The 138,583-nt window shown below is 43.6% G+C and overlaps 3 protein-coding genes across 4 annotated transcripts; 2 read left to right on the top strand and 1 right to left on the bottom strand.

Annotated features, from left to right (window-relative positions):
- Positions 1-25,387: 25,387 nt before the first annotated feature.
- Positions 25,388-72,506, top strand: LOC110528109 (zinc finger protein 385A). Of its 2 annotated transcripts, none has more exons than XM_036983659.1 (8): positions 25,388-25,941; positions 46,756-46,919; positions 55,302-55,412; positions 63,188-63,359; positions 66,400-66,729; positions 69,216-69,403; positions 70,175-70,261; positions 70,434-72,506. In XM_036983659.1, the coding sequence occupies exons 1-8, from the start codon at positions 25,932-25,934 to the stop codon at positions 70,704-70,706; spliced, it is 1,335 nt and encodes a 444-aa protein (XP_036839554.1). In that variant the 5' UTR covers positions 25,388-25,931; the 3' UTR covers positions 70,707-72,506. The 2 variants fall into 2 exon arrangements, with proteins under 2 accessions (XP_036839554.1, XP_036839555.1); XM_036983660.1 differs by having other exon boundaries at positions 69,216-69,411; positions 70,434-70,575.
- A 1,374-nt stretch (positions 72,507-73,880) lies between these two features.
- gpr84 (G protein-coupled receptor 84) lies at positions 73,881-79,796 on the top strand. The gene is made up of 2 exons (XM_021609929.2): positions 73,881-74,756; positions 75,812-79,796. Exon 2 carries the CDS (start codon positions 75,813-75,815, stop codon positions 77,064-77,066), a length of 1,254 nt encoding a protein of 417 aa, XP_021465604.2. The 5' UTR covers positions 73,881-74,756; position 75,812; the 3' UTR covers positions 77,067-79,796.
- A 13,362-nt stretch (positions 79,797-93,158) lies between these two features.
- apof (apolipoprotein F) lies at positions 93,159-105,368 on the bottom strand. Its single transcript, XM_021609930.2, has 2 exons — positions 105,103-105,368; positions 93,159-94,970 (listed from the first exon to the last, which is right to left on the bottom strand). The coding sequence occupies exon 2, from the start codon at positions 94,924-94,926 to the stop codon at positions 93,601-93,603; it is 1,326 nt and encodes a 441-aa protein (XP_021465605.2). The 5' UTR covers positions 94,927-94,970; positions 105,103-105,368; the 3' UTR covers positions 93,159-93,600.
- Between the last annotated feature and the right edge of the window lie 33,215 nt (positions 105,369-138,583).

Here is a 138,583-nt window from a genome sequence, read left to right on the forward strand (position 1 = left end):
GTAGGTCGGACTACTTTGAGCATCCTCGCTACCAGTTTTAAAGCTTTTTAGGAAAGTGACAGATGCAAGTGCATGTGACATTTGGAAGCAATAATAAACATTTTGCAATCTTCAGTTCACTCCTCTTTGCAACATTAAATTGATGAAGAGATTATTATTGTGATATAATGCTTACTTCATTGAGAATGTGTGTGCCGTTGAAACTTGTCCATAGAATCAATGACCCACAAACATGTATTTTAAAATGCACATTTTAAACTTTCATTCAGAACTGAAAATGAACCCAACATGAACATCTGGAAAATATGTATTTTAGATGTCTTTTCAACATCATTTTTCTTACTGGTGATTAATATTCACAACCACTTTCAACGTTCTTCTACTGTGACCATGAGGAGTGAAATCAGTGGGAGTAGAGAGAGGGGGAACAGAGGAAGGAGTAAGAGGGAATCTCAGAATCTCATCTAATAGACATAAGACTACCATATGGTCTCTACTGTAGGAGTGGCGCAGCTAATCCATTTGCATGTATACTCAGTGAATAAGTGAACTTCTTCTCATATGAAATAATTAGGCTAATGAAGCTAGCAGGGGAATTGGTTCTGTCAGAAATCGCTATCGTCAGAATCTATCATTAATTACCATCGTCAGACAAGAAAAACGATTTATCAAGAAATCACACTGGTTACATCTCCAAAGGAAATGTTAAAAGACAACCGAGAGAATATAGTATATGTATCCTCCAGGACAAGTTTCTATGCTTTACAGTTTGCACAGAAATCGATTCCTGTTAAAAATAGACTGTATAAATAATCAAATCAAATTTTATTGGTCACATGCACGTGTTGAGCAGATGTTACTGCAGGTGTAGCGAAATGCTTGTGTTTCTGGCTCCGACAGTGCAGTAATATCTAGCAATTTCACAACATATACCCAATACACACAAATCTAAGTAAAGGAATGGAATTAAGAATATATAAACATATGGATGAGCAATGTCAGAGCGGCATAGACTAAGATACAGTAGAACAGAATAGAATACAGTATATAAACTACCATTCAAAAGTTTGGGGTCACTTAGAAATGTCCTTGTTTTTGAAAGAAAATATATTTTTTTTGTCAAATAAAATAAAATAAAAATGTATCAGAAATACAGTGTAGACATTGTTAATGTTGTAAATGACTATTGTAGCTGGAAATGGCAGATTGTTTATGGAATATCTACATTTCTAAGAGAGGCTAAACTTTTGAACAGTAGTGTACATATGAGATGAGTAATGCAAAATATGTAAACATTATTAAAGTGACTAGTGTTCCATTTATTAAAGTGGCCAATGATTTCAAGTCTATGTACAGTATATAGGCCTCTAATGGGCTAGTGATGGCTATTTAACAGTCTGATGGCCTTGAGATAGAAGCTGTTTTTCAGTCTCTCAGTCCCAGCTTTGATGCACCTGTACTAAACCTCGACTTCTGGGTGATAGCGGGGTGAACAGGCAGTGGCTCGGGTGGTTGTTGTCCTTGATGATCTTTTTGGCCTTCCTGTAACATCAGGTTGTGTTGGTGTCCTGGAGTGCAGGTAGTTTGCCCCCGGTGATGCGTTGGGCAGACACCCTCTGGAGAACCCTGCGGTTGCCAGCGGTGCATTTACCGTACCAGGCGGTGATACAGTCAGACAGGATACTCTCAATTGTGCATCTGTAGAAGTTTGTGAGGGTTTTATGTGCCAAGTCAAATTTCTTCAGCCTCTGCACTGAATGTATAATTTTCGCAAATCCACTTTTCATAATAAAAAGTCTTAAAAGCTCCTGAACATGTTTTGGACAAAATATTTGATTACATAGACCACCAAACTTGTTTTCCTACATGTATGGTCATTTCCTGCTATAAGGATTGCACTTTAAAACATTAGTTACCAATGTCATTACAAAGAGAAGAGAAAGCTACTTTAAAAATGGAAGAAATAACCATCTTGGGCCTTTGGCATGCTGGTACATATAAAAGACATATGTTAAGGAACAGATATAGATCAGAGTCATGGAAAACTAAGACGTCCTTCGTTAAGTTGCCATATTTAATGGCCACCACTGTTCTTGTAAACATTTTATTAGAGACAAGCGAGCTGTGTGGGCTAGAGAGGAAGGGGAGGGAGAGATAGGGAGTGTGTGCCCCTGTAACTCTATCCTAACGCTCTCCGATGGTGTAATGTACTGTTCCAGTTTGATGGCCTTCCTTACAGTCCCGCAACCCTACCCCTCCATGGAAGGTGGCCCAGGGGTGAGGGGGAATTTTATATGTGTGTGTGTGACTTACATGTGCCTCCGAATAAAAATGTGTGTCCATAGGTAAGGATAAACTTTGCAGTGGACAGCTGTCTGAACATATGAGTTTACATGGACATTCTCCTGCTCAGTACTGACACTGTGGGGCTCTGCCATGCCTAACAGGACATACGCAGTACTGCTTTTACTGCCTCCATCAAACACTAAAATATAATCCTGGACTATACATGTACATAAATACCCCATTACTTAATACTGAGGAATTCCTATAGGCAACTAAATAACTAACAATACAAATAATACTAATACCCATACTGTCACGCCATGATCTGTTTCACCTGTCCTTGTGCTTGTCTCCACCCCCTCCAGGTGTCGCTCATCATCCCCAGTGTATTTATCCCTGTGTTTTCTCTCTGTGCCAGTTTGTCTTGTTTGCCAAGTCAACCAACGTTTATCTCCTAGCTCCTATTTTTTCACAGTCTCTGTTTTTCCTAGTCCTCCTGGTTTTGACCCTTGCCTGTCCTGACACCCGAACCAGCCTGCCTGACCATTCTTCCTGTCCTGAACTCAAGACTGTCTAACGCCCTCTGCTGTTTGGACTCTGACCTGGTTGATGAACTCTCTCTTGTACCCGACCTGTCTTTTGCCTACCCCTTGTGTTATAATAAATATCGGAGCTCAACCATCTGCCTCCCCGTCTGAATATATTCTGCCCTTATAGTACAAACTGGCCATGACAGACCCAGCAGACTTGGACCAGCTCCGTCACGCTGTCTCCCTGCAGGGAGCCACCATTGGAAAGCATGAGGAGCTACTTCGGGACCTTTTGGAAGGGCTTCGTACTCTGGCGGAACGCCACGACCAAGGGTTCAAGGCGGTAACGGAACTGTAAATTAGCTCATAGGGCAGCACGCCACATCTGAGACCTCCCAACCACTCAGTAACCTCTCTAATAGTGGTGGATTTGTTCAACCTACCCCGGCTCCCCACTTACCTCTTCTGGAGGATTATACTGGCTATCCTGGTACCTGCCAGGCTTTCCTTTCCCAGTGCTCTCTCATTTTTGAACTTCAGCCTTCTTCGTTCCCGTCGGACTGATCGAAGATAGCATATTAAATTACGCTAATGTCCGGAAGGGCGCTCTCCTGTACGACGGCTGTTTGGGAGCAGCAATCCGCTGCGCTCCTGCCCTTAGTTCCTTTTTCATGTCTCTATTTTAGTTTGGTCAGGGCGTGAGTTGGGGTGGGAATTCTATGTTTTGTGTTCTATGTTTTCTATATCTATGTGTTTGGCCTGGTATGGTTCCCAATCAGAGGCAGCTGGCAATCGTTGTCTCTGATTGAGAACCATACTTTGGTAGCCTGTTCCCACCTCATGTTTGTGGGTAGTTATTTTCTGTTTGGTGTTTTTGTTGCACCTTGCAGAACTGTTCGTTTGTCTGTTTGTTGTTTTTGTTCCAGTATTCATCTTTATTAAAATATCATTAAGAATACGTACCAAGCTGCTCTTTGGTCCTCTTCTCCTTCTCCCGACGACAATCGTTACACCGGGAAACTGGCCCCCAATGTCTAATATGTCACTTAAACATCTTATAATAAATAACGAGATATTCAATACCCAGTTATCTAATGCCAGTCAATCCACATGCCATTTCACGGGGGGGTAGAGGGGAAAAACTGACTTCTAAGGTCATTTAGCACATTATAATTAGATTGACATGTACTCGACATTACACCTTCCGTCAATCTCACTCCCTCCCCACACTCCTCCAGCCAACTCCACCCCCACCTCCCTTACCTCTCTTATATGACACCCTGCAAGCACATTTGCCGATATCGGATCTAAATTTCCTGTAAAACTACTGTCAGTGCAGTAGCAGGATCAGGAGTCCCGTATGTGTCTCTATATCAGTGTATCATACCATATGACATAAGCTAATAAAAACATCAGGTGATCCAGTAATATTACAGCAACTCTACCCTTTAGAGAAATGAACTACAACTCTACCCTTTAGATAAATGAACTACAACTCTACCCTTTAGATAAATGAACTACAACTTTACCCTTTAGATAAATGAACTCCAACTTTACCCTTTAGATAAATGAACTACCACTCTACCCTTTAGATAAATGAACTACAACTCTACCCTTTAGATAAATGAACTACAACTCTACCCTTTAGATAAATGAACTACAACTCTACCCTTTAGATAAATGAACTACAACTCTACCCTTTAGATAAATGAACTACAACTCTACCCTTTTGATAAATGAACTACAACTCTACCCTTTAGATAAATGAACTACAACTCTACCCTTTAGATAAATGAACTACAACTCTACCCTTTAGATAAATGAACTACAACTCTACCATTTAGATAAATGAACTACAACTCTACCCTTTAGATAAATGAACTACAACTCTACCCTTTAGATAAATGAACTACAACTCTACCCTTTAGATAAATGAACTACAACTCTACCCTTTAGATAAATGAACTACAACTCTACCCTTTAGATAAATGAACTACAACTCTACCCTTTGGATAAATGAACTACAACTCTACCCTTTAGATAAATGAACTACAACTCTACCCTTTAGATAAATGAACTACAACTCTACCCTTTGGATAAATTAACTACAACTCTACCCTTTAGATAAATGAACTACAACTCTACCCTTTAGATAAATGAACTACAACTCTACCCTTTAGATAAATGAACTACAACTCTACCCTTTAGATAAATGAACTACAACTCTACCCTTTAGATAAATGAACTACAACTCTACCCTTTAGATAAATGAACTACAACTCTACCCTTTAGATAAATGAACTACAACTCTACCCTTTAGATAAATGAACTACCACTCTACCCTTTAGATAAATGAACTACAACTCTACCCTTTAGATAAATGAACTACAACTCTACCCTTTAGATAAATGAACTACAACTCTACCCTTTAGATAAATGAACTACAACTCTACCCTTTTGATAAATGAACTACAACTTTACCCTTTAGATAAATGAACTACAACTCTACCCTTTAGATAAATGAACTACAACTCTACCCTTTAGATAAATGAACTACAACTCTACCCTTTAAATAAATGAACTACAACTCTACCCTTTAGATAAATGAACTACAACTCTACCCTTTTGATAAATGAACTACAACTTTACCCTTTAGATAAATGAACTACAACTCTACCCTTTAGATAAATGAACTACAACTCTACCCTTTGGATAAATGAACTACAACTCTACCCTTTAGATAAATGAACTACAACTCTACCCTTTAGATAAATGAACTACAACTCTACCCTTTAGATAAATGAACTACAACTCTACCCTTTAGATAAATGAACTACAACTCTACCCTTTAGATAAATGAACTACAACTCTACCCTTTAGATAAATGAACTACAACTCTACCCTTTAGATAAATGAACTACAACTCTACCCTTTAGATAAATGAACTACCACTCTACCCTTTAGATAAATGAACTACAACTCTACCCTTTAGATAAATGAACTACAACTCTACCCTTTAGATAAATGAACTACAACTCTACCCTTTAGATAAATGAACTACAACTCTACCCTTTTGATAAATGAACTACAACTTTACCCTTTAGATAAATGAACTACAACTCTACCCTTTAGATAAATTAACTACAACTCTACCCTTTAGATAAATGAACTACAACTCTACCCTTTAGATAAATGAACTACAACTCTACCCTTTAGATAAATGAACTACAACTCTACCCTTTAGATAAATGAACTACCACTCTACCCTTTAGATAAATGAACTACAACTCTACCCTTTAGATAAATGAACTACAACTCTACCCTTTAGATAAATGAACTACAACTCTACCCTTTAGATAAATGAACTACAACTCTACCCTTTTGATAAATGAACTACAACTTTACCCTTTAGATAAATGAACTACAACTCTACCCTTTAGATAAATGAACTACAACTCTACCCTTTAGATAAATGAACTACAACTCTACCCTTTAGATAAATGAACTACAACTCTACCCTTTAGATAAATGAACTACAACTCTACCCTTTAGATAAATGAACTACAACTCTACCCTTTTGATAAATGAACTACAACTCTACCCTTTAGATAAATGAACTACAACTCTACCCTTTAGATAAATGAACTACAACTCTACCCTTTAGATAAATGAACTACAACTCTACCCTTTTGATAAATGAACTACAACTCTACCCTTTAGATAAATGAACTACAACTCTACCCTTTAGATAAATGAACTACAACTCTACCCTTTAGATAAATGAACTACAACTCTACCCTTTAGATAAATGAACTACAACTCTACCCTTTAGATAAATGAACTACAACTCTACCCTTTTGATAAATGAACTACAACTCTACCCTTTAGATAAATGAACTACAACTCTACCCTTTAGATAAATGAACTACAACTCTACCCTTTAGATAAATGAACTACAACTCTACCCTTTAGATAAATGAACTACAACTCTACCCTTTAGATAAATGAACTACCACTCTACCCTTTAGATAAATGAACTACAACTCTACCCTTTAGATAAATGAACTACAACTCTACCCTTTAGATAAATGAACTACAACTCTACCCTTTTGATAAATGAACTACAACTCTACCCTTTAGATAAATGAACTACAACTCTACCCTTTAGATAAATGAACTACAACTCTACCCTTTTGATAAATGAACTACAACTCTACCCTTTAGATAAATGAACTACAACTCTACCCTTTAGATAAATGAACTACAACTACCCTTTTGATAAATGAACTACAACTTTACCCTTTAGATAAATGAACTACAACTCTACCCTTTAGATAAATGAACTACAACTCTACCCTTTAGATAAATGAACTACAACTCTACCCTTTAGATAAATGAACTACAACTCTACCCTTTAGATAAATGAACTACAACTCTACCCTTTAGATAAATGAACTACAACTCTACCCTTTAGATAAATGAACTACAACTCTACCCTTTTGATAAATGAACTACAACTCTACCCTTTAGATAAATGAACTACAACTCTACCCTTTAGATAAATGAACTACAACTCTACCCTTTAGATAAATGAACTACAACTCTACCCTTTTGATAAATGAACTACAACTCTACCCTTTAGATAAATGAACTACAACTCTACCCTTTAGATAAATGAACTACAACTCTACCCTTTAGATAAATGAACTACAACTCTACCCTTTAGATAAATGAACTACAACTCTACCCTTTAGATAAATGAACTACAACTCTACCCTTTTGATAAATGAACTACAACTCTACCCTTTAGATAAATGAACTACAACTCTACCCTTTAGATAAATGAACTACAACTCTACCCTTTAGATAAATGAACTACAACTCTACCCTTTAGATAAATGAACTACAACTCTACCCTTTAGATAAATGAACTACCACTCTACCCTTTAGATAAATGAACTACAACTCTACCCTTTAGATAAATGAACTACAACTCTACCCTTTAGATAAATGAACTACAACTCTACCCTTTTGATAAATGAACTACAACTCTACCCTTTAGATAAATGAACTACAACTCTACCCTTTAGATAAATGAACTACAACTCTACCCTTTTGATAAATGAACTACAACTCTACCCTTTAGATAAATGAACTACAACTCTACCCTTTAGATAAATGAACTACAACTCTACCCTTTTGATAAATGAACTACAACTAAAAAAAGAGTCAACAAAAGGAACAGCATAAATTATGAGCAGATCAGAGTCTGAAAGTGTGAGAGTGTCAAAAATACTCTTCCGTGGTCTGCTTAGGTCTAAGGTAGTGGGGGCAAGGAATTGGTAAGGGAGTTGGTAAGCTTAGATGACAAGTGGAAAGGAGAGACATTGAGATGGATTGGTATTTGCATTGCCTGTTCTCTCTCCATGGTGTTCAATGAATTATAGTGACGATTGATGTGAGTAAACTCTAGTTATGTTGCACAGGTCGTGATGGAGCCACAGCCATTCACAACATCTAGTGTGGCTGACACAGGAGCTCACTGGATACGCAGTTAAAACCAGTGTGTGAATTAATCTCTAAGTCAAACTAAACAAACTTTCCCTGTGTTATGATTTCATCTGCCAATTTCACTTCCCTCACTCCCTCAACAGTCTCTCTCTCTCTCTCTCTCTCTCTCTCTCTCTCTCTCTCTCTCTCCTTTGAATTGAATTTTCCATCCTTCATTCTGTGCCTGCTCCCTCCTTCTCGCTCTATCCTCCGCCCTCACAGTTGTCCTCACATATTAAGTTCCATGTCTTAAGAAGCAGAATTAGCTGCTGGAATTCTGTGCACTTGTTTCGTTCTCTCTATGGGGGTGTAAAAGCAAGGAAGGGTTGAAGAAGAAAGAGCGGTAGAAAAAGAGAGCAATATAAAAGGAAATGAAGAGTAAAAGAGGGGAGGAAAAGAAAACGTGAGTGAGCGAGTTATGGCAAGACGAGAGAAAAGTGGAGAGAGAACTGATCTCTGCTTTACAGTGGGTACGTGACTGCGTGCCCACGACTCTCACTCACTCACTCTCGCTCACTCACTTTCTGAGTTTGTGTTGTTGCGGTTTGCTCTCTGTAGTATTTTGATTGACATGTTTTCTTCAAGTAACATGTAATTCTAAAGGATCTGCTCTCATCCCTCTGTGTACAAAAGGACATATAGTGTTTTCTCTCCTCATTTATACTGGTTGATACACATTTCTTCTGGGAAATCTGTACAACTTTGAAGTACTGGATCCATTCAACCAAAGAGGAGAGGAGCTGCCAATGTGGGGCCCAGGTAAGGACACTTAAAAATTGTAAATATTGTCATAAGGCTAGAAAATATCCCAATGTGTCACATGCTAATATCTGTGTCATAACATTGCCATAAGTCATGACAAGATTTGACGCATGCTATAAAGTTCCAAGACATGTTTATGACATCGTAATGAAGTGATTATGGTGAAGATTTAAAGTAAACTGTTACCTAAAAATGTTTATGATGTCACATTTTCTAACCTCTGTTACAGTGTTTAGTGTAAAATACTGTAATGAGCCCTGTTACAAGCAATTCCAAGTGAACTCTTTTGAGTACTAAGGTTAGATTGCTGTAATGTTGGCTGTTCTGATTATCAACTGAAGTAACTGCAATACTGCATTCACCACAACACTGTTGTTTGTCAATACTACATTTACCACAATACAGACAACTATTTGTCAATAGTACATTTACCACAATACAGACAACTATTTGTTAATACTACATTCACCACAATACAGACAACTATTTGTCAATACTACATTTCCCACAATACAGACAACTATTTGTCAATACTACATTTACCACAATACAGACAACTATTTGTCAATACTACATTTACCACAATACAGACAACTATTTGTCAATACTACATTTACCACAATACAGACAACTATTTGTTAATACTACATTTACCACAATACAGACAACTATTTGTCAATACTACATTTACCACAATACAGACAACTATTTGTCAATACTACATTTACCACAACACTGTTGTTTGTCAATACTACATTTACCACAATACAGACAACTATTTGTCAATACTACATTTACCACAATACAGACAACTATTTGTCAATACTACATTTACCACAATACAGACAACTATTTGTCAATACTAAATTTACCACAATACAGACAACTATTTGTCAATACTATATTCATCACAACACTGTTGTTTGTCAATACTAAATTTACCACAATACAGACAACTATTTGTCAATACTACATTCACCACAACACTGTTGTTTGTCAATACTACATTCACCACAATACAGACAACTATTTGTCAATACTACATTTACCACAACACTGTTGTTTGTCAATACTACATTCACCACAATACAGACAACTATTTGTCAATACTATATTCATCACAACACTGTTGTTTGTCAATACTAAATTTACCACAATACAGACAACTATTTGTCAATACTACATTCACCACAACACAGTTGTTTGTCAATACTACATTTACCTCCATACAGACAACTATTTGTCAATACTACATTCATCACAACACTGTTGTTTGTCAATACTACATTTACCACAACACTGTTGTTTGCCAATACTACATTCACCACAATACAGACAACTATTTGTCAATACTACATTCATCACAACACTGTTGTTTGTCAATACTGCATTCACCACAATACAGACAACTATTTGTCAATACTACATTTACCACAATACAGACAACTATTTGTCAATACTACAGTCACCACAACACTGTTGTTTGCCAATACTACATTAACCACACACTGTCATTTGTCAATACTACATTTACCACAACACTGTTGTTTGTCAATACTACATTCACCACAATACAGACAACTATTTGTCAATACTACATTTACCACAATACAGACAACTATTTGTCAATACTACAGTCACCACAACACTGTTGTTTGCCAATACTACATTAACCACAACACTGTCATTTGTCAATACTACATTTACCACAACACTGTTGTTTGTCAATACTACATTTACCACAACACTGTCATTTGTCAATACTACATTCACCACAACACTGTTGTTTGCCAATACTACATTCACCACAACACTGTTGTTTGCCAATACTACATTAACCACAACACTGTCATTTGTCAATACTACATTTACCACAACACTGTTGTTTGTCAATACTACATTAACCACAACACTGTTGTTTGCCAATACTACATTAACCACAACACTGTCATTTGTCAATACTACATTCACCACAATACAGACAACTATTTGTCAATACTACATTCATCACAACACTGTTGTATGCCAATACTACATTCACCACAATACAGACAACTATTTGTCAATACTACATTTACCACAATACAGACAACTATTTGTCAATACTATATTCATCACAACACTGTTGTTTGTCAATACTAAATTTACCACAATACAGACAACTATTTGTCAATACTACATTCACCACAACACTGTTGTTTGTCAATACTACATTTACCACAACACTGTTGTTTGCCAATACTACATTCACCACAATACAGACAACTATTTGTCAATACTACATTCACCACAACACTGTTGTTTGTCAATACTACATTTACCTCCATACAGACAACTATTTGTCAATACTGCATTTACCACAATACAGACAACTATTTGTCAATACTACAGTCACCACAACACTGTTGTTTGTCAATACTACATTCACCACAATACAGACAACTATTTGTCAATACTACATTTACCACAATACAGACAACTATTTGTCAATACTACAGTCACCACAACACTGTTGTTTGCCAATACTACATTAACCACAACACTGTCATTTGTCAATACTACATTTACCACAACACTGTTGTTTGTCAATACTACATTTACCACAACACTGTCATTTGTCAATACTACATTCACCACAACACTGTTGTTTGCCAATACTACATTCACCACAACACTGTTGTTTGCCAATACTACATTAACCACAACACTGTCATTTGTCAATACTACATTTACCACAACACTGTTGTTTGTCAATACTACATTAACCACAACACTGTTGTTTGTCAATACTACATTAACCACAACACTGTCATTTGTCAATACTACATTTACCACAACACTGTTGTTTGCCAATACTACATTAACCACAACACTGTCATTTGTCAATACTACATTCACCACAATACAGACAACTATTTGTCAATACTACATTCATCACAACACTGTTGTTTGCCAATACTACATTCACCACAATACAGACAACTATTTGTCAATACTACATTTACCACAATACAGACAACTATTTGTCAATACTACATTTACCTCCATACAGACAACTATTTGTCAATACTACAGTCACCACAACACTGTTGTTTGTCAATACTACATTAACCACAACACTGTCATTTGTCAATACTACATTTACCACAATACAGACAACTATTTGTCAATACTACATTTACCTCCATACAGACAACTATTTGTCAATACTAAATTTACCACAATACAGACAGCTATTTGTCAATACTACATTCACCACAACACTGTTGTTTGTCAATACTACAGTCACCACAATACAGACAACTATTTGTCAATACTACATTCACCACAACACTGTTGTTTGTCAATACTACATTCACCACAACACTGTTGTTTGTCAATACTACATTAACCACAACACTGTCATTTGTCAATACTACATTTACCACAATACAGACAACTATTTGTCAATACTACATTTACCACAATACAGACAACTATTTGTCAATACTACATTCACCACAACACTGTTGTTTGTCAATACTGCATTTACCACAACACTGTTGTTTGCCAATACTATATTCACCACAATACAGACAACTATTTGTCAATACTACATTTACCTCCATACAGACAACTATTTGTCAATACTACATTCACCACAACACTGTTGTTTGTCAATACTGCATTCACCACAACACTGTTGTTTGTCAATACTACATTCACCACAATACAGACAACTATTTGTCAATACTAAATTTACCAAAATACAGACAACTATTTGTCAATACTAGTCACCACAACACTGTTGTTTGTCAATACTACATTTACCTCCATACAGACAACTATTTGTCAATACTACAGTCACCACAACACTGTCATTTGTCAATACTACATTTTACCACAATACAGACAACTATTTGTCAATACTACATTTACCACAATACAAACAACTATTTGTCAATACTACATTTACCACAATACAGACAACTATTTGTCAATACTACATTTACCACAATACAGACAACTATTTGTCAATACTACATTTACCACAATACAGACAACTATTTGTCAATACTACATTTACCACAATACAGACAACTATTTGTCAATACCTCATTCACCACAATACAGCAACAGGGTGATTCATTTACATTTTAGCAGAGACTCTTATCCAGAGTGACTTAAAGTAGTGAGTATATACATTTTCATACTTCCCCTCCTGTACTGGTCCATCATGGGAATCGAACCCACAACCTTGGCATTGCAAGCACCATTTTCTACCGATTGAGCCACATGCTACCTCGCCATGAAGGACTGAAAATAATTTTGGTATCTCAGATTGTTCTGGCAAATCTCGCATAAAAGCCATTTTTTGAGAAAATCATGATGAAAGTGGCCATTTCAGGCCCTTTTTAGCCCCATACATGCCTCCTGTAAGACCCTATGATCTGTGAACAGTACATGATACAGACAACATCTTGGTGTCATTATACTCCTTATAGTGTGCTCTTAAATATTGAGTATGTATAGATTCTGAAAAAAATTGTTCACATTAATTTATTCAACATAAAAAATTATATATAATATGCATATCTCAAAAGTACCCTTTTTGATTTAGTTAATTTTTAAACATATTGTTTTAAACAATACACTCTACAAGTACATCACATTTCCAGATTGGATGCTCTGTTACTTTTGAATTTATGACCAATTTCATGAGCACCACCAGTGAATGGGAAAATGGATTAAAAGAGAAATCACTCTGCTGGTAATTTGCTGAATGTGATTGGTTAATGACCTATAATGTCAATTTCTATGCATAAAATGGGTCGTATTATCAAACGTAGGAGATCAACCACTTTGGAAATTGTATGTCTTTGAACAGTATATTGTTCTTTTGCGATATTCATATGAACAATTCGTTTTTCAGAATCTATACATACTCAATATTTAAGAGCACACTATAAGGAGTATAATGACACCAAGATGTTGTCTGTGTCATGTACTGTTCACAGATCATAGGGTCTTACAGGAGGCATGTATAGGTTGACAAATGGCCTAAAATTGTCACTTTCAACATGATTTTCTCAAAAAAAAAATTTGATACAAATGTAAAAAGCACACCAAACATCCTTCTTCCCAATTAGGTTTCTACGTAAGATTTGCCAGAACAAGCTGAGATTGTTAGAGGAATGTGGTCCAGGCAACGGCCTGTCTGTGACGATATGGATATGTGAACATAAATCAAATCAAATCAAATTTTATTTGTCACATACACATGGTTAGCAGATGTTAATGCGAGTGTAGCGAAATGCTTGTGCTTCTAGTTCCGACAATGCAGTAATAACAAGTAATCTAACTAACAATTCCAAAACTACTGTCTTGTACACAGTGTAAGGGGATAAAGAATATGTACATAAGGATATATGAATGAGTGATGGTACAGAGCAGCATAGGCAAGATACAGTAGATGGTATCGGGTACAGTATGTACAAATGAGATGAGTATGTAAACAAAGTGGCATAGTATAGTATAAAGTGGCTAGTGATACATGTATTACATAAGGATACCGTCGATGATATAGAGTACAGTATATACGTATGCATATGAGATGAATAATGTAGGGTAAGTAACATTTATATAAGGTAGCATTGTTTAAAGTGGCTAGTGATATATTTACATCATTTCCCATCAATTCCCATTATTAAAGTGGCTGGAGTTGAGTCAGTGTCAGTGTGTTGGCAGCAGCCACTCAGTGTTAGTGGTGGCTGTTTAACAGTCTGATGGCCTTGAGATAGAAGCTGTTTTTCAGTCTCTCGGTCCCAGCTTTGATGCACCTGTACTGACCTCGCCTTCTGGATGATAGCGGGGTGAACAGGCAGTGGCTCGGGTGGTTGATGTCCTTGATGATCTTTATGGCCTTCCTGTGACATCGGGTGGTGTAGGTGTCCTGGAGGGCAGGTAGTTTTCCCCCGGTGATGCGTTGTGCAGACCTCACTACCCTCTGGAGAGCCTTACGGTTGAGGGCGGTGCAGTTGCCATACCAGGCGGTGATACAGCCCGCCAGGATGCTCTCGATTGTGCATCTGTAGAAGTTTGTGAGTGCTTTTGGTGACAAGCCGAATTTCTTCAGCCTCCTGAGGTTGAAGAGGCGCTGCTGCGCCTTCTTCACGATGCTGTCTGTGTGAGTGGACCAATTCAGTTTGTCTGTGATGTGTATGCCGAGGAACTTAAAACTTGCTACCCTCTCCACTACTGTTCCATCGATGTGGATAGGGGGGTGTTCCCTCTGCTGTTTCCTGAAGTCCACAATCATCTCCTTAGTTTTGTTGACGTTGAGTGTGAGGTTGTTTTCCTGACACCACACTCCGAGGGCCCTCACCTCCTCCCTGTAGGCCGTCTCATCGTTGTTGGTAATCAAGCCTACCACTGTTGTGTCGTCCGCAAACTTGATGATTGAGTTGGAGGCGTGCGTGGCCACGCAGTCGTGGGTGAACAGGGAGTACAGGAGAGGGCTCAGAACGCAACCTTGTGGGGCCCCAGTGTTGAGGATCAGCGGGGAGGAGATGTTGTTGCCTACCCTCACCACCTGGGGGCGGCCCGTCAGGAAGTCCAGTACCCAGTTGCACAGGGCGGGGTCGAGACCCAGGGTCTCGAGCTTGATGACGAGCTTGGAGGGTACTATGGTGTTGAATGCCGAGCTGTAGTCGATGAACAGCATTCTCACATAGGTATTCCTCTTGTCCAGATGGGTTAGGGCAGTGTGCAGTGTGGTTGAGATTGCATCGTCTGTGGACCTATTTGGGCGGTAAGCAAATTGGAGTGGGTCTAGGGTGTCAGGTAGGGTGGAGGTGATATGGTCCTTGACTAGTCTCTCAAAGCACTTCATGATGACGGATGTGAGTGCTACGGGGCGGTAGTCATTTAGCTCAGTTACCTTAGCTTTCTTGGGAACAGGAACAATGGTGGCCCTCTTGAAGCATGTGGGAACAGCAGACTGGTATAGGGATTGATTGAATATGTCCGTAAACACACCGGCCAGCTGGTCTGCGCATGCTCTGAGGGCGCGGCTGGGGATGCCATCTGGGCCTGCAGCCTTGCGAGGGTTAACACGTTTAAATGTCTTACTCACCTCGGCTGCAGTGAAGGAGAGACCGCATGTTTTCGTTGCAGGCCGTGTCAGTGGCACTGTATTGTCCTCAAAGCGGGCAAAAAAGTTATTTAGTCTGCCTGGGAGCAAGACATCCTGGTCCGTGACTGGGCTGGGTTTCTTCCTGTAGTCCGTGATTGACTGTAGACCCTGCCACATGCCTCTTGTGTCTGAGCCGTTGAATTGAGATTCTACTTTGTCTCTGTACTGGCGCTTAGCTTGTTTGATAGCCTTGCAGAGGGAATAGCTGCACTGTTTGTATTCGGTCATGTTACCAGACACCTTGCCCTGATTAAAAGCAGTGGTTCGCGCTTTCAGTTTCACACGAATGCTGCCATCAATCCACGGTTTCTGGTTAGGGAATGTTTTAATCGTTGCTATGGGAACGACATCTTCAACGCACGTTCTAATGAACTCGCACACCGAATCAGCGTATTCGTCAATGTTGTTATCTGACGCAATACGAAACATCTCCCAGTCCACGTGATGGAAGCAGTCTTGGAGTGTGGAGTCAGCTTGGTCGGACCAGCGTTGGACAGACCTCAGCGTGGGAGCCTCTTGTTTTAGTTTCTGTCTGTAGGCAGGGATCAACAAAATGGAGTCGTGGTCAGCTTTTCCGAAAGGGGGGCGGGGCAGGGCCTTATATGCGTCGCGGAAGTTAGAGTAACAATGGTCCAAGGTCTTTCCTCCCCTGGTTGCGCAATCGATATGCTGATAAAATTTGGGGAGTCTTGTTTTCAGATTAGCCTTGTTAAAATCCCCAGCTACAATGAATGCAGCCTCCGGATAAATTGTTTCCAGTTTGCAGAGAGTTAAATAAAGTTCGTTCAGAGCCATCGATGTGTCTGCTTGGGGGGGGATATATACGGCTGTGATTATAATCGAAGATAATTCTCTTGGTAGATAATGCGGTCTACATTTGATTGTGAGGAATTCTAAATCAGGTGAACAGAAGGATTTGAGTTCCTGTATGTTTCTTTCATCGCACCATGTCACATTCTGTATGTAGGCTATATTGTCAAATATACAGCTTCGGCTCATATAATAGTCTATAGAATCAGGAGTGAGAGATGTCTGTGAGCAGTGAGTTGTTTTTCAAAGTATCTGGAAACTGTGACAGGGCTACCCACGAGCAGAGGACGATGTGTGTTTTTACAGTAGTAGCTTCAATGCAAACCCCAAAGCATTTTTTACTAAAATACTTCTAGTAAGTTAAACTCAAAGTCAATGAAAAGTCATTATTACTTAAAATGTTTACATGGAACTGACTCAAAGCTAAATGAGAAGTCACATCAACTACATTTAAAAAAGTTATGATAACAAAATAACTATTTTTCCCAGCATGCTCTATTGCAGCTGGATGTTTTTGAATTGTTTTTAATATCTGTGTTTTTGCATGTACATTGCGTGATTGATTGATCTTATACAATACAAAGATAAATAACATACATTTTTCTAAACTAATCCAATAATTTAGTTCTATTTTTTTTTTTACCTGTTACTGAAATGGTTGTTCCAGTTTAAATGGCTTAGGTAGTCTCCTCACACTGTTCCTAACTCTGGCAGTCATTATAAATACAGGGGGTAGGTAAATACAAATTCCAACTGTTGGATATCCTGACTCTGCCTGGATTTCTGTAGGAATTACACATAACTTTGGTAGCCAGCATAATGTGACTTGCAAGTATGGATGGTACATTTCCCAGGTTTTCCAGAAATCCCTGTTGGAAGATTCCTGGAAATAATTCAACCAGGGTTTTTAGAATATCAGGGAATTTTGGAAACATTTTTGCTAGGCCTCAAACTAAGGCCTTATGAGATATGTAATGTCATGAAGATATTAATTATAAAGATAAGATTAGGCTAGGAACGCACTTGGTGAAGGCCACAAGGACTGAAAATGAACGTTAAAAACGCAGTCATTGTCACGCCCTGATCTTAGAGAGCCTTTTTATTCTCTATTTTGGTTAGGTCAGGGTGTGACTAGGGTTGGCATTCTTGTTTTGTTATTTCTATGTTGGCCTGGTATGGTTCCCAATCAGAGGCAGCTGTCTATCATTGTCTCTGATTGGGGATCATATTTAGGCAGCCTTTTCCCACCTGTTTGTTGTGGGATCTTGTTTTTGTATCGTTGCCTTGAGCAGTGCAATACTGCATGTTTGTTATATTCTTTGTTGTTTTGTTGTAAGTTTCACTGTTAAATATAATGTGTGAACTCTATGCTCGCTGCGCCTTGGTCCACTCATTTCAACAAGCGTGACAGTCATGGGTGGTAACACTACAATTCACCCAAAAAAACAGGGAAACTGGGAATTTATATTGGAGGCGTGACCTAGTGGGTGTGTTACTCAACATTTTCAAGCTGATACAACTCAAATCTGGATCCCCTACAGCAGTGGTATTCAAAGTTGTGGGGAAATACAGTAGGGTCGCCAAAATTATACAAAAAATGAAGACAACAGATTATTGTATGGGACAAAGTATAAATGTTTTTGAGAAAGATTTTATTGAGTAAATGTTTTTATTGGTTTCTTTTCATTTTGAAAATAGATGAAAACGTAATGAATTGAAGGTTATTTTCTGGTGTAAAAATATAATTTAGATTTGGGGTGGGGTTGGGGTAACGAGAAATTATTGCGAAAGAAATGTGGTCTCCACAAATTCTGTTGGGTCACAGTGTCACAGTGACTTACGGTTTGAGTAACGACTAGAAAATCACTTTAAGTAAGTGTACTCAGATACACGAATTGCAAAGGTTTTGAGTAATGACAGCATATTGGGGTTTAGTGTGTAAGAGTTTGTGTGTGTGTGTGTGTGTGTGTGTGTGTGTGTGTGTGTGTGTGTGTGTGTGTGTGTGTGTGTGTGTGTGTGTGCGCGTGTGTGTATGTGTGTGTGCATGCTTGTTTGTGTTTGATTTCTGAGAATGTCGATCTTTGATGAAACAAAAGTAACCCTCTATGGCTGAACCTTCACATTACACCCACTCTGACCTTTCCCTAGCAGTCTCTACATTCATCACCACAGTGAGATAAGAAGTGCAGGGAGGAAAGTAAAGAGAGGGGGATGAAAAGGAGGACAGTGATGCCACTGTTTTGGATAGACCACCTCATAGTCCTAAGAAACACATCCCTTAACAACAAGTCACAGAGAAGAGGATTATGTGGTTGACAGGGATATGACAAAAACATATGGAGAGGGATTAATGGGAGAGAGAATTTGAGAGGAAGAGAGATTATGACCACAATTAGATGTGCAGGACGCACTGCCCCAATCCCCCTTTCCCCAATACACGTGTAAATATGGGACTATAGATTATGCCTTCCTGTGTTATACTGATGCTAAAACATGTATTCTATTCCACTGAGCCATTTACTTTATGTTCGTATTCTTAACTTTTGTTATTTCTTATTGTTGTTGCATTGTCTAGAAGGAACCTGGAAGTAAGCATTTGGTTGGATGATGTATACCAGGCGTATCCCGTACGTACCACTAATAAATCTTGAAACTTTAGGAGGATGAATGGCAGTGAGAAAGAGCTGTGTAGATGGTAGAACGTGTAATAGTGTGTAGCCTCATTCACAGCAAAGTAGGAGAACCTACTGTAAAATCAAGCCACACAATATCACAAAGTCGTGGCCTTACCAACACTATCTTCACTATATACTATGAATACATTAGCTGTAGAATTGTTCTCGTTTGGTGTTATCTACACAGCAGGTCTGAGAGCACTGTTCAAGGAGACATAACATACCTGTGTGAAGGCAGACATTACAGGGGGGTTGTATGAGAGGGAACAGTAGATGTACTGTACAGTATGAAAAACAATTATTTTCACACAAACTGATGGCATACTTAGAGGGTCAGAAGTTCAAAGGCATCGCTATGATTGACTTACTTTGCATTAGCACACTTTGGTCTGGCTCAGACCGGTTAAAGGACACGTTGTGGGGGCGTTGTGCCGGAGGCTCTCACTGAAATTGCAAGTCTTTAGTTGTCAGGTGAGGTCTTGACTAAGCCTTGGTCGGCTTCTGAACTAACTCTTAACGATCAGGGTTAAAATTAGAGTTAGCTTGTTGAAATAGTTATGGCTTTAATCTCTGCAATCGGAGAGAGGGATATGGTGAGGAGAAAGAGATATGTGAGAGAGACGGATATGGTGAGAGGAGAGAGAGATATGGTGAGAGGAGAGAGATATGGTGAGAGGAGAGAGGGATATGGTTAGAAGAGAGAGGGATATGGTGAGAGGAGGGAGAGATATGGTGAGAGGAGAGAGAGATATGGTGAGAAGAGAGAGGGATATGGTGAGAGGAGGGAGAGATGGTGAGAGGAGAGAGAGATATGGTGAGAGAGACAGATATGGTGAGAGGAGAGAGGGATATGGTGAGAAGAGGGAGAGATATGGTGAGAGGAGAGAGATATATGGTGAGAGGAGGGAGAGATATGGTGAGAGGAGAGAGATATGGTGAGAGGAGAGAGATATATGGTGAGAGGAGGGAGGGATATGGTGAGAGGAGAGAGAGATATGGTGAGAGGAGGGAGAGATATGGTGAGAGGAGAGAGAGATATGGTGAGAGGAGGGAGAGATATGGTGAGAGTAGAGAGATATGGTGAGAGGAGGGAGAGATATGGTGAGGAGAAAGAGATATGGTGAGAGAGACGGATATGGTGAGAGGAGAGAGGGATATGGTGAGGAGAAAGAGATATGGTGAGAGGAGGGAGAGATATGGTGAGGAGAAAGAGATATGGTGAGAGGAGGGAGAGATACGGTAAGGAGAAAGAGATATGGTGAGAGAGACGGATATGGTGAGAGGAGAGAGATATGGTGAGAGGAGGGAGAGATATGGTGAGAGGAGAGAGGGATATGGTGAGAGGAGGGAGAGATATGGTGAGAGGAGAGAGAGATATGGTGAGAGGAGGGAGAGATATGGTGAGAGAGACGGATATGGTGAGAGGAGAGAGATATGGTGAGAGGAGAGAGATATGGTGAGGAGAAAGGGATATGGTGAGAGGAGGGAGCGATATGGTGAGGAGAAAGAGATATGGTGAGAGAGACGGATATGGTGAGAGGAGAGAGGGATATGGTGAGGAGAAAGAGATATGGTGAGAGGAGGGAGAGATATGGTGAGGAGAAAGAGATATGGTGAGAGGAGGGAGAGATATGGTGAGGAGAAAGAGATATGGTGAGAGAGACGGATATGGTGAGAGGAGAGAGATATGGTGAGAGGAGGGAGAGATATGGTGAGAGGACAGAAGGATATGGTGAGAGGAGGGAGAGATATGGTGAGAGGAGAGAGCGATATGGTGAGAGGAGGGAGAGATATGGTGAGAGAGACGGATATGGTGAGAGGAGAGAGATATGGTGAGAGAGACGAATATGGTGAGAGGAGAGAGATATGGTGAGAGGAGGGAGAGATATGGTGAGAGGAGAGAGGGATATGGTGAGAGGAGGGAGAGATATGGTGAGAGGAGAGAGAGCTATGGTGAGAAGAGAGAGGGATATGGTGAGAGGAGGGAGAGATATGGTGAGAGGAGGGAGAGATATGGTGAGAGGAGAGAGATATGGTGAGAGGAGGGAGAGATATGGTGAGAAGGGAGAGAGATATGGTGAGAGGAGAGAGAGATATGGTGAAAGGAGAGAGAGATATGGTGAGAGGAGAGAGGGATATGGTGAGAGGAGAGAGAGATATGGTGAGAGGAGGGAGAGATATGGTGAGAGGAGGGAGAGATATGGTGAGAGGAGAGAGATATGGTGAGAGGAGAGAGGGATATGGTGAGAGGAGAGGGATATGGTGATAGGAGAGAGAGATATGGTGATAGGAGAGAGAGATATGGTGAGAGGAGAGAGAGATATGGTGAGAGGAGAGAGATATGGTGAGAGGAGAGAGGGACATGGTGATAGGAGAGAGGGATATGGTGATAGGAGAGAGAGAGATGGTGAGAGGAGAGAGAGATATGGTGAGAGGAGAGAGATAGTTAAAAGAGACACCTACCCATAGATGACTATATCAAGGCATCCAATAACATCCTTTCAAAGGTTTCATTGAGTAATCCTGAAGAACTTTAAATAACACCATATGAAACACGCCATGTCATGTAAACGTTTTAGACTGAGATAGTCATTCTGGCTGAGATCAAGACACTTCAATGCTTCTCTATTATTGCTTCCTATTTATTATTTTACTGCTGAACTTCTAGTCTTCACTCCTATTCAGACTCTGTTTCTGATATTCCTTTCATAACACACACACACACACACACACACACACACACACACACACACACACACACACACACACACACACACACACACACACACACACACACACACACACACACACCTCCCTCCTTTCCCTGGTGTGTCACCGAGCCGAAAGGTCTGGTTTCAGGCTCTCATGGTGACATCCATTAAAGCTGTGCAGTGTCTGCCCATTGGCACAGAGACACAGAGACAACCCCATTAGCACCTGGACCATTGGCCACAACAACAGCCTTACCTGCATTATTCACACTGACTCTACTAATGAGCAAACCATATAGCCTTCACACAAACACACACACACACACACACACACAAACGCAGAAACACATGAAAACAGGAACGCACACACATACACACTCCGGCCAAGAGGACCAATCTTACACTATAAATAGATACTTTGTAACCTTGCCCAGATACAGAAAAAAAAATGTTTTACTGATGCCTTTTAGCCACATCAAAGTGAGAAATGGTCTGAGTCAGGGATGGACTACTCCATGCTGAATCACAATAGGGATCTGAGGTCAGATTAATGAGGGATTTGGAAACATTGTTTGTTAGTGTAAATGGTTGATTGAACACAATGGGCATGTATTACAATGCCGTGTATGTAATCAGCTGGATGACGGCAGGACATTGATGTCAGTATTTCCCATATGTTTCTAATTTATGTATTTTTTCAACACCTGTGACACCACTGTCAACCTTATAATTTTATTTATATTTTTCTAAAAACAGTTAATCTCTTCCTTCATCCTGCCATGTCACTCAATCTTTATCCTTCCCTCCACCTCATCCCTTCATCGTTGGTCAGTTTGCATGTATCTCACTAATACACACAGTACACACTAACAGACAGAGTACACACTAATACATACAGCACACACTAATACACACAGTACCCACTAATACACACAGTACCCACTAATACACACAGTACCCACTAATACACACAGTACACACAAATACCCACAGTACACAATAATATGTACAATACCCACTAACACAAACAGTACACACTAATACACACAGTACCCACTAATGCACACAGTATCCACTAATACACACAGTACCCACTAATACGCACAGTACCGATAAAAACACACAGTGCACACTAATACACACAGTACACACAAATACCCACAGTACACACTAATACGTACAATACCTACTAATACACACAGGGGAGAGGGGGGGAGAGGGAGGGGGGAGAGGGAGACAGAGAGAGGGGAGAGGGGGAGAGGGAGACAGAGAGATGGGCAAGGGGGAGAGGGAGACAGAGAGAGGGGCGAGGGGCGAGGGGGAGAGGGAGACAGAGAGAGGGGCGAGGGGCGAGGGGGAGAGGGAGAGGGAGACAGAGAGAGGGTGGAGAGGGAGACAGAGAGAGGGGAGAGGGGGAGAGGGAGGCAGAGAGAGGGGTGAGGGGGAGAGGGAGACAGAGAGAGGGGCGAGGGTGAGAGGGAGACAGAGAGAGGGTGGAGAGGGAGACAGAGAGAGGGGAGAGGGGGAGAGGGAGGCAGAGAGAGGGGCGAGGGGGAGAGGGAGACAGAGAGATGGGCGAGGGGGAGAGGGAGACAGAGAGAGGGTGGAGAGGGAGACAGAGAGAGGGGAGAGGGGGAGAGGGAGGCAGAGAGAGGGGCGAGGGGGAGAGGGAGACAGAGAGAGGGGAGAGGGAGGCAGAGAGATGGGCGAGGGGGAGAGGGAGACAGAGAGAGGGGCGAGGGGGATAGGGAGACAGAGAGAGGGTGGAGAGGGAGACAGAGAGAGGGTGGAGAGGGAGACAGAGAGAGGGGCGAGGGGGAGAGGGAGACAGAGAGAGGGGCGAGGGGGAGAGGGAGACAGAGAGAGGGGAGAGGGGGAGAGGGAGGCAGAGAGAGGGGCGAGGGGGAGAGGGAGACAGAGAGAGGGGAGAGGGGGAGAGGGAGGCAGAGAGAGGGGCGAGGGAGAGAGGGAGACAGAGAGAGGGTGGAGAGGGAGACAGAGATAGGGGAGAGGGGGAGAGGGAGGCAGAGAGAGGGGCGAGGGGGAGAGGGAGACAGAGAGAGGGTGGAGAGGGAGACAGAGAGAGGGGAGAGGGGGAGAGGGAGGCAGAGAGAGGGCAGAGGGGGAGAGGGAGGCAGAGAGAGGGGCGAGGGGGAGAGGGAGACAGAGAGAGGGGCGAGGGGGAGAGGGAGACAGAGAGAGGGGCGAGGGGGAGAGGGAGGCAGAGAGAGGGTGGAGAGGGAGACAGAGAGAGGGGAGAGGGGGAGAGGGAGGCAGAGAGAGGGGCGAGGGGGAGAGGGAGACAGAGAGAGGGGCGAGGGGGAGAGGGAGACAGAGAGAGGGGCGAGGGGGAGAGGGAGGCAGAGAGAGGGTGGAGAGGGAGACAGAGAGAGGGGAGAGGGGGCAGAGAGAGGGGCGAGGGGGAGAGGGAGACAGAGAGAGGGGCGAGGGGGAGAGGGAGACAGAGAGAGGGTGGAGAGGGAGACAGAGAGAGGGGAGAGGGGGAGAGGGAGGCAGAGAGAGGGGCGAGGGGGAGAGGGAGACAGAGAGAGGGGCGAGGGGAGAGGGGGATAGGGAGACAGAGAGAGGGGCGAGGGAGAGAGGGAGACAGAGAGAGGGGAGAAGGGGAGAGGGAGACAGAGAGAGGGGCGAGGGGGAGAGGGAGACAGAGAGATGGGGAGAGCAAAAGCGACAGCAGCATTATTACTCTGGCTAACGTCTGCCTCCTGATTCTAACACCCCCAGAAAGCGCTACAAATAGACCACTCTGATTGGCCCAGACCTCCACCAATTATAGCACAGGAATGTAAGGTGCCTTTAGGTTATACCCAACCCCCAAAAAATTGAGAGAGAGAGAGAGGCTGGCAGTGTTTCACAGGCGTGCGGTAGTGCAGAGGTTTCTCCACTGAAGAGAGGTTCTGTCAGAGTGAATTCTCTGGTGTTGCTACTGCTGGAGTAAATGCATCACCGGGGATACACTGCAGTTAACACTGCATTGGAGAATACAGTGGTGGTTAATACTGAGGTTTGGATGGCAGTGGTGCTCTCAAAGCATCACCTTTCAACTGCAACAACCAAAGTCACATAACTGCAACAACCAGACCCTGTTTCTGAAGACCTTCACCTGGAGAGACAGAAACAGAGACAGAGACAGAGACAGAGACAGAGACAGAGACAGAGACAGAGACAGAGACAGACAGACAGACAGACAGACAGACAGACAGACAGACAGACAGACAGACAGACAGACAGAGACAGACAGACAGTTGAGGAGTTGGACAAGTCCTCCATAATTTAAAAGTTTTTCCTCTGAGAAGTAAAGAATAGCTAGCATTTCAGTGAAAGAGGATAAACGTCATAGGCAGGAGAGAGGATCCTTAAACAGAGCATCTAAACTGGAATTGACGGGGGGAGAGTGGAAGGGTACTACAGGATGCTTCTGGGTAAGTGGCAGATTGATCATAGTTGATAAAGTCCTTGTATTTAGGTTACGTTTTGGCCTTCCCAGACTGTAATTCGTTATCTCTCTATTTGGGTAAGGTTCCAGGTGGCACTAACTAAGGAAAAATCTATTAGCTGGTAAAGACGGTATTTTAAGCTGTGTTCAAGTTTATACTGCTGTGTGGGTAGGCTACTTGTACTGTACACATAAATAACTACTATCATCATATGTAAAACATATCAAGATTACATACAGCAGCACTGTTGTTGTGGAATTGTAAGATATTACTTGTTAGATATTGCTGCACTGTAAGAACTAGAAGCACAAGCATTTCGCTACACTTGCAATAACATCTGCTAACCATGTGTATGTGACCAATAAACTTTTGATTTGATTTGGATTTGATTTATGACTGTTTTTAAATAAGTGGACTATCAAATGAAGGGTGAATGGTATGACCAGTAAGAAACGGCTCATCGGATGAAAGGTGATTTCAGGAAGAGAGCTAAGAGGGATGAATGACTATTGATGTGTTGTTTTATGCTGATAAGCTCCTATAGTGTTACCGTTTTACAGTTGTTTTATGCTGATAAGCTCCTATAGTGTTACCGTTTTACAGTTGTTTTATGCTGATAAGCTCCTATAGTGTTACCGTTTTATAGTTGTTTTATGCTGATAAGCTCCTATAGTGTTACCGTTTTACAGTTGTTTTATGCTGATAAGCTCCTATAGTGTTACCATTTTACAGTTGTTTTATGCTGATAAGCTCCTATAGTGTTACCGTTTTACAGTTGTTTTATGCTGATAAGCTCCTATAGTGTTACCGTTTTACAGTTGTTTTATGCTGATAAGCTCCTGTTAGTATTACCATTGCACAGTTGTTTTATGCTGCGTAGTGGTTTAGTATACTACATGGGTATAGAATGATCACAATGGTAAGTAGATTCAGGAGGACTGGGAGACAGTGGAGGAGCAGAGGAGCAGTCTGTTAACGAGCTCTCACGCTCTCAGACCCACATTGCTTAATGCATGCTTGTGCGCACACACACACACACATACACACACACACACACACACACACACACACACACACACACACACACACACACACACACACACACACACACAGACACACACACAGACACACACACACACACACACACACACACAAACACACAGTCCGTTGGATTGTCAGATAATTTAATAAGTTAACACAGCAGAGAGTCAATCTACAAGATATGAGGCCCCTCTGTTTGTTCTACACATTCAGGAGTCTCACACACTCTCAAACAAGCTAGCACAATATGCATACACACACACACACACACACACACACACACACACACGCTCTATCTTTTCACTGAGGTTAGTGAAGCTTGGAGAGGATGAATACATTATTGACCCAGTGTCCAGTAAGCCCGGAATGCAATACAGCTTGATGTCCTTTCTGCCAACACTGTTTGTGTGTGTGTGTGTGTGTGTGTGTGTGTGTGTGTGTGTGTGTGTGTGTGTGTGTGTGTGTGTGTGTGTGCATATTGTGCTAGCTTGTTTGAGAGTGTGTGTTTATGTGTGTGCATATGGATGCATTTACCCAGAGCCATATATTTCCCTTTGATCTCTAATTGACCTTGAGTACATCCTGAAGACTCTGCCCGGGTTGTGGCTGGAAACTCCCACTTTCAGCCACGTCAGATCTTTAAACATCTACTGTCTGACCTATGATCTAAATGACATGTATGGTGAATGACATATCATTTTCCTCCACAAGGAGACACCTACAGCCTGCAGTCTGAAACAGTCATCCATGGTCTAAGTAATGACAGTTAATTATGTTGACAATGAGAGAGGAATAGTGCTGTGTGGAGAGAAAGAAGAGAGAGAGGTTGATGAGAGAGAGAGGGGGGGGGGGGTTGAGAGAGAGAAAGAGAGAGAGGGGGTGAGAGAGAGAGAGAGAGAGAGAGAGAAAGAGAGAGAGAGAGAGAGAGAGAGAGAGAGAGAAAGGAAGGAAGGAAGGAAGGAAGTGTTTGTGATGCCTGGTTGTCAGTGTAAATGTCCTCACCAATGGAAGGAGATGATAACCTCAAAGAAACATGTCAGCTATCAGTTTGACCTTACACATGTGCACTACCGTTCAAATGTTTGGGGTCACTTAGAAATGTCCTTGTTCCTGAAAGAAAAGCTTATTTTTTTGCCAGTTAAAATAACATCAAATTGATCAGAAATACAGTGTAGACATTGTTAATGTTGTAAATGGCTATTGTAGCTGGAAACGGCTGATTTTTTAATGGAATATCTACATAGGCGTACAGAGGCCCATTATCAGCAACCATCACTCCTGTGTTCTAATGGCATGTTGTGTTAGCTAATCCAAGTTAATCATTTTAAAGGGTTAATTGATCATTAGAAAACCCTTTTGCAATTATGTTAGCACAGCTGAATAACTGTTGTACTGATTAAAGAAGCAATAAAACTAGTCTTCTTTAGACTAGTTGAGTATCTGGAGCATTGGCATTTGTGGGTTCAAAATGGCTCAAAGGCTCAAAATACAGGCTCAAAATGGCCAGAAACAAAGTACTTTCTTCTGAAACTCTTCAGCCTTTTCTTGTCTGAGATATGATGTTTATTCAGTGTGAGAAATTGCCAAGAAACTGAAGATCTCGTACAAAGCTGTGTACTACTCCCTTCACAAAACATTGCAAACTGGCTCTAACCAGAATAGAAAGAGGAGTACTATTTATTGAAGCTGCTAGTTGAGGACTTGTGAGGAAATGTTGGTATTCAGCACTGGAGCCTGCTAATATGATAATGCTAGCTTCTTGCACAGGGGGAATGGAGAATATAATTTAGTAACCATTGCTAGATTTTCATTAAGAATATTTTAGACTGGAGAGTTTTAGGTCTTTATTTATTTAGAGAGCCACTATTCCCCCCCCCCAACACACACACACATGCGCACACTCCAGCCGTCCAAATGCAAAAGTGGTCCATAAACAACATCATGACCTTTAAATAAAGGCAAGGCAGTGAGGGATGAAACATAATGACATTTAAGATGGGTAAATTTCACTGCCTTCCCATGTATTTGAAAGGCTGATACACATCAACATTTTCTGTTACAGCAGATGCTTCTGTTTTAGCAGATGCTTTTATTCAGAGCAACATACAGTTTCATACTTTCTTTCCATACTAGTCCCCAATGGGAATCAAACCCCACAACCCTGCCTTTGCAAGTGCCATGCTCTACCAACTGAGCCATGCAGGACACTGGTCAAGGCTCTTTTTATTGTCACAAACCTACCAGCAGGCTAGCAGAGACTTTGAGCTTAGATACGGTCAAACTCACAGGGATGCCTTTAATTCTTTATAGGACATGTTTAAGAGAAAGAACACACACACACACACACACACACACACACACACACACACACACACACACACACACACACACACACACACACACACACACACACACACACACACACACACACACACACACACACACACACACACACACACACACACACACAGGGCTGACTTGGCTGGATTTGAGTTGTCCTGCCCCTCTGTAATGCGTGACTCATTTGTCCCTGTCACCTCGTCTCAGTAGCTGTGACCTGGGTTAAGCCCGTTCTGGAGCAGAGCCCTACACACACACTGGCAAACACACTGACACACACTCTGACAGCACAACTCACTGCAGTCACTCCTGGACTGGTCAACACTGACCCTGGCCCAGATGACACAATGACTCCAATGAGACACTCACAGAGTAGGACATACACAGGAAACACCAACCACATTTCTGCAAGGACCAATAGACAAAAAACACACACAGAATTTCCATTCAACTGACCCTGACCAGATGTTGAAATAAAGCACATTTAATGTAGTGTAACTGGATCATTAAGATTGACCACACCGTTGGCAACATTTCATACACGTATTTAGCCATGGGTCTGACTATATTATTAGCGCAATGACAGAACTGACTACACAGTAGCCTACATGTGCAGTGCAGTTGTTGACAGCATTATCTTTCTCTCTGTAGCCATCTCCCACCTGCATGGCTATACAAGCAGTCTTAAATGCATTGATTGACTTGAATACTGTTACTCTCTCTCTTGGTGAGCTCAGCTGCATTGCTATAGATACCAGCAGATGGTAAATCCTCTGTCCATTAACCCGTGGTCACCTTGGGCTCACCTCAAAATATGCAGTATGCCCCCCTCCCCCACCAACACAGCTCTCTCTCTCAATCCATCTCATCTACTTCCTCCCCTCCTCTCTCTCCTCCACTTTGACCTCCCCACCAACACAGCTCTCTCTCTCAATCCATCTCATCTACTTCCTCCCCTCCTCTCTCTCCTCCACTTTGACCTCCCCCCATTCTTCTCCCTCTGCCCCAATGCTGTTACTCTCTCTCTTTACCTTTTCCTTAATCTCTTATTGCCTTCCTCCCCATCCCACCCTATCCCATCCCTGTCTCTCAATCTTAATCAGATGCGATTGACTGCTGGGTCTGTGAGTAGTGATCGGCAGAACACACATCATTTCAGACATTTTACTGAGACTCCACTTCTATGGGGTTGGAGAAAAGGCACCAGAGAGGGAGTGACAGAGAACATGAAATGAAAAGAGAAAGTGACATGACAAAGAATAATGATTTAAGGTAGGAGGGTAAATGTGCTTGTCTGTAACCTTACTTCTCTGATCATCAAACACAGACCTCTGGATTACTGTCCTAAACATGCTGCCGTCTTTTGGTGGCAGGTCATTCCATGTTATGGTACTAAGACTGCAGAACTCTCCACCAAAAGGTATTAGGACGATACAAATAACCTCTTTTAAATCCAAGAACATACAAAAACGCATCTTTGTTCTCTGTCCTATCTTGGCCTCTTAATCTGTTGTGATGTCTTGTGGTTTTATCTGGTTCTCTCTTCTATTTGACCTTTGTCTGTTTCACTCTTAATGCGTCAGTGTGCTTGTTCTGCAACTACCTTTTGTAATGTTTTTACTTCAAACGTTTTAAGATGTCCTGTGTTTGTTGTTCACTCTATCGTGAGAGGTGTCCTTGGGTTTGGTTGAGGTGTTCCATAAATAAGACAAACAGCCAGTCATCATTATTATCATAGTCTGTCTCAGTGGGGTGCAGCGGGCAAATTATGGAGGTGCTCGCTCAATGGAACACCGCCCTGCACCATCATCATCACAATGCCTTCAGTAGAACAGTGCCCTGCACCATCATCATCACAATGTCTTCAGTAGAACACCACCCTGCACCATCATCATCACAATGCCTTCAGTAGAACACTGCCCTGCACCATCATCATCACAATGCCTTCAGTAGAACACCGCCCTGCACCATCATCATCACAATGCCTTCAGTAGAACACCACCCTGCACCATCATCATCACAATGCCTTCAGTAGAACACCGCCCTGCACCATCATCATCAAAATGCCTTCAGTAGAACACCGCCCTGCACCATCATCATCACAATGCCTTCAGTAGAACACCGTCCTGCACCATCATCATCACAATGCCTTCAGTAGAACAGTGCCCTGCACCATCATCATCACAATGCCTTCAGTAGAACAGTGCCCTGCACCATCATCATCACAATGCCTTCAGTAGAACAGTGCCCTGCACCATCATCATCACAATGCCTTCAGTAGAACACCGCCCTGCACCATCATCATCACAATGCCCTCAGTAGAACACCGCCCTGCACCATCATCATCACAATGCCTTCAGTAGAACACCGCCCTGCACCATCATCATCACAATGCCTTCAGTAGAACAGTGCCCTGCACCATCATCATCACAATGCCTTCAGTAGAACACTGCACTGCACCATCATCATCACAATGCCTTCAGTAGAACACTGCCCTGCACCATCATCATCATCGCAATGCCCTCAGTAGAACACCGCCCTGCACCATCATCATCACAATGCCCTCAGTAGAACACCGCCCTGCACCATCATCATCACAATGCCTTCAGTAGAACACCGCCCTGCACCATCATCATCACAATGCCTTCAGTAGAACACCACCCTGCACCATCATCATCACAATGCCTTCAGTAGAACACCACCCTGCACCATCATCATCACAATGCCTTCAGTAGAACACCGCCCTGCACCCTCATCATCACAATGCCTTCAGTAGAACACTGCCCTGCACCATCATCATCACAATGCCTTCAGTAGAACAGTGCCCTGCACCATCATCATCACAATGCCTTCAGTAGAACACCGCCCTGCCCCATCATCATCACAATGCCCTCAGTAGAACATCGCCCTGCACCATCATCATCACAATGCCTTCAGTAGAACACCGCCCTGCACCATCATCATCACAATGCCCTCAGTAGAACACCGCCCTGCACCATCATCATCACAATGCCTTCAGTAGAACACCGCCCTGCATCATCATCATCACAATGCCTTCAGTAGAACACCGCCCTGCACCATCATCATCACAATGCCTTCAGTAGAACACCGCCCTGCATCATCATCATCACAATGCCTTCAGTAGAACACCACCCTACACCATCATCATCACAATGCCTTCAGTAGAACATGACCCTGCACCATCATCATCACAATGCCTTCAGTAGAACACCACCCTACACCATCATCATCACAATGCCTTCAGTAGAACACCGCCCTGCACCCTCATCATCACAATGCCTTCAGTAGAACACTGCCCTGCACCATCATCATCACAATGCCTTCAGTAGAACAGTGCCCTGCACCATCATCATCACAATGCCTTCAGTAGAACACCGCCCTGCCCCATCATCATCACAATGCCCTCAGTAGAACATCGCCCTGCACCATCATCATCACAATGCCTTCAGTAGAACACAACCCTGCACCATCATCATCACAATGCCTTCAGTAGAACACCGCCCTGCATCATCATCATCACAATGCCCTCAGTAGCCTAACAACACATCTAATCAGCCAATTTGTCAGTGAGTGTGTGTGAGTGTGTGTGTGTGTGTGTGTGTGTGTGTGTGTGTGTGTGTGTGCGTGTGCGTGTGCATGCGTGCATGGGTGTGTGTGTGTGTGTGTGTGTGTGTGCATGTGTGTGAGAGACAGATTAGATGTGTGTGTGAGTACTCTGTACATGTGTAGTGTACGGTACTGAATGTGTGTATAACATTTCATTCATTAATAAAGAGTGAATGAAATGTATAACTGCAGAGGAGTCTGAAGCGGCAGGGAGAGAGTATAGTCGTGTTCAACTACTGCACAGTGAAAGCTTAGCAGACACACATGCACGCACGCACGCACACACACACACACACACACACACACACACACACACACACACACACACACACACACACACACACACACACACACACACACACACACATACACACACACACACACACACACACACACACACACACACACACACACACACACACACACACACGCACACACACGCACACACACACGCATGAAAACACGAGCACGTTAACCCAGTCAATGACTGAATATACCTACACACACTGTTTTTCTCTCCATCACACACATTGTCTGAAGACAGTGCAGAATTGTATTTAAAAAAATACTTATAAATCACATACGCGCTTCTAAATCCCACACAGTTTTTCCAAACTTTCCCAAACTCACATTCTTCCCCAAACACAGAGCGAGCACTTGTCAAAGTTCCCAGTGAGCTCTGAGGCAGCATTTAAACCTGACCACTGAGGTGCAGAACATCTATCATTAAAGCCCGGTGAAGACTGAAGTTAACTATGTATTCTCCCTCACATCCTCTATGCCTCTCTCTCTCTCTGTACTGCTGAACTAGCCTCCAGAGGAACACTAATAGATCATTATGTGAATGAATGTCAGGCCAGTGAGGTGATATGACAGGAACACGTTGTGCCCTGGTAGTTATTGTGTGTCTTTTAAGAATCAACTTCTGATGGCACTGTAATTATAGTTTAGGACTGGAGGAGAGATAATGAGAGAACATCTCATTCTAGGAGCTGACTGAATAAATCTGTCTTATATATGCATGTACTCATTTCCAATGACAACTGTAATAATTCATAAGTGTGTGTGTGCTGTGTGTACATTGTGTGTGTATGCGCTGTGTGTGTACACTCTGTGTGTGTGTGTGTGTGTGTGTGTGTGTGTGTGTGTGTGTGTGTGTGTGTGTGTGTGTGTGTGTGTGTGTGTGTGTGTGTGTGAGCTGTGTGAGCTGTGTGAGTGTAAAGTTACCACTGCTCCTTTGAAAAAGTAATCAGCATTTGATGTCTGTGACTTTAGCTAGTTAGCTGTGTGTGTTGCATGCTTGTGTTTGTGTTTGTATATGTGTGTTTGCCTGCATGTGGATGTTTGCGTGTGTGTGCCCCCTGCGTAGGTCGAAATAGCTGCGTTTGGCTGGAGGGTAAGCTAAGCTGCAGTAAAATATGATTTCATTCCCAGTCTTTCACAGCGGCAGAATGCGACACAGAGAGAGAATTATCTTTCCCCTGCACAAAAACATTAGCACTGTGGTTCTGTGACAAGCAATTGCGTTTAGAATACTTTCCTGAGCAGCATTTTGTCTGCAGAGCAACTGAGGACTAAATAGCAATCCATCTCTGTAACTGATGCGTTGTGCGATTTATTGCCCTGATAATAATTGTAATCATCTATCTCCTGAAAGGCTGTCTGCGCAGAGTAAGTCACTTCACAATGGACAAGACAAATCCAGCAGATGCAGTGGATAAGGGATCTGTAGTACGCTCATAATTGTCTCATGCTATGCTATCATCTCAGCCCTCCCCTCCGTGCTTTCTGGCAGCAGTTACATAGCCTTTTCTCAGGAGCCTGTGGTAATCCAATACAGTAGGTAGCTAGCTCGTCTCACAACCGGCTGTGCAGCAACAGCCCCATTTACATGAAGATGTGGGCAGACTGGCATCATCATGTGCTCAGCTTAATGCTAAAATAATCCACAGTGTGTGTGTGTGTGTGAGTAGGTGAGTGAGTGAGTGAGGGAGTGAGTGAGTGAGTGAGTGTGTGTGTAGCATTGGGCTCAATGCAGTGGTTTATCGGGGGAGATGGTGGGGAGACACATCAGTAGCCTCTGGTTCCCCTGATCGGAGTGAGATAGAGTTAGAGATAGAGACAGAGATAGGCAGGGAATACTGAGAGGCTCGACTACATCACTGACTTTGACATTACCTCTGTGATCATTACATCTGAATCGGGTAAATTAATTGCCAATTTCAGCATCTTTAGTCACAGCTGTGTATGCACATGGGGGTGGTGAGTCTGGGGGGGGGGGGGGGGGGGGTTGTTGGTTATACTATCCTTATCTCCTTATTAGGGCCAGAAGTCCTCACAAGGATAGTAAAACAAGGACAATTCGGACAAGTTGGGACATGTCACCGTTCACCACAAGGAAAATTGGGTCTTTTAGGATTAGGGGTTTGGTTTATCACTAGGGTTACAGATGTTTGGTCCTCACAAGGATAGTAAAACAAATGTGTGTGTGTGTGTGTGTATGTGTGTGTGTGTGTGTGTGTGTGTGTGTGTGTGTGTGTGTGTGGTCTAACGTTTACTATCCTTTTGGGTTCCAAAAGCCCTAACAAGGATAGTTAAACAAAATAATACTGGGGATTTCACTGGTCCCCAAAAGTGTTTAATGCTTAGAGGTTAGGTTTAGGTTGACAACTAGAGTTAGCATTAGGGTTAGGGGTTAGGATTAGGGTAAGGAGTTAGGGATAGGGTTAGTTTTAGAGTTAGGTTAAGGCTTAAGAGTTAGGGTTATGTTTAGTTTTGGTTTTAGAGTTAGGTTAAGGGTTAGGGTTAGGAGTTAGGGTTAGTATTAGGGTTAGGAGTTAGGGTTAGGTTTAGTTTTAGAGTTAGTTTAAGGGTTAGGGTTAGGGTTAAGAGTTAGGGTTAGGATTAGGGTTAGGAGTTAGGGTTAGACTTAGTTTTAGAGTTAGGTTAAGGGTTAAGGGTTAGGGTTAGGAGTTAGGGTTAGGTTTAGTTTTAGAGTTAGGTTAAGGGCTAAGGTTTAAAGTTAGGGGTGAGGAAAAATCAACATTTTAATGGGAATACATTTTATGGTCCTCACTTGAACAGTAAAACCAACGTGTGTGTATATGTGTGTGTTCATGAGTGTCTGTGAGCCATGTGCTCTTGCTAGACTGTCGGGGGAGACTGGGAATTTATGGAGGTCAGACGTGTCAAGATCAAATGAGATACAGTACATCAACATAAGCATTACACTAAAGTAGTTAGGTAGCAATCCTATAATACATTTTTTATTTGTATATCATTTCTGTATGTAAAAAAAAAGCATAATTTACAGTATATTTTAACATCTCTATGAAGCATCCCAAGGCCATCTTTAGTCTGTCACTGTGAGTAGTTGTGTCAAGTGTCTGTCATCTGTGAGTCAGCACAGTGGATATTAAGAATTATCCCAATAGAATCAATGTCTGTGCCAGCACCAACATTTTATTACCATTATCAAAGTCTTCAGCCTTCAGACCAAGACATCCCGAAAATGGGTCTTCTCATGAAAACGTCTGTAGCGTCCAGATATGACCCCACAATCGAAAGGTGAGACTCTAATGAACACGAACAGCACCAGTCAAAAGTTTGGACACATTTACTCATTCACGGGTTTTTCTTTATTTTTACAATTCTCTGCATTATAGAATAGTAGTGAAGACATCAAAACTATGAAATAACACATATAGAATCCAGAAGTAATCAAAAAAGTATTAAAGAAATCAAAGTATATTTTAGATTCTTCAAACTAGCCACCGTTTGCCTTGATGACAGCTTTGCACACTCTTGGCATTCTCTCACCCAGCTTCACCTGGAATGCTTTTCCAACAGTCTTGAAGGAGTTCCCACATATGCTGAGCACTTGTTGGCTACTTTTCCTTCATTCTGCTGTCCAACTCATCCCAAACCATCTCAATTGAGTTGAGGTCGGGTGATTGTGGAGGCCAGGTCATCTGACACAGCACTCCATCACTGCTTCTTGGTCAAATAGCCTTTAAACAACCGGGAGGTTAGTTGGGTCTTTGTTCTGTTGAAAAACAAATGGTTGTCCCACTAAGAGCAAACCAGATGGGATGGCTTATCGCTGCAGAATGCTGTGGTATCCATGCCCATTAAGTGTGCCTTGAATTCTAAATAAAACACAGACAGTATCACCAGTAAAGCACCATCACACCTACACCATGCTTCACGTGGGAATCAAACATGCGGAGATCATCTGTTCATCATCTGATCATCTCACATTTGGACTCAAATGACAGATTTCCACCTGTCTAATGTCCATTGCTCGTGTTTCTTGTTTCAAGCTAGTCTCTCAATATTATTGGTGTCCTTTAGAAGTGGTTTCGTTGCAGCAATTCGACCATGAAGACCTGATTCAAGCAGTCTCCTCTGAACAGTTGATGTTGAGATGTGTCTGTTACTTGAACTCTGTGAAGCATTTATTTGGGCTGCAATTTGTGAGGCTTGTAACTCTAATAAACTTATCCTCTGCAGCAGAGATAACTCTTGGTCTTTCTTTCCTCAGGAGAGCTAATTTCATCATGGCGCTTGATGGTTTTTGCGACTGCACTTGCCTGACCTTCATGTCCTAAACTAATGATGGACTGTCATTTATCTTTGCTTATTTGAGCTGTTCTTGCCATAATATGGACTTGGTCTTTTATCAAATAGGGTTATCTTCTGTATAGCACCCTACATTCTCACAACACAACTGATTGGCTTAAGAAGGAAAGAAACTCCATAAATTAACTTTTAAGAAGGCACACCTGTTAACTGAAATGCATTCCAGGTGACTACCTCATGAAGCTGGTTGAGAGAATGCCAAGAGTGTGAAAAGCTGTCATCAAGGCAAAGGGTGGCTACTTTGAAGAATCTCAAATACAAAATATATTTTGATTTGTTTAACACTTTTTTGGTTACTACATGATTCCATATGTGTTATTTCACAGTTTTGATGTTTTCACTATTATTCTACAATGTAGAAAATAGTGAAAATAAAGAAAAACCCTTGAATGAGTAGGTGTGTCCAAACTTTTGACTGGCACTGTAAATGTTGACTGTTTTGCTCTACGACACTGACAAGCTTTACGGGACTCGTCTGAACGCAATACCGCCGATCGGTCAATTTCTGTCTGTAGAGTCTGATTGGTTTGGGCTACAAACTAATATGATCAGAAGGTGAGACTCTCACGAAGATGTACATGTCAGTTGTTTTGCTCTACATCCCCCATGAGCATCATGGGACTCGTCTGAAGGTAACCCGGTACCAGTTTAAAAATGAATAGAAGTATGGAAGTACAGTGCATTCGAGAAGTATTCAGACTTCTTGACTTTTTCCACATTTTGTTACGTTACAGCTTTATTTTAAAATGGATTAAATCATTATTTTACTCATCAATCTGCAGACAATACCCCATAACAACAAAGTGAAAACAGGTTTTTTGAAATGTCTTCAAATTTATAAAAAATAAAAACAGAAATATCTTATTTACATGAGTATTCAGACCCTTTGCTATGAGACTCAAATTGAGCTCAGATGCATCCTGTTTCCATTGATCATCCTTGAGAAGTTTCTTCAACTTGATTGGAGTCCACCTGTGGTAAATTTGATTGATTCGACATGATTTGGAAAGGCACACACCTGTCTATATAAGGTCCCACAGTTGACAGTGCATGTCAGAGCAAAAACCAAGCCATGAGGTAGAAGGAATTGTCCGTAGAGCTCTGAGACAGGATTGGGGCGAAAGGTCAAAGCACAGATCTGGGGAACCTAGATTTAACTCTTTGGCCTGAGTGCCAAGCATCACATCTGGAGGAAACCTGTAACCATGCCTACTGTGAGGCATGATGGTGGCAGAATCATGGTGTGGGGATGTTTTTCAGTGGCAGGGACTAGACAGGATCGAGGGAGAGATGAACAGAGCAAAGTACAGAGAGATCCTTGATGAAAACCTGCTCCAGGGCACTCATGACCTCAGACTGGGGCGAAGGTTCCCCTTCCAACAGGACAATGACCCTCAGCACACAGCCAAGACAATGCAGGAGTGGTTTTGGGACAAGTCTCTGAATGTCCTTGAGTGGCCCAGACAGAGCCTGGACTTGAACCTGACTGAACATCTCTGTAGAGACCTGAAAATAGCTGTGCAGCGACACTCCCCATCCAACCTGACAGAGCTTAAGAGGATCTGCAGAGAAGAATGGGAGAAATTTCCCAAATAAAGGTGTGCCAAGCTTGTAGCATCTTACCCAAGAATACTCGAGTCTGTAATCGCTGCCAAATGTGCTTCAACAAAGTACTGAGTAAAGGCTGAATAATTATATAAATATGATATTTCCTGTATTTAAAAAAAATACATTTGCAAGATATTTGAAAACCCAGTTTTTTCTTTATCATTAGGGTGTATTGTGGCAGGGTAGCCTAGTGATTAGAGCATTGGACTAGTAACCGGAAGGTTGCAAGCTCAAATCCCCGAGCTGACAAGGTACAAATCTGTCATTCTACCCCTGAACAGGCAGTTAACTCACTGTTCCTAGGCCTTCATTGAAAATAAGAATTTGTTCTTAATAACTGACTTGCTTAGTTAAATAAAGGTACATTTAAAAAGAAATGTGTGTAGCTTGATGAGGATTTGTTTTTTATACTGTGGAAAAAATCAAGGGTTCTGAATACTTTTCGAAATGCACTGTACTTTAGTGCCAAAAAAATAATAATAATATATCGCTCAGATAGGCCTATAGGGCAAACACCAAAACATACTTTATTTTGAATTTTTTTTTACCTTGACACAATGTCTTTTGATACATCTCTTTGCCAGGTATGAATATGTTATTCAATGCATTTCTAGTTGCTATTAGTAGTAAGGCCAAATTCAATGTTTCATCAAATATTTTTTTTATATATTTTTGGGATACCCACAGGTGTCCTTAAATGCATCCTTGGTATGACTTTCTTAAAACAATTCAGGGATCATCAACTAGATCCAGCCGCAGGTTCTTAGACTCTAGCGCAGGGCTCATCAACTAGATCTAGCCGCAGGTTCTTAGACTCTAGCGCAGGGCTCATCAACTAGATCTAGCCGCAGGTTCTTAGACTCTAGCGCAGGGCTCATCAACTAGATCTAGCCGCAGGTTCTTAGACTCTAGCGCAGGGATCATCAACTAGATCCAGCCGCAGGTTCTTAGACTCTAGCGCAGGGATCATCAACTAGATCTAGCCGCAGGTTCTTAGACTCTAGCGCAGGGATCATCAACTAGATCCAGCCGCAGGTTCTTAGACTCTAGCGCAGGGATCATCAACTAGATCCAGCCGCAGGTTCTTAGACTCTAGCGCAGGGATCATCAACTAGATCCAGCCGCAGGTTCTTAGACTCTAGCGCAGGGATCATCAACTAGATTACGCCGCGGGACAATCTTTTATTGAGCGGATGGTTAGGGGGCCAGAACATAATGACAAATCATTTGTAGACTGGCCACAAGATGACCACAGGAAGCACAAACAGATATAATATTTGACTAAACTGTAATAATTTCAAACCTTACTTACCGTTGTACAGTATATGATCACGTTTATCTCTCTATTATGCATGGCAATACTTTTGAACAGATATCCATAATTAAAATTACTCCGAGCTGATTTGCTGGTGTTTTACAGTCTTTTATGTACCCCTCACCCAAAAACCTGTGGGCCAAATAAAATCAGCTGTGGGCCAAATTCGTCCTGCGGGGGGACAATTCTCTAGGGAGTTTAACATGATCACGTATTCAGTGTCAGCTCAGCTGTTGTTTACAGACGAAAAGTAAAAGTGTCCATTTGTCAAATGAAAGTGTAAATTGTCAAATCACCTTAGTTGTGTTACAGTACAACAATACTGTACTGAACAGACGGTCATTACCTTCATCAACTTATCAACTCATTATTCCATTATAACATGATGATGTTCGTGGTGTCGGGAGAAAGTAGAGAAAATATAGCAATCTATCAATATATCAATCTGCATGTCAACCTAGTCAGACTTTCTCTCTGTTTCATAGTCTCACTCACTCCATCTCTCGATTCTTGCACTTCTCTCTCTCCCTCGATCTCGTTCTTTCTCCATCTCCATCTCCATGTCTCCTCCACCTCTCTCATAACCCCTGTACAATCCAATAAGCTATTACGCTACCATTGATCTTCTCCTCAGCCAAACATTTGCATTTGGGGGAGAAAAGCAATAAGGAGAGAGAACAGGGGAGGATCGACAGGACAGGACTGTCTTAAAGGAGAGAAGGAGAGAGGGGTGGATAATTATAGAGTTTGGCAGGGATTTAACACTTTAGTGCCTTTCAGACCATGTCAGATTGATGCTCTCTCTCGACTTCGTCACTGGAGAAGACGGAGTGTGTGTGTCAGTGGAGGCTGGTGAGAGGAGCTATAGAAGGGTGGGCTCATTGTAATGGCTGGATTGGAATAAATGGAACGTAGTCAAACATGTGGTTTCCATATGTTTGATGTGGTTGATACCGTTCTATTGATTCCATTCTAGTCATTACAATGAGCCTGTCCTCCTATAGCTCCTTCCACCAGCCTCCTCTGGTGAGTGTGTCTGTGTGTGTCTGGGTGTGTTCACTGATCTGATGCCAAAGTAAATCACTCAAGACTGGATTGGAGGTTGTGCTGCTGTCCAGCCACTGTCTGCTTGGCTAAGATTGCATCTGTTCAGGCAGATGCAGGATATCATGTGTCTATGTGCTTCTAGGATGTGTTTCTGCACTAGTACTGTATGGGTGTAATATGTTTTTATGTGTGTATAGTGTGTAATGTTACATGTATATGTAATTCGTCTTTTGAGTAAATGTATCTTCATGATATGGTAACACATGGTTTGATTAAGATCACTTTATTCATCAAAGGAAATTTGACTTCCACATTATCCCAACCCTGCCGAAAGACCCATACACATACAGGATGGAGAGGTTGGATCAGTGGGCTGCCACAGAGCACATGGAGCAGTTGTTGTTGGGGATAAGGGCCTTGCTCAAGAGAACAATGGCAGGTTGCCAGCTCACTTCCCACCAGATTTCTCTCGCCAGACCCGGGCTTCAAACTGGCAACCCTCCAGTTGCTGGCTTGTCTCTCTAACCACTAGGTTAGCTGCCGTTGACCTATAGATATTAATTCCATGTAACCTAAACTGGTAGTTAACCAATGCATGCAGAGACAGAACTGTGCAGAAGCAGGAGAAATTAGTTCAGAAAATAGTTTCAGAGTTTCTAACAGGGGTTTTTAGTTTCTTGATAGCGGAAGTCATTTCATCCAACACTTATTTGATCATGTAATTCCTCCTTACATCGCCCCCCTCTTTCTTCCTCATCTCCTTCTGTCCTACATTTTCATTTCTGTCATTCAGCCACTTCCCACTGTGAGAATTGTGGTGTTAACGTTAAGTGCGCAGTTACAGGTGGCTTTGAAACGAGTCCTGACTGAAGTCGGTTTAGGAGAGGTGATTATGACCATCATGTGAGCTGCAGGATTCCTGACGTGTTATAAGGATATTTAAACCCTCAGCCAACCTCCCCCCAACAACACCTCTTCCACCCCCCATCCCTCCAATGCTTCTCTCTCTCTCTCTCTCTCTCTCTCTCTCTCTCTCTCTCTCTCTCTCTCTCTCTCTCTCTGTCTCTCTCTCTCACTCTCTCTCTCTCTCTCTCTCTCTCTCTCACTCTCTCTCTCTCTCTCTCTCTCCCTCAATTCAATTCAATTCAAGGGCTTTATTGGCATGGGAAACATGTGTTAACAGTGCCAAAGCAAGTGAGGTAGATAATATATAACGTTAATATATAAAAATAAATAAACAATAACAATTAGCAGTAAACATTACACATACAGAAGTTTCAAAACAATAAAGACATTACAAATGTCATATTATATATATACAGTGTTTTAACAATCTACAAATGGTTAAAGGACACAAGATAAAATAAATATGCATAAATATGGGTTGTATTTACAATGGTGTGTGTTCTTCACTGGTTGCCCTTTTCTCGTGGCAACAGGTCACAAATCTTGCTGCTGTGATGGCACACTGTGGAATTTCACCCAGTAGATATGGGAGTTTATCAAAATTGGATTTGTTTTCGAATTCTTTGTGGATCTGTGTAATCTGAGGGAAATATGTGTCTCTAATATGGTCATACATTTGGCAGGAGGATAAGAAGTGCAGCTCAGTTTCCACCTCACTTGTGGGCAGTGGGCACATAGCCTGTCTTCTCTTGAGAGCCAGGTCTGCCTACAGTGGCCTCTCTCAATAGCAAGGCTATGCTCACTGAGTCTGTACATAGCTTTCCATAATTTTGGGTCAGTCACAGTGGTCAGGTATTCTGCCACTGTGTACTCTCTGTATAGGGCCAAATACCATTCCAGTTTGCTCTGTTGTTTAGTTCATTCTTTCCAATGTGTCAAGCAATTATCTTTTTTTTCTCATGATTTGGTTGAGTCTAATTGTGTTGACAACTAGTTTAGGGTACTCTCTCGCTCTCTCTGTCTCCCTCTCCCTCTCATTCTCTTCATCTTTCTTTCTTTCATTGTTTTTCAGGAGATCTTTCTTTCTGTTTTTCTCCATCACTACAGAGACTTGGAGGCATGTCAGGACCAGCAGCCACACACCGATGAGACTGATTGCAGTTGAGCTTCAGCTGTGACAGCCTTTTAGCTTCTGGGGAGAGAAAGAAAGAGGGAGAGAGAGAGTGAAAGAGAACGAGAGAAAGAGAGAGCGAGAGAGAAACAGATAAAGAGAGTGAGAGAGAGCGAGAGAGCGAGAGAGAGAGAGCGAGAGAGAACGAGAGAAAGAGAGTGAGAGAGAAACAGAGAGAAACAGAGAGAGAGAGAGAAAGAGCGAGAGAGGGGGGTGAGAGAGAGAGAGAGAGAGAGAGAGAGCACTGTCTCTAACTCTAATACTGACAGCACATTGATGATCCTCTTCAAGTCTCTCCTATTCAAAGGAACTTCCTCCCTCACAACCAAAATAGCTCCTGCTCACAATGTTTTGGATTTGTGACCGGTTTTCCAAACGTAGCAAATTTGTTAAGTAGTTACAGTCACACTGGCACCCGGAATAAAAGACTACAATGAAAGATAATAAAGAGAGCGAGATGGAGACAGAGAGAGGGAAGATGAACGAACAGCCAGCAGGAGAGTGACGAAGTAAGGGAGGGTAGGGAGGTTACAGAAGCAAAGGCAGAAAAAGAGAGCATCAAATGGGGAGAGAAAGCAGTGCACAGAGTGAGGGAGAAAGAGCCTGTGAGAGAGAGAGAGAGAAAGAGAGATGGAGGAATACAGAGGAGCTAGGCTGATATCTGCAGCGCTCCAGCTGTGAGGCTTAAGAAGCTTAACCTTCCCGCCCATCACAGTAGAGGATTCAAGTGCAGGCTTTCACCAGTGCTTCATCGCCAGAGAGAACGCAGGAGAGGGAGGGATGGAGAGAGAGAGAGAGAGAGAGAGAGAGAGAGAGAGAGAGAGAGAGAGAGAGAGAGAGACATCACAGGAGAAGAGAAGGGGAGAGGTCTATGTTTATTCTTCTCTACCAGAGGAGTTGGGCTCAGAGGTAATGGTTGATTAGAGGAGAGGTGGCTGTCAGGTGTAGAGCTAGTCTCTCTCTCTCTCTCTCTCTCTCTCTCTCTCTCTCTCTCTCTCTCTCTCTCTCTGCTGTAAATTAGTAATTGAGGAGAGTGGGGATAAATCATTCCCCTTGACTTATTCCACATTTGTTTTGTTACAGCCTGAATTCAACATGGATTCAATTCTAACCCATCTACACACAATACCCCATAATGACAAAGCGAAAACATGTTTTTAGAAATGTTGCAAATGTATTGAAAATGAAATACATAAATATCTTATTTACATACCGTACTGTAGAGGTAGGTGTACAGTACCAGTCAAAAGTTTGGACACACCTACTCATTCAAGGACTTTTCTTTATTTCTACATTGTAGAATAATAGTGAAGACATCAAAACTATGAAATGACACATATGGAATCAAGTAGTAACCAAAAAAGTGTTAAATAAATGAAAATATATTTATATTTGCGATTCTTCAAACTAGCCACCCTTTTCCTTTGCACACTAGGCATTCTCTCAACCAGCTTCACGAGGTAGTCACCTGGAATGCATTTCAATTAACAGGTGTGGCTTGTTGTGGAATATCATTCCATCCTAATGCGTTTGAGCCAGTCAGTTGTGTTGTGACAAGGTAGGGGTGGTATACAGAAGATAGACCTACTTTTTAAAAGACCAAGTCCATATTATGGCAAGTAAAGCTCAAATAAGCAAAGAGAAATGACAGTCCACCATTACCTTAAGACATGGTCAGTCAATGCGGAAAATGTCTGCTTGAATCAGGCCTTCATTGTCAAATTGCTGCAACGAAACCTCTACTAAAGGACGCCAATAAGAAGAAGAGACTTGCTTGGGCCAAGAAACACGAACAATGGACATTAGACTGGTGGAATTATGTCCTTGGTCTGATGAGTCCAAATTTGAGACGCAGAGTAGATGAAGGGATGATCTCCGCATGTGTGGTTCCCACCGTGAAGCATGGAGGAGGAGGTGTTATGGTGTGGGGGTGCTTTGCTGGTGACACTGTCTGTGATTTATTTAGAATTCAAGGTACACTTAACCAGCATGGATACCACAGCATTTTGCAGCGAAACATCATCCCATTTTTTGCGCTTAGTGGGATTATCATTTGTTTCTAAACAGGACAATGACCCCAAACACACCACCAGCCTGTGTAAGGGCTATTTGACCAAGAAGGAGAGTGATGGAGTGCTGCATCAGATGACCTGGCCTCCACAATCACCCGACCTCAACCCAATTGAGATGGTTTCAGATGAGTTGGACTGCAGAGTGAAGGAAAAGCATCCAACAAGTGCTCAGCATATGTGGGAACTCCTTCAAGACTGTTGGAAAAGCATTCCTCATGAAGCTGGTTGACAGAATATCAATAGCGTACAAAGCCGTCATCAAGGCAAAGGGTGGCTAGTTTGAAGAATCTCAATTATAAAATACATTTTGGTTTGTTTAAAACTTTTTGGGTTACTACATGATTCTGTATGTGTTATTTCATAGTTTTGATGTCTTCACTATTATTCTACAATGTATAAAAGAGTAAAAAAATAAAGAAAAACCCTTGAATGAGTAGGTGTGTCCAAACTTTTGACTGGTACTGTATGTGTGTGTGAGTATGTGTGTGTGTGGGGGGGACTGAAACTGAGTCTCATGGATTAGCAGTATGGCAATGAACATTATTAGATGTTACAGCACAGCAGTGCACACAAATATTGTTTGAAAAACTAGATTACCTATTAGATTACTTTCAAATTTAGAAAGGATGTTTGTGATAAAACAAAATACATTTATGACACCTTTCTTTTTTCTTAATGAAGTTCAATTCTGTTTGTTTCACCTAAGCGACTCTGGCCACAAATCAGAGACCACAATGATGACACACCAAATGCATTTGATGGATCTTTTTGGTCTTCTTCTAATGCCTCTTAAAGGGAAAGTAATCCAAATGTAAGTAATCAGATTACGTTACGGATTTTGGGTAATCCAAAAGTTACGTTACTGATTACAATTTTGGACAGGTAACTAGTATTTGTGACAGATTACACTTAAAAAGGAACCTACCCAACTCTGGTAGTCGGTTACATTAAGAAACAACAGAAAAAGACCACTGACTGTTAAGATATTTTCTGAATAAACCATCTCTCTCTCTCTCTCTCTCTCTCTCTAGGCAGCATGAACCGTCCAGGGGTGGTCCCTGCCTTCTTCAGGACCCCCACAGTGATCCCACCCCCGCTGGACATGAAGCAGTTCCTGCAGTTCCCAATGGACACAGCTCCACCACAACACAGCATGGGCCTCTTCCACAACTTCAACACCAACAGTTACTCAACAGTGAGTAAATGAACTCCACACAGGCATGTTAAGGCACATACCACGCATGCACGCCATACATATGCAGACACATACACTAACACAGCGCACACACATGTAAACCCCCTTCAACTCAGAGGTCGCACAAGGTTCAAAAGCTGTGTAGCAAAATTCGTACTTGTCTTTTCTGGGGCCTGGAGTTTTTCCTGATCTCATGACCTGGTCACGTAAAACACTGGCCCAAATGGTGTAGTTTTTAAATGCATTGGGGAATTCTTTCTCTCTATACGCAGCTTTTAATAGGCTACATTTGGTCATGATATGTATTAAAAATCTGTTTAATATCATTTAGCAATGTCAGTCATTACTCTATTCTACCTCGGGGGTTTGTGGTATGTGGCCAATGTACCACAGCTAATGGCTATATCCATGCACCCCTGGCACCACACCACCTCAGGCCTTAATCCTGAACTATACCACTGCTGCCATCTTGTTGCAGGCTGTCTGAGAATATTCATTGTAATTGGCTTTGGTTTCGCATAATATTCCTCTGGGATGTACGTGCCAGTCAATTTGAGGGGTCTTGTAACTGTAGACAGGTGAGGTATTCTGATTAAGTGGTTTTATAGAATGATCCTCAATAATAAGCTGACAAGTGTTTGCTATCCCTGTGGCAGAATAAAGTCCTGCATCTTCACAAAATGCCCCAGCGAGCATTTTACTGCAATACAATTGTAATGAATACTCAGGGAAAAAAAGGTGGAGATTCACACACAGAGCACAGCATATGTTTATTAAGCCTTCGCAGAAGGTAGGAATCATGGTCACAGGCAGGCAATGGTCAAACACAGGTAGGCAGTCAAAACAAACAATACCTCACAACCATACAAACAGAAGGAACTGAACTAAATAGGGAGCTGATGAGACCAGGTGAGAAACGAACGCAGGTGAAATCAATGAACAAAAATGAAAGACAGGGCTACGTTCCAGAACACAAAGAAACAGGGCTACGTTCCAGAACACAAAGAAAAAGAACACAAGGTTGACTAAGAAAAGAAAAGCAGAACCTCACAACAATGACTTATGGCTAATCAATTTAATAAGACGCACAGCCAGCGTTCCCCATAATCAATTTAATAAGACGCACAGCCAGCGTTCCCCATAATCAATTTAATAAGACGCACAGCCAGCGTTCCCCATAATCAATTTAATAAGACGCACAGCCAGCGTTCCCCATAATCAATTTAATAAGACGCACAGCCAGCGTTCCCCATAATCAATTAAATAAGACGCACAGCCAGCGTTCCCCATAATCAATGTAATAAGACGCACAGCCAGCGTTCCCCATAATCAATTTAATAAGACGCACAGCCAGCGTTCCCCATAATCAATTTAATAAGACGCACAGCCAGCGTTCCCCATAATCAATGTAATAAGACGCACAGCCAGCGTTCCCCATAATCAATTTAATAAGACGCACAGCCAGCGTTCCCCATAATCAATTTAATAAGACGCACAGCCAGCGTTCCCCATAATCAATTTAATAAGACGCACAGCCAGCGTTCCCCATAATCAATTTAATAAGACGCACAGCCAGCGTTCCCCATAATCAATTAAATAAGACGCACAGCCAGCGTTCCCCATAATCAATGTAATAAGACGCACAGCCAGCGTTCCCCATAATCAATTTAATAAGACGCACAGCCAGCGTTCCCCATAATCAATTTAATAAGACGCACAGCCAGCGTTCCCCATAATCAATGTAATAAGACGCACAGCCAGCGTTCCCCATAATCAATTTAATAAGACGCACAGCCAGCGTTCCCCATAATCAATGTAATAAGACGCACAGCCAGAATTCCCCATAATCAATTTAATAAGACGCACAGCCAGCGTTCCCCATAATCAATTTAATAAGACGCACAGCCAGCGTTCCCCATAATCATCGTTTTTAGACATGGACCCAACCAGTTCATTTCCAGGTTGGGTTTCACGTGAAGGTCAGCACGGTGACAAACATATTGGTGGGCACGTACACACACACTGAAGCACAAACGCCACATGCACGTACACATACACACAGGGCCAGCCCACCTCATGGGCAAAAAACCCTGTTGACGGTGGAGAGATGTTTTAAAGTGAATTTCCTGCTATTCTACAAATTTTGTCAATTTTGGCAAGTGGAATTATAACCAACCCTGTTACACACATATGTAGCAGACCCACTCACACACACACACACACACACACACACACACACACACACACACACACACACACACACACACACACACACACACACACACACACACACACACACACACACACACATTCATTTTACATGGTCCTAGTTGCTAGGACCATTCATTCACTTTCACTCAAACCTCTCCAGTTCAGTTAAAACATACAGAGGCTCTGTCAGCAAGGGCACTTATATTATGGTCACTCTGTCTGAGTGGTTATTACAGCCAGTGAGCCTATGACAGAACATAAACTCAGCAAAAAAAAAGAAATGCCTCTTTTTCAGGACCCTGTCATTCAAAGATAATTCGTAAAAATCCAAATAACTTCACAGATGTTCATTGTCAAGGGTTTAAACACTGTTTCCCATGCTTGTTCAATGACCCATAAACAATTAATGAACATGCACCTGTGGAACGGTCATTAAGACACTAACAGCTTACAGACGGTAGCTCACAGTTATGAACACTAAAGAGGCCTTTCTACTGACTCTGAAAAACACCAAAAGAAAGATGCCCAGGGTCCCTGCTCATCTGCGTGAATGTGCCTTAGGCATGCTGCAAGGAGGCATGAGGACTGCAGATGTGGCCAGGGCAATAAATTGCAATGTCTGTACTGTACAGGATGGACAGCTGATCGTCCTCACAGTGGCAGACCACGTGTAACAATACCTGCACAGGAACGGTACATCCAAACATCACACCTGCGTGACAGGTACAGGATGGCAACAACAATTGCCTGAGTTACACCAGGAACGCACAATCCCTCCACCAGTGCTCAGACTGTCCGCAAAAGTCTGAGAGAGGCTGGATTGAGGGCTTGTAGGCCTGTTGTAAGACAGGTCCTCACCAGACATCACAGGCAACAACGTCGCCTATGGGCACAAACCCACCGTCGCTGGACCGGACAGGTCTGGCAAAAAGTGCTCTTCATTGACGAGTTGCGGTTTTATCTCACCAGGTGTGATGGTCAGATTCGCGTTTATTGTCGAAGGAATGAGCGTTACACCGAGGCCTGTACTCTGGAGCGGGATCGATTTGGAGGTGGAGGGTCCTTCATGGTCTGTGGCAGTGTGTCACAGCATCATTGGACTGAGCTTGTTGTCATTGCAGGCAATCTCAACGCTGTGCTTTTCAGGGAAGACATCCTCCTCCCTCATGTGGTACCCTTCCTGCAGGCTCATCCTGACATGACCCTCCAGCATGACAATGCCACCAGCCATACTGCTCGCTCTGTGCGTTATTTCCTGCAAGACAGGAATGTCAGTGTTCTGCCATGGCCAGCGAAGAGCCCGGATCTCAATCCCATTGAGCACGTCTGAGACCTGTTGGATCGGAGGGTGAAGGCTAGGGCCATTCTCCCCAGAAATGTCCCAGAACTTGCAGGTGCCTTGGGGTAACATTTTACAGCAAGAACGGGCACATCTGGTGCAGTCCATGAGGAGGAGATGCACTGCAGTACTTGATGCAGCTGGTGGCCACACCAGATACTGACTGTTACTTTTGATTTTGACCCACCCCCCTTTGTTCAGGGACACATTACTCCATTTATGTTAGTCACATGTCTGTGGAACTTGTTCAGTTTATGTCTCAGTTGTTGAATCTTGTTATGTTCATACAAATATTTACACATAAAATAAACGCAGTTGACAGTGAGAAGACATTTCTTTTTTTGCTGAGTTTATTAACCCTGATAACCTATAGAGGGTGCTCACAGAGCACTGATGAGTAATTTATGAGGTTGATAGAGCCACTAGAGCAGGGGTACTCAACTCTTACCCTACAAGGTCTGAAGCATGATGGTTTCCTGTTTTACCTGATAATGAATTGCACATACGTGGTGTTCCATGTCTAATTCAGTCCCTGATTAGAGGGGAACAATGACTGCATGCAGTGGAACTGACTTCCAGGACTAATTCAGTCCCTGATTAGATGAATAAATGCAGTGGAACTGACTTCCAGGTCTAATTCAGTCCCTAATTAGAGAGGAACAATGAATAAATGCAGTGGAATTGGCTTCCAGGACTAATTCAGTCCCTGATTAGAGGGGAACAATGACTGCATGCAGTGGAACTGACTTCCAGGACTAATTCAGTCCCTGATTAGATGAATAAATGCAGTGGAACTGGGTTCCAGGTCTAATTCAGTCCCTAATTAGAGAGGAACAATGAATAAATGCAGTGGAATTGGCTTCCAGGACTAATTCAGTCCCTGATTAGAGGGGAACATTGCAGTGGAACTGGCTTCCAGGTCCAGAGTTTCCCAGTTGTTGTCAGATAATTAGTGCTATTCTCATGAGGACCTGTCATTGAGGGAGCAAGTTCCGGATGCTCTGTGAGCCTGGCTGCTAGACTGAATGCTCCATGATCCACTTATAAAGAGTTTGCTTGCACCATATATTACGCTCAGCTAACATACTATCCAATGGATCGAGTGCTGCCCTCGTCTATGGAGAGTGCAGAGTGGAGTAGATCATGATTTCTCTACCAGCCCCATATGGTGTACAGTATGGGTGGAGGTATGAAGAGAGGAGGGAATGAAAGAAGGGATGTAAAAGAGTGACTTGATGTGTGAGGTCATAACGGCAGACAGAACGTAGAGCCGGGTGGATAGAGAAATGGCGGGGTGGAAAGAGAGAGATCAATCAGCCTGTTCACAACAGCTGGACAAAGAGAGGGAGAGAGAGAGAGAGATGTTACAAAACACAAGAGTAGTCCAGATGGCTAACCAAAATTGACAGTAGGACTTGAATAGGTGAGGACAATGACTTGCCGTCTTGTTTGCGCACACACACACCTGCATACACACACACACACACACACGCACACACACACACACACACACACACACACACACACACACACACACACACACACACACACACACACACACACACACACACACACACACACACACACACACACACACACACACACACACACACACACACATCTTCACAGATCAAACACCTTGTTGTTGGCATATAGAGAGTGAGAGTACGGTGAGTACAAACAAGTCAGACATCTGTATTCTAGGGCAACAACCTTTTATATTGTAAAACTGAGAGAGGGGGAGGGAGAGAGAAAAAGAGAGTGAAGAGTGGGTGAGAAGTGGTAGGTGTGGTCTCAGGGTTTAAATATCTGTATAACATATCAGGAGAGAGAGGGAGAGCTAGAGCGAGAGAGTGACGAGGGGAACAAACAGAACTCCAGGTTAAGGAAGAGGAGTATAAATATAGACAGGAACTGTATTCAACCACTTACATATGGGAGAATAATTACACCTTTTGCCTGGTGTTTGGAAGTTGAAAGTGAAACTAGCCTCTCATTTTGCAGTACAAGTTCACAGTAGCAGTCAGTGATTAGAAACTGAATAAAACCTCAGTCCTTTTGGCTGCAGAGTGGAGAAACACCCAGTCTGGGTTGTGGATACAGAGAAGAGTGGTCAGAACCCTCACAACGCTCACAAATCCTGTTTGGGGCTATTTTGTTCACCACTGTAAACATCAGACGTCTGGGTTGGCTTGAGTCAGATCCACATGGTCAACATGTCTTTCTAAAGAGCTGTGAAGTATTTCAAAATGCTCCACATACTGTAAAAGCCTTCTATATTAGTCTAAGAACATGTTGCTCACATCAGATTCTAGTTGTCTACTATCGTGGTCTGTTCCAATTCTAAGGGGAGTCCTCTCTACAGACAGTGTTCAGGTGATTTGTTCGTACAATTTTGAGTTTTAATGTCACATGCAGAAGTACAGGGAAATGCCTTTCTTGCAAACTCAAAACCCAACAATGTAATAATAAATAATAATGTATTACTAGGAAAAGAAACACGAGAAATAAGAAGAAATATGTAGAACACAATAAGTAAGTAAGCATACTATATACAGGGTCAGTTCCAATACCATAGTTACAATGTACAGGGATACTGTGTGATGGATGGAGGTAGATATGATGGAGGGGACTAGGCAACAGGATATAAAATAAACAGAGTAGCAGCAGCTTGTATGTGAATGGGAGTGAGGTGAGGCGCTGACTTGTTGCACCCTCGACAACTACTGTGATTATTATTATTTGACCCTGCTGGTCATTTATGAACATTTGAACATCTTGGCCATGTTCTGTTATAATCTCCACCCGGCACAGCCAGAAGAGGACTGGCCACCCCTCATAGCCTGGTTCCTCTCTAGGTTTCTTCCTAGGTTTTGACCTTTCTAGGGAGTTTTTCCTAGCCACTGTGCTTCTACACCTGCATTGCTTGCTGTTTGGAGTTTTAGGCTGAGTTTGTGTACAGCACTTTGAGATATCAGCTGATGTAAGAAGGGCTATATAAATACATTTGATTTGATTTGATTTGAGTGTGTGTGTGTAGCGTCAGTATAAATGTATGTGCATAATATGTGTGAGTGAGCAGATGATGAAGGGAGTGTGTGTGAGAGGTTGTGCAAAAATACAAATAAAAGGTCAATAAAGATACAAGGTTAACTCAGACAGTCTGTGTAGCTATTTATCAGTCGTATTGCTTCAGGATAGAAACTGTTCAAGAGCCTGTTGGTGCCAGACTTGATGCATCGGTACGGCCCCAGTGATGTACTGGACTGTCCGGCCCCAGTGATGTACTGGGCTGTACGGCCCCAGTGATGTACTGGGCTGTCCGGCCCCAGTGATGTACTGGGCTGTCCGGCCCCAATGATGTACTGGGCTGTCCGGCTCCAGTGATGTACTGGGCTGTCCGGCCCCAGTGATGTACTGGGCTGTCCGGCCCCAGTGATGTACTGGACTGTCCGGCCCCAGTGATGTACTGGGCTGTCCGGCCCCAGTGATGTACTGGGCTGTCCGGCCCCAGTGATGTACTGGGCTGTCCGGCCCCAGTGATGTACTGGGCTGTCCGGCCCCAGTGATGTACTGGACTGTCCGGCCCCAGTGATGTACTGGGCTGTCCGGCCCCAGTGATGTACTGGACTGTCCGGCCCCAGTGATATACTGGACTGTCCGGCCCCAGTGATGTACTGGACTGTCAGGCCCCAGTGATGTACTGGACTGTCCGGCCCCAGTGATGTACTGGACTGTCCGGCCCCAGTGATGTACTGGGCTGTCCGGCCCCAGTGATGTACTGGACTGTCCGGCCCCAGTGATGTACTGGGCTGTCCGGCCCCAGTGATGTACTGGACTGTCCGGCCCCAGTGATGTACTGGACTGTCTGCACCACCCTCTACAGGGCCATGCAATCGAGGGCTGTGCTGTTGCCATACCAGGCAGTGATGCAGCCAGTCAGTATGTTATCAATGGTACAGCTTCAGAACTTTTTGAGGATTTTTCCACTTCTTGGGGGGGAGACTTTGTTTAGACCATTTGAAGTCTTTAGTGATTTGGACACAGAGGAACTTAAAGTTAACATGATCTTTATGAATTATGAAGCCTTTATTTGATTTATGTGTTTTTTATTATAATATAAATTCTTCAAAATTCACAAGTGACATTAGCTGATGAAGATTGTGTCATAGAACAACCTGTATAAGCTCTCCTAAGCCTGTGTGTACCACATACCTTATTTTTGGCGTCTATCCTAAAACCCTACAAAAACGCCATTAATTTTCCTCATAGGCTTTGTCGAACGAACAATGACAGAGTTAGTACCTACAAAAAGACCCCATTACTATTTCTCTCTATAGTAGACCATTTTAACTTCTTGGCCATACAGTTTCCTTGATCCTCCTGCTATACTGTTGGATTGAGTCTGTAATCAGGGCCCTCTAACCCCACTATCAAAAAAGCATTTGAACAGCACCCAAGACCCAAGGCACAGACAGCTCTGGCAGCTGCTGATGAAAAGAAACGCTCTCCTGTCGTCATCAATCAGGGCTCTCTTCCCTTCTCTAACTCTCTCTCCTTTTCTCTCACTCACTCTCCACCTCTCTCTCTCTCTCTCTCTCTCTCTCTCTCTCCTCTCTCCTCTCTCCTCTCTCCTCTCCTCTCTCTCTCTCTCTCCTCTCTCCTCTCTCCTCTCTCCCCTTCACTCCCTCCCTCCCACTGTAGGGGCCTTTTTCAAAGCGTTTCATTAACTCTGCTACCACCACCATGGCACAATGACCTATGTCTATCTGCTCCCCTACTCAGAGTACTTACCTTATCTATATCTATCTCTCTGCCCCCTCCCCCTCCAGATGGACCCGGTACAGAAGGCAGTGATGAACCACACCTTCGGCCCCCCCATGATGAAGACCAAACGACCCATCATCTCCTGCAATGTCTGCCAGATCCGCTTCAACTCAGAAGTAAGGCAGTAAGGCACTATCCATCCATCCACCCATGCATCCACCATCCACCCATGCATCCACCATCCACACATTCATCCAGGCATCCATCAATCCACATTCATCCAGGCATCCATCTAAGTATTCCACACATCTATCTATGCACTACATCATAACCTGACCAATATGTCAATGATTGACTGGACTGCTGGAGCAGGTGTCAAGTGAGAACTGTGTCTACGATTCCTCTGCTCCACTTTTCCCCTTGTGGCAGCCCTGCTTAGCTTACATTACCGTCTCTCTGTTTGACACCATTTCATTGGCACTTCCCAGAAAGGAGTTAATATTATGCAATTGTGCTCTGGCGGGCTGTGGGGACAAAGCAGAGTAGAGGGGGCTGGATGGTTAGGGGATTAAAGTAAAGGGGGCTGGGAGACTAAAATACAGGGAGCTTCGGGGCTAGGGTCTAAAGTACAGGGAGCTTGGGGGCTAGGGGACTAAAGTACAGGGAGCTTGGGGGCAAGGGGATAAGAGTACAGGGAGCTTGGGGGCTAGGGGATTAAAATACAGGTGGCTTGGGGGCTAGGGGATTAAAGTACAGGGAGCTTGGGGGCTAGGGGATTAAAGTACAGGTGGTTTGGGGGCTTGGGGACTAAAGTGCAGGGGGCTAGGGGACTAGAGAACAGGGGACTAGGGGACTAAAGTACAGGGGACTGGGGGACTAGAGAACAGGGGACTGGGGGACTAGAAAACAGGGGACTGGGGGACTAGAGAACAGGGGACTAGGGGACTAGAGCACAGGGGACTAGGGGACTGGAGAACAGGGGACTAGAGAACAGGGGACTAGGGGACTGGAGAACAGGGGACTAGGGGACTAGAGAACAGGGGATTAGGGGACTAGAGAACAGGGGACTAGGGGACTAGAGAACAGGGGACTAGGGGACTAGAGAACAGGGGACTAGGGGACTAGAGAACAGGGGACTAGGGGACTGGAGAACAGGGGATTAGGGGACTAGAGAACAGGGGACTAGGGGACTAGAGAACAGGGGACTAGGGGACTGGAGAACCAGGGACTGGAGAACAGGGGACTAGGGGACTAGAGAACAGGGGACTAGGGGACTATAGAACAGGGGACTAGGGGACTAGAGCACAGGGGACTAGGGGACTAGAGAACATGGGACTAGGGGACTAAAAAACAGGGGACTAGGGGACTAGAGAACAGGGGACTAGGGGACTAGAGAGCAGGGGACTAGGGGACTGGAGAACCGGGGACTAGGGGACTAGAGCACAGGGGGTTAGGGTTCTGAGATGTTGAGGTTGGATTGAGTGTTTCAGTCTGTGTCTTAAAAGGAAACACACTAGAATGACTGCTGGCCAAGTGCTTATGATATATCAGCAGCAAGCAATAGGACAGCCACCAACTGCTTTTATTTCTAGAATGCTTCATGGAGATAGTTGTGATCGAGGGATTGTGAGGGGTCAGCGAGGGTGAATGTGATGCAACAAAAAACTCACTTGATCTGGTCATTGGGTGAAATTTGAGAAAGTAGTGAATGCTGACAAAGCACATTCCAGCATGTCAGTCTTTGTACAGGGCACCAAAAAGAGGATGACTGAGGGAGTAGAACTAAAGAATGAACAGAATGAACAGAAGAGGTGGTTTAAGTGTTCACATACACTACCGGTCAGAAGTTTTAGAACACCTACTAGGGTTTTCTTTATTTTGACTATTTTCAACATTGTAGAATAATAGTGAAGACATCAAGAATGTTGAATAACAAATATATCATAACATATACATCCCTTGTGGGATTATTCAGAGTGGTTTGTTCCATCGGCATGTAAAAGTGATCTTGGATGGTGCTGCACACATTCCAGTAGAGTGGGGGTCTAACAGCTAGGTGCTTATGACACTGACTGCCTTCTAAAACATACAGTCATAAAGACAGGGGCCCTCAGCTCTGTACACATCATTAAATGTGAAATAAGCACATAAACCAATGCTCAGTTTGAATGCATGTCTTTGCCTGTATTTTCTATTTTAGTAGGATCCCCATTATCTGTTGCAACAGCAGCAGCTACTCTTCCAGGGGTCCACACAAAACATGACACACTACAGAACATCAGTAGACAAGAACAGCTCAAGGGCAGAACTACATCAATTAAAATAAAATAAAACCGTCACACGTTGTCACGAACGTCGTCTTGAAAAGGACCGGACCAAGGGGCAGCGTGGTGAGCGTACATTTTCCTTTCTTTTTTAAATGTCGCCAACAAAACAACAAACAACAAGCTCCGTAAGGCTACACATGCATTAAATGAAGACAACAACCCACAAATGAGAAAAGGATAAAAGGCTGCCTAAGTAGGATTCAAAATCAGAGACAACGATAGCCAGCTGTCCCTGATTGAGAATCATACCCTGCCAAAAACAAAGAACCAGAAAGCATAGACTTTCCCACCCGAGTCACACCCTGACCAAACAAACATAGAGAATAAAATGATCTCTACGGTCAGGGCGTGACACACATAGTCTACATATCAATACATACACACAAACTATCTATGTCAAATAGGGGAGAGGCGTTGTGCCTTGAGGAGTTCATTTCAGCAATATGAGATGGAACGGAGTTCCATGCAATAATGGCTCTATATAATACTGTACTCTTTCTTGAATTTGTTCTGGATTTGGGGACTGTGGAAAGACCCCTAGTGACATGTCTGGTGGGGTAAATGTGTGTGTCAGAGCCATGTGTAAGTTGACTATGCAAACAATTTGTATTTTCAGCATATTAATGTTTCTTAAAAAAAGAAGAAACATTAATTTGTTGAAAATCAAATATTGTACTGTAACCACATACATCTGTTGTCTCTACATTATTTTCTCTGTATATGATCCTCTCTCCTTGCTGCTGTGTGTATTAGAACACAAACTCACCTGTAAACATACATGGTCAAATCTGAGGCTGTTTTAAGGCCTGATTATACAACCCCTTCCCCTCCCCTACACAGATGGGAGCGTTTTATCACCAGTAAGATGTGGTAAGACCTGTTTTCCAGTCATAGGCTGCATTGAGTATAACAATTTCACTGTAGCAGGCTTAGGCAATTTGCTTCATAATGTGCACTACGTGTATTCAACATTATTGTTGTGTAATATTAAATGTTTTTGAAGTGCTTCACAATGGGTATAGAAAGTACAGGCCAGGGTACATTGGACCAGCTTGAGGGATGGGTATATCCCCTAAACATACAGTAAACGTCTCTTTGCTCAGGGGAAACGCAGTGTCACCTCTGAGCCAGACATAAGTTTGACACACGATCCCGGCTAAAAATATTGACACATGCCAATGAATAAAGCACTAAATACTTTTTAGGAAAGAGCGGTGGAAACATAGACAGGGGAGCGTCTGAAACGCCATAACAGCTGCATCTATCTACCCTCTCGAATCCACTCTCCTGGACACCATGTTCTCACATTCTGTAGTACACACTCAAATCAAATCCAATGTTATTTGTCACATGTGCCAAATACAACAGCTGTAACTTAACTGAGAAATTATAATTATAATAAAAAGAAAAATAGTAACACAAGGAATAAAATACACAATAATAAATCAATACACAGAGAGTACCAGTACCAGGTCAATGTGCAGAGGTACGAGGTATTTGAAGGCAGGGTAAAGTGACTAGGCATCAGGATAGATACAGTAATAATAGCAAATGAGTGTAAAAGTGTGTGTGTTTGTGTTGTCGGTATGCGTGTGTGTGTTATGTGTGTGTGTGCATATCTAGTGTACAGTATGTGAATGTGTGTGGAGTTTTTGTGTATGGAGTGTCAGTGTAGTGTGTGTGTGAGTGTGTATATATAGTGAGTGTGCATAGAGTCAGTGTAAGATAGGGTCAGTGCAGATAATCAGGGTAACAACTTAATTAACTGTGTGGCAGTCTTATGGCTTGGGGGTCCAAGAGCCGATGCTCTGGTACTGTTTGCCGGACAGTAGCAGAGTGAAAAGTCTACGGCTTGGGTGGCTGGAGTCTTTGGCAATTTTTCGGCTATCCTTTCACACCGCCTGATATAGAGGTGGTGGATGGCAGGGAGCTCGGCCCCAGTGATGTCCTGGGCTGTTCGCACCACCCCCTGTGGCGCTTTGTGGTCGAGGGTTTGCTGTAGGGTCAGGTGTCACTGTCGTTAACCCTGTGTGTGTGTGGGTGTGTGAGTGTCGTCTGTCCGTCTGTGCCTGTATGTAGCAGCGTAGAATAGTGTACTGTGTGTGGTGTGTATGTGTGTGTTCAACTTCCACTGTTGTAAAAACTTGACTGGACCCGTGGCCACCTGTTTGGCCTTCACTCTCTTTATGCATCATCATCAGTACAGTCAGTGTGTGTGAGAAAGTCCTGATCTCCATCTGCTCTACCAGTCCAGTACTCAGTAATCTGAGAGGGGAAGTCAGGTTGTGAGCTCAGAGCACAATGGAAGTTCTCTAATAATGAAAGAATAGTCTGCTCACAGTATACAGCCAAGGATCTGTTATTGCAGCACTACTGCATTTCAGAAGCACAGTTAGAGACACTATTATATAATAATTTCCACACGTTTCAAATGTTATACCCCAGCCAGCATACATTGTCTTTCCTGCTATGAACAGTAAGGTATTTTGATATAAATATTTCAAATAAAGTACCGGCAGCTTTCTCACTGAATTGTGTTTTCTGTCAGTCAACACTGGCTAATCCATGGATGAAACGTCATCATCTGCTGAACCAGATACAATTAAAGACTGAAGCTGAACCAAACCAAAATATCTGGATTGATTCATATAAACTCAGAAGAATACCTATCACACTGCCAGTCTGCCACCAGTAATGTACTGTATACTGCAATTCATTCCAAGCAGCCACCAGCCATACAGGACAGGCTGTCAGAGCTCAGCCCAGCTCTCTATGCTGCAAGACCGACGTCACATGCCTCTTTATTGTGCTGCATTGGCTATCGTTACCACTGCAGCACCACAACACTGGACACCTTCTCTCTCTCTCTCTGTCTCTCTCTCTGTCTCTCTCTCTGTCTCTGTCTCTCTCTCTGTCTCTCTCTCTGTCTCTGTCTCTCTCTCTGTCTCTCTCTCTGTCTCTCTCTCTGTCTCTCTCTCTGTCTCTCTCTCTCTCTCTGTCTCTCTCTCTGTCTCTCTCTCTGTCTCTCTCTCTGTCTCTCTCTCTGTCTCTCTCTCTCTGTCTCTCTCTCTGTCTCTCTCTCTGTCTGTCTCTCTCTCTGTCTCTCTCTCTCTCTCTGTCTCTCTCTCTGTCTCTCTCTCTGTCTCTGTCTCTCTCTCTGTCTCTCTCTCTGTCTCTCTCTCTGTCTCTCTCTCTGTCTCTCTCTCTGTCTCTCTCTCTGTCTCTGTCTCTCTCTCTGTCTCTCTCTCTGTCTCTCTCTCTGTCTCTCTCTCTGTCTCTCTCTATGTCTCTGTCTCTCTCTCTCTCTCTCTCTCTCTCTCTCTCTGTCTCAATGTCAATTTCAGTCCCTAAGATAGATCCTGCTTCCTTTTTCTTTGTTCCGCCTCTTCTTCATACATGTTGATGTCTCTATCTCTTTCGCTCTTTCTGGTCTACTTCCTGTGCCCCTTCTCTTCTGCATTTCCCTCGTCCTCCCTCTCCTCTCCCACCCCCTCTCTCCTCCATTGTGTTGCCTGTCGGCTGTACAGTAGACTTGGCTGCTAGACCAGTTCTCTCTGGTTCCTCTGCCTTTGTCACTCATAGATTAAACATCAAAGCCGCATCCTGCTCAGAGAGAAAAGGATCATATTTTCATATCCACTTTTCATAACGCTTCTTAACCCATTCCAAACATCATGTACTCCTCTATTATAACTCTTCAGTTCTACACTAAAGATCTCTCTTTCATCCTTCCTTATAATCTCTTTCTAGACTTCCTCTGCACTATCCCCTCTTCCTGTCTCCCTGTCCATCTCCCCTCACTGTTGTCAACTTTGTTCAGTTGTAATTGATTGTTGAATTTCATTGATCCCCCAAGACCTAAACACTGAAGGTCAGGACAGAGCTTCAAAAACTCAAGGCTTTCCTCCACAGAGAGAGAGAGAGAGAGAGAGAGAGAGAGAGAGAGAGAGAGAGAGAGAGAGAGAGAGAGAGAGAGAGAGAGAGAGAGAGAGAGAGAGAGAGAGAGAGAGAGAGAGAGAGAGAGAGAGAGAGAGAGAGAGAGAGAGAGAGAGAGAGAGAGAGAGAGAGAGAGAGAGAGAGAGAGAGAGAGAGAGAGAGAGAGAGAGAGAGAGAGAGAGAGAAATCTGAAATAGTGAAAGTAGAGTGGGAGAGAAGTGAGAGAGAGGCAATTACTTTTCTCTGTAAGTCTGTCTCTTTGGAGAACATAACTGTTGCTGAGTGGGTTACCCCTCCTCCTTCATGTCTAATCTGTGGCTATATGTGTACCTCTGTCGTCGGCAATTACTGCCTGGGGTTTAGGGAGGCATCCCTGACACGTCCCAGTAGCCCCCTCACCTCGTTGATGCCCCCCTCACTCCCTCGCTACTGCCAAGCCCCAGCTCTCTTTGTAGCTATGTAGCTGCCAACAGTACACACAGCCTCCCTTGGTGACACTCTGGCCACTCACATTCCTTATTCCTCCTTGAGCAGCAGTAGTCAGGTTGCAGCTGTCAGTGTTTCCTCACACCTCTGGGTCTATTTTAGATAATCCCATTCTCACCACTCGATAATCATCACAGGCTCAGTTCAGTAATTAGTAATTTACAGCAGAGGAACCACCAGAACATTCTATAATTCTCCTCTGTAAAGACAGACTAGAGGTGTCCTGAACATTATAGTACTATATAGGGTCTGGAATGTTCTAGAACGCTTAAAGAATGATTACTGCTGACCTACTGTTTGTACACTCAGTGTAGTTCTCACATTGACAACACACCACAGAGAGCATGTGCGCCTCAGCTGCTGTATTTTGTGCTATTTAGTGTTGAACAAGGATGGTTATAAAGTCACTACAGTCCCTGGTTCGAATCCAGGCTGTATCACATCCGGACGTGATTGGGAGTCCCATAGGGAGGCGCACAATTGTCCCAGCGTCATTCAGGTTTGGCCGGAGTAGGCCGCCATTGTAAATAAGAATTTGTTCCTAATTGACTAGCCTAGTTCAATAAAGGTTAAATTACATTAAAAAAAAGAAATAAAACCCACCCCATGGGGATCTCAGTGATAAATTAATCAGAGATGCATAATTGATCTACTGAACTGCTGAAGAGTGCTCCAGCCAGTCAGCCAGCCAGCCAGCCAGCCAGCCAGCCAGCCAGTCAGCCAGCAAGTCAGTCAGCCAGCCAGCCAGTCAGCCAGCCAGTCGGTCAGTCAGCCAGTCAGTCAGTCAGCCACAGGAACAGGCAGGTACAGAGCAGGGACAGCACAGGGCTCATATGACAGCCTAAAGCCATCTGCTGAGAGACGTCCAGTCAACACTATGGCTAGAGTTTACTCCACTGACCTCACTGGGTCTCAAACAGGCCTGTGGATGATAGATACTGTACTAAACAGGAAAACAGGACACAGCCGTAGTGTGAAAATAAAACAGCCAGGGTGTGCGTGGTGTCCCATGGCCATGCTAAGGCTGCTATTGGAGTGAGTGAATTATCATCTGCTAAAGATTGGGTATATATTGTTTTATTTCTGATATACGCAGATATCAGATAAGCATGGTGCTCAGAAGTGTGTGAATAATAATAACCATGTGGATTATGATGTGACATATTATGTCATGCCCTCTCCTCCTCATGTTCTTTTCTCAGAGTCAGGCAGAGGCCCACTATAAGGGGAACCGCCACGCTCGGAGGGTAAAAGGCATTGAGACCTCCAAGACTCGCCCCCAGGAGGGTGACAAGCTGGCCACTCTCCCCACCGCCGCTCCCTCTCCACCAGGCCCCTCACCATCCAGCCCAGGCCCTAACCTTAGCAAACAGGGTAAGCACCACCTGTGCTCTACACCGCACACACACACACATGCTGAACCCACACAGAGACATAACCTAAACACACACAAATGTTGAACCCACACAGAGACATAACCTAAACACACACAAATGCTGAACCCACACAGAGACATAACCTAAACACACACAAATGTTGAACCCACACAGGATGATCACATCAGTGACTCAACCCACTCAGGTGATGCACCCCTCCCATGAAGTGCTTTGAGAGACTAGTCAAGGATCATATCACCTCCACCCTACCTGATACCCTAGATCCACTCCAATTTGCTTAACGCCCTGATAGGTGCTCAGACGATGCAATTGCCATCACACTGGAAACTTCCCTATCCCATCTGGACAAGAGGAATACCTATGTAAGAATGCTGTTCATTGACTATAGTTCAGCATTCAACACCATAGCCCCCTCCAAACTCATCATTAAGCTTTAGACCCTGGGTCTCGACCCGGCCCTGTGCAACTGGGTCCTGGACTTTCTGACTGGCCGCCCCCAGGTGGTGAAGGTAGGGAACAACATCTCCACCCCGCTGATTCTCAACACTGGGGCCCTACACGGGTGCGTTCTCAGCCCTCTCCTGTAATCATCAAGTTTGCAGACAACACTACATTAGGGGGCTTGATTACCAACAACGACAAGACAGCCTACAAGGAGTGTGATGTCAGGAAAATAAACTCTCACTCAACGTCAACAAAACAAAGGAGATGATTGTGGACTTCAGGAAACAGCAGATGGAGCACCCCCCCCCCCCCCCCCCCCCCCCTACCTGCCCTCCAAGAGACATGCAGCACCCGATGTCACAGGAAGGCCAGAAAGATCATCAAGGACAACAACCACCCGAGCCACTGCCTGTTCACCCCGCTATCACCTGGAAGGTGATATCAGTACAGGTGCATCAAAGCTGGGACCGAGAGACTGAAAAACAGCATCTAGCTCAAGGCCATCAGACTGTTAAACAGCCATCACTATCATAGAGAGGCTGCTGCCAACATACTGACTCAAATCACTGGCCACTTTGATAAATTGATTTAATAAAGGTATCACTAGTCTCTTTAAATAATGTCACTTTAATAATGTTTACATTTCCTACAGTACTCATCTCATATGTATATAGTGTATTTTATACCATCTATTGCATCTTGCCTATGCTGCACGGCCATTGAGCATCCATATGTTTATATGTAGATATTCATATTCCATCCCCTTTGTGTGTATAAGGTAGTCATTGTGAATTTGTTAGATTACTTGTTAGATATTACTGCACTGTCGGAACTAGAAGCACAAGCATTTCGCTACACTGCATTAACATCTGCTAACCATGTGTATGTGACCAATAAAATTTGATTTGATTTGACATGCTGAACCCACAGAGAGATATAACCTAAACACACACACATGCTGAACCCACACAGAGATATAACCTAAACACACACACATGCTGAACCCACACAGAGATATAACCTAAACCCACACACATGCTGAACCCACACAGAGATATAACCTAAACACACACACATGCTGAACCCACACAGAGATATAACCTAAACACACACACATGCTGAACCCACACAGAGATATAACCTAAACCCACACACATGCTGAACCCACACAGAGATATAACCTAAACACACACACATGCTGAACCCACACAGAGATATAACCTAAACACACACACATGCTGAACCCACACAGAGATATAACCTAAACACACACACATGCTGAACCCACACAGAGATATAACCTAAACACACACACATGCTGAACCCACACAGAGATATAACCTAAACACACACACACATGCTGAACCCACACAGAGATATAACCTAAACACACACACACATGCTGAAACCACACAGAGATATAACCTAAACACACACACATGCGGAACCCACACAGAGATATAACCAAAACACACACACATGCTGAACCCACACAGAGATTTAACATTAAACACACACACATGCTGAACCCACACAGAGATATAACCTAAACACACACACACACACATGCTGAACCCACACAGAGATATAACCTAAACACACACACACATGCTGAACCCACACAGAGATATAACCTAAACACACATACACATGCTGAACCCACACAGAGATATAACCAAAACACACACACATGCTGAACCCACACAGAGATATAACCAAAACACACACACATGCTGAACCCACACAGAGATTTAACCTTAACACACATACATGCTGAACCCACACAGAGATTTAACCTTAACACACATACATGCTGAACCCACACAGAGATTTAACCTTAACACACATACATGCTGAACCCACACAGAGATTTAACCTTAACACACACACACACACACGATTCAGTCTGTTTGTGTGTAAAGTTCAGCTGTTTAGTCAGAGATCAGGGGTGAAACAGAACAGTCGTACAGAGGGATGTCTGCTAAGAGACGCCTCTGTCAGCACTGACAAGAATCAGCTTCCCAGGCATCCGTCACTGGGATTGGCCTGCAGAGGAGAGGAGGGTGGTGGGAAGTGGTTAAATACTATGTAGTATTAAGGCTCTACTGGCTCTCAACACTTGTATTTTGTTTATCTCTTGGTTCAATTGGCAGGCCAGATGACCCTGTTCTACATACAGTGGTTAAGCTACAGTAACATTAAGATTTTTGTGCTGTTCTACTGACCCTCCTTCCACCCTCTCCAACCTGAATAACCTGACATGACCCAGATATTCCACCCTACCCTGACTCACTCTAGACAGATGTGTGGCCCTCTGGGGCAGAGTTTTGACCCTGTAAGTTCAGTACCAGTGCCGCAGCATCATCATCATCATCATCATCATAATATTATCTGGTGTGCTCTACACGTAAGTGATAATGCCCAAGAATCCGGTGTTTGTGGATATATTGGCATGGGTGTTGTTAGGCCTGAGACAAAGTCAAGTTTTTAACCAATCAGCATTCAGGATTAGAACCACCCGTTGTATAAAATATGGTAGAAAATGTTCTATTTCCTATCTGTTCTCTTCACAGATGACGCCCAGTCCCGCCCACATTCAAACGGCTCAGACATGACACCCAGCGCCATCCCCATGTCGGTCCAAGACACCTCCCTGCTCCCTGTGTGTCCATCCCTGCCCGCTTTGAGTACACCTATGCCCACCACCTCCACCTCCATCCCCTCCCTGGCCCTTTGTGCCCCCCAGGTGGACACCCCCATGGCGGGCCCCCCTGACACCCTGTCCCCAGCCCCCAGCCTCTTTTCAGGGGAGTCTGAGGAGGACAAGGCCAAGAAGCTGCTCTACTGCTCACTGTGCAAAGTGGCCGTCAACTCCCTCTCTCAGCTAGAGGCGCACAACAAAGGTAAGGCTCCTTCCAAAGACAGAACTGATAACGCAATGTGTAATAAAGTCTATTGTCATTGAACATTCTGGCCTAGATAGATATTGCCTTCTCAGCAGCCTCAAAATTAGCCACACAAAGTGATGCTTGAGCTTTTACAAACACAACATTTTATGTGTCCTCCTTCACACCCTGATCTCTGATATTGAATCATGGGATACCACTGTTACACACAAGGGACAAAACTACACACAGTGGCATAACTGATTAAATATATTTTCTTCCACTCAAGGATTTATGAATACACTGCAAACCACGGCTAAGGCATTGTGGTTGAATAACTTCACAAGGCCAAATATTGCAATACTAAGCCAGGGCTTCAGATGCACACACAGAACCTAAGTCACACTCCCAGGGAAGAAGAGTTAACAATGAATATTTCAGTGTGTTCAAGGCTAGATTAACCAGCTCAACTCAAATGACAGAAGAACAGCTTGGCTTTCATTCACCACATAGAGAGACAGGACAATGCTTCCATGTGTCTGGTTCATTTAAACAGCTATAACAATCAGATTGTTTTCTTTTAGTTACAATATGACATTTTAGTAGATGTTGTTATCCAGAGTGACTTGTAGTAGTGAATGCATACATTTTCATTCATACTGGTCCCCCATGGGAATCGAGCCCACAACCCTGGTGGTGTAAGTGGCATGCGCTACCAACTGAGCCACATGGGACTACTAGTTATGTTTGTGTTTCCTAAAGCCATCCCTCCAAAACATACACACCTGGAGGTAATTACATAGTGCACAATTTTGAACATGAAAAGTTATTAATAAACAAATTAGGCACATTTGAACAGAAATGGAATGGTTCATTGGATGAGTCTAAAACTTTGCACATACACTGATGCCATCTTGTGGCCATAATCTGGGCTGGAATAATACATTATGGCCTTTCTCTTGCATTTCAAAGATGATGGTACAAAAAAATACAAAAGAATGGTTGTTTTTTTCTTTGTATTATCTTTTACCAGATCTAATGTGTTATATTCTACTACATTACTTTCACATTTCCATAAACGACAAAGTGTTTCTTTTCAAATGGCACCAAGAATATGCATATCCTTGCTTCAGGGCCTGAGCTATAGGCAGTTAGATTTGAGTATGTCATTTTAGGCGAAAATTGAAAAAAGGGGCGGATCCTTAACCTTTGTGACCCCGCTTTCAAAGTCACTGAGATCTCTTCTTCTAGCCATGGTAGCCAAAATAATAGGCAACTGGGCATTTGTATTCATGACCCTAAGCATGATGGTATGTTAATTACTTGGTACACTCAGGAACCACACCTGTGTGGAAGCACCAAGCACCTGCTTTCAATATACTTTGTATACCTCATTTACTCAAGTGTTTCCTTTATTTTGGCAGTTACCTCTAATGTACAGTATAATCAAGACCAGGGATGGGAAACTTTGATAGGGGTGGGGGCCACCAAAAATCTTAACTCATCATGTGGGGCTCAGTCTGCTTACCCACATCCATACTCACACATGTAGTCAGAGCCGGCACTAGCCTTTTGGGGGCCCTAAGCTAAATTTGGTTTCGCCAGTTGCCCTTCCCTGTACTAGACTGAGAAAGGAGAGAAGGAAATGTTCCTTTAAAAAAGAGCCAAAAGAAGGTGTGAACAGGGACTGACCGTGAAATGAGAGTGAACAAGAGAAATAGGAGATAATGGTTCTGTACTACATGACAAGACAAGAACAGAGCAGGAGATAGGTTACCAAAACTGCTAAATAGCCTAATCCTGAAAATGTTTAGCTGTGCTCTCTAGTGGCTAGTCAATGTCACCACACTTTCTGACTCAATATACTGCTTAGGCCTACTCATCTTTCTATGCTCAATTAGCCTCAATGTGATCTAGCCCACCATATTCTCCTGAGGGCTAGGTTAATTACAATGATAGCCACAAACAAATGATCATTTAAGGAAGATACTAATACAAATGTATTGAAACGCTTACCGTACCTTGTTCTGGGTGACCGAGTGCGGCCTGTGTTGGCGGCTGTGATGAAAGAAATACTGCAAATCATTTTGTAAAAACAAAAAAAATACGTTATTTATTCAACCGAGGAAGACAATAACTTCTGCTGGATATGCAGCGAGAAAGGCTTGCCTTGGGAGACACATTTCCATTGACGCACGGAGCAGCATATGGATGTGCAGGCTGTGCAAAATCGAATTTAAGGTGCAAAATAATTCAATAGTTTAAACAAAAGTCACAATCGCCTGTTCCATATTACAAGGATAAAGTTCTGTATTTTCTTAATAGTACATAAAATACATAAAATATCAACGTTTTGAAATGAACAAGAACACCATGAAATGTAGAACTACATTACACTCCACAGAGAAAATATAATCAATGAGTTATCAGGCCTAGTTTTATTCAAATGTACAAACAACAACAACTAATATTTCCTTCTCTACCACTCTCTCCACGGGTAACAGGTACCAAACACAAAACCATCCTGGAGGCGTGGAGTGGGCTGGGCCCCATAAAAACGTACCCTCGGCTGGGCCCTAACCTGAGCCCAGACCAGGCAGGGGGGCTGCCCTCGGACCACAACACTCAGGAACGCACCTTCCACTGTGAGATCTGCAACGTGAGAGTGAACTCTGAGCTGCAGCTCAAACAGGTGAGTGAGTAAGTAACACGACCACTGCCCAGGAGTGAAGTTTCCCCTGGGTACAGATCTAGGATCAGCCAGTGGTGTAAAATACATAAGCAAAAATACTTTCAAGTACTCCTGAAGTTGTTTTTTTGTGGTATCTGTACTTTACTTTACTGTGAATATTTTTGACAACTTTTACTTTTACTTCATAACATTCCTAAAGAAAATGATGTACTTTTTACTCCATACATTTTCCTGACACCCAAAAGCACCAGTTATATTTAGAAGGCTCAGGCAGGACAGGAAAATGGTCAAATTCACGCACTTATCATTGGTCATCCCTACTGCCTCTGATCTGGCGGATTCACTGAACACAAATGCTTCGTTTATAAATTATGTCTGAGTGTTGGAGTGCGCCACTGGCTATCCTTAAATGAAGGAATTTGAAATGATTTATACTTTTACTTAGTATATTTAAAACCAAATACTTTAGACTTTTACTCAAGTAGTATTTTACTGGGTGACTTTTACTTGAGTAAGTTTCTATTAAAGTTTCTTTACTTTAACTTAAATGTGAGAACTGGGTACATGTTCCACTACTGGGATCAGCTACCTCTCCCCCAATACTAACCTTAACCATTAGTGGGGGAAATGCAAAACTAACCACAGATCAGCATCTAGAGGCAACAGTACCTTATACCTACAGCTTAATTCATCATTCAGATACCTCACTGAAAGAAGGATGCACATTTGGAGAAAGAAAACCTATAACGCTCCACTTATTTTTCTCTTCAGCATATATCCAGTCGAAGGCATCGGGATGGAGTCGCAGGGAAGCCCAATCCTCTCCTTAGCAGGCATAAGAATCGCACAGACTTTGTGGTAATGATCCAATTATGTGTAAAGGCTATAGCAATATTTCTAAATCATTATTTGATGATTCAGTCATTTAGCTCAGGGTTGTCTAATAGACAGCATACCACAGTTTGCCTCTTCTCTCACCTTACTCATTACTCATTTTAACTTTTACACTGTTTCTCTCTCTGGATCTCAGTCATCCTTGACCTTCTCAAAGGAACTTCCAAAAACTCTGGGCCATGGACTGTTTCCTAACCCCCTGGCTGTTGCCGCGGCGATGGCAGCCGCTGCCTCCTCCAATCAGCTGGCTCAGCTGCGTGCCCCTGGTCCCATTTCTCACACTCAGAACTACCATCCCCACCACCACCTCTTACAGGGCACACTACAAGGCACGCACCTCAGCCTCCTAAGGCCCGCCCCTGGGCCTATGCGCACCACCCATGGGCCAATCCTCTTCTCCCCTTATTGACGGTGATGGGATGGGGCACTATCAGGAAGGAGCACACTGTGAAGTAAACAGGGAAAACCATTGATAGATAATAAACAGATGTTAAAACTTAAATATTTGAAATAGGAAAGACTATGCCTTTTCCTCTCTACCCTTCCACCCTTGTTTGTTAAATAAATTCCAAAGCAAAGGATGGACAGCTTGCAGACATTTTAAAGAGGAAGGATGCATGACAGACTAAGATGGACTTTCTGTCAATGCTTTCTCTCTGTTAACCCTCCTCTAACCTTCAGTTAAAAATATTTGTACAGGTCAAACTTGTATCCTGGCTGAGGGTGACTCAGTAGACTGAGTGTTCTATTTCCTCCACATCTCTGCATTTCTGGTTCAGTGAACTCCCACCCAAAGCCATCTGCAATATACGTTGCATACCGCAAAACCCTGTTGGGGTGTTCAATAATCAAGTGCAGTACCTATCTACAGGTGTAGGATCTCAATTGAATCAACCTGTTGCAGAAAAGTTGTAGTGTATTTGAGTCCTAAAAAGGCCTATGTGGTTTGTAATTCCCACTTTGAAATTTCAGACTTGACTTTCCCTTATTAAAAATGGATCAACCCCTACAAAAATGTCCATTAATTATAATCCACATAATAATTCACATTTCCTGTTGCTGCAGGATTATTTCCTGCTGTAGCAAACTGGATAAAATGAAGATCCTACATCTGTACCCCACTCTGTAGTTCCAGGTTCTAGATTAGGTACCTGCTCTGCAGATCCAGGCACAAGGTACATTGTACTCTATGTTTCCAGGTTCTAGATATATGTTCTAGTGTTGTGTTGAGGATAATAGATGTTAGTCTATATATCCTCTGTTGTCAGATCAGGTGTGAGAGAGAGAGAGAGAGAGAGAGAAGTGAAGGAAGCAAGGAAGGGATAGAAAAACCCCACTGTAACTTAAGGCAGAAATGTGTACTGAATGCACCAAGGTAGAGCTAAATGTTTTTAAGAAATCTGAATAAGATATTTTAAGAAATGTAAATGAATGCAATGAAAAATGATGGACTTGTGATAAACCATTTATTTAACTGTTGTTTTCTGAGCATACCTCCTCTTTCAGTCTTATTGTCTGTAAGAAGTCAGAGAGAAAGGGAGAGTGGGACATGTTACGGACTGGAACTGTTACGAGAAGTCAATTGGTTCCTTTGAGCATTCTTAAAGTTTCTGCCCTTGTCTTATATTTTTGTATGGCTGGTGTCAAAGTGTTGTGTTTCTGTGTGTGTGCGTATGTGTGTATTCTGGAGATAGGTAGAGATAGATGAAGCACGCAATTATGCCTCAATGGTGACCCCTTTCATTCAAACTGGAAACTACTCAGCGAGACAGCTAATTTTAGAACCTTTACTCAAAACTTAAGTATGTCTGCACAGTCCCAACAAAGTGTGGTATTAGGGTGTTAAGGGAATTGTTTCTACACAGTTAACAACAGGGGGAGCCTTAGGGATATCTGATGGCACCAGCCTCTTCTAGTGAGAACAAAAGGGAGGGGGGTTTTCCCTTCCAGGAGTGATTGCTGATAGTGATAGTAGTATAATATGAGATATCAAGCCAAAATTTCCTCCAGAGTAATGAAATGAATCATATATTTCCACTTTAAGAGGAGACCGTTGTCCTATTCTGCCTCATGTACACTACCGGTCAAACGTTGTAGAACACCAACTCATTTAAGAGATTTTCTTTATTTTACTATTTTCTACACTGTAGAATAATAGTGAAGACTTCAAAACTATGAACTAACACATATGGAATCATGTAGTAACCAAAAGCACACTCTTGGCAGATTTGCACACTCTCGGGGCGGCAGGTAGCCTAGTGGTTAGACCATTGGGCCTATAACTAAAAGGTTGCTAGATCAAATCTGACTTGGTAACAATCTGTTGTTCTGCCCCTGAACAAGGCAGTTAACCCACTATTCCTTGGCAATCATTATAAATGAGAATTTGTTCTTAACTGGCTTGTCAAGCTAAATAAAAAATGTAATCCTCTCAATCAGCTTTTCCAACAGTCTTGAAGGAGTTCCCACATATGCTGAGCACATGTTGGCTGCTTTTCCTTCACTCTGTGGTGCGACTCATCCCAAACCATCTCAATTTGGTTGAGATTGGGGGATTGTGGAAACCAGGTCATCTGATGCAGCACTCCATCAGGTGTGTTGGGTCAGTGTCCTGTTGAAAACAAATGATAGTCCCACTAAGTCCAAATCAGATGGGATGGCGTATCACTGCAGAATACTGTGGTAGCCATGCTGGTTAAGTGTGCCTTGAATTCTAAATAAATCACAGACAGTGTCACCAGCAAAGCACCCCCACACCATCACACCTCCTCCTCCATGCTTTACGGTGGGAACCACACATGCAGAGATAATCTGTTCACCCACACCGCGTCTCACAAAGACATAGCAGTTGGAACCAAAAATCTCACATTTTGACTCCAGACCAAAGGACATATGTCCACTGCCAGTGTTTGTTGGCCCAAGAAAGTCTCTTCTTCTTATGGTGTCCTTTAGTAGTTGTTTCTTTGCTGCAATTCGACCAAGAAGGCCTGATTCACACAATCTCCTCTGAACAATTTATGTTGAGATGTGTCTGTTTCTTGAATTCTGTGAAGCATTTATTTAGGCTGCAATTTCTGAGGCTGATAACTCTAATGAACTTATGCTCTGCAGCAGAGGAAACTCTGGGTCTTCCATTCCTGTGGCGGTCCTCATGAGAGCTAGTGTCATCATAGCGCATGATGGTTTTTGCGACTGCACTTGAAGAAACTTTCAAAGTTCTTGAAATGTTCCGTATTGTCTTAAAATAATGATGGACTGTCGTTTCTCTTTGCTTATTTTAGCTGTTCTTGCCATAATATGAACTTGGTCTTTTAGCAAATACGGCTATCTTCTGTATACCACCCTACCTTGTCACAACACAACTGATTGGCTCAAACGCATTAAGAAGGAATGAAATTCCACAAGTTAACTTCTAACAAGGCACACCTGTTAATTGAAATGCATTCCACCTCATGATTCTGGTTGAGAGAATGCCAAGAGTGTGCAAAGCTGTCATCAAGGCAAAGGGTGGCTATTTAAAGAATCTCACATATAAACAAATCAAAATATATTTGAACACTTTTTTGGTTACTAAATGATTCCACATGTGTTATTTCATAGTTTTGATGTCTTCACTATTATTATACAATGTAGAAAATAGTTTAAAAAAATATAGAAAACCCCTTGAATGAGTAGGTGTTCTAAAACGTTTGACCGGTAGTGTATTCATACCCAACCTCACACTAACCCATACAGATGGAGCCTGTTGCTCCTGTAAAGCCACCAAACTATTTTTTTCTCATACAGTATTAGAAGGGTAAAGGACTGAGAAATTGTAGCAATACTTACAGCACTCCTGCTAACGACTCTGGTTCATTGCAATAAATAAATAAATGATGTGTACAAATATATTAAATGTTATTTCGGAGATAATATTGAATCATTATAGACTGTTTTAGCGATGTTGGCAAAAGAGCTTCCTTATTGTTGAATAAACAAACTGAAGATGAATAAATTATTTACAAAATGACTGTGGTGGTGATGCTATATACTGTGCAATGTATGTTCATAGAAATGCTTTTGAATACTGATTGTTAAGTTTTAATGTCTTATGTCTGACTAGCAGTGCAGAGTGAGCATTTCTAACAAAATGAGGATACAGTAGCCAGTAGGTGAAGAAATCAGAAAAAGAACACATTATTTGCTATGAAAACTCGGAATTGACCAGAATTGAGAAACATCCGTCATGAAACAGAAAACACACACATTGCATCACATTTGATGAGGTCACAGGGATCTACCAATGAGAAGACTAGAGGAAGCTCAAAAGAGGTGAAAAGGAGAAGGAACCAGTTAAGTGACAGATAAACTGCATAAAGACTTTGAGACAACAGAACAACTACGACACACAGAACAACACAAATGCCAAGATACTGCACCGAGAGACAAAGACTCCTTGACAGAAAACGTTAGAACTGAGGTGAGAAATAAACTTCAGGATTTATTCTGTTCTTTGTGGTGATACTCTGTTCGATAGTAATATTCCTGTGTTAACACTACCTGTGGAAGTTGATGTTCTCGTGTTTCAGATCAACTTCCGTGATGTGAGTTAATTGTTCACCCCATGTAGAGAACTATTATCAAAAGGAATGTACTGTCCTGTACTCTACTGTACAGCCGTTGACATCTAACAGAATTGTCTGACATCTACATCTGTATTTATTATGGTGTCAACAGTTCATTTCCAGGAACACTAACTGAAAGTGAATAGTTATTCCATCAAAGGCATTGGATTATATTGTCAAGTCTGCTATACAATCCTAGTGGGAGAAAGAATGGATTTCCCTAGTCATATTATAATACATTATAGTCCATTGAAGTGTATTGCCCATTGAGGGGGCTGTGACCCCTCCAATTTTATCCATTTGTAAAATAGATACTGTATTTATAACGTACAGTTTCTTTTACACATTATTAAGGTGTTGAATTTAGTCAGTCAAAAAAAAAGTACGTTATTGCCTCTGTAGTCATGCTGAAGTAGCTGCAGTATATCTACTACAGTACATGCCTTATTGGGAAGGCTGTGATCTGATATGCACAGAACACCAAACAGCATCAATTATTTGAATGGAAAAAAGAGCAGCAGAAATAGCAAGAACAGCTACTGACAAAGTCAAGGTTGGTTCTGAAACATGACATTATTGAACATGTGTGGAACACCCCAACATGACAGAGAACAATTCATGGTTCACCACATTTTTTCAACAAGCAGGAAGTGGTCTAGGAACCCTGCACCTACAGCACCCCTCTGACTTACCCCCACTCGCCAACAGCCTGCCACTATTTAACTGACAGCTGATCATTTTGGAATTTCTCTTCTCTCTCTGTGTATAATGTGTAAATGATGTGATGTGCAATACATTTGTTATGCGTATCTGATGTGGAATCAACTTTATATGATTTATATAATTGTGTTTCCAATCCAACTTCCCCCTGACCTGGGGAATAATAAAGTTGATACCTCTCTCTTCCCAGGATGCTGGAGAACGTCACAGGTGACGTGCAGAATGACACCTTCTCCTGCCACCACCCCTCGGTGGAGGCCTACCGCTACTTCGGCGTGCTGTGGGGTTCGGTAGTTACTATAGTTGGAACGGTGGGGAACATGCTTACCATTCTGGCCTTCTCCACGGACACCCGGCTGCGGACGCGTTTCAACGTGCTGATAGTGAACCTGGCCCTGGCGGACCTGTTGTACTGCACCCTGCTGCAGCCCGTCTCTGTCGACTCCTACCTACACCTCCGCTGGAGGGGCGGACCTCTCTGGTGCAGCATCTTTGGCCTCCTCCTCTTTCTCTCCAACTCTGTCTCTATCATCACCCTGTGTCTGATCGCGGCCAGCCGTTACCTGCTGGTGACGAAGCGGGATGTGTTTGAGCGGGTGTTTTCTGGTCGAGGCCTGGCTATCCTCCTGCCCTCCACCTGGGCCCTGGGCCTGGCCAGCTTCGGCCCGCTCTGGCCCGTTTATGTATTTGCTCCACAGGTGTGCACCTGCAGTTTCCACCGCACCAGGGGGCGCCCTTACACCACCGTGCTGCTATTCTTCTACTTCTTTATCGGCCTGGGCTGCGTGGGGATTTTCTACCTGCTCATTTACAGGCGAGTCAGGGTGGCAGCACTGGCACTGGTCCGCTACCGGTTTAGCCGACGCTCGTCACAAAAGAAGCCAAACTCATCAGAACAAGGGACGGAGGGGGATAGTGGAGTCGGGAGCGGGGTGGCCACCACCCAGAGCTGTGAATTGAGCAGCCAGGCAGAACTAACCCAATACAAGAGGGTAGAGGTGAAGGTGCACCCTGGGAAAGCCCAGTCCTCCCACTCCACCTGGGGCTCTGCTTTAACTTCGCATTCAGCTCACCTAGCAGGGGCACAGGAGCTACCCCCTGCCCTCAACCCTGTGCCCCACTCGGCCACTCCTGCCCCCATCACTGCCCCCTCCTCCTCCACCACCTCTTCAGGGGACAATGTTGAGTTTAGACGTGTGACCCGGATGTGTTTCACTGTCTTCCTGTGTTTCGTGGGCTGTTTTGTCCCGTTCCTGCTGCTGAACATTGCTGATAAGCAGAACCGTGCACCTCAGGTGCTCCACATGTTCTGTGCCAACCTCACCTGGCTCAACAGTTGTATTAACCCTGTGCTCTACGCTGTCATGAACCGCCAGTTCGGACAGGCCTACCGGGCCCTTCTAGTCAGGGCCGCCACACCCTTCACACACCTCTGGACACGGTGACCTATACATGTTGGTTGTTTAGTAGATGCAGATATTCAGATTGACTTTAGTCAGTGTATTCAATTAAGGTACATAAGACAACCACAAATTGGTAATTATCACTCACTTTTCTCAGCCCACACTGGTATGGATGGAGCTACTTCCTCCTGTATAACTTCCTCTCCTCCTTCCTGAATATTACATATATTACATTTACTGTACATTTACTGTTACTGTTACTGTCAGCAAGGGAAAAATTTGCTTTTCTGTGATTTTTGGAAAGGGCACATTTATTTTGGGCTAAGATTATGCTCGTTTTTTTTCCAGTTACAAACACCAATGTACAGTTACTGTTAAGCCTTTGTCCCCGTACATGAAATAGCTTTCAGAGCGGCCATATAATGTGGTCAAATCTCATCAGAAAATCTATTTTATTCCAGCAGGAAGCCAGAAGCCACCAACAGGGAGATAGTTATGCAAAGAACTATAGCCTCCTTTACGTCTTGTGTTTATTTATTGTCTGTGCCAATGTACTTTTGTCTGTTCATTTACACTCCCCTACTGTACATGTGTATTTGGACAGTAATGATAAATGTTTTTAATCTGGCTCTGTACTCCAGCATTTTGGATTTGAGATCAAATGTTTCATAAAAAGTGACAGCACACACAGACTGTCACCTTTTTATTTCAGGGTATTTTCATACTTATCTGATTTAACGTTTAGAAATGGAAGCACTTTATATATCTAGTCCCCCCATTTGAAGATGTCAAGTATTTGGACACATTTCCCTTCGTGTATTTAAATAGTCATAAGTTTAGTATTTGGTCCCATATTCCTTGCACACAATGATTACGTCAAGCTTGTTGGATGCGTTTACAGCTTGTTTTGGTTGTGTTACGGATGATGTTTTGTCCAATAGGAAGTGAATGGTGAATGGTATTTTTGGTGTCACTTTTATTGTAATACTATAATATATTTGTGAACACTTCTACATGAATGTGGACACTACCATGATTATAGATCCTGAATGAATTGTGAATGATGAGAGAAAGTTACAAAGGGACAAAGATCATACACCCCCAAAATCTCCCCCATTATTGGTAATAGTGAGAGGTGATTGACTCATCGTTTTTCCTAATCATGGCATCATCAGAATTTACTCCATTCAGTTTCTATTGGGGAAAACAGAACCAAAACAAACTGAAAATGGATCCAACGAGTTTGTAGCCACAAGCTTGATGTAGTCATTGTGTGCTAACTATATGGGACCAAATACAACATTGACAACTTTGGTACATTATAAATGATATTTGAAATACATATGAATTTGGACAGTGAAGCAAATACAAATCTAAGTCTCCTCATTACTTCATAGTACCTTTTATTTGGAAACATAGGATATTATCCTTTTACACATAGGACATTTCATTTACACAACATGTGGAACTTCTGCCAACCCTAAAGCAGAACTTTTGAAAGATTTCTCAACTCGCATGTCCTAAAGTAATGGTGCAACTCAAAATGTCCTCCATGACATGATTAAGTTGACCTTCACCTCCTGATAGTTGAGAATATTTGTAATCATAGCAGTCATATTGGTATACGTGATTGGATTTGTCATATCGTAGTCTATTGCGGAATTACAATGTTGAGATTATTTTAATACAGAGCAACATACTGTATATTACTCAGCTCAAATAGTTTCTCCTTCCACAGCTTGTCTCATCCTAGCCTACTTTTATTGTAACTATCTCAGTAGATATGTCACTGTGACATAACTAAAGACTAGACAAATCTCCTTGGTTTTGCTATCAGACACATTGCCACATTTCAGGGTTGAAGTAGAAGATGTATTTTATTGGCAGGTTGGGTCACAGGTCATTAAGTTTATCTGAAGCCATTCATCGTTACTGCCATTATTCGAGCTCCTGTGCTCCGTAAAATAAACAAAGAAATTATCCCATGTATTGGGAATGTCATCTGTAACGCACATCTATCCTTGCTGTATTAAGGAGTACTGGACAAACAGAGCAAAGTTTCCCGCATCCCTGCTGCTGCTAGTACAACATAAAACGATAACAACTGGCTGCCTGTGGTGACGTTTCACTGCCACACTCGTTGAACTGTGAATAGTGGTATATACACCAATTCAGTCATTAATGATCACACTGTCGGCAGCCTACGCTGTAGAACACTGTACACCCACAGCGGATTTACACAGAGGGACACGTTAATAATAATAAGGTAAGTGGTAATCAGAAATGCTATACAAGACAAGAAGTGCAAAAGGATCAATACCTTTTCAAAAACCAAGCTTTTTATTTTTATGAAGGCTCCAGTTGTGTGAAGGCATTGTTATATTATACAAAAATCTAAATCTGATTCACATATTTTGTCTTGTCAGAACACAGTCAAGTCCCATAGAGCAAAGTCATCAAAAAATCTACATCGCTCTACAAGAGCGAGATATTTCATCATACAAAAATGTATTATACTGTACCCGATGGGCACAACATAATGGCCAGGCAGCATTTATATTGAAGCAGAGTAGTAGCCTACAGTATATAGAATGCACCATGTAACGAGGTTATAGTCGAATGAGCATGCTCAAAGCTGATGAAGATTGTACTACGAAGATAGTGTATGGGTAATATAGTTAGATTAAGGCCCGGCCTTTCCCGGCCTTTCCTGTAGTACACGATCAGCTCCTTTGTCTTGCTCATATTGAGGGAGAGGTTGTTGTTCTGGCTATAGGCTGTCTCGTCATTGTCGGTGATCAAGCCTAAAACTGTTGTGTCGTCAGCAAACTTAATGATGGTGTTGGAGTCGTGTTTGGCCACGCAGTACAGGAGGGGACTAAGTACACACCCCTGAGGGGCCCCAGTGTTGAGGATCAGCGTAATGGATGTGTTGTTACCTACCCTTACCACCTGGGCGCGGCCTGTCAGGAAGTCCAGGATCCAGTTGTAGAGGGTGTTTAGTCCCAGGGTCCTTAGCTTAGTGATGAGCTTTGTGGGCACTATGGTGTTGAACACTTTCATTTTGCTGGATCCCAGGAATAGTAGCTGTTGCTTTGGCAGCATTCTCACATTGGTGTCCCTTTTGTCCAGGTGGGAAAGGACAATTTGGAGTGCGATTGAGAGCACATACAGTAACTGACATTTGATGAGAAAAAAGGGATTTGGTTGATTGAGGGTTTGACTGAGAGAGGTGGCGACTCACCGAAAGCCTTTCCACACAGACCATTCATTGGGTTCAATGACCCCAAGCCATTTCCCTCTGTCATGTCAGAATACACAGGTGACTTATCCTCCAGTCTGTTCCTACAGTAACCAATAATAAACAGCCATTACACACAACCAGTTCCTGAGGTGACCAATGAGAGATTGGGATTACACTACCATTTGAGGGGATCAAAGTATTTTCATTTTAGGAGCGTTCAGCACAAAATGGCCTCTGTTCGAAAAGCACAGGTAGAATAAGGGGTAAGGGAGGCTCACGTATGTATTTTCAGGTTACTCACAATCCACATGCTTGGGCTGAACAAATTCAAAAATACTCACTCTTTAGTGATGAAAAGCAGCTTAGTTTCTATGTACTTAATGTAATGTGCTGAAAAGACAAAGGCACATTTTTTAGATTAATATCAATCAACTCTCATCTTGCAAGAAGGATGTCATATTCTTTGTAAACAAACTATAAAATTAATCAAGAATCCACACTTCCATTGCACCACAAGCATAAGGTTACTCTGGTATGCTCACCTCCACTCTTCTCTGTGTAGTACTTCCCAAAGCCCTTCACTTTGGGCGTGTCAGGGTAGAGAAAGAGGGGGTTTTCTGGGATCTTCTCTGCCTCCATCATCTGGAAGTTTCTGATGGAAGGGGATCTGGCCAAGGTCCACTTTGGTGACGGGCTGCACCGAGCACACGTCAGGCTCACCTGGAGAGGGAAGAGAGGATGAGAAGGAGAATATATTAGATAATGAGGTAGTAGAGCAGGGATCATCAACTAGATGCAGCCAGAGGACAATGTTTTCTTGAGTGGATTATCAGGGGGCCAGAACATAATTACAAATAAATGTGTCAACTGTAAATTGACTGCAAGAAGCCCAAACAGATATAACATTTGACTAAAACATAATAATGTCAAACCTTGCTTACATTTAAATATGATCACATATCCCTCTCTAATATGCGTGGGAATACTTTGGAACCAAATATCCCAAATGAAAATATTATTTGGAGTTGATTTGCTGTTTTTGCAGTATTTTATGTCAACCAATACAAAAAATACAGTGCCTTGCGAAAGTATTCGGCCCCCTTGAACTTTGCGACCTTTTGCCACATTTCAGGCTTCAAACATAAAGATATAAAACTGTATTTTTTTGTGAAGAATCAACAACAAGTGGGACACAATCATGAAGTGGAACGACATTTATTGGATATTTCAAACTTTTTTAACAAATCAAAAACTGAAAAATTGGGCGTGCAAAATTATTCAGCCCCCTTAAGTTAATACTTTGTAGCGCCACCTTTTGCTGCGATTACAGCTGTAAGTCGCTTGGGGTATGTCTCTATCAGTTTTGCACATCGAGAGACTGACATTTTTTCCCATTCCTCCTTGCATAACAGCTCAAGCTCAGTGAGGTTGGATGGAGAGCATTTGTGAACAGCAGTTTTCAGTTCTTTCCACAGATTCTCGATTGGATTCAGGTCTGGACTTTGACTTGGCCATTCTAACACCTGGATATGTTTATTTTTGAACCATTCCATTGTAGATGTTGCTTTATGTTTTGGATCATTGTCTTGTTGGAAGACAAATCTCCGTCCCAGTCTCAGGTCTTTTGCAGACTCCATCAGGTTTTCTTCCAGAATGGTCCTGTATTTGGCTCCATCCATCTTCCCATCAATTTTAACCATCTTCCCTGTCCCTGCTGAAGAAAAGCAGGCCCAAACCATGATGTTGCCACCACCATGTTTGACAGTGGGTATGGTGTGTTCAGGGTGATGAGCTGTGTTGCTTTTACGCCAAACATAACGTTTTGCATTGTTGCCAAAAAGTTCAATTTTGGTTTCATCTGACCAGAGCACCTTCTTCCACATGTTTGGTGTGTCTCCCAGGTGGCTTGTGGCAAACTTTAAACGACACTTTTTATGGATATCTTTAAGAAATGGCTTTCTTCTTGCCACTCTTCCATAAAGGCCAGATTTGTGCAATATACGACTGATTGTTGTCCTATGGACAGAGTCTCCCACCTCAGCTGTAGATCTCTGCAGTTCATCCAGAGTGATCATGGGCCTCTTGGCTGCATCTCTGATCAGTCTTCTCCTTGTATGAGCTGAAAGTTTAGAGGGACGGCCAGGTCTTGGTAGATTTGCAGTGGTCTGATACTCCTTCCATTTCAATATTATTGCTTGCACAGTGCTCCTTGGGATGTTTAAAGCTTGGGAAATCTTTTTGTATCCAAATCCGGCTTTAAACTTCTTCACAACAGTATCTCGGACCTGCCTGGTGTGTTCATTGTTCTTCATGATGCTCTTTGGGCTTTTAACGGACCTCTGAGACTATCACAGTGCAGGTGCATTTATACGGAGACTTGATTACACACAGGTGGATTGTATTTATCATCATTAGTCATTTAGGTCAACATTGGATCATTCAGAGAACCTCACTGAACTTCTGGAGAGAGTTTGCTGCACTGAAAGTAAAGGGGCTGAATAATTTTGCACGCCCAATTTTTCAGTTTTTGATTTGTTAAAAAAGTTTGAAATATCCAATAAATGTCATTCCACTTCATGATTGTGTCCCTCTTGTTGTTGATTCTTCACAAAAAAATACAGTTTTATATCTTTATGTTTGAAGCCTGAAATGTGGCAAAAGGTCGAAAAGTTCAAGGGGGCCGAATACTTTCGCAAGGCACTGTATATAAATCACCCGCCGTCCAGCAGTTGGAGAACTCTGTAGTAGTGTTTCCCTAACTGTGGGACGCAATTCTAAGAGGTGCAATTTCTAAATTGGGTAGTGCATCATCAGTTTCTCTTGTCATGTTAGTCACTACATACCTTAGAGAGCTATTTAGAACTTGTCAGAAATGTCCAGATCAACTAGCTCATGTCAGCCAACATTTACTTTCCTATATAGTTTTTTTTTAGCCCATAGATAGTTGTAATTTTTTTGTCACTCAAATATCAAATTAATACACAGACATGGCAAAAATGTATAGAATTGCAAGAAAATTCTTTAAAACAGCAACATTTTCTTTGCACCCCATGACAAAGTATGAGGGGTGCTGGAAGGGGAACCCCTCTAGAGGATATGCACATCACCAAAAGTATGTGAACATTTCATTTGAAAAATCACTGGCATTCATTTGGAGTTGGTCCCCCCTTTGCTGCTATAACAGCCTCCATTATTCTGGGAAGGCTTTCCACTATCCATTAGAACATTGCTGCAGGGACTTGACTGACTCGCAGTTGGTGTTCCAATTCATTCCAAAGGTGTTCAATGGGGCTGAGGTCAGGGCTCTGTGCAGGCCAGTCAAGTTCTTCCACACTGATCTCAACAAACCATTTCTGTACGGACATCGCTTTGTGCCCGAGTGCATTGTCATGCTGAAGCAGAAAAGGGCCTTCCCCAAAATGTTGCACAAAGTTAGAAGCACAGAATCGTCTAGAGTGTCATTGTATGCTGTAGGGTTAAGATTTCCCTTCACTGGAGCGAAGGGGGCTAGCACGAACCATGAAAAACAGCCCCAGACATTCCTCCTCCACCAAACTTACTCTTGGCATCCGCAAAACCCAGATTCGTCCGTCGAACTGCCAGATGGAGAAGTGAGATTCATCATTCCAGAGAACGCGTTTCCACTGCTCCAGAGTCCAATGGTGGTGAAATGTACACCAGTCCAGCCAACGCTTGGCATTGTGCATGGTGATGTTAGGCTTGTGTGCTGCTGCTCGGCCATGGAAACCCATTTCACGATGCTCCCGACTAACAGTTATCATGCTGATGTTGCTTCCAGAGGCAGTTAGGAAGTCAGTAGTGAATGTTGCAACTGAGGGAAAAAAAATGTTTTGAGCTTGTATGGGCTACCACTTCGCGGCTGATCCGTTGTTGTTCCTAGACATTTCCACTTCACAATAACAGAATTTACAATTGACCAGGGCAGCTCTAGCAGAGCAGAAATTTTACGAACTGACTTGTTGGAAAGGTGGCGTCCTATGACGCTCCCATGTTGAAATTCACTGAGCTCTTCAGTAAGTCCATTCTACTGCCAATGTTTGTCTATGGATATCGCATGGCTGTGTGCTCGATTTTATACACCGGTCAGCAGCGGGTGTGGCTGAATAGCCAAATCCTCTAATTTGAATGGGTGTCCAAATACTTTTGTATATGCAGTAGGGCTGTCCCAGATTTAAAAAAAAAAATCTTAGTAGATTGAAAGTCATCTGTTCTTTCGACCAATCAATTGGTTGAAAAAAAATTTTAACTTGTATTTTTCCATATATAGATACACCCCATGTCTTAATGAAATCAACTATATGCATTGAGCTTGTCTGACGCTTTAAGCTTACGGATTGATGAAATAAGAGAACTGCCTCAAGAGGGCTCCAGAGATCTAGATTACCAGAAGAAAAAAAACTTAACCTGACCCAACTCTTCTCCTCCCGCTCTTCGCAGATTCTGCCATTACTCTCCTGAAGTTGCCGGTAATAGGCAAGGAGTCGGCAACCTTTCTCACGTTGAATGCCAATTTATCTTACCATTTCTACCGATCTGCGTGCCAGTTATGGTTTTCATATGCACATTTTCGTGAAACAGTTTCATTTATAATGACGTCTTCATATCTCAAAATCCTTGTCATGTGGTTAAACAACATTCTATCCAAATCTAAAGGAAAATGATACAAACCTAAAAATGTACTTATATTGCCATTACCAACTATGTAAAAATAGCCTACATAAAGCTAACAGATTAAAATGTTGAAGCCTGCAGGTATAAAATAACCTGATAAAAATAAATATCCTTTAAATCACATTGGTTAGACATGGCCTGTCTACAACGAACGTGAAACATTGTATCAACTATTAACTTGGGTCTGGCCCTAAGCTTGTACTAGCACACTTGCAACATTGTATAAAGTATTCTGGGCCCTCAGAGTTTCCAGCACCAGTGAGCTTGGGACAGACACAGCTGTAGGCTATTTGGACAAGAGATAAGAATCAGCACTTGACTTGGGAAGGAGCTTACCGGAGCTGAGTACCAGAACTTCAAATGTTTTACTGCTTGAGCTTCTGTTCCTCTTGTAAAATATTACCTCAAAAGGTATTGGGTAGCTCCTGCACCTAAATATAAAAAAGTGTCAGCACCCAAAATGAGTACCAGAACCTATTTCAGTCCAAGTCAAGCACTGATGATAAGTAATCAGGTAGGCCTACTTTATGACGTATCCACTGGATCAGAGCATTTTTCCCTTTCACACTGAGTGGTTATCAAAAGGGAGAGAGATGGAAATATTTTTCAAATACATTGAGGAACTATTGTAATTCTCAATGGATGTAAAAACAGACTTTGTTTGCTTGTGAAGGTAAGGTGAAGAAAACATTACTTTGAGAAGCTCAACAGGTTGTGCGTTAAGCAAATCAGGAATACTAACAGATCCCCAAATGGGCAAATGTATATGCTTCATTTTGCATGCAGGCCAGGTAGCCTATAGGCCTACTTCTATGTACAATCAGGCCAGGTAGCCTATAGGCCTACTTCTATGTACAGTGGGGCAAAAAAGTATTTAGTCAGCCACCAATTGTGCAAGTTCTCCCACTTAAAAAGATGAGAGAGGCCTGTAATTTTCATCATAGGTACACTTCAACTATGACAGACAAAATGAGAAGAAAATAATCCAGAAAATCACATTGTAGGATTTTTTATGAATTTATTTGCAAATTATGGTGGAAAATAAGCATTTGGTCACCTACAAACAAGCAAGATATCTGGCTCTCACAGACCTGTAAATTCTTCTTTAAGAGGCTCCTCTGTCCTCCACTCGTTAATGGCACCTGTTTGAACTTGTTGTCAGTATAAAAGACACCTGTACACAACCTCAAACAGTCACACTCCAAACTCCACTATGGCCAAGACCAAAGAGCTGTCAAAGGACACCAGAAACAAAATTGTAGACCTGCACCAGGCTGGGAAGACTGAATCTGCAATAGGTAAGCAGCTTAGTTTGAAGAAATCAACTGTGGGAGCAATTATTAGGAAATGGAAGACATACAAGACCACTGATAATCTCCCTCGATCTGGGGCTCCACGCAAGATCTCACCCCGTGGGGTCAAAATTATCACAAGAACGGTGAGCAAAAATCCCAGAACCACACCTAGTGAATGACCTGCAGAAAGCTGGGACCAAAGTAACAAAGCCAACCATCAGTAACCCACTACGCCGCCAGGGACTCAAATCCTGCAGTGCCAGACGTGTCCCCCTGCTTAAGCCAGTACATGTCCAGGCCCGTCTGAAGTTTGCTAGAGAGCATTTGGATGACCCAGAAGAAGATTGGGAGAATGTCATGTGGTCAGATGAAACCAAAATATAACTTTTTGGTAAAAACTCAACTCGTCGTGTTTGGAGGACAAAGAATGCTGAGTTGCATCCAAAGAACACCATACCTACTGTGAAGCATGGGGGTGGAAACATCATGCTTTGGGGCTGTTTTTCTGCAAAGGGACCAGGACGACTGATCCGTGTAAAGGAAAGAATGAATGGGGCCATGTATTGTGAGATTTTGAGTGAAAACCTCCTTCCATCAGCAAGGGCATTGAAGATGAAACGTGGCTGGGTCTTTCAGCATGACAATGATCCCAAACACACCGCCCGGGCAACGAAGGAGTGGCTTCGTAAGAAGCATTTCAAGGTCCTGGAGTGGCCTAGCCAGTCTCCAGATCTCAACCCCATAGAAAATCTTTGGAGGGAGTTGAAAGTCCGTGTTGCCCAACCACAGCCCCAAAACATCACTGCTCTAGAGGAGATCTGCAAGGAGAAATGGTCCAAAATACCAGCAACAGTGTGTGAAAACCTTGTGAAGACTTACAGAAAACGTTTGACACACACACGCATACCAACACAAACACACTTACATACATATTACAGCAATAAAATGCAAATGAATTACTTAAAAATCATACAATGTCATTTCCTGCATTTTTGTTTTAGATTCCGTCTCTCACAGTTGAAGTGTACCTATGATAAACATTACAGACCTCTTTGTAAGTAGGAAAACCTGCAAAATCGGCAGTGTATCAAATACTTGTTCTCCCCACTGTATCTACCTCAATTAACTTGAAGTATGTCACCAAGATGGCATAGCAGTCAGACGTCTTTTGTCCTCGTCTTGTCGTGTCCCGTATATATATATTTACAACATTCTTTGCATACCTTTTTATATATATATTTTCTTTTCCATAAACTCAACTTCAGAACAACTTCCTGCAACCCACCTCACCAATTTATAAAAAAAAATAAAAGTATTATGTACCTCAAATCTGTAATCCTCCATAGAAGTGAACCAGAAGCTAGCCAGAAGCTAGCCTGAAGCTAACAAGAAGCTAATCAGAAACTAGCCAGAAGCTAGTTAGCTTCTTTACTGGCTAATCGTTAGTATTCAGCTAACCACGGTTTGTGGTCATCAGCTATCCTTTAGCTCGAAAATCTATCGGCAGTTTTGTACGGCGCAGCTCGGACTGGAACATACCGGGCCTATTTTTCTCTCCATGTCCCCGGATTTCAACCGCAAGCTCTGGACATTTATACCTGGATCTCACAGCTATCCGTGTGACTATCGGCTTACGTCGATCCCGGAACAAACATAAATTATTCCGGAGCTAGCCAGCTGAAGAGTTCCATCAGCCACTCCTGGGCTACAATCACCTATCCGGACCCGTTTTACTGCCAACGCAGAGCCCCACCGGGTCTTCACAACTGGACTACCGACGTTATCTGCCCGAGGGAGTTATCCAGCTGGATCCTCCGTCGCGACGTTACCTGAACGCCCATCTGTGGTCCGCTAATCGTTAGCTGTCTTATCGGCTGCTATCTGAATAGATCTATCGGACAATTTTTTTCTTTTTTCTTGGGCCTCTATAACTATATCTATTTTAATTTTTTTGCAAATTGGATTGATCCCCTCTACCACACGGAACCCCACTAATCTTACCGACGGAAACGCACCAGGTGGCTAAAAACAGACCTCCATCCTATGTTAGCTTGCTACCGATGGCCCGGCTAGCTGTCTGTATCGCCGTGACCCCAACCAACCTCACTACTCACTGGACCCTCCTTTTGATCACTCGACTAAGCATGCCTCTCCTTAATGTCAATATGCCTTGTCCATTGCTGTTCTGGTTAGTGTTTATTGGCTTATTTCACTGTAGAGCCTCTAGTCCTGCTCACTATACCTTATCCAACCTATTAGTTCCACCACCCACACATGCGATGACATCTCCTGGTTTCAATGAGGTTTCTAGAGACAATATCTCTCTCATCATCACTCAATAGCTTGGTTTACCTCCACTGTATTCACATCCTACCATACCTTTGTCTGTCCATTATACCTTGAAGCTATTTCATCGCCCACAGAAACCTCCTTTTACTCTCTGTTCCAGACAGAGAGTCTGGACAGAGAGTCTCTGTTCTCTGTTGAATCCAGGCCCTGCAGTGCCTAGCTCCACTCTTATTCCCCAGGTGCTCTCTTTTGATGACTTCTGTAACCGTAATAGCCTTGGTTTCATGCATGTTAACATTATAAGCCTCCTCCCTTTTTTTTGTTTTCACTGCTTTAGAAAAATGGCACACTCTGCCAACCCGGATGTTCTAGCTGTGTCAGAATCCTGAATCCTGAAGACCACCAAAAATTCTGAAATTTTCATCCCTAACTACAACATTTTCAGACAAGATTGAACTGCCAAAGGGGGCGGTGTTGCAATCTACTGCAAAGGTAGCCTGCAGAGTTCTGTCCTATTATCCAGGTCTGTACCCAAACAATTTGAACTTCTACTTTTAAAAATCCACCTCTCTAAAAACAAGTCTCTTAACGTTGCCGCCTGCTATAGACCACCCTCTGCCCCCAGCTGTGCTCTGGACACCGTATGTGAACTGATTGCCCCCCATCTATCTTCAGAGCTCGTGCTGCTAGGCGACCTAAACAGGAACATGCTTAACACCCCAGCCATCCTTCAATCTAAGCTTGATGCCCTCAATCTCACACAAATTATCAATGAACCTACCAGGTACCTCCCCAAAGCCGTAAACACGGGCACCCTCATAGATATCATCCTAACCAACTTGCCCTCTAAATACACCTCCGCTGTCTTCAACCAAGATCTCAGCGATCACTGCCTCATTGCCTGCATCCGTAATGGGTCAGCTGTCAAACGACCTCCACTCATCACCGTCAAACGCTCCCTGAAACACTTCAGCGAGCAGGCCTTTCAAATCGACCTGGCCTGGGAATCCTGGAATGATATTGATCTCATCCCATCAGTAGAGGATGTCTGGTTATTTTTTTAAATGCCTTCCTAACCATCTTAAATAAGCATGCCCAATTTAAAAAAAATTGAACCAGGAACAGATATAGCCCTTGGTTCTCCCCAAACCTGACTGCCTTTAACCAACACAAAAACATCCTATGGTTGTTCTGCATTAGCATCGAACAGCCCTCGTGATATGCAGCTTTTCAGGGAAGCTAGAAACCATTATACACAGGCAGTTAGAAAAGCCAAGGCTAGCTTTTTCAAGCACAAATTTGCTTCCTGCAACACTAACTCAAAAAAAGTTCTGAGACACTGTAAAGTCCATGGAGAATAAGAACACCTCCTCCCAGCTGCCCACTGCACTGAAGATAGGAAACACTGTCATCACTGATAAATCCATTATAATTGAGAATTTCAATAAGCATTTTTCTACGGCTGGCCATGCTTTCCACCTGTCTATCCCAACCCAGGTCAACAGCACTGTACCCCCCACAGCAACTCGCCCAAGCCTTCCCCATTTCTCCTTCTCCCAAATCCAGTCAGCTGAAGTTCTGAAAGACCTGCAAAATCTGGACCCCTACAAATCAGCCGGGCTAGACAATCTGGACCCTTTCTTTCTAAAATGATCTGCCGAAATTGTTGCCACCCCTATTACTAGCCTGTTCAACCTCTCTTTCATGTCGTCTGAGATTCCCAAAGAATGGAAAGCAGCTGCGGTCATCCCCCTCTTCAAAGGGGGGGACACTCTTGACCCAAATTGCTACAGACCTATATCTATCCTACCCTGCCTTTCCAAGGTCTTCGAAAGCCAAGTTAACAAACAGATTACCGACCATTTCGAATCTCACCATACCCTCTCTGCTTTGCAATCTGGTTTCAGAGCTGGTCATGGGTGCACCTTAGTCACGCTCAAGGTCCTAAACGATATCTTAACCGCCATCGATAAGAAACATTACTGTGCAGCCGTATTCATTGATCTGGCCAAGGCTTTAGACTCCGTCAATCACCACATCCTCATTGGCAGACTTGACAGCTTTGGTTCCTCAAATAATTGCCTCGCCTGGTTCACCAACTACTTCTCTGATAGAGTTCAGTGTGTCAAATCGGAGGGTCTGTTGTCCGGACCTCTGGCAGTTTCTATGGGGGTGCCACAGGGTTCAATTCTTGGACCAACTCTCTTCTCTGTATACATCAATGATGTCGCTCTTGCTGCTGGTGAGTCTCTGATCCACCTCTACGCAGACGACACCATTCTGTATTCTTCTGGCCCTTCTTTGGACACTGTGTTAACAACCCTCCAGGCAAGCTTCAATGCCATACAACTCTCCTTCCGTGGCCTCCAATTGCTCTTAAATACAAGTAAAACTAAATGCGTGCTCTTCAACAGATTGCTGCCTGCACCTGCCCGCCTGTCCAACATCACTACTCTGGACGGCTCTGACTTAGAATACGTGGACAACTACAAATACCTAGGTGTCTGGTTAGACTGTAAACGCTCCTTCCAGACCCACATCAAACATCTCCAATCCAAAGTTAAATCTAGAATTGGCTTCCTATTTCTCAAGAAAGTATCCTTCACTCATGCTGCCAAACATACCCTTGTAAAACTGGCCATCCTACCAATCCTCGACTTTGGCGATGTCATTTACAAAATAGCCTCCAATACCCTACTCAACAAATTGGATGCAGTCTATCACAGTGCCATCCGTTTTGTCACCAAAGCCCCATATACTACCCACCATTGTGACCTGTAATCTCTCGTTGGCTGGCCCTCGCTTCATACTCATCGCCAAACCCACTGGCTCCATGTCATCTACAAGTCCCTGCTAGGTAAAGTCACCCCTTATCTCAGCTCGCTGGTCACCATAGCATCACCCACCTGTAGCACGCGCTCCAGCAGGTATATCTCTCTGGTCTCCCCCGAAAACAATTATTTCTTTGGCTGCCTCTCCTTCCAGTTCTCTACTGCCAATGACTGGAACGAACTACAAAAATCTCTGAAACTGGAAACACGTATCTCCCTCACTAGCTTTAAGCACCAGCTGTCAGAGCAGCTCACAAATTACTGCACCTGTACATAGCCCACCTATAATTTAGCCCAAACAACTACCTCTTTCCCTACTGTATTTATTTAATAGATTTATTTTGCTCCTTTGCACCCCATTATTTTTATTTCTACTTTGCACATTCTTTCAGTTCAAATCTACCATTCCAGTGTTTTACTTGCTATATTGTATTTACTTTGCCACCATGGCCTTTTTTTTCCTTTACCTCCCTTATCTCACCTCATTTGCTCACATCGTATATAGACTTGTTTCTACTGTATTATTGAGTTTGTTTTACTCCATGTGTAACTCTGTGTTGTTGTATGTGTCGAACTGCTTTGCTTTATCTTGGCCAGGTCGCAATTGTAAATGAGAACTTGTTCTCAACTTCCCTACCTGGTTAAATAAAGGTGAAATAAAATAATAAAATATAAACTGGTACCCCTGCACATCGACTCGGTACTGGTGCCCCATGTTTATAGCCAAGTTAACATTACTCATTGTGTATTTATTCCTCATGTTATCATTTAAAAATATCTATATTTGTATTTTCTCTCTGCATTGTTGGGAAACACAAAATGTATAATTTGACCAATATTTAGGAGGAGGTCATCATTTCATGTAGTCTGTAATGGAAGAAACCATATGGAAAAGGAGGTAAGCAAGTTAGGTCCAAAAAACGGATTTTCACCAAGTCTAAACCAAAGTAGATAATTTTGAGATTGTTCTATACATCAGTTGGGGTCTTTATAAACTTCAATATGAGGTCCTAAACTTAGCATAAAAGTGCATCCTTGTAACTGTGTGGGCAAATATAATGTAGTCTACATGTTTGCCTTGGGGTAAGTTGAGCCAATGGTTGAGCTAATAGAAAGTTGAGCAAGTTTTCTTCTCAGACATAATGCAAGGTATTATTGCTGGGAGATGAGGTAACAACAGGGCCTGGCCCATGTTAAAAGTGTTTTAAAAAAGTACAAAGTCTTTGTAAGGTCTTAAGCCTGTGTTCAAAGATGCTTAATATGATTCAAAGACAAAAAAATGTGTTGAATTGTGTTTCGGAAATAAAGATAGACATGTTTTTAAAAAGGTAGTGGTTATATTTAATTCAGTACAGAAATGTGTAGGCGGCTTAACTTACTCCCTTTCGTGGCTCAAATTACCCCATACCCGGGTAAATTGTGCCAAGATACCTTTTTTTGGACAAGCTATGTTTAAAAAACGTTCATGTTTCCATGAATTCTGATTATTTCCAGGGTTACACAACATCCTGAAATATATGTAGATATCTTTGTTAGAAAGAATACTATATTTCTCTTGACGGAGTGATGCAGAATGTAAAAAATGTCTCAACTTACCCCCTCTCCCCTACCTGTGTTTTGTCCAATCAATTTGCAGTGAAAAAAAAACACATTGAAAGGCTCTGGAAAAGTGTTGTGAATTCCTTTGCAATGACTAAGCTAAACGTTTATATTCAATCAGTCATGACTCATTCTTACCTATAATGATGAAGTTATGGATTTGGTCAAAGAAGACACTCAAAAGTAGTCGTAAAAAAACAACTAGCTAGAATGATAATTTAATCAATCAATGATTTTTTTTTTCAAGGGCAGTTGCACACTTTCATGCCAATGAAAAGTTGCTTATAAATCAATGAGTTTACATTTTTACAAATAGCCAGCTTGAATTTTGCTCCATCTGTTTCCAGAGGAGGCAGAACAACAACACATCAACTGATTAGTAGTACCGTTACAATAGTCCCTGCACTTGAAGTATCAGAGGTGGAAATTGAGTCTGACCTGACTAATAATGCTGAAGGAGGAGAGGAGGGGTTTGGGTTGAGAGGATGGGGTGGAGGAGAGGTCAAGGTGGTCTAAGAGGGTTGACTCAGGGGTTCCCTGAGACCACTTCCTGGTCGCCACATCTCTTTATGATGCCATTGGCTGAAGCAAAATCATATCTGACTACCTACCAGGCTACTGGCTGTTTACTGTATGGTCATGACTCCCTCCTCCCAACTGTACTCATTAACTATTAGGTCCTCCTGCTGCTTCATGGAGGACAGCAGGTACTTGATCCCAGCCTTCACCCCCGTCTTCACGCCTGCCCCGGCAACGTAGCCCGCTACACCCACTGTTCCCCCAGTGACGGCCATAAGGGCGTCTGTGCCCAGGTCGACGGCGCTGAGGATGGCTCTCTCCTTGGCCATCTCGGAGCAGTTGACAGAGGTGTAGTAGACGGCCGTGCCCAGGTTGTAAAGGGTGCTGACGACAGGGATCCACTCCACCACATTGTACACCCGCTCCTCCTTCTTGTTGACGCAGTTCCGCTGGGGGCTGCGGCGCGCCCGCCCCGCCCGCCGCCCTGAGGCCACAGGTGACTTCTCCTCCTGCACCTGGCACTGTTGAATCCAGCATTCTGAGTCAGAGTCCTCAGAAGGCACCACCCGACTGCCTAGCTTCAGAACTGCCTGGTACTGCCCTCTGTTACGGGACACACCCGCACACATGGACCCTTGGCTCTCACAGGCCCTTATCGCCTCCTCCAGCCCCCCTGTGGCTCCCTCCATCGCATCCCCTAACAGCAGGGTCCCATTCACCCTGGTCCAGCCCTGACACTGCTCTTGCTTCCCCTTTCCAGAGGCCCCCTGTCCCCTATGGCCCTCCCCAGCCCTGGCCAGCTGCTGGATGTTGAACATCACTGCCTGGAGGTGGCGCTCTGCTTGGACCTTCCCCACATGTGAGGCAGGGGGTGTTGTGGCTCTGGGATGGGGTGCTCCACTCGCCATCAGACTCTCCACCTCTATGAGGAGCTCCTCAGTGTCCTCCACCCCCAGCAGGTTGTACAGCCTGAGCACCAGGGTCTGGGCCTCCCGAGGACAGCCTGCCACCACCAGCACGGGCACTAGGGAGAGGCCCAGGAGCTCCCGGGGCAACAGGGCGGAGGAGGGGTCCTGCAGGGTGGAGGCAGACAGCAACTCCTCACAGCTGGTGTTGGCCTGGATGAGGATTCTGCCCTGCAGCTTGGCCTTGAGCGTGGTGACGACACGCTGAGCAGACTGTGCCCTGGCCTCATCCTGCACCACCCACTCTTCAGGGGCCGCACTCTGCGCTGCACCTAATGGAAGACCAAGCTGGGTCTGGGACCCAAGGAGCAACTGCTTCCCCTTTTTGATAGTGTCCCCCTCCCCTAAGACAGAGGTCTTGAAGGCCGGAGTGTTCTTCAGAGCAGGGGGGGTTGGTGTTCTACACAGAGCCTGTTCAATCAGCAGTAGTTGGATCAGAAACAGCCACTTCATCTTAGGATGCATCATTTTGCCTGTGAGAGTTCTATTCCAGTCCAGCTGCACACAGGAATCTGGGGAAGACATTGAGGAACACAGTCAGTCAAAATCAATGTTTTTTTTAAATAGCACGTTTGCATAAACTTCAACTAAATATTTGTTATTTGTCGAAAACAACGATTAGCTTTGGCTTGTGAAGGGGCAAACACTCCAACCAGCTTTTTGCCAACTCTAGCTCTCCAACTCTAGCTCTCCAACTCTAGCTCTCCAACTCTAGCTCTCCAACTCTAGCTCTCTAACTCTAGCTCCCCAACTCTAGCTCCCCAACTCTAGCTCCCCAACTCTAGCTCCCCAACTCTAGCTCCCCAACTCTAGCTCTCTAACTCCAGCTCTCTAACTCTAGCTCTCTAACTCTAGATCTCTAACTCTAGCTCTCTAACTCTAGCTCTCTAACTCTAGCTCTCTAACTCTAGCTCTCTAACTCTAGCTCTCTAACTCTCTAACTCTAGCTCTCTAACGCTAGCTCTCCAACTCTAGCTCTCCAACTCTAGCTCTCCAACTCTAGCTCTCCAACTCTAGCTCTCCAACTCTAGCTCTCTAACTCTAGCTCTCTAACTCTAGCTCTCCAACTCTAGCTCTCCAACTCTAGCTCTCTAACTCTAGCTCTCTTTATCTCTAGCTCTCTAGCTCTCCAACTCTAGCTCTCTAACTCTAGCTCTCCAACTCTATCTCTCCAACTCTAGCTCTCCAACTCTAGCTCCCTAACTCTAGCTCCCTAACTCTAGCTCTCTAACTCTAGCTCTCTAACTCTAGCTCTCCAACTTTAGCTCTCCAACTTTAGCTCTCCAACTCTAGCTCTCCAACTCTAGCTCTCCAACTCTAGCTCTCTAACTCTAGCTCTCTAACTCTAGCTCTCCAACTCTAGCTCTCCAACTCTAGCTCTCTAACTCTAGCTCTCTAACTCTAGCTCTCTAGCTCTCCAACTCTAGCTCTCTAACTCTAGCTCTCTAACTCTAGCTCTCTAACTCTAGCTCTCTAACTCTAGCACCCCCACTCTAGCTCTCTAACTCTAGATCTCTAACGCTAGCTCTCTAACTCTAGCTCTCTAACTCTAGCTCTCCAACTCTAGCTCTCTAACTCTAGCTCTCTAACTCTAGCTCTCTAACTCTCCAATTCTAGCTCTCTAACTCTAGCTCTCCAACTCTAGCTCTCCAACTCTAGCTCTCTAACTCTAGCTCTCTAACTCTAGCTCTCTAACTCTCCAATTCTAGCTCTCTAACTCTAGCTCTCTAACTCTAGCTCTCTAACTCTAGCACCGCAACTCTAGCACCCCAACTCTAGCTCTCTAACTCTAGCTCTCCAACTCTAGCTCTCCAACTCTAGCTCTCTAACTCTAGCTCTCTAACTCTAGCTCTCTAACTCTAGAACCCCAACTCTAGCTCCCTAACTCTAGCTCTCTAACACTAGCTCTCTAACGTTAGATCTCCAACTCTAGCTCTCCAACTCTAGCTCTCCAACTCTAGCTCTCTAACTCTAGCTCTCTAACTCTAACTCTCTAACTCTAACTCTCTAACTCTAGCTCTCTAACTCTAGCTCTCCAACTCTAGCTCTCTAACTCTAGCTCTCTAACTCTAGCTCTCTAGCTCTCCAACTCTAGCTCTCCAACTCTAGCTCTCTAACTCTAGCTCTCTAACTCTAGCTCGCTAACTCTAGCTCTCTAACTCTTGCTCTCCAACTCTAGCTCTCTAACTCTAGCTCTCTAACTCTAGCTCTCTAACTCTAGCTCTCTAACTCTAGCTCTCCAACTCTAGCTCTCTAACTCTAGCTCTCTAATGCTAGATCTCCAACTCTAGCTCTCCAACTCTAGCTCTCTAACTCTAGCTCTCTAACTCTAGCTCTCTAACTTTAGCTCTCTAACTCTAGCTCTCCAACTCTAGCTCTCTAACTCTAGCTCTCTAATGCTAGATCTCCAACTCTAGCTCTCCAACTCTAGCTCTCTAACTCTAGCTCTCTAACTCTAGCTCTCTAACTCTAGCTCTCTAACTCTCCAATTCTAGCTCTCTAACTCTAGCTCTCTAACTCTAGCTCTCTAACTCTAGCTCTCTAACTCTAGCTCTCTAACTCTAGCACCGCAACTCTAGCACCCCAACTCTAGCACTCTAACTCTAGCTCTCCAACTCTAGCTCTCCAACTCTAGCTCTCTAACTCTAGCTTTCTAACTCTAGCACCCCAACTCTAGCTCCCTAACTCTAGCTCTCTAACTCTAGCTCTCTAATGCTAGATCTCCAACTCTTGCTCTCCAACTCTAGCTCTCCAACTCTAGATCTCTAACTCTAGCTCTCTAACTCTAACTCTCTAACTCTAGCTCTCTAACTCTAGCTCTCCAATTCTAGCTCTCTAACTCTAGCTCTCTAACTCTAGCTCTCTAGCTCTCCAACTCTAGCTCTCCAACTCTAGCTTTCTAACTCTAGCTCTCTAACTCTAGCTCTCTAACTCTAGCTCTCTAACTCTAGCTCTCTAACTCTAGCTCTCTAACTCTAGCTCTCTAACTAGCTCTCCAACTCTAGCTCTCTAACTCTAGCTCTCTAACTCTAGCTCTCCAATTCTAGCTCTCTAACTCTAGCTCTCTAACTCTAGCTCTCTAGCTCTCCAACTCTAGCTCTCCAACTCTAGCTTTCTAACTTTAGCTCTCTAACTCTAGCTCTCTAACTCTAGCTCTCTAACTCTAGCTCTCTAACTCTAGTTCTCTAACTAGCTCTCCAACTCTAGCTCTCTAACTCTAGCTCTCTAACGCTAGCTCTCTAACTCTAGCTCTCTAACTCTAGCTCTCTAACTCTAGCTCCCCAACTCTAGCTCCCCAACTCTAGCTCCCCAACTCTAGCTCCCCAACTCTAGCACCCCAACTCTAGCTCCCTAACTCTAGCTCTCTAACTCTAGCTCTCTAACTCTAGCTCTCCAACTCTAGCTCTCCAACTCTAGCTCTCTAACTCTAGCTCTACAACTCTAGCTCTCCAACTCTAGCTCTCTAACTCTAGCTCTCTAACTCTAGCTCTCTAACTCTAGCTCTCCAACTCTAGCTCTCTAACTCTAGCTCTCTAATGCTAGATCTCCAACTCTAGCTCTCCAACTCTAGCTCTCTAACTCTAGCTCTCTAACTCTAGCTCTCTAACTTTAGCTCTCTAACTCTAGCTCTCCAACTCTAGCTCTCTAACTCTAGCTCTCTAATGCTAGATCTCCAACTCTAGCTCTCCAACTCTAGCTCTCTAACTCTAGCTCTCTAACTCTAGCTCTCTAACTCTAGCTCTCTAACTCTCCAATTCTACCTCTCTAACTCTAGCTCTCTAACTCTAGCTCTCTAACTCTAGCTCTCTAGCTCTCCAACTCTAGCTCTCCAACTCTAGCTCTCTAACTCTAGCTCTCTAACTCTAGCTCGCTAACTCTAGCTCTCTAACTCTTGCTCTCCAACTCTAGCTCTCTAACTCTAGCTCTCTAACTCTAGCTCTCTAACTCTAGCTCTCTAACTCTAGCTCTCCAACTCTAGCTCTCTAACTCTAGCTCTCTAATGCTAGATCTCCAACTCTAGCTCTCCAACTCTAGCTCTCTAACTCTAGCTCTCTAACTCTAGCTCTCTAACTTTAGCTCTCTAACTCTAGCTCTCCAACTCTAGCTCTCTAACTCTAGCTCTCTAATGCTAGATCTCCAACTCTAGCTCTCCAACTCTAGCTCTCTAACTCTAGCTCTCTAACTCTAGCTCTCTAACTCTAGCTCTCTAACTCTCCAATTCTAGCTCTCTAACTCTAGCTCTCTAACTCTAGCTCTCTAACTCTAGCTCTCTAACTCTAGCTCTCTAACTCTAGCACCGCAACTCTAGCACCCCAACTCTAGCACTCTAACTCTAGCTCTCCAACTCTAGCTCTCCAACTCTAGCTCTCTAACTCTAGCTTTCTAACTCTAGCTCTCTAACTCTAGCACCCCAACTCTAGCTCCCTAACTCTAGCTCTCTAACTCTAGCTCTCTAACTCTAGCTCTCTAACTCTAGCTCTCTAACTCTAGCTCTCTAACTCTCTAACTCTAGCTCTCTAACGCTAGCTCTCCAACTCTAGCTCTCCAACTCTAGCTCTCCAACTCTAGCTCTCCAACTCTAGCTCTCCAACTCTAGCTCTCTAACTCTAGCTCTCTAACTCTAGCTCTCCAACTCTAGCTCTCCAACTCTAGCTCTCTAACTCTAGCTCTCTTTATCTCTAGCTCTCTAGCTCTCCAACTCTAGCTCTCTAACTCTAGCTCTCCAACTCTATCTCTCCAACTCTAGCTCTCCAACTCTAGCTCCCTAACTCTAGCTCCCTAACTCTAGCTCTCTAACTCTAGCTCTCTAACTCTAGCTCTCCAACTTTAGCTCTCCAACTTTAGCTCTCCAACTCTAGCTCTCCAACTCTAGCTCTCCAACTCTAGCTCTCTAACTCTAGCTCTCTAACTCTAGCTCTCCAACTCTAGCTCTCCAACTCTAGCTCTCTAACTCTAGCTCTCTAACTCTAGCTCTCTAGCTCTCCAACTCTAGCTCTCTAACTCTAGCTCTCTAACTCTAGCTCTCTAACTCTAGCTCTCTAACTCTAGCACCCCCACTCTAGCTCTCTAACTCTAGATCTCTAACGCTAGCTCTCTAACTCTAGCTCTCTAACTCTAGCTCTCCAACTCTAGCTCTCTAACTCTAGCTCTCTAACTCTAGCTCTCTAACTCTCCAATTCTAGCTCTCTAACTCTAGCTCTCCAACTCTAGCTCTCCAACTCTAGCTCTCTAACTCTAGCTCTCTAACTCTAGCTCTCTAACTCTCCAATTCTAGCTCTCTAACTCTAGCTCTCTAACTCTAGCTCTCTAACTCTAGCACCGCAACTCTAGCACCCCAACTCTAGCTCTCTAACTCTAGCTCTCCAACTCTAGCTCTCCAACTCTAGCTCTCTAACTCTAGCTCTCTAACTCTAGCTCTCTAACTCTAGAACCCCAACTCTAGCTCCCTAACTCTAGCTCTCTAACACTAGCTCTCTAACGTTAGATCTCCAACTCTAGCTCTCCAACTCTAGCTCTCCAACTCTAGCTCTCTAACTCTAGCTCTCTAACTCTAACTCTCTAACTCTAACTCTCTAACTCTAGCTCTCTAACTCTAGCTCTCCAACTCTAGCTCTCTAACTCTAGCTCTCTAACTCTAGCTCTCTAGCTCTCCAACTCTAGCTCTCCAACTCTAGCTCTCTAACTCTAGCTCTCTAACTCTAGCTCGCTAACTCTAGCTCTCTAACTCTTGCTCTCCAACTCTAGCTCTCTAACTCTAGCTCTCTAACTCTAGCTCTCTAACTCTAGCTCTCTAACTCTAGCTCTCCAACTCTAGCTCTCTAACTCTAGCTCTCTAATGCTAGATCTCCAACTCTAGCTCTCCAACTCTAGCTCTCTAACTCTAGCTCTCTAACTCTAGCTCTCTAACTTTAGCTCTCTAACTCTAGCTCTCCAACTCTAGCTCTCTAACTCTAGCTCTCTAATGCTAGATCTCCAACTCTAGCTCTCCAACTCTAGCTCTCTAACTCTAGCTCTCTAACTCTAGCTCTCTAACTCTAGCTCTCTAACTCTCCAATTCTAGCTCTCTAACTCTAGCTCTCTAACTCTAGCTCTCTAACTCTAGCTCTCTAACTCTAGCTCTCTAACTCTAGCACCGCAACTCTAGCACCCCAACTCTAGCACTCTAACTCTAGCTCTCCAACTCTAGCTCTCCAACTCTAGCTCTCTAACTCTAGCTTTCTAACTCTAGCACCCCAACTCTAGCTCCCTAACTCTAGCTCTCTAACTCTAGCTCTCTAATGCTAGATCTCCAACTCTTGCTCTCCAACTCTAGCTCTCCAACTCTAGATCTCTAACTCTAGCTCTCTAACTCTAACTCTCTAACTCTAGCTCTCTAACTCTAGCTCTCCAATTCTAGCTCTCTAACTCTAGCTCTCTAACTCTAGCTCTCTAGCTCTCCAACTCTAGCTCTCCAACTCTAGCTTTCTAACTCTAGCTCTCTAACTCTAGCTCTCTAACTCTAGCTCTCTAACTCTAGCTCTCTAACTCTAGCTCTCTAACTCTAGCTCTCTAACTAGCTCTCCAACTCTAGCTCTCTAACTCTAGCTCTCTAACTCTAGCTCTCCAATTCTAGCTCTCTAACTCTAGCTCTCTAACTCTAGCTCTCTAGCTCTCCAACTCTAGCTCTCCAACTCTAGCTTTCTAACTTTAGCTCTCTAACTCTAGCTCTCTAACTCTAGCTCTCTAACTCTAGCTCTCTAACTCTAGTTCTCTAACTAGCTCTCCAACTCTAGCTCTCTAACTCTAGCTCTCTAACGCTAGCTCTCTAACTCTAGCTCTCTAACTCTAGCTCTCTAACTCTAGCTCCCCAACTCTAGCTCCCCAACTCTAGCTCCCCAACTCTAGCTCCCCAACTCTAGCACCCCAACTCTAGCTCCCTAACTCTAGCTCTCTAACTCTAGCTCTCTAACTCTAGCTCTCCAACTCTAGCTCTCCAACTCTAGCTCTCTAACTCTAGCTCTACAACTCTAGCTCTCCAACTCTAGCTCTCTAACTCTAGCTCTCTAACTCTAGCTCTCTAACTCTAGCTCTCCAACTCTAGCTCTCTAACTCTAGCTCTCTAATGCTAGATCTCCAACTCTAGCTCTCCAACTCTAGCTCTCTAACTCTAGCTCTCTAACTCTAGCTCTCTAACTTTAGCTCTCTAACTCTAGCTCTCCAACTCTAGCTCTCTAACTCTAGCTCTCTAATGCTAGATCTCCAACTCTAGCTCTCCAACTCTAGCTCTCTAACTCTAGCTCTCTAACTCTAGCTCTCTAACTCTAGCTCTCTAACTCTCCAATTCTACCTCTCTAACTCTAGCTCTCTAACTCTAGCTCTCTAACTCTAGCTCTCTAGCTCTCCAACTCTAGCTCTCCAACTCTAGCTCTCTAACTCTAGCTCTCTAACTCTAGCTCGCTAACTCTAGCTCTCTAACTCTTGCTCTCCAACTCTAGCTCTCTAACTCTAGCTCTCTAACTCTAGCTCTCTAACTCTAGCTCTCTAACTCTAGCTCTCCAACTCTAGCTCTCTAACTCTAGCTCTCTAATGCTAGATCTCCAACTCTAGCTCTCCAACTCTAGCTCTCTAACTCTAGCTCTCTATTTCTAGCTCTCTAACTTTAGCTCTCTAACTCTAGCTCTCCAACTCTAGCTCTCTAACTCTAGCTCTCTAATGCTAGATCTCCAACTCTAGCTCTCCAACTCTAGCTCTCTAACTCTAGCTCTCTAACTCTAGCTCTCTAACTCTAGCTCTCTAACTCTCCAATTCTAGCTCTCTAACTCTAGCTCTCTAACTCTAGCTCTCTAACTCTAGCTCTCTAACTCTAGCTCTCTAACTCTAGCACCGCAACTCTAGCACCCCAACTCTAGCACTCTAACTCTAGCTCTCCAACTCTAGCTCTCCAACTCTAGCTCTCTAACTCTAGCTTTCTAACTCTAGCTCTCTAACTCTAGCACCCCAACTCTAGCTCCCTAACTCTAGCTCTCTAACTCTAGCTCTCTAATGCTAGATCTCCAACTCTTGCTCTCCAACTCTAGCTCTCCAACTCTAGATCTCTAACTCTAGCTCTCTAACTCTAACTCTCTAACTCTAGCTCTCTAACTCTAGCTCTCCAATTCTAGCTCTCTAACTCTAGCTCTCTAACTCTAGCTCTCTAGCTCTCCAACTCTAGCTCTCCAACTCTAGCTTTCTAACTCTAGCTCTCTAACTCTAGCTCTCTAACTCTAGCTCTCTAACTCTAGCTCTCTAACTCTAGCTCTCTAACTCTAGCTCTCTAACTAGCTCTCCAACTCTAGCTCTCTAACTCTAGCTCTCTAACTCTAGCTCTCCAATTCTAGCTCTCTAACTCTAGCTCTCTAACTCTAGCTCTCTAGCTCTCCAACTCTAGCTCTCCAACTCTAGCTTTCTAACTTTAGCTCTCTAACTCTAGCTCTCTAACTCTAGCTCTCTAACTCTAGCTCTCTAACTCTAGTTCTCTAACTAGCTCTCCAACTCTAGCTCTCTAACTCTAGCTCTCTAACGCTAGCTCTCTAACTCTAGCTCTCTAACTCTAGCTCTCTAACTCTAGCTCCCCAACTCTAGCTCCCCAACTCTAGCTCCCCAACTCTAGCTCCCCAACTCTAGCACCCCAACTCTAGCTCCCTAACTCTAGCTCTCTAACTCTAGCTCTCTAACTCTAGCTCTCCAACTCTAGCTCTCCAACTCTAGCTCTCTAACTCTAGCTCTACAACTCTAGCTCTCCAACTCTAGCTCTCTAACTCTAGCTCTCTAACTCTAGCTCTCTAACTCTAGCTCTCCAACTCTAGCTCTCTAACTCTAGCTCTCTAATGCTAGATCTCCAACTCTAGCTCTCCAACTCTAGCTCTCTAACTCTAGCTCTCTAACTCTAGCTCTCTAACTTTAGCTCTCTAACTCTAGCTCTCCAACTCTAGCTCTCTAACTCTAGCTCTCTAATGCTAGATCTCCAACTCTAGCTCTCCAACTCTAGCTCTCTAACTCTAGCTCTCTAACTCTAGCTCTCTAACTCTAGCTCTCTAACTCTCCAATTCTACCTCTCTAACTCTAGCTCTCTAACTCTAGCTCTCTAACTCTAGCTCTTTAACTCTAGCTCTCTAACTCTAGCTCACCAACTCTAGCTCCCCAACTCTAGCTTTCTAACTCTAGCTCTCTAACTCTAGCTCTCTAACTCTAGCTCTCTAACTCTAGCTCTCTAACTCTAGCTCTCTAACTAGCTCTCCAACTCTAGCTCTCTAACTCTAGCTCTTTAACGCTAGCTCTCTAACTCTAGCTCTCTAACTCTAGCTCTCTAACTCTAGCTCCCCAACTCTAGCTCCCCAACTCTAGCTCCCCAACTCTAGCTCCCCAACTCTAGCTCCCTAACTCTAGCTCTCTAACTCTAGCTCTCTAACTCTAGCTCTCTAACTCTAGCTCTCTAACTCTAGCACCCCAACTCTAGCACCCCAACTCTAGCACCCCAACTCTAGCTCTCCAACTCTAGCTCTCTAACTCTAGCTCTCCAACTCTAGATCTCTAACTCTAGCTCTCTAACTCTAGCTCTCCAACTCTAGCTCTCTAACTCTAGCTCTCTAACTCTAGCTCTCTAACTCTAGCTCTCTAACTCTAGCTCTCTAACTCTAGCTCTCTAACTCTAGCTCTCCAACTCTAGCTCTCTAAGCCCTCTTTGCTGCTGCATTATGTCCCTCAAAACAATACAACAATGTGCTTTCCTGAACATCATGCTGTCTATGTCAGGGGTTCTCAAAGTTGGGTCCACGGAGGTACAGTATGTCCATTTTTTTAAATGAATATTACTAACAACAAAAGATTAAATACATTTTAGCCAAGGGATCCGTGGAATAAGTTTAGAAGGTTCAATACAATAGAATACAAGGTCATACAAGGTCATTTTTTTTTTACATAAATGCACTGTAATTTAAGGTTTAAAACTACTATTTTTTTCTCTCTGTCTTATTGCATGATAAATGTGTAGAATTGCAGGATATTAACTATACAGCTGCAACAACAAAACAGTTATCCAATGCCAAGAGGCAGATCTTTTAAATGTTCCATACAAGGGCCTTTTACTTGGTTTGTCTGACCATACAGTGCCGAAGTTGTAGTAAAACTTGTAGTCTGATTATGAGGGGGTCCCTGATGAATTTGCTATCACAAAAGGGGTCCCTGATGAATTTGCTATCACAAAAGGGGTCCCTGATGAATTTGCTATCACAAAAGGGGTCCCTGATGAATTTGCTATCACAAAAGGGGTCCTGGCCATAAAAAGTTTGAGAACCTCTGGTCTGTCTAAAGCAGATAGTATGCCTCTTCACTTTTATTTGACTTGTTTTTCATAAATGTCTCATATTATTTTAGAATATAATAGGTGTCTGTCTTCATCAGGCGGATGTGAGTTTTGATGTGGCGAAGAACAAAGTATTTCATAGTCCAAAGATAATGTTCTAATAATTTATCAAAGATGGCTTTGACGTAGAAAAGGACATTTTTATCACCCTCGATGTTCCCCATTATCTAACTATAATGTAATTTACTCACGCACAACTTACATTAAAAAAACACATTTCATATTTTAATATGCATCTTAATAAACAGTTGTTCAACACTTACCTCAAACCTCCGTCCAAATCCCTAGTGTGTGATACTCCGAGTCAGGTTACTTCACTATTTAACACAGCTTTTGCCCAAACTATGACACCCCTCACCCCTCCCTCTCTCTTACCCACTTTCTCTGCCTCTCTCTTTTTGTGAGTTGGCCTCATTGCTCAACAGTTAGGACAAGGATGGAATATTGATTCACGTGGAGAGGGTCCATGTTTTCTAAAGCCGCTTTGTTTGTTTGCCCCTGCGTTCTTTCTCTCTCTCTCTCTCTCTCTGTTTTTGACCCAGATACTTGGCAGCAATCTTACCTCGTGACCTGGGCGGATTTTTCATTCTGGTCAAGAAGCGGGAGAGATGAAGGTCGTCCTGTGTGAAGACTTCATCAATCCCACCCATCGTTAGTCCTACAAAATGAAACTAGGCTGACTCAATGAACCAGACATCACTCCCCTCCTTATTTTAAGTTTTACTGCCAAAAATACCCCACCACAACGGCACCACCACAGAACATACCCCTCTCAACACACTAGACACTCCAACACTTCATTACGAACAAGAACCCTTCGTGTTGAAGTCTAAGGGAAAATACACTTTCTCCAGAGGGCCTATTCACTTAGTCTTTCTCTCTATAGAAAGAGGATAAAACCCCATGACTTTGGCACTGGGAGCTTTCAGCAGAGTATAGTTCTGCCCTGAGGATGCCATCAGTATACAGTATGTGAACTGTGGGTACTCCCTCTCTCACTCTTGTCTTATCCCTGTTGTGTCAGCCGTGGTACATCCCATTCCCTCCTCTTATGCTAGCCAAGTGTTTTATAAGACAACTGAACAATGTATTCCAGACTGAATGAATGACCATCCTGATGTTTCAGTGATCAAAAGATTGGAAAAGTCTTTGGTAAATGAAACAAGTTATTTTAAGTACATTTTTGCTTTTTACTGTATATTACATTCTTCATGCAATGAAGAACAGCAGCAGGTGTAACAGCAGCATGAACATGTATATAACAGCTTGTTTAGAGATGACAATAAATTAAAGTCAGAAAGTAGATGAGTACATTTTTGCTCCTGTTCTCTCTGCTTACAGGATGACCAATCTGCTGCTGTGTGATACACTCTGGTAGTGATGAAACTACCAGACAGTTCCCTTCACTTCAGATCTGTGTTTTGTTATTTCTTTCTCGCTCTAGTTCTCTCTCTCATTCTCTCTCTCTCTTTCTTTCTCTCTCTCATATGCCAAAGTGCTCTTTTCATTCTTCCCCAGACCCGTGAGAGTACCCACACATCTTTCCCTCTAAGTGAGTGGGGTCTTGTTCACTTTTCAAACATGGGGCCAAAGGCTAGCCCTAGCCAACAAAAGGGCCACAGTGACCCAAAACAAACAGTCATGCCACACAGAGGAGGCGGGGAAGTTCGGGTTCACCTAAGCTTCCAAAATGAGTTATTATTGGCCAGATGAGTGGATAAGTCTATGTCATTCACTGCTTCGACCTAACATGTTCTCTACAGTTGATAGGCGCTAGAGGGCACTGTTTTACCATAATGGGGTAGTTGAGTTCGAACGGATTTGCTGGGAAGAGCGGGACCTGTTCATCGAGCCAAGCCTCCAACTGGGATCTGGCCCTAGAGCATAGTGGGGTGTCTCGCACATCCTGCTACACTGCAGCTGAGACAATACACACCCCCTCCACTTGTCTAGTGACTCATGAAAGAGGGTCATTTTTATAATTTAATGTTCCATCCTTATTGCAGTTTGCAGGAATCCTCCAAGGGCTAATCAAAGCACCACTGAAAAATCAAGCACAACCGATATGTAATGCTCAGCTGCTCAGTCTTAATGACTTCTCAGGGGTAGTGTTCCGAGAGTATGCTCTGGGTGACTCCCAAATGGCACCCTAGTCCCTATTTATAGTGCACAACTTTTGACTACAGTAGTGGTTAAAAGTAGTGCTAAAAACCACTGTTAAAAGTAGAGGCAACCACTGTGAAATAGTTGTTACGATTGGATATCACCCAATGTCAAATAAAATGAAATTGGATGGGCCTCCCGAGAGGTGCAGTGGTCTAAGGCACTGCATCACAGTGCTAGCTGTGCCACTAGAGATTCTGGGTACGTGTTCAGGCTCTGTTGCAGCCGGCCAGGACCGGGAGACCCATGGAGCGGCGTACAATTGGCCCAGCTTCGCCTGGGTTAGGGGAGGGTTTGACCGGCAGGGATGTCCTTGTCCCATCGTGCAATAACGACTCCTGTGGTGGGCCGGACGCAGTGTACGCTGACACGGTTGCCAGGTGTAGTGTTTCCTCCGACACATTGGTGCGGCTGGCTTCTGGGTGAAGTGGGCATTGTGTCAAGAAGCAGTGCGGCTTGGTTGGGTTGTGTTTCGGTGGACGCACGGCTCTCAACCTTTGCCTCTCCCGAGTCTGTACGGGAGTTGCAGCGATGAGACAAGACTGAAACTACCAATTGGATACCATGAAATTGGGGAGAAAAAACGGGGTAAAAAAAATATGAAAAATTATAAAATGGAATTTGATTTGTTAAATGCTTCGTATACAACAGGCGTAGACTAATAGTAAAATGCTGACCTATGGACCCTTCCCAACAACGTAGAGAGAAAAAAAAAAGAAAAAAAGAATAACACAATGAATAAATACACAGAGTAATGATAACTTGGCTATATACACTAGGCACCAATACCGAGTCAATGTGCAGGGCTAAGAGGTCATTTAGGAAGATAGGTAGGGATAAAGTGACTAGGCAACAGGACAGATAACAAACAGTAGCAGCAGCACGTGATGAGTCATAAGAGTTAGTGCAAAGGGGGTCAATGCAGCTAGTCCAGGTAGTTATTTGGTTACCTACACAGAACAAAAATATAAACACAACTTAGAAAGAGTGGGTTCCATGTTTCATGAGCTGAAATAAAATATCCCAGAAATGTTCCTTCCCCCCAAATGCAAATGTTTCTCAAATTTGTTTACATCCTTGTTGTTGAGCATTTCTCCTTTGCCAAGATAATCCATCCATCTAACAGGTGTGGCATATCAAAAAGCTGATCAAACAGCATGATCATTACACAGGTGCACTCTAAGGCCACTCTAAAATGTGCAGTTTTGTCACACAACACAATGCTGCAGATGTCTCAAGTTTTGAGGGAGCCTGCAATTAGCATTCTGACTGCAGGAAAGTCCGCCAGAGCTGTTGCCAGAGAATTGAATGATCATTTCTCTACCCTAAGCCACCTCCAACGTAATTTCTGATAATTTGGCATTGCGTCCAACCGGCCTCACAACTGCAGACCACGTGTATGGCGTCACGTGGGCCAGCGGTTTGCTGATGTCAATTCTGTGAACAAAGTCCCCCATGTGGTGGTGGGATTATGGCATCACGTGGGCCAGCGGTTTGCTGATGTCAATTCTGTGAACAAAGTCCCCCATGTGGTGGTGGGATTATGGTATGGGCAGGCATTAGCTATGGACAATGAACACAATTGCACTTTATCGTTGGCAATTTAAATGCAGAGATCCCGTGGAGAGATCCTGAGGCCCATCCTGAGGCCCATGTTTCAGCATGATAGTGCACAGCCCCATGTCGCAAGGATCTGTACACAATTCCTGGAAGCTGAAAATGTCCTAGTTCTTCCATGGCCCGCATACAAACCAGACATGTCCCCCATTGAGCATATTTGGGATGCTCTGGATCGACGTGTACGACAGCGTGTTCCAGTTTCCACCTATGTCCAGTAACTTCGCACAGCCATTGAAGAGGAATGGGACAATATTCCACAGGCCACAGTCAACAGCCTGATCAACTCTATGCGAAGGAGATTTGTCGTGCTGAATGAGGCAAATGGTGGTCACACCAGATAGTGACTGGTTTTCTGATCTACGCTCCCCAAATTATTTTTTAAGGTATCTGTGACCAACAGATGCATATCTGTATTCCCACTCATGTGAAATCCATAGATTAGGGCCTAGATTTCCTTTTATGAACTGAACTGAACTTTTTGTTTAGTATATTTAGTATTCTTATGGCTTCTTATGGTAGAAGCTGTTCAGGGTGCCTCGGTAGCACTTGCCGGGAGGTAGCAGAGAGAACAGTCTGTGACTTGGGTGGCTGGACTCCTCTGACACCACCTAGTATAGAGATGAGCTGGGCTGTAGGCACTACCCTCTGTAGCGCCTTGCGGTCCGATGCCAAGAAGTTGCCATACTAAGCGGTGATGCAGCCAGTCAAGATGCTCTTAATCGTGCAGCTGTAGAACCTTTTAAGGATCCGAGGGCCCATGCAAAATCTTTTCAGCCTCTTGAGTTGGAAAAGGCATTGTCGTGTGTTGGTGTGTGGACCATGTTAATTCTTTAGGGATTTGGACACCAAGGAACTTGAAGCTTGTGACCCGAGACTATACAGTGCCTTGCGAAAGTATTCGGCCCCCTTGAACTTTGCGACCTTTTGCCACATTTCAGGTTTCAAACATAAAGATATAAAACTGTATTTTTTTGTGAAGAATCAACAACAAGTGGGACACAATCATGAAGTGGAATGACATTTATTGGATATTTCAAACTTCAAATCTCCGTCCCAGTCTCAGGTCTTTTGCAGACTCCATCAGGTTTTCTTCCAGAATGGTCCTGTATTTGGCTCCATCCATCTTCCCATCAATTTTAACCATCTTCCCTGTCCCTGCTGAAGAAAAGCAGGCCCAAACCATGATGCTGCCACCACCATGTTTGACAGTGGGGATGGTGTGTTCAGCTGTGTTGCTTTTATGCCAAACATAACGTTTTGCATTGTTGCCAAAAAGTTCCATTTTGGTTTCATCTGACCAGAGCACCTTCTTCCACATGTTTGGTGTGTCTCCCAGGTGGCTTGTGGCAAACTTTAAACAACACTTTTTATGGATATCTTTAAGAAATGGCTTTCTTCTTGCCACTCTTCCATAAAGGCCAGATTTGTGCAATATACGACTGATTGTTGTCCTATGGACAGAGTCTCCCACCTCAGCTGTAGATCTCTGCAGTTCATCCAGAGTGATCATGGGCCTCTTGGCTGCATCTCTGATCAGTCTTCTCCTTGTATGAGCTGAAAGTTTAGAGGGACGGCCGGGTCTTGGTAGATTTGCAGTGGTCTGATACTCCTTCCATTTCAATATTATCGCTTGCACAGTGCTCCTTGGGATGTTTAAAGCTTGGGAAATCTTTTTGTATCCAAATCCGGCTTTAAACTTCTTCACAACAGCATCTCGGACCTGCCTGGTGTGTTCCTTGTTCTTCATGATGCTCTCTGCGCTTTTAACGGACTTCTGAGACTATCACAGTGCAGGTGCATTTATACGGAGACTTGATTACACACAGGTGGATTGTATTTATCATCATTAGTCATTTAGGTCAACATTGGATCATTCAGAGATCCTCACTGAACTTCTGGAGAGAGTTTGCTGCACTGAAAGTAAAGGGGCTGAATAATTTTGCACGCCCAATTTTTCAGTTTTTGATTTGTTAAAAAAGTTTGAAATATCCAATAAATGTCGTCCCACTTCATGATTGTGTCCCACTTGTTGTTGATTCTTCACAAAAAAATACAGTTTTATATCTTTATGTTTGAAGCCTGAAATGTGGCAAAAGGTCGCAAAGTTCAAGGGGGCCGAATACTTTCGCATGGCACTGTATGTGATGACAGTAATTATTCCAGACTAGTATTGTAGTGATGTAAAAATCACTTGAAAAGTCAAAAGAGCTGTAATCAGATCGTGTGGAGGTGGGTGCATTTTTCCAATCAGTCTCAGAGCATGTGGTGACACAATAACACTGTCAAAGTGATCTTGAACACTGGTTTGAAAACAGAGTCACAAGTAAAGAAAGCATCAAAACGAAAGATAGAAGAAAGAGAGTGATGAAGAGAAAGAACGAGGGAAAGGTGATCTGTCTGAAAGCACTTTTTTCTGAGGTGTTAATGGAGACATGATCTAAAGTGAGATATACAGTATTTATTCTCACAGTTTGACACTGATGGAACACACACAGACACAAGACATAACATTCTAAAAATGTAATACACACATACAGATAGACAGATTATTGTGAACAAACACACACACATAACGGCACACACACAAAAGACATGCAACCAACAATATGCGCTTTTCAACAGAACAGTGAGATATACTGTACATCGGTCTAATAACAAGATGCATTACTGCCCTTTCCTATGCAAATACTGCCTCACATCACACACATATGCACACACAAGGGAAAGGCAGTGTGAAAGTGAATGATTTCCACTGTGTAGACAGGTTAGATTCCCTTAGGGCAACATTCAACACACAGGGCTGAGAAAACACTCTTATTCCATATTGGACAGTTGCAGCTGCTTGTTACACTCTTATTATAAAGACATGCTCTGGAACTTTGGCAACTACTAAGTATTTATGTGTACATAATCTATGATAACCTATGAGCAGAATTACTGTGTTACCTCAATTAGCCACGAAAGTGACGTTTGAAAGTGAAGTTTTTTCTGGAAGCTGTACTGTGCCATTTTCCCTACATTTTGCCCCACAAGGACCAGTCCCCTAGCGATTTCAACCAGTATCAGTTACTCTCCAACCCTGATCACCCAATAAATACAAACACACATAAAGTAATAAACCAAGGCTTGGGAACTGATTGAAGGTGACACAGTGTTTGAGGAATTGTGTCTTTGTAGTGATTTCACATTGATCATTTGAAAAAGAAAAATACATAATTGGTTAAAGAACAGGGAAGTAAAAAATGAAGTGATTGGGGAGCTGTTCAATGAAAGGTGGTTCAATAATACTGCGAGTGGGGTCAGCATGTTCTCTCATCCAATGTGTGCTTGTGGGTGAGTATGCATGTGTGTGCACGTTTGTGCGTATGTGAGTGTTTGTGAAAAACTTAATGATGGCATCCGTTGGGTATATATTTCTGCAATGGAGAGACGCTAACACACTTGTTCATTTTGATATTATTACAACCCTGTTACTCTGTCATAACGCTAAATGGATTTAAACCCAGGCATAATCTATGTTATGAACAGAGTAAGATTACGTTAGTGAGGGAAGACAGCAGGGCGGTTATGGATGGCAGTTGTCAGTTGTGGTAGAAAGGAGGTGAGAGTGGACCGGTCATCAATCCTGTTGTTGTGTGGGAGTTTTTCTGCTCCCTGTTACGTCTGTCAGCCTGGTGACGATCTGGAAGCAGCATCCTGTCCTCAGGAAACACAAAACAAAGGAAACATGATCTTTCTCTCTCTGTCTCCAAGGACAAGACAAACACATAAACACACACCAAGTACCACTGAGAAGGGAACATCTAGTACTAAGCCATATATTGGCATTCTATTCATGGACAATGTAGTCATGAATAGAATTGTAATTGAATTGTAATTGTAATCAGAAGAACATACTGGCTCATTGGAGCAACTTTTCTCTAACTACAGTTCATATTGTCTCCATGGGTAACCTTGAGCGAACCATGAGTCATCACTCACTACAATACAGGACAGAGTATATGAGGTTTGTTTCCCCTCTGTCTCTACCCGAGTAGAAGTCATCCAGGCATTATTTCCAGCTGCCTCTAAAGTAATAAAACTCTTATCAGAAAATAATGTGCTTATGGTCTGAGTGACTGTTACATAAATATAAGATTTAATAGACTTGTACTATGCTGTTTTGTCTGGCTCAGAATTGGAAATAGAAAGGCAACACTGTACTTTATCATGCGGGTTGAAGTTAGCCTGTTCAGGTATTTTCATCCAACATTTCACTGAAACCACTGATAAGTAACATTGAACAAAATGTGTCAATAGGAGCCTCCGTTCCCAATGACTCATCTGCAGTGGTGAAAAGTACATAGATGTCATTTTAGGCGAAAATTCAAAAAAATGGTACGATCCTTACTTTAAAGTATTACTTACGTCATTTTTTGCGGTATCTGTAATTTACTTTACTATTTACATTTTTGACAACTTTTACTTCATTACATTCCTAAATAAAATAATGTACTTTTTACTCCATACAATTTCCCTGACACCCAAAAGTACTCGTTACATTTTGAATGCTTCGCAGGACAGAAAAGGATCCAATTCAGACACTTATCAAATTTTAGATTAACTAACTTCTTAGTAATGACTCGGGACGTCGGGTTTGATACGAAAGCTTATTTTAGTAAGAATACTTGTTTACGTTACATTTAACAACAATTGTTTTGGTACAGAGCAATGCAGGTAAGATGCTATCGGAAAGTCAGCCACAATCACCAGCACCTGCACATAATTGGCGCGTTATCACTCATTCCTCTCGCAAGGCATTCTGGGACTTGCAGTCAAAAAGCGTAATTCAACACAACCCATTACAATTACATATGCAAATAAATCTAAAGAAATATCTTTAGATACAGCTCAAAGAATAAACTTAAACATTAACTCTGTAACACATTAAAGTTACAACATCAAGAGAACAACGCTAGTAATCCGTACTGCCGCTGATCTGGAAGACTCACTAAACACAAATGCTTCATTTGTAAATGATGTCTGAGTGTCAGAGTGTGCCCCTGGCTATCCATAAAAAAAAGAAAATTGTGCCGTCTGGTTTTCATAATATAAGGAATTTTTAGTTATTCATACTTTTACTTTTGACACTTGTGTATATTTTAGCAATTACATTTACTTTTGATACCTCAAATCAAGGGCGCAACTTTCACTGGGGACAGGGGGGACAAATTGTCGCCCCCCCCCCCCCCCCACACATTGGAATGTGTTACAAAACGAGGCAACAGTGGGCTTTAGGACAGTGCGGATGCCTCCGAGCAGTCGGTTAGGCTGTTTGGAGTTTTTATAATAATAATAATAATGTCCCCCCCACTTATAAAACCAATGTTTAGAAAGGTCATCCTGTTTAAAACTAACTACTTTTAGACTTTTACCCAAGTAGTATTTTGCTCCGTGTGTCGTGGGTGTGGAGTCCAGAATGGCCCGGATCGAATACGCCGGGAACCCCTCGATGTCCAGGGGGGGGGGGGGGGGGGGGGGGGGGGGGGGGGGGGGGGGGGGGGGACCTCCGGCACCTCACTGTCCTGCAAGGGACCAGCTACCACCGGCCTGAGGAGAGACACATGAAACGAGGGGTTAATACGATAATAGGAAGGGAGTTGTTATCGATAACACACCTTGTTCATTCTCCTCAGGACTTTAAAGGGCCCTACACACTGCGGACCCAGCTTCCAGCAGGGCAAGCAGAGGGGCAGGTTTCGGGTTGAGAGCCAGACCCTGTCCCCCGGTACAAACACGGGGGCCTCACTGCGGTGGCGTTCAGCACTCCTCTTCTGCCACTCGCTTGTTGGAGAGATTCCTGGACGGCCCTCCAGGTCTCATTGGAGCGCTGTACCCATTCCTCCACCGCAGGAGCTTCGGTCTGGCTCAGATGCCATGGTGCCAGGACCGGCTGGTACCCCAACACACACTGAAAAGGGGACACGTTAGTAGAGGAGTGGCGTAGTGAGTTCTGGGCCATTTCAGCCCAGGGAATGTATCGTGCCCACTCCCCTGGCCGATCCTGGCAATACGACCGCAGAAACCTACCCACCTCCTGGTTCACTCTCTCCACCTGCCCATTACTCTCAGGGTGATAACCAGAGGTCAGGATGACAGAGACCCCCAAACGTTCCATGAATGCCCTCCATACTCGGGACGTGAATTGGGGGCCCCGATCAGAAACGATGTCCTCCGGCACCCCGTAGTGCCGAAAGACGTGGGTGAATAATGCCTCCGCAGTCTGTAGGGCTGTAGGGATACCGGGTAACGGGAGGAGACGGCAGGACTTAGAGAACCGATCCACAATCACTAGAACCGTGGTGTTCCCCTGAGATGGCGGAAGATCGGTCAGGAAATCTACGGATAGATGTGACCATGGCCGTTGTGGAACGGGGACAGAATGTCAGCCTTTACGTTCTGGGAGCCCGGTCTATAAGACAATGTAAACCGGAACCGGGTGAAGAATATGGCCCACCTTGCCTGACATGGGTTAAGTCTCCTAGCTGCCCAAATATACTCCAGATTCTGGTGGTCGGTCCAGATGAGAAAGGGGTGCTTAGCCCCCTCAAGCCAGTCTCCACACCTTCAGAGCTCTGACCACCGCTAGCAACTCCCGGTCCCCCACATCATAGTTACGCTCCGCTGGGATGAGCTTCCTTGAGAAGATAGCACGGCACCCACCCCAGCCTCGGACGTGTCCACCTCCACTATGAATGCTAGAGAGGGGTCCGGATGCGCCAACACAGGCGCATCAGTGAACAGCGCCTTCAACTTGTTGAAAGCTCCGTCTGCTTCTGTTGACCACTGTAACCGCACCGGGCCCCCCTTCAGCAGTGAGGTAATGGGAGCCGCTATCTGGCCAAAACCCCGGATAAACCTCCGGTAGTAGTTGGCAAAACTCAAAAACCACTGCACCTCTTTTACCGTGGTCGGAGTCGGCCAATTACGCATGGCCCTAATGCGGCCACCATCCATCACCACCCCCGAGGTGGAAATGCGATAACCCAGGAAGGAGACGGCTCGTTTAGAGAACACGCATTTCTCAGCCTTGACGTATAGGTCATGCTCCAGCAGTCTACCAAGCACCTTGCGTACCAGAGACACATGCGCGGTGTGAGTGGCCGAGTAGATCAGAATGTCATCGATATAAACAACCACTCCCTGCCCGCACAGGTCCCTGAGAATCTCGTCTACAAAGGATTGGAAAACGGCTGGAGCATTCTTTAACCCATACGGCATGACGAGGTACTCATAGTGGCCCGATGTGGTACTAAATGCGGTTTTCCACTCGTCTCCCTTCCGAATACGCACCAGACTACACGCGCTCCTGAGATCCAGTTTTGTGAAGAACTGTGCTCCGTGAAATGATTCCACCGCCATTGCGATGAGAGGTAAAGGGTAACTATACCCCACTGTGATCGCGTTTAGACCTCTATAATCAATACACGGACGCAAACCTCCCTCCTTTTTCTTCACAAAAAAGAAACTCGAGGAGACGGCTGAGATGGAGGGCCGAATGTACCCCTGTCCCAGTGACTCCGTGACATATGTCTTCATCACCAACGTCTCCTCCTGGGACAATGGGTACACGTGACTCTTGGGAAGCGCAGCGTTTACCTGGAGATCTATCGTACAATCCCTTCTCGGTCGATAAGGTGGTAATTTAGTCGCTTTCACTTTACTGAAAGCGATTGCCAAATCGGCATACTCGGGGGGAATGCACACCGTGGAACCCTGGTCTGGACTTTCCACCGACGTGGCACCGATTGAAACTCCCAAACACCTTCCAGAACACTCCTCTGACCACCCCTGGAGAACCCCCTGTCTTCACAAAATTTTAGGATTGTGCCGGGCCAGCCAGAGAATCCCTAGCACCACTGGAAACGCAGGCGAATCAATAATATAAAGACTGATACGCTCCCTATGATTCCCCTGCGTCACCATGTCCAGTGGAACCGTGGTCTCCCTGACCATCCCTGACCCTAATGGCCGGCTATCTAGGGAGTGCACGGGAAAAGGAGAATCTATCGGCACCAGCGGATCCCCTAACTTAAGGGCGAGTCCGCGATCCATAAAGTTCCCAGCTGCGCCTGAATCGACTAGCGCCCTATGCTGGGAAGAGGGAAAAAAGTTAAGGAAAAAAGTTAAGACAAACATGTGGCCAACAGGGGGTTCTGGGTGAGTTTGATGCGAGAAGCGTTCCGCCTGCCATCTCTACTCCCAGACGGACCCCCCCCCAGCACCGATCGGCCGTGTGTCCTCTCCGACCACAGTTGGTGCAGGGAAGGCCTCCTCCTCCGGTACCCCTCGGCACGGTCCCTCCCAACTCCATCGGAATGGGAGCGGAGGGGCTGGAACACTCTGGGTAGTGCTCCCTCGCTGAGTCTGGGCCATTCCAGACTGCGTTCGCCCACTCCAGAGCACGACCCGTGAGGCAGGATATGAGGACACTCACCCTCTCCACTCCCGAGGGAGTGGGTCTGACGGTGGCCAGGTATAGCTCCAGTTGGAGTAAAAACCCCTGACAACCCGCCGCCGCTCCATTACAAGCCCTCGGGAGCGTCAGACGGAGGGTGCTGGAGTCAGGAGATGGGAGATGGGGAGTTCGGAGCCGGGGGTGCCGAAGGTGGAGACCACTCCTCTCCCATCGGTCCATTCTCTCCATCACTTGATCCATCTCCGATCCGATCCGATGGAGGACGGTGGTGTGGTGGAGAACCCGTTCCTCCATCGTTGGGAGAGGGTTGGCTGCTGCTCCTGCTGACTCCATTCAATACGGGTGCGGGATTCTGTAACGCTCCGGGTGTCGTGGGTGTGGAGTCAGACACAGGAAACAGAGAGTGCAATGCTGTGCTCTTTAATGCACAAACGCAACACAGGGTGCTCACAACCAAACTGCCCCAAACACGGGGGACGAAAATAGTACAACCGAAATACACGACCAGGAACAAACACGTTCCTCTACTACAGAACCGAAGGTCACAATAATTATTCCTGCACAAAGAAACAGGCGGGCCGGCTGTCTAATAAAGCCCAACTAATCATTCATGAACAGGTGCTAACAATAAACATACAAGGAGGGGGAGGAAAGACAATCAGTGGCAGCTAATAGGCCGGTGACGACGACCGCCGAGCGCCACCCGACCGGGAAGGGAAGCCACCCTCGGTCGGACTTGTGACATGGGTGACCTTCACTTTAACTTGAGTCATTTTATATTAAGGTATCTTTACTTTTACTCAAGTATGACAATTGGGTACTTTTCCCAGCACAAGTAATTACAATTATTTTCAATTAAAATTCAATCCCCCAACCCCCATGTCCAAGATATCTGCCACAGGTAGATGAGGTCTCCATGAGTCAGAACCAGAAGCACAGGCGCAGATGGAGATGCAAACACCCACAAGACGCCCCCCCCCCCCCCCCCCCCCCCCCCAAAAAAAAAAACACACACGCACAGATTCATCAAACCTTTTTGTGATATGTGATAAAGGTGAATAAAGGTTACAAAAGAATTTCCGCAGTCACAATGCTATAGAAAGCCTTTAGAATGGCGAGCTGCTCCAGCATGCTCAATGCAGAGGACAGTTAGATACTCACTGTATAGAGACTAATGGTGCCACACTCAATGGTTCAATCATCCACCCTCAATGGTCTAATTAAAAGTTGTTCCTTCTGTCTCGAGATTGTAGGAGGCTACAGTCATGACTGCCCCCATCTTTCAATCATCTTCTCATTTCCCTGGAAATGTCAGGGCCACCCAACTACTGACAGATTTTCACTTCTTTGGCACAAATCAGACAAAGAAAGTTGAAAAGATTGAACATTTTGTTTGATCAAGCTGAGATAGCATCTTATTAAAAACGGTGACCTCAAACCCACACTACCTCTCCCTATTATCTGAACACAATAAGAAAGTTGCATTGTTAACAAGTTCATTATGAAACAGACATTTTACGCAGAGAGCTTGTAAAGGCCCTAATTTGACCTCATGAATAATGTAAATGATTCATCCACTGACCTTGACATAATTGGAATGAAGTCTGGGTACAAAAGACACATTTACTCAGAGGTATGCCATTTATTGAGAGGATAATACAGTATGCATAAAATGTAGTTTAGGTTGACAGCATCTGTCTCTTGCCACATACAGTTGTCTACTGTAAATGCAATGGCTTGGAACTGTTAGAATGCCCCTAAACCACTGCATTACCAGTGTGATGGAAACAATTCATTGGGATTGGGAAATGGTATTGCAATTCTCTACTTCTCGAGTTATCTGTTAGTTATTCATACAGTAGCCTACCTTTGTGGTAAAAGGTCATGAGTATTGCAATATCCTTTGGTTATAATCAAATGTTATGCACCTGTTACTACGTATGATGAGAGCAAGAGAGAGAAAGAAAGAGAGATGGTGAGAGAGAGATAGTGAGGGAGAGAGATGGTGAGAGAGAGAGAGAGAGAGAGAGAGAGAGAGAGAGAGAGACGTGGTAGCTGGTCGAACCCTGATTGGAGAATGTGTGCTCTGCTGTACCTATAATAATCAGGCAGATATTGGGAGAGATCATTTGTGGTGGAATTTCTACAGGACATTTCCTTTTCATTGTAGAACATAGGAGGGCTATACGGAAAAAGAAGCATCAGGTTCTCTCTGTCATCGACATAAGAACAAATATCAATAAGGTAATCATTTTTGTATTGTTAATGAATGCATCCTTGGGGGGAAAAAATGTTTTAGTTTTAAAGTAATCAATTTATTACTGTTTTGTATTATTTATTTTATCGTTAAAAAAAAGTGTCAAATTCTTAGCTAAACTGTCATGACTTGTCAAAAGATAGACATTATTCCTTGTAGGCTGATGTCTTTTTAGTTAAAAAGTCTACAGGTAACTCTCACTAAAGCTATAGCATATTCAGTGCCTTGCAAAAGTATTTTCAGATCCTTTTCTTCACACGTTATTGTGTTACAAAGTGGGATGGACATGGATTTAATTGTAATTTGTTGTCAACAATCTACACAAAAGAATCTTTAATGTGAAAGTGGAAGAACAAAATATATTTTCTTTTAAAGATTAATACAAATGAAATTACTGAAATATTGTTGTTGCATAAGTATTCAGCTCATCAAGTCAATACATGTTAGAAACATTGTTGGCGTCATTTACAGCTGGGATTCTTCTTGGGTAAGTCTATATCAGCTTTGAACACCTGGATTGTGCAATTTTTGCCCATTATTATTATTTCAAAATTATTTCTATAGCTCTGTCAAGATGCTGGTGATAATGACTAGACAGCCATTTTTTTAAGTCTTACAAAAGATTTTTAAGCAGATTTAAGTCAAAACGGTAACTCAGGAACATTCACTGTCTTCTTGGCAAGCACCTCCATTGTAGATTTGACTTTGCGTTGTATATTATTATGTCCTGCTGAAACGTGAATTCCTCTCCCAGTGTCTGGTGTAAAGCAGACTGAAGCAGGTTTTCCTCTAGGATTTTTCCTGTGCTCAGCTCCATCCAGTTTAATTTTATCCTGAAAACCCCATCAGTATTTTCCAATGTCAAGCATACCCATACCATGATGCAGCCACCACCATGCTAGAAAATACGGAGGCAGTTACTCAGTGATGTGTTGTGTTGGATTTGCTCCAAACATACAGTACCGGTCAAAAGTTTGGACAAACCTACTCATTCAAGGGTTTTTCTTTATTTTTTACTATTTTCTACAATGTAAAATAATAGTGAAGACATCAAAACTATGAAATAACACATATCGAATCATGTAGTAACCAAATAATTGTTAAACAAATCAAAATATGTTATATTTTAGATTCTTCAAAATAGCCACCCTTTGCCTTGATGACAGCTTTGCACACTCTTGGCATTCTCTCAACCAGGTTTATGAGGTAGTCACCTGGAATGCATTTCATTTAACAGGTGTGCCTTCTTAAAAGTTAATTTGTGGAATTTCTTTCCTTCTTAAATGCATTTGAGGCAAGGTAGGGGTGGTATACAGAAAATATCCCTATTTGTTAAAAGACCAAGTTCATATTCTATCAAGAACAGCTCAAATAAGCAAAAATAATTGACAGTCCATCATTAATTTAAGACATGAAGGTCAGTTAATGTGGAAAATGTCAAGAACTTTGAAAGTTTCTTTAAGTGCAGTCGCAAAAACCATCAATAAACTGGCTCTCATGAGGACCTCCACAGGAAAGGAAGTCCCAGAGTTTTTATCCTCTGCTGCAAAGGATAAATTCATTAGCGTTATCTGCCAATTATCTGCACCTCAGATTGCAGCCCAAATAAATGCTTCACAGAGTTCAAGTAACAGACACAACTGTTCAGAGGACATCAACTGTTCAGAGGAGACTGGGTGAATCAGGCCTTCATGGTCGAATTGCTGCAAAGAAACCACTACTAAAGGACACCAATAAGAAGAAGAGGCTTGCTTGGGCCAAGAAACATGAGCAATGGACATTAGACCGGTGGAAATGTGTCCTTTGGTATGATGAGTCCAAATTTGAGATGTTTGGTTGAACAGATGATCTCTGAATGTGTGATTCCCATGAAGCCGGTTGAGAGAATGCCAAGAGTGTGCAAAGCTGTCATTGCTTCGAGGCAAGCAACAGTGAAGCATGCATGAGAGCATCAGCTGTTCCAGACGATTGTGTGATCACACTCTCCGTAGCCGATGTGAATAAGATTACCAGGACGTTTACTTTTAGCATGCGCTGACCAACTGGCAGATGTGTCTCCACTAACATTTTCAACCTGTCCCTGACAGGTCTGTAATACCAACATGTTTCAAGCAGACCACCATAGTCTCTGTGCCCAAGAACACCAAGGTAACCTGCCTAAATGACTACCGACCCGTAGCACTCACGTCTGTAGCAAAGAAGTGCTTTAAAAGGCTGGTCATGGCTCACATCAACACCATCACCCCAGAAACCCTGGACCAATTCCAATTTGCATATCTCTATTGCACTCCACACTGCTCTTTCCCACCTGGACAAAAGGAACACCTTCGTGAAAATGCTATTCATTGACTACAACTCAGAATTTAACACCATAGTACCCGCAAAGCTCATTACTAAACTAAGGACTCTGGGACTAAACACCTCCCTCTGCAACTGGATCCTGGACTTCCTGACGGGCCATCCCCAGGTGGTAAGGGTAGCTAACAACACATCTGCCACGCTGATCCTCAACACAGGGGCCCCTCAGGAGTGCGTGCTCAGTCCCTCCTGTACTCCCTGTTCACCCATGACTGCATGGCCATGCACGACTCCAACACCATCATTAAGTCTGTCATTGTGGTACCATGATAACAACCTCGCCCTCAATGAGATCAAGACAAAGGAGATGATTCGAGACTACAGAAAAAGGAGGACCGAGTACGCCCCCATTCTCATCAACAGGGTTGTAGTGGAGGAGGTTGAGAGCTTAAAGTTCCTTGATGTCCACATCACCAATAAACTATCATGGTCCAAACACACCAAGACAGTTGTGAAGAGGGCATGACAACACCTATTCCCCCTCAGGAGATTGAAAAGATTTGGCATGGGTCCTCATATCCTCAAAAGGTTCTACAGCTGCACCATCGAGAGCATCTTGACTTGTTGTGTCACTGCCTGGTATGGCAATTGCTCAACCTCCGACCGCAAGACAGTACAGAGGGTAGTGCTTACGGCCCAGTATATCACTGGGGACAAAATTCCTGCCATCCAGGACCTCTATACCAGGTGGTGTCAGAGGAAGGCCCAAATAATTGCTAAGGACTCCAGCCACCCTAGGCATAGACTATTCTCTCTGCTACGTCACGGCAAGCGGTCCTGGAGCGCCAAGTCTAGGTCCAAAAGGCTTCTTAACAGCTTCTACCCCCAAGCCATAACACTCCTGAACAGTTCAACAAATGGCTACCCGGACTATTTGCATTGTCCCCACCCCACTCCCCATTTTTACGCTGCTGCTACTCTCTGTTTATTATCCATGCATAGTCACTTTACCTCTACCTACATGTACATATTATCTCAATTACCTCGACTAACCGGTGCCCCCGCACATTGCCTCTGTACCGGTACCCCTTGATATAGCCTCGCTACTGTTATTTTGTGTTATTTGTCTATTTTTTTATATTTCTTCATATATATATATATATATATATATATATATATATATATATATATATATATATACACACATATTTTGATCCACTTTGACGTTAGACTATTTTGTGTAGATTGTTGAACAAAAATGGTAATTAATTAAATTAATAACGCTTTGTAACTGTAAAGGTTTTCCTCCTCCTCTTCTGAGGAGGTGTAGCAAGGATCGGACCAAGATGTGGCGTGGTAAGTGTCCATGGTTGTTTATTTAAAAACATAAACTGAACACTCAATGAATAGAAAACAATAAACGTGAACAAAACCGAAACAGTACCGTGTGGCGAACAAACACAGACACGGAAACAATCACCCACCAAAACCCAACACAAAACAGGCTACCTAAATATGGTTCCCAATCAGAGACAATGACAAACACCTGCCCCCCCCCCCCCCAAGGTGCAGACTGGGTGGGCATCTGTCCGCGGTGGAGGCTCTGGCGCAGGACGTGGACCCCACTCCACCATAGTCTTTGTCGGCTTTAGTGTCCTCCTAGGAACAGCGACCCTTGCCGCCGACCCTGACCTGGGAACCCTAATAAATAGGCCCACAGGACTGAGGGACACCTCTGGACTTAACAAATTCCCCCGGACTGAGGGGCAGCTCCGGACTGAGGGGCAGCTCAGGACTGAGGGGCAGCTCAGGACTGAGGGGTAGTTCAGGACTGAGGGGTAGCTCAGGACTGAGGGGTAGCTCAGGACTGAGGGGTAGCTCAGGCTGGTTGACGGCTCTGGCGGCTCCTGGCTGGTTGACGGCTCTGGCGGCTCCTGGCTGGCTGACGGCTCTGGCGGCTCCTGGCTGGCTGACGGCTCTGGCGGCTCCTGGCTGGCTGACGGCTCTGGCGGCTCCTGGCTGGCTGACGGCTCTGGCGGCTCCTGGCTGGCTGACGACTCTTGCGGCTTCTGGCTGGCTGAGGGCTCTGGCGGATCCTGGCTGGATGAGGGCTCTGGCGGATCCTGGCTGGATGATGGCTCTGGTGGATCCTGGCTGGCTGACGGCTCTGGTGGATCCTGGCTGGCTGACGGCTCTGGCGGATCCTGGCTGGCTGGCGGCTCTGGCGGCTCCATGCTGACTGGCGGCTCCATGCTGACTGGCGGCTCTGGACAGACTGGCGGCAGACTCTAGCGGCTCTGGACAGGCGGGAGACTCTAGCGGCTCTGGACAGGCGGGAGACTCTAGCGGCTCTGGACAGGCGGGAGACTCTAGCGGCTCTGGACAGGCGGGAGACTCTAGCGGCTCTGGACAGGCGGGAGACTCTAGCGGCTCTGGACAGGCGGGAGACTCTAGCGGCTCTGGACAGGCGGGAGACTCTAGCGGCTCTGGACAGGCGGGAGACTCTAGCGGCTCTGGACAGGCGGGAGACTCTAGCGGCTCTGGACAGGCGGGAGACTCTAGCAGCTCTGGACAGGCAGTCCCCCGCACCAGGCTGTCTCTCTGTCCTTTGGCTACAGGTGCTCCCGCCTGTCCAGCGCTGCTAGCGCCTTCCGTCTCTCCAGAGCTGCTAGAGTCTCCCGTCTGTCCAGAGCTGCTAGAGTCTCCCGCCTGTCCAGAGCGGAAGGCGCTAGCAGCACTGGACCGGCGGGAGCACCTGTAGCCAAAGGACGGAGAGACAGTCTGGTGCGGGGGGCTGCAACCGGAGGGCTGGTGAGAGGTGGCACTGGATGGACCGGACCGTGAAGGCGTACTGGAGATCTTTAGAGCAGGGCTGGCACCATCCACTCTGGCTGGATTTTCACACTAGCACGGCAGATGTGGGGAGCTGGGATGTAGCGCAAAGGGCTAAGCACTGGGGACAACGTGCGTTCCACCGCAAAGCACGGTGCCTGACCAGTACAACGCCCGCCACGGTTAGCACGGCTAGGAGCACTGTAGCGCTGAGCTGGCACAGGACGTGCAGGGCTAGGAAGGTGCACAGGAGGCCTGGTGCGTGAGGCTGGCACAGTCTTCACCAGACGACTAGACGACTAATCTCCCCTCCGTTCACTCTCCTCCAATCTGTCCAACAACTCCTCGACAATCTCAGACTCACCCCTCAACTTCGCCGACTGCTCCATTACCGCCCTGACAGGCTCTGGTTTCCTCCTTGGCTTCTTACGGAAAACAGGGGGAGTTGGCTCAGGTCTGACTCCTGACTCTGCCACACTCTCCCTGTGCCTCTCCCCAATACATTTTTGGGGCTGCCTCTCGGGCTTCCAGCCACGCTTCCGCGCCAGCTCCTCGTAATGACACCTCTCTGCGTTCGCTGCCTCCAGCTCTGCTTTGGGGAGGCGATATTACCCTGGCTTTGCCCAGGGTCCTTTTCCGTCCAACTCGTCCTCCCATGTCCATTCCTCCTTCTTGCGCTGCTCCTGCTGCCGCTGCCTGTTACCACGCCGGTTGGTCCTTGGTTGGTGGGTGATTCTGTAAAGGTTTTCCTCCTCCTCTTCTGAGGAGGTGTAGCAAGGATAGGACCAAGATGCGGCTTGGTAAGTGTCCATGGTTGTTATTTAAAAACAAACTGAACACTCAATGAATACAAAACAATAAACGTGAACAAAACCGAAACAGCGGTGTGGCGAACAAACACAGACACGGAAACAATCACCCACCAAAACCCAACACAAAACAGGCTACCTAAATATGGTTCCTAATCAGAGACAATGACTGCCTTTGATTGAGAACCATGTCAGGCAAAACATAGAAACGGGAAAACTAGACACACAACATAGAATGCCCACTCAACTCACATCCTGACCAACACTAAAACAAAGAAAACACAAAAGAACTGTGGTCAGAACGTGACAGTAACACAATAAAATGTGAAGAAATCCATAGGGTCTGAATTATTTTGCAAGGCACTATATATACAGTATGAATATATGTATTATGCTAATAGTAAGATAGACCTACATTGCATTGATTTGTCTTGTGTTGCCAAATGTCATTAAGTGTACTCTCATTTAGAGAATATTGTGATCTTATATCATCCAGTTATGTTTTATTTATTTTTAAATCCCAGCATTTATTTGTGCAATATAATTTGTGTTTGGAAGGCTTGGAAAATACTTCCTGTAGGCTATCAAAATAATAGCCTAAGCAGCCTCAAATTCAGATACTGTGATGTCATTTTGAGAAAAAATGTATAATGTATTCTACGTCTGGATTTTGTTTTTAACCAATACTCATATTAAAAGGATTCATTTGATAAAACATTAATACAAAAATAAAAATGTTTCAGTACAAATATTTGCATTTTTAGACCTATTTGAAGATACATTTTGCTCATGGGGTGGCAGGGTAGCCTAGTGGTTAGAGCGTTGGACTAGTAACCGAAAGGTTGCAAGTTCAAATCCCTGAGCTGACAAGGAACAAATCTGCCGTTCTGCCCCTGGCAGGTCGTCATTGAAAATAACAATTTGTTCTTAACCGACTTGCCTAGTTAAATAAAGGTAAAAAATACCCTGTTGGCATAGCTGTCTTTTCTCCTGCCTTAGTTTGCAGAGAACCCTATCCCACCTGGACAGCAGAGTGATGATGAGACACGGCTGTGCTCAGGCCATATTGACTTTCTTGGTTATCCTCATCTCATGTCCCATGGAGTCAGACTGTGAAGAGGACTCGTACAACTCAATACTGCAGGTAGACACTGTTCTAGTATTGAAATTACATTTCTAAGAATAAGGTTTTGCCGTCTTCTCATATTGGGTCTTGTAGCCGTTGGTCTGTATCTCACAAATTAAAAAAAACATTTCAAAACGAAGTCAATTCATTGATACAAACTCTCTGCTTTCCCAGGACAGCCCATATTACCTCAGCAGTGATTTAACTCATTTTAAGAGGTACAGGGACATTCACGACGACACCTTTGTGGGTCTGATGGGCAGGAGGAGTGCAGGTGAGAGTCTGGGACTCCGGGGTCCTAAAGAACCTTTGTTTGCCATCACTGGTAGCTGGTTCTTCAATATGGATGGCCGCGTGCATTATGGATTTATGCAGATACACAGTAGGTTTATCGAAGGCAGCTTGTCTGTGACTAATGCATCTGAAGACAAATTCAGTAAAATGCAGCATTTAGATTGTGGTAACAACATACAGTAATATGCAATCATTATTTTCCAGGTGTAAATGAGCTACCATCACAAAGAAGTAAGATCAGTAAGTCAAATCTTATCCAACACCTTGGATACACTATGTAATGATACAGCTTTTAAAGAATCAGACTTTTTCTGTAGGGGACATGGATGATGTCTTTGTGGGCCTCCTGGGTCGCAGGAGCTCCGGGTCAGGTGAGTAACTAGCTATGATATGCTACACAGATCTATTGATGGGTACAGGGAAAACAAAGCCTGGAGACAGTATGCCCTCCAGTGGCACGTTTTGTAATTCCTAAATGCCAAAGTAGATTATGGCTAAAGAATGCTGGGGAACGTGTTTACTAACTAAGCCTGTTTAACTTGTTGATCTGTGCTGTTGATAGCCATCCCTCAGCCCTGGAGGGAGGAGGTATACCCACAGCCAAGAGGAGGCATTCTCATCAAGAAAGGGAGACTGAGGCAAGTAGGTCTTTACATGAAATGACCAATCAGTACAAAAACAACACTCCAAAGTCATGTGATTGAGACCCATATCGGTTAGAGACCATTATGGTCTAATATGGAGTGAGTTGAATCTTCATTAAATGATTAAACAATCACTAAAAGAAAGCAACTAAGATTGTACTAGTTATCAGCCCTGTGCTGGCTGGACTGTTGTGCTAGTTCTTAGTGGTGCTCTGTCATCTTTCTAGATCTGACCAATGAGATGAGCTACGTTTTTCTTGTTCCATCTTTGCTCAGATTTGTACCCGGTGTATAGGGTCCCGCCTCGTCCCTTTCATCCAACCAAACACAGCACAGCAGACTGCACTACGCCAGACTGTATACACATCATTCATCCGGAGTTACTTTATTTTCCACTAAGAAACCATTGTCTTGCTGTGATACCACTATTTTTACTTTTTGTCACCACTATAAGAGAATGAATGAATATCTGTAACACACATAAAGTATTGCAAATGAATGTAATGTTATTTTTGTATTGAACATTGTCTCTATGTTATGTTAGACATGGTCGTAGTACATTAGGTATGTTATACCATATGAAGGGTTTTGTTGAACATGATAATATACCAACCAATCTTTGGTAACCCTGGAGTGCCTCGGTCTCTGAGATGATTGTCACCTCATATCAGGTTTACTGTTCAGTCAATAAAATCAGTCTAATTCAGCCCATCTGGGTGGGGAGAGATAAGAAATACACAGCTGAGTAAACTCACACCTTTGAGAACATACTGTACAGTATGGTTATATCCCCCTATAATAATAAATGGGTATATAACCATATATGACCCTAAAACTTAACTACCCCTCCCCTCAATCCCATTCAAACAGAAGAAAGCACAATTGACCCAAAGGTAAAAGTAAAATGTCTTTCTTTAATATGCTGTTTAAAGCACTTTTCATTAAATTGATTACATTTAACTCTAACTCTTCTTAAACATACATATACATAAATAAAACAGAGTTCTGTACACCGTTCCCTTTGACAAGAATGTAAACTACACAGAACCAAAATATAAAACGCAACATTTAAAGTGTTGGTCCCATGTTTCATGAGCTGAAATAAAAGATCCCAGAAATGTTCCATATGCACAAAAAGCTTCCTTCTCTCCAATTTTGTGAACAAATTTGTTTACATCCGTGTTAGTGAGCATTTCTCCTTTGCCAAGATAATCCATCCACCCGACAGGTGTGGCATATCAAGAAGCTGATTAAATAGCACGATCATTACACAGGGCCGCTAAAATGTGCAGTATTGTCACAACACAATGCCACAACACAATGCCACATATGTCTCATGTTTTGAGGGAGCGGGCAATTGGCATGCTGACTGCATAAATGTCCACCAGAGCTGTTGCCAGAGAATTGAATGTTCATTAGTCTACCATAAGCCACCTCCAACGTCATTTTTGAGAATTTGGTAGTATGTCGAACTGGCCTCACAACCACAGACCACGTGTAACCACACCAGCCCAAGATCTCCAAATCCAGCATCACCTGAAGGATCGTCAGACCAGCCAACCGGACAGCTGAAGAAATTGAGGAGTAATTCTATCTGTAATAAAACTCAGTGTAGGTAGAAGCACCACAATCCCTGACCATCCTCCATATACAGTGCCCTCGGAAAGTATTCAGACCCCTTGACTTTTTCCACATTTTGTTAAAGTCTTATTCTAAAATGGATTAAAAAAAAAAAAGAAATTATCCACAGCAATCCACACACACAATACCCCATAATGGCAAGGTGAAAAAAGGTTTGACATTTTTGCTAATTTATTATAAAAAAAGAGAAATACCTTTACAGAAGTACTCACACCCTTCGCTATGAGACTCGAAATTGAGCTCAGGAGCATCCTGTTTCCATTGCTCACCCTTAAGATGTTTCTACAACTTGGAGTCCACCTGTGGTAAATTCAATTGATTGGACATGATTTGGAAAGGCACACACCTGTCTATATAGAAGACCCCACAGTTGACAGTGCATGTCAGAGCAAAAGCCAAGCCATGAGGTTGAAGGAATTGTCTGTAGAGGTCAGAGACAGAATTGTGTTGAGGCACAGATCTGGGGAAAGGTACCAAAACATTTCTGCAGCATTGATGGACCCCAAGAACACAAGTGGTCTCCATCATTCTTCAATTAAGAAGTCTGGATCCACCAAGACTCTTTCTAGAGCTGACCGCCCGGCCAAACTGAGCAATCGGAGAAGGGTCTCGGTCACTCTGACAGAGCCCCTCTGTGGAGATGGGAGAACCTTCCAGAAGGACAACCATCTCTGTAACACTCCACCAATCAGGCCTTTATGGTAGAGTGGCCAGACGGAAGCCACTCCTCAGTAAAAGGCAGATGACAGCCAGCTTGGAGTTTGCCAAATGGCACCAAAAGACTCTCAGACCATGAGAAACAAGAAATTCTCTGGTCTGATGAAACCAAGATTGAACTCTTTGGCCTCAATGCCAAGCGTCACATCTGGAGGAAACCTGGCACCATCCCTAAGTTGAAGCATGGGGGTGCAGCATCAGGCTGTGGGGATGTTTTTCAGCTGTGCAGCAACACTCCCCATCCAACCTGACAGAGCTTGAGAAGATCTGCAAAGAAGAAATGGGAGAAACAGGTGTGCCAAGCTTGTAACGTCATCCCCGAGAAGACTCGATGCTGTAATTGCTGCCAAAAAGTGCTTCAAAGTACTGAGTAAAGGGTCTGAATACTTACTGTGATTTTTGCTAATTTATTAAAAAAAAAAAAAAAAAAACATGTCTAAAAAAACAGTTTTTGCTTTGTCATTATGGGATAGTGTGTGCAGATTGATGAGGGAAAAAAAACTAAATGTGAAAAAAGTCAATGGGTCTGAATACTTTCTGAAGGCACCGTATTCTGAACAAAAATATAAATGCAATAATTTCGATGATTTTATGGCATTACAGTTCATATAAGGAAATCAGTTAATTTAAATAAATGAATTAGGCCCTAATCTATGGATTTCACATGACAGGGCAGGGGCACAGCCATGGGGGAGCTAGGCCCAGCCAATCAGAATGAGTTCTCCCACAAAGGGGAAATTATTACAGACAGAAATACACATTTCTTTCATCAGCTGTCTGGGTGGCTGGTCTCAGACGATCCCGCAGGTGAAGAAGCCAGATGTGGAGGTCCTGGGCGGGTGTGGTTACAAGTGTTTTGCGGTTGTGAAACCGGTTGGACGTACTGCCAAGGTGCACTTGTGTAATTATCATGCTGTTTAATCAACTTTTTGATATGCCACACCTATCAAGTGGATGGATCACCTTAGCAAAGGAAAAATGTTCACTAGCAGGGATGTAAACACATTTGTGCACAAAACGTTAGAGAAATAAGCTTTTTGTGCGTATGGAACATTTCTGGGATCTTTTATTTAAGCTCATGTAAGATGGGACCAACACTTTACATGTTGCGTTTGCATTTTGGTTCAGTATAAATAAAACAAAAATAAAACAAATGAACAAAATATTACCTAATCCAACAGAGATAGCTGAATTGATCATGCACAGGTAGGTTCAAGCAACATGTCCAAAAGGCATCTCTACCTCCCAACATAAGGCCTTCCTATTGGCCTAGATCTGTGGAAAGTATAAACAGCGAGATTTCTCCTCTCTGAAAAGATCATTCTTAGACTTGTCACAGTGCAGTGTCAAAATGTGCAGCTGACGGGGCATACAATCATTATTTACAAGGCACAAGCTACTGGGGCTGATAGAGAATAGAGAAAGTCAGGTCTCCTAGGATTCCTCTTTCTCCCTCCAAAAGGAGTGGGGGGGGGGGGGGGGGGGGATCAGTGAGGCTGAAAGACCTGCTGTTTTTTTTCACGTCTAATTACAGATACTCTTTGCACCCGCCTCTACAGGTATAAATGCAGTTCTAAGACCAGGCTTGGTTTTCAACCCCTAGTAGCTTAGGTTTTGACTAGGGTATGCGAAGCTGATCCAAAATCTGCCAGTAAATCATCCATTAATTATTTCATGCGTCTTAAGACAGTGGTTAAAGAACTGAGATAATTAAAACTGATATGAGTTAACAATCATGTTAAATATAAAACAAGGATTAAAAAAGGGATGGGGTTGCTGCAGTGACAACCCAACCAACTTACAGCCAAAAGGCCAATCTTGCCATCACAGCAGAAATTCTTTGCAGATCCTTCATCACCGACAGAGTCCTTCACAACAGCACACTTATTTGGAGGCACCACAGTTTGCACCGTCTCTTCACTTTTGTGCGGGTGATTTGCACATATGTGTAAAACATGCACGTTCAAATGCCAAGCATACGCACACACACACACACACACACACACACACACACACGGCTGCTACTGCTAGTCATCCTGAGCAGCAGCAGGTGGGTCCTTCTCCCCTGCAGCAGCAGGAGGCATCACTTCCTGTTTCTTGTCTGTCCTGGACGCACCCGCCCCCCTCGCCAGCGGCACCCTCGGGATAGCTGGCTGCTCTTTGGAGTACGAGTGTCCCCCCTCTGACCCGTCCCACACCTCCATCTTGTAGCCCAGGGGGGCAGGGGGCTGGTAGCTTTACCTGTAGTCAAAGGCACACAGGTGGTAGATGTAGTACTCCAGCAGGTACATGAGGAACGCGTCCACATAGTGGGAAGACACAGACAGGTCCGAGCAGCAATACACCCCCTATGGTACAAAACACCAGGATTAGAGCCAGGACGGGGACAGGGATGGGTACAGACAGTGAGGGCAGACCAAGGCCTTTGATCTGTTTAGCATTACATTACAACATATTGGACAGGAGACAATGTACTAGTAAAGTTATAGTATTGCTAATGTCATTTTGTCAGTAAGTCAAAAAGTTGATTACCCAGTATTACATTGGAACACAATCAGTCCTTTGTCCTTCCCTCTTTTCTTTCAACCGGTCCCAGTTCTGCCTGGGATCAATAAGGGCATCTCCTGATATGCTATACCAAAGACCAGGTAGCACAATCCTATAGCAACCACATACTGTAGTCACACTTGCCACACAGTTAGATCCCACTGACAATGAATAGCCTACACATGGTCAAATCAATAACTGACTGCTTTTTATACCATATCAAAGCATGAGCTGCTTCATGTGTGTATAGGATAAAGCCAAGGTGAAAGAAATTGGGCCAAAAGATTTTACCCTCTCATTGGCCACATTGGCATAGCAGCATCACTGGTAGAACTGGTTTAAATAGGAGAGCAATTATTAACACCTGGTGTTATCTTGGGCATTCAGTAAATGGTCCATGACACCTTGGTCTATTGATCGGTCTGGTAATTATTATTCGTTTTGCCAGGTACCTCACGATATGATATTATCACGATACTTGGGTGTCGATACGATATGTATTGCAATTTGATACTCTGATTTTATTGTCAATGTTCCAAACATATTGCTCACTTAGTTGGCAGATTTTTGAAACCCTATCCCAAAAATGTTGCAACCGTATATAGGGGAATCTCAGTTGGATTTGCTCACCTCCGTCCGCTCCTCTTTTTGAAAATCAAACTTGGAAACAAATTTTTATTTATTTATTTCACCAGGTAGGCAAGTTGAGAACAAGTTCTCATTTACAATTGCGACCTGGCCAAGATAAAGCAAAGCAGTTCGACAGATACAACGACACAGAGTTACACATGGAGTAAAACAAACATACAGTCAATAATACAGTATAAACAAGTCTATATACGATGTGAGCAAATGAGGTGAGATAAGGGAGGTAAAGGCAAAAAAAAGGCCATGGTGGCAAAGTAAATACAATATAGCAAGTAAAACACTGGAATTGTAGATTTGCAATGGAAGAATGTGCAAAGTAGAAATAAAAATAATGGGGTGCAAAGGAGCAAAATAAATAAATAAATTAAATACAGTAGGGAAAGAGGTAGTTGTTTGGGCTAAATTATAGGTGGGCTATGTACAGGTGCAGTAATCTGTGAGCTGCTCTGACAGCTGGTGCTTAAAGCTAGTGAGGGAGATATGTGTTTCCAGTTTCAGAGATTTTTGTAGTTCGTTCCAGTCATTGGCAGAGAACTGGAAGGAGAGGCGGCCAAAGAAAGAATTGGTTTTGGGGGTGACTAGAGAGATATACCTGCTGGAGCGTGTGCTACAGGTGGGAGATGCTATGGTGACCAGCGAGCTGAGATAAGGGGGGACTTTACCTAGCAGGGTCTTGTAGATGACATGGAGTCAGTGCGTTTGGCGACGAGTATGAAGCGAGGGCCAGCCAACGAGAGCGTACAGGTCGCAATGGTGGGTAGTATATGGGGCTTTGGTGACAAAACGGATTGCACTGTGATAGACTGCATCCAATTTGTTGAGTAGGGTATTGGAGGCTATTTTGTAAATGACATCGCCAAAGTCGAGGATTGGTAGGATGGTCAGTTTTACAAGGGTATGTTTGGCAGCATGAGTGAAGAATGCTTTGTTGCGAAATAGGAAGCCAATTCTAGATTTAACTTTGGATTGGAGATGTTTGATATGGGTCTGGAAGGAGAGTTTACAGTCTAGCCAGACACTTAGGTACTTATAGATGTCTACATATTCTAGGTCGGAACCATCCAGGGTGGTGATGCTAGTCGGGAGTGCGGGTGCAGGCAGAGAACGGTTGAAAAGCATGCATTTGGTTTTACTAGCGTTTAAGAGCAGTTGGAGGCCACGGAAGGAGTGTTGTATGGCATTGAAGCTCATTTGGAGGTTAGATAGCAGTGTCCAAGGAAGGGCCAGAAGTATACAGAATGGTGTTGTCTGCGTAAAGGTGGATCAGGGAATTGCCCGCAGCAAGAGCGTCATCATTGATACATACAGAGAAAAGAGTCGGCCCGAAAATTGAACCCTGTGGAGACTGCCAGAGGACTGGGCAACGTGCCCTCCGATTTGTCACACTGAACTCTGTCTGCAAAGTAGTTGGTGAACCAGGCAAGGCAGTCATTAGAAAAACCGAGGCTACCGATAAGAATATGGTGATTGACAGAGTCGAAAGCCTTGGCCAAGTCAATGAAGACGGCTGCACAGTACTGTCTGTTATCGATGGCGGTTATCATATCGTTTAATGACCGGCTCGGAAACCAGATTGCACAGCGGAGAAGGTACGGTGGGATTCGAGATGGTCAGTGATCTGTTTGTTGACTTGGCTTTCGAAGACCTTAGATAGGCAGGGCAGGATGGATATAGGTCTGTAACAGTTTGGGTCTAGGGTGTCTCCCCCTTTGAAGAGGGGGATGACCGCTGCAGCTTTCCAATCCTTGGGGATCTCAGACGATGTGAAAGAGAGGTTGAACAGGCTGGTAACAGGGATTGCGACAATGGCGGCGGATAGTTTCAGGAATAGAGGGTCCAGATTGTCAAGCCCAGCTGCGGGGGGGGCGGAGCTGTTGGCCGAGGTTGGAGTAGCCAGGAGGAAGGCATGGCCAGCCGTTAAGAAATGCTTGTTGAAGTTTTCGATTATCATGGATTTATCGGAGGTGACCGTGTTACCTAACCTCAGTGCAGTGGGCAGCTGGGAGGAGGTGCTCTTGTTCTCCATGGACTTACAGTGTCCCAGAACTTTTGGGAGTTAGAGCTACAAGCAAATTTCTGCTTGAAAAAGCTGGCCTTTGCTTTCCTGAACAGTTGCATATCGCGGGGACTATTAGATGCTATTGCAGTCCACCACAGGATGTTTTTGTGCTGGTCGAGGGCAGCCAAGTCTGGAGTAAACCAAGGGCTATATCTGTTCTTAGTTCTGCATTTTTTGAACGGAGCATGCTTATCTAAGATGGCGAGGAAGTTACTTTTAAAGAATGACCAGGCATCCTTCCAGGATACTCGGGCCAGGTCGATTAGAAAGGCCTGCTCACAGAAGTGTTTTAGGGAACGTTTTTACAGTGATTAGGGGTGGTCGTTTGACTGCGGACCCATAGCGGATACAGGCAATGAGGCAGTGATCGCTGAGATCCTGATTGAAGACAGCAGAGGTGTATTTGGAGGGCCAGTTAGTCAGGATAATGTCTATGAGGGTGCCATTGTTTACAGATTTAGGGTTGTACTTGGTGGGTTCCTTGATGATTTGTGTGAGATTGAGGGCATCTAGCTTAGATTGTAGGGCTGCCGGGGTGTTAAGCATATCCCAGTTTAGGTCACCTAACAGAACAAACTCTGAAGCTAGATGGGGGGCGATCAATTCACAAATGGTGTCCAGGGCACAGCTGGGAGCTGAGGGGGGTCTGTAGCAGGTGGAAACCGTGAGAGACTTATTTCTGGAGAGAGTCATTTTTAAAATTATTAGTTCAAACTGTTTGGGTACGGACCTGGAAAGTATGACATTACTTTGCAGGCTAACTCCTCCCCCTTTGGAAGTTCTATCGGAAAATGTTATAGTTGGGTATGGAAATCTCCGAATTTTTGGTGGCCTTCCTAAGCTAGGATTCAGACACGGCAAGGACATCAAGGTTGGCAGAGTGTGCTAAAGCAGTGAGTAAAACAAACTTAGGGAGGAGGCTTCTGATGTTGACATGCATGAAACCAAGGCTTTTTTGATCACAGAAGTCAACAAATGAGGGTGCCTGGGGACAAGCAGGGCCTGGGTTTACCTCCACATCACCCGCGGAACAGAGGAGGAGTAGAATGAGGGTGCAGCTAAAGGCTATCAAAACTGGTCGCCTTGAGCGATGGGGACAAAGAATAAAAGGAGCAGATTTCTGGGCGTGGTAGAGTATATTCAGGGCATAATGTGCCGACAGGGGTATGGTGGGGTGCGGGTACAGCGGAGGTAAGCCCAGGCACTGGGTGATGATAAGAGAGGTTGTATCTTTGGACATGCTGGTTGTAATGGGTGAGGTCACCACATGTGTGGGAGGTGGGACAAAGGAGGTATCAGAGGTATGAAGAGTGGAACTTGGGGCTTCATTGTAAACTAAAACAATGATAACTAACCTGAACAACAGTATACAAGGCATATTGACATTTGAGAGAGACATACAGCGAGGCATAAAGTAATTGCAGGTGTTGATTGGGAGAACTAGCTAAAAACAACAGGTGAGACAACAACAGCTAATCAGCTAACACAACAACAGCAGGTAAAATGGCTGTGACTAGGCAGAGAGGGTCGTATTAACTACACACAGAGCCTGAGTTCACGGCTGGGGCCGACAGAAAAAAAAGAATAAACAGAATGGAGTACCGTGATTAATGGACAGTCCCGCAGGCATCAGCTTTGTAGCCAAGTGATCATAGTGTCCAGGGGGCAGCAGTAGATGGAACAGGGAAGCCGCCACTACACTAGCGACACGGCGTTTAAAGTTAGTAGCAAGGGGCTAGTAGGAGCGTCTGCTCCGACGGAGGCCGGTTGAAGGCACAGCGGATGGAGTATTCGTCGGCAGACCAGTCGTGGTGGTGCGCCGTGTCGACAGAGAATCCAGGCCAGATGGCGAAAGAGGTATTGTAGAATTTAGTTTGCTACCCGGGAGATGCGCCTGGCTCACGGCTAACTGGTGTTAGCTTCGTGGCAGTGGCGTTAGCCACTATAGCCAATCAGTAGCAGCGGTGATCCGGTGCCAAGGTCCAGAGTATACAACAAGGATCCGGTGGAGTATTGGGCTCTTGCCGTGTATGAGTGGGGTTCGGGTGAACAGTTGAGTAAGCCGGGAGGTGGGCCTCAGGGATAGCTCTGGTACTGGATGCCACGGTGAGTGCACGCTAGCTGTGAGCTAGCTAGCTGCAGGCTGTGAGCTATCTAGCTAGCTGCAAGCTAGCTGTGAAGATCAGAAGTAGTGGTCCAGGGATTACGGCAGGAATCCGGCGTTGTTGTGGAGAGACAGTCCGATACTGGTAGACTAGCGAGTATTATCCAGGCTAAAAACAGGGATGGTATCTGTGCAGAAGGTAAAAGCTGCTAGCAGTGGCTAACAATGACTAAATAGCTTGTAGCTAATTAGCTGGTTAGCTTCTGGAGGTTCTTGAATGTGTTCTAAAATTGAAAATAATAGCGATTCCGTATCACATTGGGTGAGGCAGGTTACCGGAAGGTATAATCTAATTAAAAATCGAAAATAGATTGAAAATAAATTGAAATATATATACAAAAAAATATGAAAAATACAAAAGTACACGAGAGGAACAAACAAACACGTCTTCACTGCTACGCCATCTTGGTTCGTGATAATGGTGATCATATAACTCCTTCAACCCAAACCTATCCCCCTTTAGAACACAGGTTGCTTTTGTGGACTGATTTATCAGATAACCAGGAACTACCATCTGCTTCTCCACCTCAAGAAACGTTCAAGCATGAAAAACGTCTGAAATAAAACAGGTGTGACGATCACATCCATTATCAAGATAGGGCTGCTTGGTATATAGACTAGGAAGATGAAACCACATGCTTTGCTTAACATATAACAAGGTGCTAAGCACATAAGAAAGTGCATGAGTCATGACTCTTTTTAAATGCATTTCTATTTGAGATCTCAGCCATAAATGTATGTACCGGCTAGAGGTCGACTGATTATGATTTTTCAACGCCAATACCGATTCTTGGAGAACCAAAAAAGGTCGATAGCGATTAATCGATCGATTTTATTAAATCGGTATCGGCGTCTATTTTTTTTCAATAATAAATATATATAAAAATGACAATTACAACAATACTGAATGAACAATGAACACTTATTTTAACTTAATATAATGCATAAATAAAATATATTTAGCCTCAAATAAATAATTAAACATGCTCAATTTGGTTTAAATGCAAAAAGTGTTGGAGAAGAAAGTAAAAGTGCAATATGTGCCATGTAAAAAAGCTAACATTTAACTTCCTTGCTCAGAACATATGAAAGCTGGTGGGTCAATATTCCCAGTAAAGAAGTTTCAGGTTGTAGTTATTATAGGAATTATGACACGTCGACTATTTCTCTCTATACCATTTGTATTTCATATACCTTTGACTATTGAATGTTCTTATAGGCACTTTAGCATTGCCAGCCTAATCTCGGGAGTTGATAGGCTTTAAATCATAAACAGCGGCTGTGATTCAAGCATTGCTAAGAGCTTCTGGCAAACTCAGTAAAGTGCTGTTTGAATTAAATGTTTACGAGCCTGCTGCTGCCTATCACCGCTCAGTCAGACTGCTCTATCAAATCATAGACTTAACTTTAATAAACACAGAAATATGAGCCTTTGGTCATTAATATGGTAAAATCTGGAAACTATAC

This window comes from Oncorhynchus mykiss, chromosome 7 (assembly GCF_013265735.2).
Source record: "Oncorhynchus mykiss isolate Arlee chromosome 7, USDA_OmykA_1.1, whole genome shotgun sequence".
NCBI lineage: Eukaryota > Metazoa > Chordata > Actinopteri > Salmoniformes > Salmonidae > Oncorhynchus > Oncorhynchus mykiss.

What these genes read in the sequence shown, in the direction of transcription:
- LOC110528109 (XM_036983659.1), top strand. An exon ending in AGATCCGCTTCAACTCAGAA is followed by an intron (nt 55,413 to 63,187) that starts GTAAGGCAGTAA and finishes TTCTTTTCTCAG; the next exon opens with AGTCAGGCAGAGGCCCACTA. An exon ending in AGAATCGCACAGACTTTGTG is followed by an intron (nt 70,262 to 70,433) that starts GTAATGATCCAA and finishes TCTGGATCTCAG; the next exon opens with TCATCCTTGACCTTCTCAAA.
- gpr84 (XM_021609929.2), top strand. Translation starts at nt 75,813, where the DNA reads ATGCTGGAGAACGTCACAGGTGACGTGCAGAATGACACCTTCTCCTGC.
- apof (XM_021609930.2), bottom strand. Translation starts at nt 94,926, where the DNA reads ATGATGCATCCTAAGATGAAGTGGCTGTTTCTGATCCAACTACTGCTG.